At 36.6% G+C, this 144,179-nt stretch overlaps 1 long non-coding RNA gene and 1 pseudogene across 1 annotated transcript; one reads left to right on the top strand and one right to left on the bottom strand.

Moving 5' to 3' along the window:
* The first annotated feature begins 26,348 nt into the window (after window positions 1-26,348).
* On the top strand, window positions 26,349-26,478 carry LOC147820999 (U2 spliceosomal RNA; annotated as a pseudogene).
* A 40,831-nt stretch (window positions 26,479-67,309) lies between these two features.
* On the bottom strand, window positions 67,310-135,441 carry LOC147820998 (uncharacterized). Its single transcript, XR_015447864.1, has 3 exons — window positions 134,941-135,441; window positions 76,005-105,764; window positions 67,310-75,180 (listed from the first exon to the last, which is right to left on the bottom strand). It is a non-coding gene; the product is annotated as an uncharacterized LOC147820998 (long non-coding RNA).
* Between the last annotated feature and the right edge of the window lie 8,738 nt (window positions 135,442-144,179).

Genomic DNA, 144,179 nt, shown 5'->3' with positions numbered 1-144,179 from the left:
TCTCTTATATGAGAAAACTCAAGTTCAAAAATTTGAAGAGCAAAATAAAAGGCAGATAATAGGAAACAGAGAGATAGATATTTTCCAAATAGGAATAGGATCTAGAGACAGGATTGGAGGGAAGGGAGGAAGAAGGGAAAGCACAAAGAATTATGAAGTGTTATGTATATGTAGCACCTCTTCAAGATGAGTGTAATCATTATGTATAGTAAACAAATGGTAATAGAACTTAAAAGAATTTAATGCACAATAATGGTATATGTTTATAGCTTAGACTAACCTTAAGTAAAGCATATAATAAAATAATGATTTTTTCAATAAACATATTTTGTTCTGAATAATGTCATATTTCTTCTTAAATATTTTAGGATTTTATTATTGCCAAATATCTTTCACATACCTTGCCATGTTTTGTTACCAGATAGTAATAATAATATTTTTCCTTGCACTGATTCCTATCTTCATATAAGCTAGATCTTTAGCTGTTTTATGGAATTAGAATAGTTATATTATATATATTATACATATAGTTCTTCTCTTTAGTGTCCAATTTAGAGGTTTATAGTAGATTCGGAGCTGTGTAATCACCCCACAAAGTAAGTTTGTTAAAAAATAGGAGACTTAAATCTGACCATATCAATAATGATATTAAATGTGAATGTATCAGGCAACTAAATGAACTTCAATGATATATCCACATTTCATATTATTATTGATATGGACAGATTTATGTCTGGCATTTTCATAGTTACCTCTATCACTACTTTTATCAGCTCTGTGTTTATTCTTGAATGATTGATTCCTTCGTGTTGATATCTTCTGATGCTAAAGAACTTCCTTTAGGATTTGTAACGTTTTCTGATTTTTCTGTTAGTTCAAATGTACTGTGAAGCCTATCTAGTAAGTTTTTCATTTCAGTTATTTTACTTTTGAACATAGAATTTTCATTTTGTGTTTTAAGATAATCATTAATACTAATTTCATTTCTTTAAATGCATTTATAACCACAAATGCAGTTCTTGTCCACTTAGTCAAAAATATGGGTCCCTGCAAGGGACATTCAATTGCCAGTGTTTGATTTGCTTTGTTTCCTGATTTACACATCAGACTATCTTGCTTCCTTGCATTCTCATTATACTTTATTTAATAGTGGTTATTTCAGGTAATATTGTAGTAACTCTGCGTATTGATCCTTCCTTTCTCTTTGCCCCAAAGCTATTAATTGTTTATTTGCCCATTTTTTCAGTGATTTCTCTGCAGTAGTTCAGTGGAGTTCATTTCCCCTGCACCTAACAGCCTCTGAGATTGTCCCTCATGGAGTACGGGCCTGGGCAGGTTCTCCCTCCTTCACTACAGTGTCATAGAGGCCTGTTGTATTGTACCCGTGTCAAGGAATTCAGTGGCTGATTACACTTCATATGCAAATGTGCTGCTATTACTTTATTACCTTTCCTCTCTGTCTTTATTTCATCATATAACTACTTCTCAATTTGGCTTGAATTTGGGACTACCAGTTGCTTCTGGTGAGAGTAGAGTAGATGTTACAAAGGAATTAGAGAACAAAAGTGACACTATTTTTGGGTTTGTAGCAAGTGTGAGATAAGATTATTTTTGTGATTCTTCGCACTAGTGATATAAGTAAGTTTTTCACCACTCTGTAATATCAAATGTATCACAAATAGTATTTTAAGCCTGATTTTGGACCCTTAATCTGAACCACTAAGCCATTTGCCTCTGTCTGTAACATACACTGTTAATTTAGTGTAAATCCTCATATTCCTCAGTCCCCAAAGGGCCACCATTTTAAGGTCTTATGGAGCTCTCAATTGGCTCCTCTGAATAACCTGTTCCACATAATTTCTGTATTGTGTCCCTTTTCAGGTAGAGAATATATTCAGGTCCTGTGTGTGGTCATCTTTGGGATGGAGGTATAATTCCATTTATTGGAGAAAGGCTTTGGTTCCTGGCTTTTTTTCCTCAGCCTTTGATAACTGAGGAACAGGTGAGTAGATTGAAGTTTATATGTCTTGGATGTGGAACATATACCTAAGTAAATGATTTGAGAAAACAAACATATTTCCACTTTACAATGAATATTAATATTTTTATGTCATCTGATTGACTTAAACATCTTTTTAAACTTATTAAGATGCTACAAATTTTAAGTTGACAAAGATTAAGAAAGATAAGCAGTGTAGTGATTAAATGTATAGAATCCACACAATTATTTTGGAGTCCAGAAAAGTGTCATTGAGAATTTAAAGTTACAGAGTTATAGAATTTTTTAAAAATTAAAGGTTAGGACTCTAAATGGAGATTTTAGAATGAGGGATCAAAAAACCTTATGGGGTAAGGATTTGAAAGAAACTGCCATTTAATTATACATACATTATAAACCAGTGAAAATTTAATATCATACATTCATAAATTACTCATTTTTCACAAGTTCTCAGAATCAGATTTCATTTTTATGAAACCTCTGAATCAGTGACTTTCACAAATCCCATTTTCTAGGTGAAGATAGCCTTTTAGGGTTCAAGCAAGTAACATGAAATCAATTCATGTCAAGTTATACAGCTTATGTTAAATTTAAATCTGTGCAGTTCTGGAGTAGGTAAGGTAGCTGCTTAATTATGGTTACTCCTGTTAGAGGATGGGCTAAGAGAAAATCTTCACAGAAGAGTATATGCACACACACACACATGCACCCATGCACAAGATGTTAATAGAAAAGCTATGACAGGAAAACGTAGTGACTCAAATATATATTTATTAATTTTATGTAAATAATGTTAAGTAGAACCAGAAAATAAATTATGATCCAAGTAATATTCTTGAATCACCACACTTAAACATAATGGCATTATGGTCAATACCCTTAAAAAACCCAAATGACAAAAACTGAATCTTTCCCTCTCTCTCTCTCCTTCACCCTATCTTTAAAGTAAAATTTTTTAAAGCCCCTGCTTGAAAAAGCAGTCCTTTTAATCAAATTCATATCAATTCCAACACAAGATTAAGGTGATTATTTTGGCAAATAAATAAAATGATTGTGAAAAACCTAGAAGTAGCTTAATTCATCATAAATCTGTGCTGTACCTTCTGAAGCTATGGCTATGATACTACATGAGGCGACTACACTTTCTTACAGTATTTGAAACTATAAAGAAGTTAGTTCCTTATAAGGCTTCAGAACAAAGCTTCCGATTGCCTGGTGATTGTTAGATTTAAGGTCTGCTTTACAGTAATGTCTCAAAAACAAATGGAGTTATGTTGAGAGAAAAAAGGGCACTTCAGTGTGGTCAATCAATTTTTGCTAAAACTGTCACAATAAGGCCAGTGAATGTGACTTTTTATGTGGGGTTGTTGTGAATTTGACACTTGGATGTAAAATTATTTTTGCTGACATTTTCTATGGGGTACAAACAGATACCATATAGCCATACTTTGAATTGCTGCTTGTTTAGTATATGTTTTGCTGCATGATTAATTTTTAGAGTACTTAGTTACTAATAAGTTAAAATGAAAAAACACAAAGATCATCTTTAACTTTTCTTTTTGTTGGTTTTTAATTTCCAAAATGAGGAAGTCTTGTCTAGCCAGAAACGTGGTAAAATATATTATGTTAACTTTTTTCCTTTTTTTGAGCTTTTTTTTCCCTGTGTACTTCTATTCTTCTTGCAGAGGGCTCAAGATAGAAAATATTCAGAGAAATGTGCTTTTAAAAACAATGGCTAAAACTGAGAGCCAACCACAATTTTGGAATACAGATCTTAAAGATTATTCTTTATTTGCTTTTACGTTTACTTATCTGCTGATATTATGTAATACTAATGCCAAATAAACTCAAAGAATTTGATACAAATCAATGCACTTTATTTTTATTTTCTGGAATTCAAAAAGCATTTAAAGGAGGAAAAAAACCTAAAACATTATAAAAGAACTTACAAACCCTGAAAATGTGTCATGAATGATGACTTGCATTTGGAGTTATTTACAATACTTTTATTATTTGTCACAATGCATAAGCGATGTTATACACCGAGACAGAGATCAATAATGTATGGTCTTCGTCCCGGAGGAATATTGAATGTGCTTTTGTGTCTCTGAATTCTAGCTGCTACCCGCGCAGTTTCCCGTCCTCCCTGTACCCCGCACTCAGCATGAGTTCCCAGCCAGGCGGTCTGCATCCGCACAGTCCCTCTGCTCGCGAGTTTAGACCGGGATGCGTACTGGAGGGGTCTACTAAGAAATGAAGAACTCACAATTTTTTTCACATTATTCTGTTTGATCTTAAATGATTTTTTTTAAAGAAAAATTAAAGGTAGTGTAACTCATATTGGGGGTGCATGTCTGTAATCCCAGAACTATGGGAGACTGAGACAGGATTTCAAGTTGAAGCTCAGCTTGGGAAACTTAGCTACTCTGCAAGATCTTCTCTCGAGACAGAAAATACGAAAGGCTGAGATGTAGATCTGTGTGCTCAGTGGGAAGGCCTTGGGTTCAATGCCCCAGTACCTGAAAAAAAATATAGATATAGTGGAAGAAAATGCTTCTTGGCAACAGAAGGGATGAGAGCTTTATAGATCTTTATCTTACACTAATTAGCCTGTATATTTTAACACACTTGTAGAACTATTATAATAATATTCAAATCATATCTTATAAGCACTTTGCATTACACTTATTACATCATTAAATTATTATAACCGCCAATGGTCCAATTTTTTCCTGTCAAGCTCACCATTTTATAGATGACAAAACTAAGGCATCATGCCAGCTAGAAAATAATAAACATAATTAATTTCAATGTAGGATTAATAGATTGACAAGTTGATTCTGTCTCTTGTTTATGTGGTCACACACACACACACATACTTCCATCCAATGTCATGATTAAAATCAAATGAAAATAAAAATGATCATTAGACCTTAAAGACTAATCAAGCAGATTTCTGAAAGCAAGAAATACTATTTTCCAAGATGGTATTATGTCTCGGTAACTTTGTCTCATTATTTAATCCCTGCCTCTTGTCTGAAACGTAGGTAATATGCTTTATGTTAAAGCTGGGGAAATGGGAGGCAGAATGTTAAATAACTTGTTGAATGGCATATTAATATGTTATTAAAGTTAGACTATGAACTTTGTTTTCTTTTCAGATCTAAATCAGGGTCTTGCCTATGGAACTCTTTGGCTCACACTTTAATCCCTTACACAGCGGCTAGTTGCTAAGAATTTCTACATGGATATGGACCTGTTAAAAGGTAGCAGGACATTTCAGTCCTGTCCTAACCATATGTCCTGCTATTCTGCATCAGACAAGATTATGCTGAAATTTCTTTCAGTGGTTTCAGAAATAGAAGACAAGTTCTTCTCACACCGTGTCTCCTTTAGGTATAAGAATAGTCCATGTTTCTTGGAAACAGAAGCTGAGCTCCACTTCACATAAGCCAATGGGAGGACCCAACATGCGGAGCTGCAGTGTCAGAATGTAGGCTCCTCAGCTGCCCGGGTAGGAGGAAAGACAGCATGGGGAATGACCAGTGATGTTTCCACTGTCCAACCTGGTAGTTGTCATCGTGTTCCTCAGATTTCATTTGTCAGATTAGCCTTCTGAGATATCTTCAGATGCAAGAGCAATGAAAAGTATTGTTCTCTTGGCAACAGCAAAGTAACAAGAACTTGATGTTGGGAAAAACCAGTATTGTCTACCAGATCATCCATTGTCTCCAAAGATTCGGGGGACTGGGACTATAGCTTAGTTGTATAGTGCTTGCCAAGCATGATCCAAGTCCCAGGTTCAGTCCCTAGATCTGAAAAAAAACAAAGCAACCACCACCACAACAAAAAGGTTAATGGTCTCCATGTGACATCTACAACAGACCACATGAGCAAGGTCTGCAAAGGAAGACTTCATGTAGAACGTACAAGGTGCTCAGGGATTTGGACTAACGTGATGAGGGCCAACATAACAAGCAGTCTGAGCTGCACACAGTCTAATCACCTCCCCAAGGCTGGAGACCTTCTAGCCTCCCTTCGCTGCAGACTGAAGTGAGAAAACCAGAGGAGTACGAGGAAGGAAAAGCCAAAACAGCAGCACAAGTCTGCAGTGCGGCCCTCGGTCAGAGCAGAGACTGAGTAGAGGGAAACGGAAAGAAAGCGCACACTTGCCCAAAGGATGCTGCAACTGGAGATGTAGCAAGGAACCTGGAAAAGAGCAGGCATTTTCCTTCCATTTGTGTCTTAAATTCTATTACAGATTGTGAGGGAGAAAATACAAATTTTGTCTTTAAAAATGTCAACAATACTGGAGAAATTAAGAAAAATATTCTTAAATTGCTTGTAAGTACAAAAACATTTCTAATTTCTATGTAACTTGAAAAAAAAAACCCCTGTATCCTTTTTGAGTCCTAAAAAAGAATTGAACACTTTGAATTCATCATTTGTTTTGTAAATTTTACTATTTTTCAAGTTGCATTATCTGCATAATCTGCATTAACAGCTGTGTTCCAAAGGGCTCAATTTCCTAGAATGAAATGATGAAAAGATTCTCTCTCCTTTCTCCCTCTCTCTCTCACTCTCTCTCTCTATATATATATTCTATTATATTCTGTGTATAGACTCATTTATTCAAATGATTCCTTTATACTTTATATCCTCTCTTCATGTCCAGAATCGATCCAAATTCGAGACACGATAGAGATTGTTTAATTTCCACTTTGTAATGCACCATTGCCTGTATATTGTGCAAATATCAGAAGGGGAAGTCTTTTGTGCTAAGGGTCCAAATGGAGGTCTCAAAGAACAAGAAAAAAGAAGCGACCAGGGAAGCGCTATTGTGAGCAGATTCCGGCAGCAGCATTTCAGTTCTCATTAGTGTCCCATCAGGTGAATACTTCGGCCTTCTGCTCAGTTCAGTGAAGGTTTTGAGTTGCAGCCTTCGCTGGCAGTTCATCCTTGGTCACCCTTCCTCCTGCACAGGAAACTGATGACATGCCTCCACATTCCTAAGAGTACTCTTGTAGTTTGAAGAATATTTGCAACATCTTCAGAAAATATCTATGAGAGGACTTTACTGAATTCTTTGATTTATAAAGAATAACCTCCAATTATAGGAACAAATGTTACTTTGTTTTCCAGCTTGTAATATCATTGGGGATATTTCAGCATGTCTCTTTTTTAAAAATAGGGAATGCTTTGTAATTTAACTCATTGATATGAATCAAATTTTATAATGTTGTTGGTTTTTATAATAAATTCATAAACACAACATTTCTTTATTTAAGTTGCAAATAGTTTTGAAGATCTGTGGACACATTCATAAGGTATGGTGTTGTTTTGGTAAGTCATTTAGTCTTTGCTGTCCCTTATCAATGAAGTAGGTAGTGTCTTTATCAAAATCCTCTACATGGACGGGAAGACCGAAGAGCAGGGCAGGTCAGTGAGCTGTTTATGGATGAGCAACACAGTACTTCAGATCCCTGACTTAACCCTGAGTGGCCAGGCTCCAGAGTCTGTGACTTTAACCAGCCTAAGAAGGCAGCAGGTTTTCTTCACAACTTCTTAATTTTACTCAGGTTGTTTTCCATTTTGCTTCTTTCATCTATAGGACATTCAGACTAGGAGAGTTTATGTTTTGATGTTTATGCTCTACAAAAAAAGCCCAAAACACTAGAAGACCATGATTTTTATTTTGACTGGGTTATAGAATGTGGTAGAAAGTAAAATATTAATATAACTGGTGTCCTCAAAGGAAACTGTCTTCTGTGATTGGAATTTTTATGTCACAGTGGACATAGCTTTCCTTGACACCGCTGGGTGGAATTCATCCACTGCAGGCAGGTGGCGTCTGCTGCCCCCACTGTCCTCTGCAGGCTTGTCTGTCTTCCTTTGGCTTCTTAGCATGTAACGCAGTCTCTCTCACTTCATCTGGGCTTCCTAAACTTCCTGGGCTCATTTGTTGGCCAATCTCACTAACCACGCTCTGTAATAATACGCTTTCTAAAACTGAGAAGCTGCAGGCTATTTCAGGGAGTTAAAACCTCCATTTCCTTTGACTTCATTAGAAAACAGGATGACAGAGTGGGGAAAATGCTACCCTCAAATGTCTGCATGTAACTGTGAACTGTTGTCTGTCTGGACGTTATGTTGATAGGAGCTTCTTCAAAGCCTTTCCGAGACTGCATGTGCTTAGCCACACACAATTGTACACAAACAATTGCATACACACAACTGTTACCCTTGTTTGAAAAATTTGGTCAAAATATAATGAAAACAAGAAACATATTTTCTTTGAAAAATATTCAAAATAGAGCAATCTATATTCCCCTCATGAATATTGTTGCTGTTATTATGTTCCTTATGATCTCAGTTATCTTGTTAATATAACAAAGACTATCTGATTTATTTCAGCAACAATGATGGAAGATAACACAGAAGGAAAATAACATGATTAGGGGAAATCATCTCTTCAGTAACTTTATAAAGATTATTTCATAAATGATGACTCTTGTAAACCAATATAAAGCATGACATTCTTCTCCCTTGACATGAAGTCTTCACTCCTTATTTAAAACTGCAATCCTAGCCCCACAAGTGAAATGCGATTGTCCTACTTTAATACATCTCAAGAGTAGAGGAACTCAAGCTCAAAGTGTTGTCTAGGGTATTTTCTGATATGAAATGAATAAGAAAGGCTATACTTTTCTTCTATTTTATTGCTTCTTTTGTTCTCCTTCCATTTCCTTGTGTGATAGAAGTGTAAACTCATGCAAAATTGCAATAACCTAATTAGCAGACTCATCTGAATCCTTCACGTACAGCAGTATATGTGAGGACTGTAAATTTTCCTCTTTGGAAAAGTTCATGCAGTTTTGATTGGAATCACAATTAAGAAGAAGCTAGTTGAAGAAATGCATATGTGATTAACTTGTTTTGAAAACGTTTCATTTAGATGGACAAGGTTATTTTTTATTGCATGATTAAAAATCACAAGTCCAAACCAAGAATAGACTTTTAAAAGTAAATGAACACATATGTACAGAGAGGGAAAAAATATAACAAGTTGAAATTCTATTCTTTTAATGAATTGCTATTCTTCAAGTACAAAGTTTTATTTCTGATGATCTAAAATAGCTCCATATTCTTTTATACACTAGAATTCCCTTTTCTGCTCCTTTTTCCAAGTATGCTTTTCATCTTTATTCCTAAAGCCATTAGTATGTCCAATTTCACATGTCACTGAACACTGAAATGCTTTATTAATTGGCTGCTTAGCTGCAGTTTTGCCTTCCATTCCCAACTTGGCTCAATTTACCAATTTATCAGACTATTTTCTCTAACACACTGATGAAGGTGTATGTTATCTGACCCAGTAAAAATACCATCCATCTTCCTTTCTCATGTTCTTAACTAACCTGAAAATAGGAACAAAGCATAAACAACTTGCAGAACAAAATATCAACATACAAATAAAGAAACAGTGGACAATCTAGTTCATATTAGAGCCAAATGTAGTTGATAACCGAACCCAAGAATTTGACAACTCATTGATTTATATAAAACAAGGGCCAGGCTGCAAGATCTGATGGGATTGGCTCCTTCAGGAGGCCTGCAGGGAGGATAAGCAAGACCAACTGTGGAGGGAACGAATGGTAGAGGTGAACATAGGTGAACAGTTCATTGCCAGTGTTCTTGTTGGCAAAACTCTAGCACTTCTGGAACAAAAAAAGCTTAAAAAATGTAGAGGACAAGTAGAGGCTCCCCCCACATTGAAGAGAACATCAGCAGAGGAGAATATTCCAACTAGCAGCTCCTTTTGTGAAAGTTGCTACACTTACTTATTTGCAGTGTGCTACTTCCCTTACTACACCAAGCTCTAAATGCTCTGCACCATGGGATGCTGTTGTGGGTTAGTCTGAAGTGTCCCATGAGGCTCATGTGCTGAGAGCTTAATTCCCAAGGCTACAGTCTTCAGAGTTGGGGTGTAGAGAGGTGAGTGGACCACAAGGATAGTACACTAGTTAGAGCAAGATGTGCCTTTGGAAGAGGGATCCTGTCCTAGAGCTCTCTCTATATTTCTCCTGTCCACCATGGGGCAAGTGGCTTTTTCTGCAACATGCTCACTACCATGATCCTTTGCATCACATAGTTGCCAAAAGCAAGAGAATGGAGAGAGAAGGTGAGCCAGTCCCAGCACCTGGAAGGAGGCTCCCCCACCGCCATTCCATGCTCCTAGGGCAGAGAAGGTGAGCCACGCGGGTGCCAGAAGCACCACCCCCACCCCCGTGGAAATGAGAAGACACATAAACAAGCCTCAAAAACAGACTTCCAGATCACCTACAGCAACCCAAAAGGGAAACGAGATGGAACAATCTGATACTCAACCACCTGGACTCTCTGAGCTGGCAACAAAAGAGGATCTGGGAAAAATGAAATCAGAAATAATTTCTCAGATAACAGTAAAGATTGTGCTCAGAGAGCAAGACATGATTACTAAATCTAGAGTGGACACAGATAAAAAAATAGAGGATCTGAGGAACATGATGGAATCCCAACATAGGAAAGAAATGGAATCCATAAAACAGATGTAAACAGATGTCTAGGAGATTAAAAACTTCATCAAAAGTCTGAGCAGCAGAATGAAACAATGTGAGGATAGAATTTCAGATATAGAAGATAAGATTGCAATTAGTGATCAGGAAAAGCAAAATTGCTTTAAAATTGTAAGGGAACACGAGAGATCAATCAAGCAGCTGCTAGACAATGCAAAGAAGAATAACATAAGACTGATTGGAGTCAATGAAGAAACAGGAGAGAGTGCAGATGACATAAAAAAACTCTTCACAGAAGTGATGGCAGAAAACTTCCCAAGCAGGGGAAAAGAACTTCACATACAGATAAGTGAGGCACATAGGACTCCAAATAGCCTTGATCAAAAAAAATCTACACATAGGCATATAAGAGTTAGGATTCCAGAAATCCAACAGAAGAACAAAATTCTGCAAGCAGCGAGAGAAAAGAAACAAATCATATACAAAGGAAAGACCATCAGAATCACAGCAGACTTCTCAATGCAAACCCTCAAGGCAAGAAGAGCTTGCAGTGATGTATTTCAAGCCCTAAAGGAAAACAGCCTCCAACCCAGATTGATGTGCCCTGCAAAACTATCTTTCAAAATTGATGGAGAAATAAGATACTTTTATGAAAAAGAGCACCTCAGGAACTTCATGAATACCAAACCGGCACTCCAAAAAATTTTAGACAATATCCTAGGAAAAGACAATGAGGATCACAACCCCAGGAAGCCCAGAAGAATGAATCCACTGAGCATGACAAATTAAACACAAAGGAGGAGAATCCAACAAAAAGAAAAAGTCATGACAAGGCTTTTAAAACTTTTAACTTCATCTGCCTAATGAATGTAAAATTCAATCTTATTATTGTACTGATTAGTATTTTTCTGATTCTAGAGTTACACACCTTTCCTTGTACTGTACTGGCTATTTATCATCTTCTTATGTCTACTTTTTAATTGGGTTATCTATTAATGAGCTGTAAGAGTTCTTTATATATTTTGGTCATAGGTTATATGCATTGTAAATATGGTCTGTTTAAGGACTACTTTTCATTTTAATGATGTCATTTAAAGTTCTAAATTTTGATGGGATCTCATTTATCAATTTTTTTCTTTTATACATCATGTTTTTTGTATCCTAGGTAGTTCTTGCCTACCCTAAATTCATAAACATTTTCCCTTATAATTTCTTCTTAAAATTTTATACTTTTAGGCTTTCATATTTAGGTTCATAGATCCTTTCAAGTTATTTTTATGTATGGAAATAAAGGGTTGAGATTAATTTTTTATATACAGATACCAGGTGTTCTAGTGCTGTTTGCTGAAAACACTATCTCTTCCTCGGCTCTTGAATTGAGTTTATATTCTGTAAAATGCTAATGTTAAATAATCTTTCAAAACTCAGTGGACCATATATGTGTGGTTCTATTTCTAGATTCTCTGTTTTATTCCAATGATCTATATGATGTCTTTCCTTACACCAACATTGCCTTGATTACTGTAGCTTTAGAAGAAGTCTTAAAATTCGGTACTAAATGTCCTCCAACACTGTTTTTTTGTTTCCTTTTTACTTTTCTAGGTCCTTTGTAGTCCTACATAACTTTTAAATTTCAATATCCAATTCTTCATTTATAGCAAGTATATATAGACCTGAATTTTTATATGTACCTTGTGTTTTCCAGTCCTGCTAAATTCAAGTACTAGTTCTAGGGGCTCCTAGAGATTTCTTAGTATTTTCTCTGTAGATGATCATTTCATCTACATATAAAGATTTTGCTTCTACCTTGCCAATCCTATCCTAATTGTGTCAGTTTATTGCCAGACTATTTTGATTTGAGCCTAGGTTTCAAAGTTTAATGGACAGATGAAGAGTAAACATATCTGCCCTTGTTCCCCACCTTAAGGAGAAAGCATTGTATCTTCTCCATTCATATAAGGCATTCTTGCTGGAAGTATGGAGTACATGTCTTTAATCTGTTGAGAAGATTCTGTTCTACTTCTAGTCTCCTGATAGCTTTTACCATGAACAGCTGTGGAATTTAGTCCAATACTTTTTCTCCAACTAGTGACAGGATCATATGGCTTTTTCCTTTCCTCTGTTAAAATGATGACTTTTGGGGGTGGATCTTCCTTACAATGATGAACCAACACTGCCATACCTATAATAAAACCACTTTCTACATACTGCCAGATCTGACTTCTAACAATTTGTTTTGTTAAACAAATTTCTATCTATGTTCATACATTTTTCTTCTATTATCTTTATCCAGTTTTAGGATTAGCACAATGTTGATTTCCTAAAATGAGAGGAGAAATGTTCCTTTTTTTATCTGCTTTAAATGTTTGACATAATTTATCAGTTAAAATGTATATGAGCCTACTGTTGTCATGTAGGTAGGTTTTCAAGCTAGGAATATACTTTCTTTAATAGGGGCTATTCAAATTTTATATTTCCTCCAGAGTTAGTTTCACTAATTTGTCTTCCAAGGTACTTCTTAGAAGTTGTCAAATTTATTTCAAAACTGATTTTTGAAATATGCTTTCTATATCCTTTTAAATTCTGAAAAATCTGTGGTAATGTCTCCTAGGTCTTGATATTGTAATTTTAAAAATGTATAATTGGTATTGTGTAATAGAAACTAAAGTTCTAAAGGAGCAGGGGAAGTGGGAGGGGTAGGGGAAAGGAAAGAAGGGAAAAGAAAAAATATGAGAAAAGGAAAAAAATGGAAACAAAGTCTTTGCAAATAGGGAAGGGTGGAGGGGTTGGGGAATGGGGGGAAAGAAAAGAACCAAGATACTCATGTAATGGTACAAGATCCCAATGATGAATGTAACTGTATTTTATACCTAAAATGTACCAATAAACTTAATGGGAAAAAATAATAATAATAACAAAAAAAAGAGAGAATGAGTCAGCAAGGATTGAGATTTCTGACACTGCAAGCCAAAGTAAATCTTTAAGTCAATGTTCTCAGGTATGTTTTTCACAGTGATGGAAACTAGGCTAACACAACACTTCATAAGTGTCTCCTTCTCTTGATAAAACTATTCACAGATTATCTATAGTTTCCCATCTTTACTTTTTTATTTTCCTCCTTTTGGACATTAGGAGTCCCCATTGTCTCAAGTTCCTTCCTCATTCTGCTCTTATAAATCATAATTCGTGCTCTCCCTAAAGCCCTAATTCCTCAAATAGATATCTTCATGCAATCAGCTTTCCATTGAGTATTTTTCTAACACTGAAGTTGTCTTATTACTTAAAATCTGAATAATGAAATTTCATGTTCTTCACTGCACTATGAGGCTCTTAAGTAAAAAGCAATCATAAAACACAGCACCTGAAACATTGTTGATAGAACTGTTAAGTGGGATTGGGAAATTACAAAATGAGACACAAGTCAGCCATTTAGTGTTGAACATTTTGGCGATTTCATTGCTGGGTTTTACGAAAATTAAGGCATAACACTTAATTGTGTCAGATTGGGAAATACAATCAACTGTGTGAGCTGTACTTAGTCTTCTATTTTCAGGACATTTTCACCATCAGATCAAGTATGGATTGTATGTGAGGTAGAAAGCCTGTACTATTAAGGGCTAAAAATCACCATAACTTAAATGGTTAAATCAGGCAGGTTTTGGCAAATTGACAACTGGTGGTATGTTTGCTCTGAAAGTTCCTGAAGATGAAAGAGTTGAAGTTTTTCTTTTCTCCCATGAATGATTTTTAGCTGAGTGATGGAGAATGTGCATGTGAGAGCAAGCCGGCAGCACATGCTCATGAATTGAAGCACCTGCACCCGCCAAGCCCTGAGTCACAGACCCCTGAAACATGCTTGCTGCTGTTGTTCCTGGAGGAAAAAGTACACAGACATGGTAGGGAGGGGAGCTGCAGGGAGCTAGGAAAGATAAGCAGCCACTTGGATAGGATTCACACAAGGGTCTGCTGAAACGCTTTCAGTGTAAAGAATCCCACCATGGCTGATTTCAAGCCACCAATGCAGTCTCCAGAGCAGGAAATGGTCAGAGGCACAGGAAGGAAAGAGATCCCATGCAGCTGCCCTGAGCCACTGGGCTCCAGCCCAGCTGCAGGAGAATGACTGTGGTCATTTCTGGTTTCCCTTGAAGATGGCTTTCATGTGGACCTGATGTTTAGTCTTCCTGTTGCTTCCTGTTGTTTAAACCTTTCTAAAATCTATGTGTCCCGTATGTCAATTTTTTGTTCTTTCATTTCCCCAAATCATAGGAATGCAAACACAAATGGAAGTCTTTGAATGTAGAAATGACACTAATATACAGGAGAGGCAAAAATGTTTGAATAAAGATTGAGATAATTCTCTGACATTTGAAATAATTATTTCTGAATTTAGTGAATATAGAACTGAAGGGTATATTATTTTAGTCTGAATGAAGTAGGATATTTAAGAGCTATGTTGTGCTGTGGAATGGAAATGGGACACACAGAATAATTAAGATCTATCGTGGAAGAGTATTATTGTACATTATTTCATCTGGTGCTCTGTGATCTTGCATACCACACCAGACATATGAAAATAAACTTACAACACAATTTGTTTCAAGCAGCCTCAATTCTCTTTCCCCATATGCACATCCTTTTTCTCAGTTTTCCTCTGTCAAATTCTAATCTAGTAAAAATCTTTTCCCATTTCTCTATTATCGATGCTTTCATTTTTCAAATCATTCCCCATTATTAGTGTAATTTGTGTCTCATTTTTGCAATTGTTTCCTGCATAGTTTTTGCATTTCCCTTCTGGTCCTATAGAGATTATCTATGCTACACTGTATTAATTCCCATAAGATAATTTTGGGGCAAGTGTCGCCTTTGCGATGCTGGATTCACACTTGGCTATAACCTTCATCACACACCCATTACTTGTCACTTTTTAAGGTGGCCCCCAGTAGGCAGGTGGTGTTGTTTACTGTTCCCCTGATTACAACACACACTTTCACATGTTCCTCTCTGTACTAGACTGTTCCCCTACTGCGAAATCCTCTTGTCCACTTTAGAGCACATCTCCGGAAGCATTTAACTCTAAAGGAGATTGACTCAGTGAGCTAAATTATGTCTTGGTGAATGCACATTTTGTGCTGCTACTGAAGAAAGTCACTTCTATTGGAAATGCTCTTTGATAGGAATCTCCTAGTTGGATAAAAAGCCCTTTACAGCGGTGGCAAGGGAGGATGGATTCCATATATATCTGCATGCATCTATTACAGCACTGGAAAGGAGTAGCCATGAGACCTGCATCAATCAAACATCTCTGAGAGTACAGATGCTAAAATCAACTTGCTATGATTTCCATGATGTTTCTCATAGCAACTGTAAAGTAGGCCAGGCAGAGGCTGATTGTGTAAGAGATTCTGCTAAGAAATTCTAACTGAGGCAACTGAAAGGAATTGTAGAGCTCAAAATTTAGGATGGCCACCTCCCACAAATTGTCACTGTGAGCTCATTAAAAGGCAATGATTTATATGTTATCCTGCCAACATGTGTTGTGATAACACACTTAACACTGTAAAGAACATATCATCTAGTGGTGTGTTACATACCTACTCTATTTAGCACTTTTTGGAATTTGAATAAGGCATGTTCTTGTAAAAATTTATTTCAATTTATTCAACATATATGAAAACTGTGCATGAGCATAAAATCCTAGATGTAGTGTTCATAAAATTTTAGTAATTAAAATGTAGCTAATATCCATAAAAGAAAGTAATTGCATGGGTTCAAGGGAAGTCATAGATTATTTTATTTTATAAAATGTTATTGTTTTTCTTTAAATAAGAAAAATGAGGCAGAGTGCTGAAGTAGCTTGTCTGTTCTGGTATATAGTAGCTCTAGAGACTGTAGTAAAAAGCTATACTTTTCTACATCAACTGTGTACCAGTACATGTGTGTGCTATTTCAGAAAGTAGAAGTCTTAGCATCATAAACATGACAAAATATGATTTTCCTAGCTGTTCCTAGAAGACTATAAAATGGCCTATGCACTCAGAGATAATTACATTTGCACTATGCTTGCGTACACGGAATCCCCCCGACAGATGCCCAGCCAGAATTCCCTAAATCTAGGAGGAACCCGGGGAGCTGGTTGCTGTATGCGCTGCTGAAGTTGGCTGGCCCACCAAAATCTATACTCAATCCGGAGCTACTTGACTAGGGATTAGCAACCTCAACAATTTAACTAGACCCTTAAAATGTGTTTCTAGCACCAGAGTCTGAAAAATAAACAAGGGGGAAGCATGTTACTTCTCAGATTAAGGTCAGTATGTCTCCAGGAATCTGGTGCTCTCTATTTCCCATCCAGCGCAGAGAGGACTGATGGGGATTTTGGGGTGGTGCTGAGCTTCCTGGAAGAGGAAACACGCGGAGCCTAGCAATGTGCGCGGTCAGCATTAGTTTGTTTTTTGTGTGTTTTTTTGTTTTGTTTTGTTTTGGTTTGGTTTTTTTGTTACCTGGGATCGAACTCGGGTCCTTGCGCTTGCGCAGCAAGCAGCAGAACCACTGAGCTAGTTTTGACTTTGAGTTCTCCAGGCAGGCACACGGGGAGAGCAGGCGCAGGATGAGTCCTGAAGACAGCGAATGATTTCTCGTATTGGTGGGGGGAGCAGGGGCTCCCTGGAGTCTGTGTCTGAGTGAGGTTTGCGCTGGGTCTTTCTAAAGAGTGAGCCGCGCAGCTCCATGCTGCACCCCAACGATGACCGTCTCGGCTTCCATGGGGGACAATTTGTGGGCAGTGGTTTCTTCTAAGGTTCCCTAAAGAGCATCCTGGAAGGGAGTGTCTTCTGCCTGAAGGAGGAACACACTGAGAAGGGTCTGACGGTCTTGGAGGGAATTACGAATTAGGCCTCTCCAGAGGAGCCAGGGGAGTTTTGTCGTGAGCAAGAGCCACAGCAGAGTCTGGCGCGCACCTTGGAGCATAGACAGCGGTGATTTCAGGGCATTGTGCTTAGTGCTGCGTGGAGGAGGTTAAGTGCTAGGAAAGAGAGACACTGAGGTTCCAGTCCTGCAGGGACAGCCAACCAATTTCCATGTGTGGCGCCAGGGCTTCTCAAGAACAGCATCCTGAGAATGTGGTGTTCTGCTAAACTGTAGAGCACTTTCATATTCAGAGTGTTATGCTTTTTCACCTGTTTAGGAGAAAAGAAGAAAGAAGCATTTAAAAAGGATTTTATTTGCCCAAGAAGTGTGACAAAAGTTCACCTAATTTCATTCCTTTGAAAACACCTTTCGTTCACTCTTCAGTGCTCGCTGGCTGTTGTTTACAGAAGTGGAGAAATGCACTATGAGGTAAGCTACACATAATTTGGAATTTTTATATTCAAATATTATTTTGGGATTTAAGCCTAAACACCAAGTGAACATTATGCATACTATGAGCTCTAAGCTTTAAATTTTGGAGAGCTGATTATGTTTTTTCCTAATCAGTACACATTGAAAAACACATTGCTTTTAAGTTTCTTGATTAAATACATAATTCAGGTAGTTAAGTTCTTACAAATATGCATACTAAATACTCAATATGTGGCTTCCAGATTGGAGTCACAAATTTACTTTCAAGTAATAGAATTTTAGAAAATCCTGGATGTTGTGAAATTAGATATTTATAATTAATTGCCTTTGAAAACAATTTTGTTCAAAGTATTCATTGTTATTTATTATTCTGAAAGATAAATCATAAGTTTTTGATTTGCCTTTTTTCTATTACTCAAAATTTTCTTTTTAAACAAAAGTACACACATAGAGCTATTCATTTTCATGAATCCATTTTATTCCTTGTTAAAATTTTTTAGCCTCTAAGATGTTTTTGAAAAATACTAACATTTCATGATTCATATCTACATTATTCTGCTAAGTTCAATACATATACATATATATGTAATTCATTAATGCATAAATTTAGTTTGAAAAGTGTGTGCATTTGTGTGGTGTATGTACATGTGTTTTCTATCTCAACCATTGTGAAGAAAAGAAAAGAGAAGTGCTCTGTATGGATTTTTGTATGCATACACACTCACATACATGCAAACACACATATATTCCCATACGCACATATGATATAGTCCCACAAAATGTAAGTTAAACATGTAAACATGTAAATGCAAGTCTTTGTTGGAACATTGTCATGGAAGGTTTCAGGTAAAGTCATTGGAGAACATGGGCCAGGTTTGAAAATCCAGATGCTCTTCTTTCTAGAAATGTGGTTGTGGGGAATTCAATTAAATGTTTGGAGTCCTGATTTCTCTATCTAAAACAGAGATAATAAACATAGGTTTGTAGTGGGGCCTAACTCAGATAATATGCATAGGAAGTGTGTAATAAATAAACTGCAATTTTTAAAAATACAATTACTAGTATTAATGAGAATGTTATGGTGATTAGTGATGTTAAAGTTTTGATCGTAATAATTTAATAATTTATCTAATCAGTTGAGTGTTTCAAATGTTCCAGCCCTATGATATTTGAAAGGTAAAAACAGTAGTTTTATAATTTCCATATAATATGCAAATACTACCTTAATGGCTTCATCTTTGAATAATAGACAATTTTCAGAATTTCTAAATCATAAAGTTTTTAAAATTTTTTGAATAATAAAGCATCTAATTTTGTTCTTTGTCCTCTTTGAACGTTTTCAGTGTATTAAATTTTCAACACAGGATTTCTTCTCTTTTGAGCGTATGCTCTTCTGTGAGCCATGGTTGTTACCATGTATGTGAGACGTCAGGAAAATTAGGATGACTTGTTTTTAAATGAATCCATTAGGTACTTACTTTCCTACTAGAATTCAAGTTAAAATGGTCCTAGAGATAAGTCTTGCCAAGGAAAAATAAGAACTCATTTTGAATATCTAATCAACAGGCATTGAGGCACCCTGTGGCACTGTTTACCTCTTCCCCTCACTGCCCACCTGGACATGGACCCACCACACTCTTGAAATGTTGCCAGTATAATAAGTGCATTTAAAATTGTATTTAACATTAATTTGGCTTTATTTAAATAGGCACATATGGCTAGTGACATCGGAGCATGTAGATAAAGTGAAAAGTTACAAATAGTGAGGTCCGCATGACAAGTCACACATGTGGTTACAAATAAAGGAACACTGTAACTAAAATGAAAGCATTTTTTATTTGTATAATTTTTATAATATTAGAAAATGTGTCCTCCTTGGAAGCTCCAGTGTTCTCTCTCCCTCTCTCCCCGTCCCCCTCCCTCTCCCCCTCTGTTTTTCATATGTGGATCTGCTTTTCTGTTCATTTCTGTGGTGCTTACACAATACTGATTCAATGAAAGAAGCACTCAAGGCAATCAGTTTCATACCTGTGGCAGACTTAGTGAGTACTAACCTATGTCATATCATGCATCCCCTTGTGCCACGTACTCCTAAGGATAGGTGGGCAATTATTTTCCCAATGAATGATAAATATCAACTTAATTGATCTAATTATGCTTTGCAATATTCAGTTCCTATGACATGAAATTTTGAAAGCAGAAATATTTCTTTAGTTATCTCTCTCAGATCGACTGAGATTTAATCAAAGCTTTGACAAGACTATGCCAATGAAGACATTTGTGAGTTGTTTAAGTCTTATTTATTTATTTATGCTAGTGGAAGAAAAAGAATAAGAGCAAAATTTCACCAAAGTGTTTCTTCTTTTGGGTCCTACACAGCACTGACATGGCTTTGTCCTAGGGTCACAGAGCCCGAGAAGTATTCATGTTTAGTATTTAGATATGTTTGCATTATATAAATCATAGAGCCGACATCAAAGAGTCTTGATTAATGCAATTTTTCTTAACTATGATTCATTACTTGCAATGTTATAACTCAGCGTATATCGTTCTGGCGGGGTTTGGAAGAGGTACGTCAATGAAGAGGATGCACTTTATGGATGGTCGCGCTCGGCGGAATGACGAGGACTTGGTAAGAGGCTCTAAGCAAGCCTGAGTTTTAATCACAGACAGTTGCTAATCTTTCATAGCCGGGATTCTGTTAGGCTGCTTGCCTCCACGCAATCTCTGGCTTTGCGCCTCACATCTAAGGCCTGAGCCCCAAGAGCAGCCTCGGGCGTCCTTTGCAGAGAGAAGCAGGACGAGCTTTCTCCATCACTGGTGAGGCCAGGCCACCTCCATCTGCAGAACACTGAACTCTGGTGTCACACCTGTGCCCAGAGGTGAAAAGTGACCTGTAAAGTGCCACACCTCGTGCCTGGGGTCTCGGGATGGTACACTAATTTTGTGCAACTCAAGGTTTTTTCACCACACCTAAATTATTATGTCATGTCTCTTTCTTAACTTGCTAATATTAGAAGATTTTAGTTCTTTTCACATAGATGCAATAGTCCATCATTTACACTACCACAGAAAGTACTGCAAGCATTCCTTTCAACAGACCAAGTGAATGTGTGTGTGTGTGTGAGTGTGTGTGTGGTAACGAGTGTAACTCCAGGGAGCAGAATTCTGCCTAAAATGACTGTGCCACAGAGTGCTAGGAGGAAAGAAAATGACATTGTGAATGAGGAGCACACAGGCCAATGAAGTATAATGTGGCAAAATCCAAGACGTTTAAGGTCATGGCACAGTAGTGAAATTTGCTGAGCAGTGAAAGCTGTGAATCTCATAAGAGAATGGAATTTGTGCTAATGGCAGGGGAAGTATTAGTTGGCATCTTTATATGGGAAAGGGGGAGGGGATCTACTTGGGAAAATAACTGTGATAGCGCGATGTTAGATAATGTAGATGAAGGAGGCTGAATACAGGGTAAAAGGTAGAAAATGTTGGCAATTGTCTAGATCTGGGCTAATTGAATCTTTAGCTAGAAAAATATAGGGAAGAAGCTTGGCTTATTTCATTGCAAACACACAGAAAATTATGAGTATATTGACTATTAAAAATATTTTTAAAAATTTTACCTTATAGCTAGAACTATCAGAAAATATATTGTTATATAATTATATAATATATAGTTATATATTATATAATATATAGTTATATATTATATTATTGGAAACATATTATATTTTAGATTATCAGTTCAACCCTTGACAAATCTAGAAAATACATTTCTTGAGTCAGGAAGAAAGGACAAGAACTCGTATGTGGATTTTAGAATTAGTCATATGGAAATTATAATTAAAGTTTTTATGGAGGGAGATATTCTGCTTGAAAGAAAGCATAACATGCCAGGGTGGATTTAAAAGCTTGGAGGGTGAATTAGTTATGGTGATCAGGTTCAATTTCTGTCCATAAGCAGAAGTGTAGAACCTGAGAAGGGCTATGAAGCTCTTGGTTCGGGAAGTGCTATAATCACATAGGTTTTGAATTCTGTTCTATCGATGTTTAGTAAAATCTACAAAGCCTTTTTTGTAATATTTACATTGTTAACCTATATATTTTTAAAAATATATAAATTTGCCCTTAATAAAATGCTTGTGGTGAAGTATAGTATTTGTATTCACTTAAATTTAGAAACTGTATTTGGAAAGAAAATTGAGTTTGAAAATGTTTATCAGTCAGGATATACAACTCAATAAATTTGACCTAAAACTTCTTGCTAAAATTAAAACACTAGTTAAAATCTTTCTGTATATTCTTGAAGTTTTAAGGGAAATATTTTGTATCCTCCATAAGTTGCATAGATAAAATTAAATAATAGTCATGTTAGAAACAATCAACTGAAACAATGCAGAAAATCAATTTTTCTTTCATAAGCCTCTGAAAATTAAATAATGTCAAAGTTACTCTTAAAGATTATTAATAACACCCATGTATAACTTCTTTCATATTCTATTTTTTTAGTTATTAAAAATACATACTAGTCCAGGAGAGGGCTACCAAAGGATTGTTTTCAGGTTGATTTATGAGAATTACTGATAACATTACATAATATAGCAAATATTAAATCAGTCACCTTTTCAAAATGTTTTAGTCTTCAGTGTTTCTCAACAATCCACCTTTGCCTTGTTATCCTAGTACAAAATGCTACCTTTGTTCTCCTGCTTTGTTTATTTAGTCTATTAACTCGTTTCCTTGATATTACTTAATCTTCCCTTTCATTTTACTTTCTATGCAGGAAGGCAAATAGTCCTTTAATAATGTTGCTCAAAATTCTCCAGGGCCTTCACTTAGGATAAAATCAAAATTGTTTCTCATGGCCCGAAGACTTCTCTGATTCATTCCGTGGAGTGCCCCACCCCGCCCCACCAGCTTTTCTACTTTAATTTCAAGCTGCCAGCGATGTTCTTGATACAAAACTTCTTTTTTAGCCCATTCATCAGTCTAGGGTAATATGACTGGATATTTACATGTCTGTTTCCCTGATTTCGTTATTTTTTCAACTTTTTAAAATTTTTCTTTTTTCATATCACCTTCTTTCTTAGTGCGTGCTGACAGGACATAATGAGCCCATCTCTCTGTGGAGCCTAGGCTCATGCAGGGTCATTTGGCTCCTTTCTTCACCCTTTCCCTGTCTTCCCTCCACATCTCTTGGGCCCCTTCCTCTTCTGCACCTGTGCAGTCCCTGTCCACTTAGTCACCACTTCCTCAAAATGACACTCACTTTTCCATTTTATCATGTGCTTCCACTAATTTTATTTTTTCATAAAACCATTGGCATATTATAAAATTTAATAATATATTATTTTTCATTTATTGTCAACCTTTCCCATGAAAATATTGGTACATGTTAATTATCAGTGCCTAAAACAGTGCTTGACATAAAATAATTACCACTCTTTACTGAATAAGTATAATTCAATACCCATCATAAAAATGATCACATATTTAAAGATTAATGTCGGGGCTGTACATTATAACACACACTCTTATCAGTCACATTTTGGTAACACTCACTTTTTAATTCTTTAATTTTTTTTTTCAGTACTGGGGATTGAACCCAGGGCCTTCACACTGAGCTACATCCCCTAGAAATTGTATATATGTATATGTATTGATATTGTTTATTTGTTTATTTGTTTGTTTTTGAGAAAGAGTCTCAGTTACTCACTGAGTTTTCCAGGCTGGGCTTGAACTTATGATGTTACAACTTCAGCCTCCTAATTCTTTTTAAGTTTTTTAGAAAAGCGTTTACAAGTTTTTCTGCTTCTAGCACCCATGAACTTCTGTTTTTATATTATTATTAGAAGAAAAGGCAAGTGTATGAGCCTGGATGAGTGATATTACCAGTAAATGATAAGCTACTTTCTAATATATGTATATTATTTCACCAATAATTGATTTATATATGCCCCCCAAAATAAAAATCCTCCCTTTAATAGTTTTGAAACATGAGATAGCATTTATTTTATTTATATAGTCCTTAAATTAGCCTTGCTATTTAGTTATACCTGAAGATATGGGGATAAAAATTGCACAGAACTTGGTGTGAGATTCCCAGCATTAAAATTTATGCTGTGTAACTTCAGAAACCATTATCTCTTGTGTTTGGGAAAGCATGGAAGTTCTGCTTTGTGAACACTCTTAAGTTTTGCAGTCTAATTTGAGGCATTTGTGCAGTTGCATTGCTGATTAAGTAATGAGAAATTCAGACAATAAAAGGGAGCTAGAGCTATCATTTTCATTCTGAGAAGCTGGGGCCTTACACTTTATGTCAAGGGGAGATGGGTAGATATTGAAGAGTCTCCGTGCCTGATTCAGAATGGAGATTCATGAGCCCACCATGAGATGCTATGAATCCGAATTCCAACAGAGTGATCTACAGCATCTTTTATAGATGACTTCTGCCTTTACCACTCAAAATAGGATGCATAGGCAGTAGCAACAGCCTCACTTGAAAATTTTTCAACAAATCTGAACCCACTTTCCAGACACCCAGAGTCAGAATCTGCACATTCAGGGCCACAGGTGCTTTCTGTACCCAGTGCATTTTCAGAAGTAGTGCTTTGGGTGATCCCGATACCTTGCAGGATGTCAGAACCAGTGGATTCCAGCAGCTTCTGTAGGGAGCATTAAGGCTGTTGATGAATTGGCTAGAAGCGAGCTCTCTTAGAAGTGATTCTGAAATCCAGCCACTAGTTTCTGTGCCTATTCAGCCAGAAGAGCTTTCTGCATTGTACCATTCTTACTGCTTATCAGAGCAAAGCAGTGTGTGAAGCCACTGAAGTGGATTCTTATCTGACGTAAACATCCATAAACTGTGAGCTCTTAACAGATATGAACTGTCCTTAGTTGGAATCTTAAAACCCTTTGAGTATTTAGTTCATTCAGTCTTACTGGGAAGCCTTGAAATGTTACTGGAAACCTGTGCAGTAGGCTCCAGTCTCATGCCCAGTGTGCAACCCAGGCCTGAGGAAAAAAACCAAAAACTAAAAGACAGAACTAAGAGACACAGAAAAAGGGGGTGCCAGGACAACCAACGCTGGTGCAGCCGACAAAGGAGGCACTGGCCAGTACAAGCCACTGATTTTTATTGGTAATCAATTGAAGTAAAAGTGAGGTACATGCAAGGGCAGAACTGCATGCAAGGATACGCAGTCGTGTGGTTTCTATGGAAATCAATGTAAACAAGGTTTGTAAAGGACAAGACAAAGCATTCTCAGATTAGAAACAGAATAGACAAAATATATGGTTGTAATAGAACATTGTCCTTCTAGTAAGAAGGTTATAGTTGTGAGAACAGAATTTGGGTGTGAGTTACTCTGACCTCAGCACATTGGCTTCAGCCAGACTTGCTTCTCAAAACAAGCCAATTGTGGGGTTAGCTCTTCACAGCCTGCTTTAAGCATAATCAATATTATGGTTCCCCTGCACAATCTAGTGATAGTATGTTCCCATTTTCCATAAATTTGAATATTTCTTAAAAGTGAAATTAAGTTTAAAAACTTAAAGTAATAAAATTATTTAATGTCCAGCTTTGATGTCCTATATAACAATAAATAAGCTATTTGACATTCCTCTATCCTCTCCTGACACTCCTAAAAACACATTTGCCTGTGACACAAAACCTACTTATCAGGAATACCCATTTGTAAGAACTGGGAACTCAATAAATAATACCAATACAAAATGCATTCTCATATCTGTTGATGTGTTCACTTTTTATGAAAAAATTAATTTGTTTAACTCTATATGGTGCAAAGGAAAGTTGGAAATCACCGAACAAAATACAGTGGTTATATAATTAATGAAAATATAACTTAAAACACTTGAAGTAATTGATATAAAAAATCCATGTAAATTTTTCTAAGTTAGAATTTTTTGGTTCATAATATAAGTCTTGAAACCTAAAGGTCTCTTACCTGTGGCAAAGTAACTTTTGAAAATATTATGAAGGCACATGTCTTCAATGGGCACATTAGAAAGTGCACATGTCTTCAATAACAGAAATTTGGGGGAAAATGTTATGGGGTGATCAAAAGCAAAATTCATATTTTATTATTTCTTAGAAGTTAGTTAAAATTATATATATACTTCATCTTGGATCTCAAAGAGCTGTAAAATTAAATTACTCAATTCATCTTGAATGCTTTTGCATTATATTAAACTTTTATTCCACTGTTAAAGTCTGATAGAGTCTGATGATTCTGTGATATTTTGATGAAAATAGAATCTATATAAATTATAACTAAATTAAATTATAGCTAATGAGATCACTTTGCACCCACTCATACATATTCAGACACTTTGTGGACACAACGACCAAAAAATCTAACCATTTGAAAACCAAAAAGATCCATTTGTATTCCTTCTTTTTCTAGAGTTAGAATTCATTTCATATAAAAATTACTACATTGATCGCTTCTCGGCCTTTTGGCTAAGATCAAGTGTAAAAATTACTACATTGTAGTGAATTATTTTACTAAATGACCCTTTTGATAACTGGGGCTATCACCTTAGAATAATGTGTAAATTTCCCCATTCTTATTTCCAAGAGAAATTATTTACTCTTTTTGCCAATGCTACTTCCCTTTTTAAAACCTGCATATCTAATTACTTTGTTACACGTAAGAAAATAAATGTTATTTCAATAGTTATTAGAAAGAGAGAAAAGAAACAAATATGAGAAACAGAATCAATAAATACTGAAGAAAATACATATATCAAAAAGAGATGAGACTGGTCTCAGGCTAGCCTGCAGGGGCTTCCTGAGAGGAGGTTATTGGAGGTCCTGCTCACAGCGCTATAGGCAGAATTTAAGGGAAAAGACAAGTGGCGGGAAACTCTCTGGGCTTTAGTAGCTGAGTGAAGTTGTAGGATTTGGGGGATCTGTTCCTGAAGTTCTCGTGTGTTCCGAGGTGGGGTTTGGGGTGGTGTTTGGATCACGGGGTGCTGTGCTTACCAGTTGAGGTGCTGTTAGGAGATCCTGCTGGTTGGCAGGGGTGATCCCCTGGCATGTGCTACAAGAGGGTGCCTGGGTCTCTCTTTCTCCTCTCTGTCCCCTGGCTCCATGGGTTGAGCAGCTTTTTGGTCCTGGGCCCTTCCACCGTGTTCTTCCTGCCTTGGAGCTGACTGGATTCCTGGAAGCCATGAGCCAAAATAAACCCCTGCTCTTCAGGCTGCAAATGGCAGACACCCTTCCAGCAATGGCAAAGTGACCCACACAGACAGAGGCTGATGCCGCTCCCTGACTCGGATGCACAGAAGGGAGGGACAGTGTTAAAAGAGGCCCTTTGGGGAGGGCCTCCCCACAGCAGCTGTGACCGCAGCACCAGGTGCTTCCCTGCCTGAGGCCAAATGGAAGGGCTGGGGCCAGAGCTCCCTCCTAGGGCGGGCGCGGCTCCTGGGCCTGGTGCAGGGGCTCCTGGGCCTGGTGCAGGGGCTCCTAAGCACGGACCAACGGAGCATCTGCTCATCCCTCCGCGCTAAGCCTTTATGGGGTGCACGTTTTACCTCCATAAACACACGTTGAAATGCACGCTAGGGTAAATTTCTTCAGGACCGAAAGTAGAAGAAATGAAAGAAATCAAGGAGAAAAGCTTTAGATCAGTGAGAAACAACAGGGGCATTTATGTCTTGTTTCCCACTGAAAGGGCAGGTTTTCGTTTTTCTGTTAGTTGACAATTATTAATTATATATGTTTATGGAGTACAGTGTGATATTTTGATATAGACACACATTGTAGAGTGATTAAATAGATTAATTTACATACGTGGCTGCTCACATATTTGGGGGGAGCACATAAAATGTACTCTTTCAACAATTCTGAAGTCCACAATATGCTGACACACCTCTTTCTATACACATAGGGACGATGCTGATTGTTTTATGTGGTTGATACATACTTTCTTTTCCCAGCAGTTACTTTTCAGAGTCACAAGTTAAATTTTGAGTTTGTAAAAGATTTTGTGTTTCTTTAATATTTAAATTAAATTTTAAAACAATGTAATAAAAATTATTTAATGACCACTCTCATCCTTTCATTCACTCATTCATTTAATAGTAATTTATTTAAATGTCACCTGGTATGCAATGTTTACATTTTCTTTCCTCTTTTGTTTTCCACGTATATGAGAGGGATTTGATTAAAGCCCACCCTTGCTTAAAATGTTAGATCTGATCACCGAAATTTAAGAGGAGTACTTAAGAATGAGTGTAAAACAGTGGGGATGGTGGACAGGATTATAACTGAGGAAAGTGGATATCCCACAGCCTAACTTAAACAACATTTAAAGAATTATTATTAAAATTTTAATTACTGTTAACATAAAAATTATTAATATATATTAGTGTATGCCAGTACTTGAGGAGTTTTTAAATAGATTAATAAAAGAAGATTTGCAGAAGCCATCCACACCCAATTTTCTTCTTTATAAGACACTGAAATAAGACTTACTACTCCTCAGAGAGGAGCTTAATCTTAAATGATTCACAGGGTCTCAGACTCCTTAAACTTTTCTAATAAACCTCACTTCTGCAGCAGTAGAACAAATGAGTGTTGTAGGAAGAGAAAATAAAACTTAACCTTTTTAAGACAAGGAAAAATAATTTTATTAATTTTTTCAAATGCAATTTTAAAAATTAACTGTTAATAATTTTTCTGAAAAGCAATTATACATTTGGTTTCTTATTCTATACAGTAACTTCATTTTTTATTGTTTTATCTTTCTAAGAACATTAATTCTTCCAAGTTTTATTATAAATAGATTATCTCTTATTATAATTGGCTTATCCCAATCCCTCCAGTTATGCAAAAAAACCCCCCAAAAACAAAAAAAAAATGGAGCCATGTGTCAAATGAATCCTGAGTTCTGGAGCTTTGTGCCCAGTGTCTGCTTGTAACCCAGTTACTTTGTTATATGCTGTTTAGCATATGTTCAAAGTTTGGAAAACAGTCAAATATAAAATAAAATATAATCTCATTCTACTTGTAATAAAACTATATTAAAATGAAGGTAACTATAATAATATTTATAACATTTATAATATTAAAAATAGAATGATTTTTCCTGAGGTATAGCTCAGGGTTAGAGTATTTGCCTGGGATTCATGAAGTTTGATCCTCACCACCACAAAAAAAGACAAATAAACAAAAAATTAATTTTTGCAACTTAATTTTTCTTGTAAACTTTTCCAAAATTAGAAGTAAAATTTGAGCTATAAGTGAAATGAAGTGACTGATACATCACAGAAATAAATCATTGTATTGAAAAATCTACATACCACAATAATTACTTCTTTTTGTTTTTATGACAGTTATTTTAAATTTCTTAACAGCTCCTGCTATTTTTCTAGTTATTCCAACTCTAAAAATGTCAAATGATTTAAAATTAGATATCTGAAACTAGCATGATCAAAGTATCCCATTTGACCTTAAATTTATAATCTACTGTCTTTGTTAATATCAAACAAACACCACTCCAAAAACTTATACAAACAGTAGATGATCATATATGTAGAGGTTAGAGTCCTGAAATGCTGTATTGAATTTTGGAAATGTAACAAACAAGGCAAAATAAAGGTGGATAATTCCATTGTTAACCTGTCACACAATGCCCTGGCTATACTCAATTCTAGTGTCAGATTTGTGTATGACAGTTTCTTATAGTAAAATACATTTTTTCAAAACCTTTGTATATTTCATCAGATTCAATAATATGGAGTTCATTTGACAAATGAGGCACATACAGTTTTTGAGGGGGAATATTACAATATGTATATAATTTTCTAAAAAATAAAATGTTCATATGGCCCTGATTTCAGCGGTTGTTATTGTATTATTCATTGGAACTCATAGTAAATTCAGTGAGCCACCTCTGGAACTGCCTCAAAATTGAAGAACAATTCATGTAGCAAATTTGTGAGGAAGCAGGTCATTAGTAACTAAACAGATCACTTTCTGATGAGTCCACTTACCAAACATTGTTAATATAATGATGTCTGAAAGCCTGTGTTAATTTTCATTACTATTGTTATTCATCACTTATAGTGGTGTTTTTAGTTTTCTTAATAGAAAGTTGAAATAATGATAATGATTTATGCATGTGACATTGGTTAGAGATAAAATTCATGAAAAGAATCCCATAAATGTTAAGGATCATTAATTTTTGTCTGCATCTGTTACCAGATATTAGCATATTCCTATTTAAAAATTCTTTTAAAATCCTGAAGATAATTGGTGAAATAACTTCTTCCCATCTAGGTAGGACCTGTCCGGCTTTAAGTAACAAAAGGAATCCTCAACACTTTTCCCTTAACCTCTACAGAGATGCAGCCCATTTCTATTGCTCCTCATTTATTCGGTATCTCTGAATGTTTACTACCTTCATAAGAAATAGGATTCCCCATTGTGTTAATAAACAACCACATGAGTCTGGATTGAGACAAGTGGTATTTTAAGCATAGAAGATACAGAAAAAAATGTTTTATGTTCTTACATTCTCATTTCATGTATGAACTGATGAGAACTTCATCCTCTACTTTTCCTAAATACTATAACCTAGAAAAGAAAGAGTAAAACATTGTCAGGGAATAGTTTTGTATCTTCACATTGAACACACACACACACACACACACACAAATCTTAAAGATGCAGTAGCATCCTACAAAATGGCTGTGGTGCAGCTGACTTTGGCAAAATGTGTGACAAACTTAGCAGCATGAACTCAATGACAAATAATGAAACAATCCAGGCTCCTGTGTATACAGCATTATTCTGCTGAGACAACAGTCATTCATTTATTTACTAAATGTGTTTATTACTTTTATGATCAATGTTGTTTATACAATGTAACAAACTTTAAGTATGGGAAAAAAATAAAAATTAGGATATAGTCTCTTGATTATAAGGAACATCCATAAAGTACTAACATATGAAATGTTAATCAACATTTTTTGCCTTCCGTGATAGAATCAATTATTTTCTACAGTATTTCTTAACATTTATTACTTGGTTCATACACTGTGATTTATTTTTGTATTTAGATGTTTATCATTGACAATATATTTCTAATTCATTCATATCTGAAACTATGTATTATCAATCTACATAATTACAAAATATTTCATACATAAAGCTGCTGCTATAGCATATATTTTCAAAGACCTTCCTTTTTATTGTTTTTCCCAACTATAAGGCTACATTGCTAAATTTGCTGGAAACTATTCAGACCACACAGGAAGCATTATAGGGTGTGGATGAAGTGTCATGTCAAAGGGGAGGGGAGGGCACTCAGCCTTCTTCTCAAATTCTGCAAAACTAGAGAAGAACCCTCTCCCATTACATTGGATAATATGAATGACCCTTGACTCCAAAGCCTCCTCCTGGAGCAATGTCCCCAGAGAGATGCCCTTAGTGGACATAATATTAGTCATCTAGTGGCATGTGCATTCCAGGTGAGTTGATCACAGGCCATCTTGACTTTAGACCTCAAAGAGTAAACAATGAACTTACACACCCACAGTCTTGGTGTACCCTCTGCAAGTGGCCATCCAAGAATCCCTGGGGACAGTCTTCTCAAAGAGTGATGGCAACTAACTCTTCCCCTGACCATTGGGAGTGTTGGCTACCAAGCCCTCTGCCAAGGGATGTGACAGTCCCATTGACCTTGTACTGCCACTCAGTGACGCATTGTCAGGAAGGTTCATAACCATGTTGAACACTGGAGCCTGGGTCCCCATTACCTCAGGAAATCTAAGTTTATATTTTAAAGATGCCCCATACAATCTACAGGACCTAGCCTGAAAGATTGTTCAAAGAAAACATTGTCTTGATTTGTTGTAACCATGGGAAAGGATTTCTATCTTTGGTATTGGCTTTGCTGGCTCCCTTTTTCCTCTACAGGATGGAGGATTTGGCCAGCCACCAAAACCAAACTAAAGCCATGGCATTGCTGGTGGCAAAAGCAGAATGGGACCCCTTATAGTCACTGACCCTAATCAAGGAGGTAAATATCACAATATAGAATAAAACAACAGAGGAGGCTCATGGTCAGAAATTAATAATCCTTTACAAGAACAGTATCCACTGTTTCACCCTTCAACTATATGGCCTATATTTAACCATTCTACATGACAGAGATTAAAAATAGAGTCCACAATTGAGTTGCCATGTGTCACTGGTTCCTAACTAACACTGTTAAATTAATCAAAAATATCCAAGAGGCACCTGGTTCTCATTTTGCAGAACTAGACCTGGCCAATATTTTATCTGACTCTGCCTTTGATAGGTTTCCAAAGCCAATTTTTCTTCTTCTTTGAGGGAGCCCAGTGTATATTCACTCACCTCCCCACAGGATACCTGGGCAGCATAGTCACTGTGTGTCACTTAGTCAATGAGCTCTTCAGCAAATTCAAAGATTGCCTGGTCTCACGTTATATACATGATGCACTATTAAAGAGGACCTCTACAGAGACAGCACAAGATTTAAGTACTCTAACTTAACAGTTACCAGACTATTGTTGCACACAACGTTCGATCACTTTGCCCAAGTGCATGGGCTTCATATGGTAGGCTAAGGGTTGCAAAACTCACCCTATTGGCAAAGGGCATTTCCTCCCAATCTGATCACCACAGGTACTCAAGCATAACACCTGCCTGCTGGGGCTTTAATTCCTTTGTCAGCATCACATTCCACATGTCATGTAACTATTCAAACTGATTGCACTGTGACACCTGTGTGTCACAGGTCATTCCATTGGTAAAAGCCCCAAGACATGACATTAAAATTGTGCCAATGAGTAGGACAAGGGGCATTGCCTTTACTGCCCTGGGGGTCTGACTTCATCAGAGTTCATTAGGCTATGCCTCCTTGGACACAGCCAGTAACTGTTTGTTGCCCATGAGATTCTGAACCAGGTGATTGCCACAAACCACAAAACACACTACTCTAGGAGCCAGGGCTGGGCAGCCTGTTGGGCTTTATTAGAGACAGTGTCCCGCTCACAGAAGTTGGGGACTCTAGGAGTCCAAGTTCCGCAATGCCTTTGGTGAAAGATCTTTCTTAGAAAGGCTCAGCAAGGCTAGGGATGCTTCTCTTTAAAAATGCAAAGAGTGCTTGTAGTCCCAGCACTTGGGAGGCTGAGGCAGGAGGATCACTGTGAGTTCCAGCTCAGTCTAGGCTATGTAGTGAGGCCCCATCTCAAAAAAAGAACACAAAAACAAAATGAAACATAAAAAGGGAATGGTACCTTCAGGAAAGGGATAAACCTGATCAATGGGCCTTTCCATACTACAAAGCGATGTGGCTCCCTCTTGCTCGGCTTCCTGCCGCCCTCTCTGGAGGAGCACACGGTGGTCCCTTGTTTTCAGCCCCTGTTCCATGGGAAGCCCACAAGGGATCAGCTGTCTGGCATGGAAAGCCAGTCAGTGCCCACGCTGACCACAGCGGGATTCCACTCAGTGCTTTCCGCTGGACAGCCTGGGCCGGTCCTGGCTCACACACTGCACTGGTGGAAGAGTGCAGAGGAGGAGCACCCTCACTCTCACGGTGCCCTAACATGGTGCCTCAGGAAGTAAGCGTGTCCACTGATCGCTGGGCAGCCACTCATGGGTAGCTGTGTGCGTTGGAGAGTGGAAACAGATACCTTTCAAATACCAAAATAAACCATGATATGGATGCCCATCTGGCAGGCACAGGACACAGCCACGCTTCCTGTTTCCATGTCTCATGTCTGGGCCTCCTCCACACGTGACACTCCCGAGACCCGCTTTGACAGGAGTCCAGATGTATTTGCCAATCAGGGGGGTACACTATGGAACAGAGAAACAGAACAAAACCAAACCTTGATATGCCATACAATTTTAGTTTTTAAAGTTCTGCTGTTTATTTGATTGACAGATGAAAGTTGAACACATCTATGGGGAATCATATGGTGTTTCAAAACATGCACTGTACACACTGTACAAGGAACAACTTCCTTTCATGAGCCCACATTTGCAGCGCCTGATGATTTCCTTCACCATGGGAATTTGGTGCACACTCATAACAATCTTAACCCTGTTTACATCCCTTTCCCCTCCTCTTCCTCACCTCTCCCTCCATCTCCTGGCCCCCTTCCTGATTGCAATCCATCTATCTCCCCATTTGCTATCATCCACCCAGCCCCCCACTGAAAGGGAATTTTCCTGATTTCTTCCTGCAGTAATATGGTTTCCAATAACTCTAGACTTTGTTCCAGAACAAACATGGACATTCCTTGGCTGGAAGAGGGTCTTGAGGAGATTGTCTGCTCTCCTAGGTCTCCTTCCATGGCCACTGGAGCTACCAAGTACAGCCAGGTGTGACTGACTTCACAGGACTCACACTGGCTTTGATTTCCGCAGAGGCCTTGCAACAGCTGTGCCCATCATTGCTGGTCTGATGACATCTCCATGTGTTCTTTTTGAGTTCCCCAAATTACTGATTCTGAAGAGAAGACCTTTGCATAGCCCAGGCAGTCCAGAATTGGGCTTCCTACCAAAGCCCACAGTGGAACTTCCACACACCCTGTGTCCTTCAGCTGACAAACGACCTATTAAAAACACCAATTATTTAAATTATCAGGGAGAACCTGTTCACCTGGTGAAGGAGCACATCCATAATTAAAGGTTCCTAAGGGGGCCAGTGTCAAACTCCAGGCTTTCAGACCACTGAATTCTCCACCTTCCCGATTCCAAACAAGGGACAACAATTGTGCCAAATCTTTGGATGCCTCTAATGATGGTCTCGCAGACACGGTTTCATTTAAAGTAGAGGATAATACATATTAATATTCATAAAAAGTCCTCATGTTTATAAATTCTCAATTGTAATCTTATCTACCTCTCACCACTACTCAGTGGCTGCAAGACGAGGATAATGAACGGTGATCTCCTTAAAATTGTTGACAGATCCAAAATCCCACCAGCTCACTACCTGCATAAGATGGCCCTGACAGGAAGCCCTGACTGTGTTTACTGGTGAGTCTGAACTCTTACAGGAGCCATAAAGCACTGCAGAAGGGCCCAGCCATGGGACATATGGGCTGCTGTTAAAGGTGAAAATAAACTGCACCTGCTGGACGCTGGTGGCATTTGAAAGTGAGCAACATGCTTTGTGGGTATAAGGCACAATACCCTGAATGGAAGTCTCCAGGTATAAACTGTAACAAGAGAAGGCACAGTGTATCCAGGGCATGGCACTCAGCTGGCCAGGCCTCCGGTGATTACACCAGCACTGGATCCAAAGGGCAAGTCACGCAAATTACTGAAATGCGAGTGCTCACTGTGGCTATGCTTATTAGTATTTGTATTTGCTATTCAGAGAGTGAGGCTGCTTAATTATCCATGAGGGCTACAATTATGGGCTGGAGAGCATTCCAGCAATAGCTTGCAATTACACACAGGATGTCAGGAAAAAGGAAGGTGGGCATTTGTCCTAAATTATCTGAGACTGGCTTGCACCAGGCCTGGGTAGAGGAAAAATGTATCGAATCTTTACATTAACTGTCAGATGGTTTAGAACATGGGTGATTCCAAACCAATACACAACTGAAGTGAAGTGCTTCTGCATCAATGACCCAAGCAATGTAATCAAAGCCTCCTCTGGGATAAGCATCTTCCGATCAAATATCCCAGCCATTCTATCACAGACTCAAACTTGTCACCACAGTCAAAAACGCCACACTAGAGCCCTGCAGTCAGCATACTACTCATCGAATTTGGTCCAATTTTGGCCAAAACACTCATCAAATTTGGTTGATGACCACAGGTTTATCCAAGTTAGGAGCAGAAAAGAGCTTTCTATGTTGTACTTCTAGGAATCCACTAAGGAAGACAGAGAAACATACTACTGGCAGCCACTGTGATACCTGTGTTCCCTGCATACTACCCACAACCAGTGGTTGTGGTCTTCCTGCCCACACTCACTCTGTATGGCAGACAACATATCTTGGGCACTGATACCCATGCTCCAAATACATCTGCACTCCCTGGGATTGCTCCCACCATAATATCTGCATATCCATACAGAAAGCACAGCATGTTTTTAGACCAGTGTCATGGCTAAAGGACCCTCGGCATGTTCAGCCTTCATATATATCCTACCTAGGCACTGAGGCACTCTTCCGTAAACACGGAACTTGTCCTCATCTACCCTTGCTGTTATGCATATCACACTTGCAATATAGGTTACATGTGCAAATACGCCTATATGATCCCTACTTATATAAGTAACACATTATTCTGCCTAAACACAGCGTGGCTGAGTAGTAACTTTGGAGACCTTTATATTAGGTCTGATCCAAACACATATTATAAAATCAATGATAAGACCATAAGATTTTACTATATGGCAAGGGGGATTCTTATGTACATTTTGTGCCTCCTAGAAATATTGTTATTTCCACAGATCATATGATAAATATTCTATGTCCATGTCCTTTGCATTTCCCGGTACCTAAACCTACCTGGCACCTCACCAATCCAAACCACAGGCCCAAATGAGCCATTGTTCCCATCCTAGCCACCGCTGGATTTGCAGGCCTGAGCCTAGAAATTACTAGGTTGGTCCAAAAAGGCAAAAACCAAGAAACCAAACAACAACTTTCAGATACTCTCTGCCAACCAGTATACAACATTTATGAAACATTAAGATACATGCAATGTTTAGACTCTGTACTAGTCAGCTTATTCATTGCTGGGACAAAGTCCACAACACCCAGGATTACAAAGAGGAAGGGTACACTTGGCTTATGGTTGCAGGTGTTCAGTCCATGGTCAGCTGGCTCCAAGGCAGAGACATCATGGTGGAAGGGCCTGACAGAGCAAAACTGCTTGTTACATGGTGGTTAGAAAGTGGAGGAGGTGATCAGCACCAGAGAAAAGGGACCAGGGATAGTACCCAAGGTGAGACTTCCATGACCTCTCCAGACTCACAAGAAATGCCCTTCACTGACTCCCTGGACAGCTGACAATCAAGTTGACAATAAGCTTAGCTATCACAGACTTCCTAGACCAAATGAGAACAGTATTCAGTCAGCTTAGGGTTATTTACTGGTGAAAGAGAGCAGCGTCTACACTATACAGAGCAGGTCTTGTTAACAACTCAGGTTAAATACAAGTTCATTTCATCTACATAAAAAGGCTCAAGATATAAAGGCCTTTAATAATGTCAACAAAATTTTTCAACAGATACCAAACACAATAGAGATTCCAGGTATTTTTGTGAGACTTTTATCCCGTGCCTGGGAAGACTGAAAACTAATAATTTCCAAATAATAATTTTGTTTCATGTCTATCTTCAGAATAAATGCCTTACTAAAGTGCTTTGTTGGTCAAGTGCTGTTTCCCTTTCAGTCAGTGTCTCCATCACTCAAATTACCACTGTGTTACTTTTGAAAGATGATGTTAAAACACCAAAAGATAGTCATGGATTTGTTTCATGAAGTTTCTGGCTCAGCATCCATTTGCAAGCCTGACAGAAGTTATTTTTCTTAATATGAAAAGGTATTTGATTATTATTTTATTATAGAGCAGATTGGTTGACATAGCAGATTGCATTTTCTGAAATGTCAAGGCAGGCACAGGATAACATTTCTCTTCTGTTCCTCAGAGAAACCCAATGTCATTATTATGAGCAGGATGTAGTCAAGGGGTAGGTTTTGTGTGTGCATGTGGAGCATCCACAGAAGGATGGTAGGATTCTATGGTACAGGCATCAGATGCTGAAGCAAGCTTTACTTGGCAGTTGCCATCACCTAGAAGAGAAGTATATGTAGACTTCTAATGAACACAGTATCTAGCTCTGTTTTGGATTGGAAATAATGTGCTTTCTATTGCTATTACGTCCTTTAATTCCACTATAGGCATGGTATGAGATGCTTAATAGGTGGTTCAAAAAGAAACGTTTCAAAGATAACTTACTTTTTAGGATATGTCCTAGGCAAACAAGTTTTCATCCCACCAGCACACCACCTTTTTCCAGCCCTGACTGAGTTCTTGAAGTCCATTAGTTACTTTTGGCCTAGTCAAAGCCAGCCCCTCAGTGTGACTGTGATATATCCCCCTTTTCCTAGTTCTGCTGACCTACAGCTGCTACAAGACCTAACTATCCATTTCAAAGAAGATAAATAAGTTCTCCACTTATGCACAAGTGTTATTTAACCTGGTTAAGCCACTTCTGACATTGCTTAGGGACTTTAATGGCAACTTAGTCACACAATTTTCTCTCTCTCTCTCTCTCTCTCTCTCTCTCTCTCTCTCCTGCTGGTTGGGGTCCCTGTACCCTTTTTCTCAGACTTTATATCAGCTCTTCTGGCCTTAAACATTCTGTGACCTGTGAGTAATAAACTTTCTCTTGGTTTACCCATTTTTGTTTCATTTTCACATATGTTTCCATCTGATACACACACTCACACTTGAAATTAACATTCTTCAAGCTAAAGCTCTCACTTAGAAATTGAACGTAGATCAGTAAAGAGCCACTACAGCATTCCATCAGAAAAACTTATATCTAAAACAAAGTGAGAGATCATCTCATACTGTTAAAATGGCAATATTTAAAAAAAGAATTAATTGTTAAAAAGGATGTGAAGAAATGAAAATGAAATCCTTATACAACTTTGATGGAGTTCCAGACTGGCACAGTAGCTATGAAAAACAGTATAAGGGATTCTCTAAAAGTTAAAAGTAGAACTACTATGTGATTCCCTAATTCTGCTTCTGGAAATTTATACAAAAGGGTAGAAATTAGGATCTGCAAGGGATATTAGCATTCCTAGGTTCACTCCAGCACTATTCACAATTAACATTACTTACAGATGAATGGATAGATAACATGCTATATCTGTATCATGTATTATTCCACATATAATGTAATACTACACAACCTTAAAAAGGTTATGTGATTACGTGGATGAATGCTGAGTAACTTCTACAAAGTGACAGTCACAGAAAGACAAGTGTTGCCTGATTCCACATCTAGGGTGTTCCTAAAATACCAAAGTTAATAATCAAACAGCAAACTGATGGCTGCCCACAGGTATTGAGAGGGGGAAATTGGGACTTTTAATTAATAGGTTTAAAGTTCCAGTCAAGCAAGAAGAATAAGCTCTAGAGTCCTGTTTAGTTTTGCACCAGTAGGCAACAATGCTATATTGTATACTCAAATGTTGCTTAGGCAGCTTAATCCACTGCTCAGTGTTTTATTCACAATAAAATAAAATTTGTGATAGTAATTAAAGGAGACAACTTAAACAATATTCTGGGGGGAGAGCAAATAAACGTGAAGTTAGGTCTCTCTTATCATTGTGAGGGAGCCATACCTGCTTTGTACTGGCTTCCTCTGAATTTCTTTTATATCAGAAATGCTTAATATTTAGCTTCCTAAGGCTCAAGATATTCTTTTTTGCTTGTAGCTAATAATGCACACAGTTATGCTGCACTCCAGTAGGAGGTTGGTGCTATTAAAACCTATTTCATGCAGGAAATGCTGCATAATGCAAGACAGTCCTTGGGTAATTTTAGCATTACTATTATGCATGTAGTTAATGGTACGATATTCTCACCTTTATGTAGAAAACAGGCAACTAAAAAATGTGGCTGTGCTCGGAACAATTTAGAAGTATTTGAAAATCATTCTTATGTTGAAGATAATGGATAATGAAACCATGCACTGATAGCTCTGGTTTCTACCTTATGGTTATTTTATTTTTTTTAAATGCTCACATCTGTTAATGGTTTGTTACCACTGGATTTCACTCTTTAATTTCTACATCAACTTTACTGACGGTTTCTTTCCTGAAATATTTTACATTTAAAATTATTTCCATTAAAGCCTTCTTCATTGGCACCTGCAGCATTTGAGGTTTTTCTAAACTTCAGATGCTGAATTAAGTAGAATTCACTTCATTGTTTGCAGGCAAACATTAACTCTCTGTGAATCCAGAGTGAAAACGACCTGGCTTTCCTGGAATATGGTATAAATCCACTGAAAGTCTTCCACTAAACAGCTGCCAGAGTGAGACTTCACTCACACGCTGTCACACAGTTTTGATTTGTTACCAGCTCATTAAGTTTCAGATCGCATAGACGTGAAGCACAGTTTCTAAGTACCGAGCAGAGCAAAGCCTAGCTGAATATTTTGGAAGACAGTGCAAACTCATCCAAGATGATTGAGCTGGAGAAACTGCCTACATGTTGGTTTTCCACAGATGTACTAAGAATCATTAGTGCCAGGTTATGATGAGCTGAAAAACATTTCAACTTTTCAAAACATAAACATAGCCGGTAATGGTATGCAAATTACAGTAATGGTGGTACAAAGTTTTAGCTCCATCATAATATTCCATTTTAAAGTGAAAACATCTGTGAAATACAGTAATTCATGATCATCAACCGACTTTGCAGGGTTTTCTTTTTTCATAGGAACATCTATTTTGAATGAGCAAGAGCCTAAAAAGCAAATAAATTAATGATGCCACATCCTGTGCTCCATATTGCAGAATTGTAACTCTGTCATTTCATTTCTTCAATTTCCCCTTGTCTGTACCATGGGAAAATTCATACTGCTTTTATGTTTTGGCCTTGAGAGAAAAGGAATTAGAGTCTTCACTGTTCAGTTTTGTCCTTGGCAACCTAGGGTTTGTTTTAGCAAACACAGCACCTGTAGGGTCACTGCTTGGTTCACCTCACCAGGGCCATGGTTTTAGTGCAGAGCTGATAGAGATGCACTTCATAGGAACAGAGTGATGACATTGCGGGGCATCCTCTTTCTTGGGTGTCCTTCCAAACCTGCGTCCATGGAGTGGCTGATACTCTGAATCTTAAACATCTGAGATGTGGTACTAGTGATCAAAATTCTTGGTTAAAAGTTAAATTACTATCCTTTATTGTTCTTGTAATATTAATCAGGCTTTGATATAGAAATATTTCTATAAATTTCTGAAAATTCAACATTTTGTCCTATATCTGACAAATCCAAAAAGGAATATTCTGAGTCTTTGGCTTTAGCTTCGCCTGCTGAAGCACCACTAGGGGAAGTGTGTTTGTCTGTTATTCCATTCACTGTAGAGACATCCAAAATGCATTGTAAGAAGATTTGACTGAGATATCTTTTGTATATGATTTTTTTCTTCATAAACTCTAGCTTTAATGTACATATGTTTTTCCCCCAAAATTATGGGAATCACTTTTAAACTAATTGAGAAATTTATTATTCTACATCATGTGGCCTTGTGGATGAATTTCTGTAGCCTGCTACCAGGACAAAATGTGATATGATACAGTTCATTTATTCCAGGATCCCAACAAAGAAAATTATCTGGAAAGTACCACTGTCGTATAATACACTGCATCTTCACTGTAAAGAGTCAGAGTTGAGGGAGTTAACACACAGGGAAACGATATTTGGGAAATGTGGTGGAATATCACTCCTGCATAAGAAGCAGAGCAAGGAACCTTCCTGCATCACACCATGTGGGCAGGAAGTAGAGCCCTCAACTCTGCTTTCAGTCCACACTCTGGGCAGGCTCCCACTGGACCCTTCCTCTTTACCCTTGCTCTCAGGGGTTAGGAAAATGAAAGAATAATTTCAAATCCCCAAGCTTACTTTGCTCTCTTACTCTGGTGTAACTGTATTGCTCTGCAGGATGAATTTTAAGAAAATCATTTCTTACGATATAGTTTTCCAAAACTATTTAGAGAAATGTTGAACAGCACCATGGTGGACAGTATGACACTCCTGAATTTCCTCTTGTAAACTGCCTTGGATATCTGCTAGGTCGTGATAAAGCACATTACATGTTGCAACATACTTCATAACATTGTCTATTTTTAATTTCTTAAAAAATGTAAAAGTTATTAATGAACTGAAAATGAAAATTTACTTTTTGGTTTTTTTAAAAAGTGGTTAGTTTTTAGTTATTTTCTTAGCAGTTAACTAATTCTCTAGTTGTGGAAAAAGACGACTCCTTATTATCACCTTAGACATAGTGTCACATATGTCTAGACAAAAATCACATATATATAAGCAATCCACAGATAAAAATTTTAATATTCATTGATGCTACTAATTTTAAAAAAGTTTCATCTCTAAAATATTTTGTTGCATGCCATCTAGACCTTAATAAAAATAGTAAAAGACCGAGGAACTTTCTAGAAATACATACATTTACAATTTCCCTTATGTTTCTGTATGCAAAAATAACCAAGGGAACATAAGTAAACTAACTGAAGCACTAATAAAGCTGTCTAAATGGGCTGCTATTCATTTATTATGGTTAGTGTGCTTTAAGCAAATCATTGTGAAAAGGTGTTGATTAAAAATATTTACTTAATAGAAATAAAAGTGATGAAACACTCTTTGGTACAATATGACACAATATTTAACTTTATTCAAATATTTTACAGAGTTTAATTTTGTGTTGTCTTTCTGATTTGGCTTGCAAGATGAATTTATAATGAAATTTTTATTCTTTATTTCTAAATAATGCACTTACTAGAAGATGACTGGATATAACTTTGGCTTCCTTGCATGAATGGCTAATTGCTAGAATGAGCTCCTCTATGTAACTCACTGATGAGTTGGAGAAAGTATATGACACAGTGACTTTCCAACTGTAGACAAAAGAGTGTGACACCTGGGAGAGGGAGTGAGGAAACCAGACGTGACCACTGCCCAGCTTGTGTCTGGGGGTGGATTCCAGGCCAAAACACAGGTTGGGACAGCTGAGCACAGCCCAGCAGGCTCATGTGAGCTATGGTGGGAGAGGTAAGGGTCCAGGTAGGCAGAATTTTCAGGCAAAGATAGCAAAAGAACAGCACACGACAGAGTTTCTGGAGTCCTCCCCAGGGGCTGCTGAGGGTGTTGGCAGCTCCTACTGTGTGCAGGTGAGTGGGGCCCTCATCACTGATCAGAGATCCCCAGGAAGCAGCAGGCATGGGGCACGGGTCCCAGGGTCAGCAGGCTGGGAATGACCTGCAGGACGCAGACCTGTCCTGTGCTACCTCCTTCAGCCCCAGGCTGGACACGAAACACAGGCCTCTCTGTGGCCACCATGAAGAATGAAAGGCAAACATACAAAACAGTACTCAAACACAGGCCCTGGTGAGATGAAATCCATCTGCAAAGAAGGAAAATGGGTACACAGAATAAGACCCAGCACCCATCAGAGACCGACAACAAAACCCTGCAGCTGACAGTGTAAATCTGTTGGTTTATTTTTCAAGAGAAAAAATAATAGCAACCATTAGAAATAAGCCAGAAATGGTGAAAATGCTGGAATGTTTCAACAGGACCTTAAAATAGCTATTAAAATTCTTATAACATATTCAAAGATAAAAGAAAATTATATACAGTATGCAGAGAAAGGTAGAAGATACTGAAATGCAAGTAGGTGGAAAAAGACTAAAATTAAAAATATTTTATATGATATTATGAGAAAATTAAATACTTCAGAAAAATACCAGTGAACTCTGAGACATAGCTATAGAATTTAGATAAAATAAAGCATGATGATAACAAGATCAAATGAACTCAAGTCAAATGAACACAACCTGCGTCATTGATAGGATGTCAAGAAGTAAAGCATACGTGTAAGGGGAATATGAGAAGGAAAAAAAGAGATGTGGAAAGAGTAAAATTAAAAACTAATGGCCATACTTTTCCAAATATGTTTGTATCTCTAGCATAGATATATAAGCAAATCAAATTAAATTCAAACAGGAAATGTAAAGAAAACCACATGAAGCAGTGTCATAAACCAATTGCTGAAAAGCAAATAAAAACTGATTTTTTAAAAAGTAAAAGTAGCCAGAGGGAGAAAAAGTGAAGAGTACAAAACTGGTAAAAATGCAGGTAAATAAAATAAGTATATTTTATTTTAAATCTCTTTTAAAGATAATTGAGGAAGTAATGAAATGTAGAGTTTATAACATATATGTGAAATGAAAAAGAACAAAAACTTTCATAAAGTGCCTAAACTGCACTGTGCTGAGTGGTGCTGGTGGCCAACTTGTTTGGATGAAGAGATTCCTGGAGCTGCTCACTGTGAGGTTACTGACTGGCAGTTGAGCTATTTGGAGTCAGGCCCCAGGGACAAAGGTGGTCATGGCAACAGTTCTCGGGGACTGTACCAGGCTCCTGGCCCTTCCATGTGGGCTTCTCCCCCATCTCTCCTTCTTGGATGCCATGAGTTGAGCAGCTTTCCTCTGCTACACTTTGCAACATGATGTTTTTGCCCTGCAAGCAGCCAACCATGGACTGAAACACCTGGAACCGTGAGCCAAAAAAAACCCCTTTTCTCCTTTAAACTGTGTATATCAGGCATTTTGTCCTAGTAATAGAAAACTAATACAGGGACAATGTTAAGTTTCTTGCTATATTTCTAACATTATGTATGAAGTTGTATTTATACATTTGAAAGTTATGTGTGGGTATTACAATACCTAATGCAAAAACAAATAAATAAATGAAACAAAACAGTTAAAATATATGAAGCAAAATTTGACAGAGGTTAAAAAATAATCTCAATCTACAAGTATATTTCAATCTCTCTTTTATATTAATTTAATATTAATAATAACATTTTAAATTTAATTTATTATTTCTAATTTAACATTTACTAACAGAGTAGTAATACTTCCATACAGTGACTGACAGAATAAGCACACAAAACTTTATGCTGTAAAATATTTGAGAGTAAAACCTTACTTGACTTACTTGACATTTAAGATACTCATGCCATGTCCTATTTGACATTCTCTGCATGGAGCTGTGACTAAGATAAGCTATATTCAGGGCCACAAAATAACCTCGGTACATTTCAGAGCTTGAAAACATATGGATTATTCTTTTTGATCACAATGTGATTAAAGTATAAATTAATAATGAAGAGTTATCTGGAAAATTCCCCCAATATTGAAATTTGAAAGTTGCATTATTAAATGAAAAAAGAATTCAGAAGAGAATTTGCAGATACAATTAGGTCAATTATGATAAAGTTGGCCAGGGATTTAGCTCAGTGGCACTGCACCTGCCTTCCAAGTACAAGGTCCTAAGTTTGATCCCCAGTACCAGAGAAAAAAAAAAGAAAAAGCTTCCCATTTTACTAAGCTGACACTATTGCTGAGCTACATCCCCAGCCCTCCCCTGTGATATTTTATGATATTGTCTCACTGTATAAGGACTGTGTGATTTGATTTATATTATTTTCAGGAATAGTGATAGTAACTAACACTTTTCGGTTATTTACTGCATATAAGACTTTCTAAACTAATATATTAATTTTCACAAAAAAGAAAAATATGATACAGTTATATCATATTTTATGAAATACAACTAGAGCATTGCTTAAGTAGATCAAAAAGATAACTATAATATTAGCACATAAACAAGAAAAAGAACAGAATGACAATCTTGATTGTCATAAAGTATACATAAAGTATAAAAGAAAATGAGTCCATTTTGATATAACTCATTAATTAAACAAATAAAGGAAAGAAACAAGCTTTATTTAGATCATTAGAAACAAAACAGAAACACAGATACTCTCCCCTTCCATAAATAGGATGAATCACAGCCTCTTCCCATTGCTATCCTCACCCTCACTTTGAGTGTAGACTGAGTGAGGTGATACAGTTCCTAAGAAGGGAGAACTCAGTGGGGAAAACAGGAGTGTTAGCATCCAAGCACCAGTAGATGCAGCGCTTCCTTCTCTACCCACGATGGTCATCTCAGTGGAGATGTAAGCCCAGGTTTCTCCATCCCAGGCTCGCTCTGACAGGGCAGCTCCCCTCTGCAATTTTCTTGCAAAAAACATTGTCTAAAAAAAAATCATCAGAGAAACTCAGATTGAAAGAAAGTTTACAAGATAATGGTTTACACTGTCTTCAAAACAGCAAAGACCATGAGAAACAAGACAGGCTATCCCACACTACATGAGGCTAAGATGGTAGATGATGAACTCCAGTGTACGTCCTGGGCTGGACCCTGAAATACAGAAATGTCAGGACCTATGGGACTGGTGATCCTGGAGAGGTTTGGAGTTCAATTAACAGTAACAAACCAAAGTTGATCTCTTAGTTGTGAAAAATGTACCATGGCAGTGTAATTCTCAGCATTAGGGAAAACTGAAGTTATAGAATGCTGTGTATTATTGTCTTCACAACTTTTCTACAAAACTAAAGTTTACAAAGTTGCAAAGAGATAAAGAAAAGATTTTGAAAGTTTCTACCATAAATAAATAGTAAATGTCTGAGGAGATACATATTTCTAACTTGATTTATACATTGTATAATGTATAAATATATTGAGCTACTCCGTTAATATGTACAATGTCATGTTTTATGTAGCAGTTAAAAATAAATAAAAGTTTAAACTACAGTTAACTGGGGGATAGTACTAAGAGATAGAGACCATTAGGTCAAAGAATACTACCAGAAAAAAGCAGCTCGTTTCTTATTTATAAAGGAGATATTTAGGTAGAAGGAATTAACTATCCTCAGTATGTTTTTGTATTTAAATAAGTGAATTTCAAAATAGAGTAAAACCTGTTATAACTTTAAGGCTAAAAAGCCAAAATCCCAATTATATTCCAAAATTTCAAAAGTTTTAGCCTAATAATTGATAAAACAAGTCGGCACAAAATCAATAAGGATACAGAAGCCTTGAATGACACTATTAAACAGCTTTACCAAGAAATAAATAATTTTTTCAGATTTTACCACTTTAATGGGGGAAAAACAGCCAAAGCTGAAGATGTCAAAAAATTAGCTTTTTTGTTTTTAAATAGAAAAGTTGTTAGTGTACTGGTGCATACGATTTATGAGAATCAAAACCTTGATATAGTTTCTGTGAAATTTAAACCACATGGTCTCTGAAATCCAGCTCATTCTTCTGTCATACTCATGAGAGTGTGCATTTGATTGTGCATCCAGTTGAAGGGTACAGGGCTGGACTGAGACTGTTTCTATACTCTGCCTACTAGGAGAGAGATCTGCAGATAAGGACCAGGTAGGGTTGAAGTGATGGAGATACATACGGTGTGAATTTAAAATTTAGTAAAAGACATTGCAAGGAATCTCCCACAAATGAGGGGAAGGCGTGGACAGGGTTAAGGGCGATGCATCTTTTACTGTAGTCACTGTTTCCTCAATTTAAATATTGACCACAGCTTTTATCAGACCCATAAAAACCCTCACCCTATTGGGAGAGGCAACATCAACAAATAGAAGCTGGAAGTTTTAGGAATAGAGCTTGTGATAAAGCAGTCTGAATTAGGCAGCCAGATGACAAAACCAGCCCCTGACAGTTTGCAGAGGGGCTCTTTCTAGTGGAAAATGTCCAGCGTATGAAGGAAACATTCGAAGGTAGACAGTGTAAGCTTGATATTTATTTTCTGTAATCACATAATTATCCCTTTGTTATTACTCTTGTTTCTAGGAATTCTGAACAATTACATAAACTTGTGAAAAGATTCAAATGCCACCGCCACCCACAATACCAGCACTGAATTCTGTGCTTCATATGATTACAAGAAAGGCTTTGATAGATTTTGAAAAAGTTGTCTTTGCTCTCCTGCAGAATAAAAATGTTCTAAGAAAAAGATTAAGCCTCAAAATCAAGGTAGAGACTTTGTCACCACTCAAGACAGTAGGGGCCTGGGCAAGACCACAGGAAAGGCAAGAGCAGTTCCTGGCACTTGATGAACCTGTGGCCATGGAGCGCACACTTGGCACAGGTCACGGGGAGCCGGGTTGTATCAGAAAACACTATATCAAATTAAATTAGAAACATTGTGTTTCAAATACCAAGCCTTTCCTGATTCTTTATGAAAAATTTCTTTTAGAGTTAAGGGATCACAAGAAGGTATTTGCACATTGCTGGTTGAAGAAAAAGTTAAGCGAACAAGGAGTATACGAACTCAGTTTCAAGCCCCGCCTTCGGCACGTAGAACTAAAATCTTCCACAAATTAACCAAACTATAAAATGAAAATTACAAAATAAATTATTTGTCCCTGTCTTTCTTATAATTTCATGGTTAATGCATATTCATAAATGTACACTGCTTTTCCAAATTCAACTATTTAATAATTTTGCCCTTATATGTTTAAGAAGAAAAAAATATCAAACATTCAAGATTTTTTTTTATATTATGATAAAAAATTAACTATTGACTCCTCTGAACAAATTTGCCAAGTTACTAATTTTGACTGCATGTTAATTTCTGAAAGCTTTAATTATTTAAATCATGCATTTGGTCTTCTCAGAAGTGATTCGTCTTAGACTTGATCCAAGCCCTGTATCTTACATCTCTGATATGGTCTCTGTAATTCCTGCCCTGAGAGTTTTACTTCCTCTGAGAAATTCACTGACGCTGTGGAGGGAAACTGCAGGCTGCTGCTGGCTCCCTTTGCAGAGCGAATTCTCTTCCTCAGTCACTACACTCCAGCCATACTGTGTTTTTTAGCTCCTCAGTCTCTTCAAGCTTGCCCCTACTCAGGCTCCTGCATTTTCTCTGGCTATTTCTATACTAAATCCTTTTGAAGGAATTGTTTATTCCTTCAAATCATTCAGGGGTCAGTTCATTTACTCTCCAGGGAGACTTGCAAATGATCTAACAGCAAAATAGCACAAGGCCTATTATGTATATGAAAAATATTGCAGCTCTAAGGTAAACACTTGGATTTCAGAGGACTGTCTCTTATTCTATTTCTCACTTTCTCTTTCTTGCTCTCTCTCTGTATATATATACATATACATATATATGTATATATATATATCTCCAGGATACAATTATAGAAAATTACAATTTTATATTCCCTAAAAGATATAAGAAGATGCTACATCCATAAAAATAGAGCAGTTACAGAGAAAAATCAATTCAAGATAAGGAGTAATTACATGTAAATGAAAAGCATGATTGGTAAATGCAAGTTCTTGATTGAAACAGTAAACAGTAGACTGATTAATACCAAAAGCGGAACAACTAAAGTAGAACCCATTTGCTTAGGACTGAGAAACAACATAGGAAGAAAAAAAAAACCAGGAAGTTAAACTTGTGTTAGTAAAGAACTATCCAAGAGATACCGTTTCTTTGAAGGGGAAGTGGACATGTGAGGACTGGAGCAGAGGGGATTGTTCAAATGTTAATAGCAGTAGAAGGAAGGTATCTTGATTTAATGCAGGAGTTGAGTTCTCAAGTGACTCTGATCTCCACCCATCCTCAGGTTTCCAGATGAAGTGATTTGTGCATTCTGTTGAGGAAACCAAGCAGGGCTGAGGATGGGTGGTAATAGCATTGCATCTCATCACCACTCTTACTGGGACAAGAAGCACGAGTGCGTAAGTCTGAGGTCATGTCTGATTTCTCACTGTTCAAAGAGGGCTAAAAAAGTTCAGACCATTGATTACTGTATCAGGATGTAGCTGCTGCAGATATTTTCATAACTGGCATTAATGTTTATTTCTACTCTAATTTCATGTAAGACTGGACATTTATAAAAACTGCGATATCTGCCATAGTCAGTGGGTTGTGGATGAAGTTCCAAATATTTCAAAAATTTATACTACTTCCATATCCTCATAAAATGCTTTCATTCTTCAGTTCAACTGTGTAACAAGATTAACTGCTTCATCTACTAGTCAAGTGATCATAAACGAAAAAGGAAGAAGAACCAACAACAAACAACAAATACAAAAGAGAATCCTTTACCTGCCATCTCACAGTTTATGGAAAATGATGTCTTTCCCAGAACAAGCCCAGAGTTAGATGATTATTATTATTTTTTTTTTCTTTTCTGTGCTGGAGCTCTAACTCTGAGCCTGGCACATGGTCCTGATGCGCTCTATCAGTGAGTGACACCCCAGCAGCCCACACCCATGGATTCCTGGCTGTACTATCTTGTCATGACTCTAAAATCTCTCTGTCCTGACTTTGCTGGGTGACCTGAGGCCAGCACCTCCTACATACCTGCCACAGCTGCTGGAGTCGTTTGCTGACACTGGTATTCTCCGTAGGGAAAGAGATATCCCTTCTTAGCAGTGTGAAAGCTTTCCCAGCAGCAGCCGGCAGCCTTCCTCTTTCATCCACCTGATTGGAGTGGTGTCACCTAGCCGTGGCTAAATAATCATCAGTGAGGAGGCGGAGACTGCTGGAGTAGCCTACAACTGATGACAGTTCACCACCAGCTGGAAATCCAGTCCCACAAGGCCAGTTACTGCTACAATTGTGTAGTTTAAATTAAGAAAGAAAGGGATGGCGGGTGTTGAATAGTCTCCTAACAGCACAGCTGGGCTACTCAAACCTTGAAACTAGTTTAAAAAATAAATGACATGTGTAGCTCAAAGCTGCACAGACAAATGGAGTGCCCCGGAAATCGATTGTGCTGCTGCCCAGGAACTGCTGGCTCAATCACAGCTCTGCCAGTTGAGTGTTGACAAACAATAGCCAGGCTGTGCTTGCTTGGGCCTTCTCTGATGTGACAACATATGGCAGCACCACAAGTGATGGTGGACGGGAAATTGCTATTTATAACCTCAAGTAGAGAGACAGGCTACAGTGCCAGGAGTCGGTGTGTCTCGGCAGCGCAGGTGGCCTCTGCTCTCTGGACAGAAGGCACCATTCAGGGCAGAAGCAACCTACTGGTTCCACAAGCTGAGTTTTTTCCTCTCTTAGGGTCTGTTTTGAAGTGGAAATGGATGAGGAGGTGGCTGGAGAACAGGATTTATGTTTCAGAGAGGACCATTCTCTCAGCCAAACAATCATCAGATTGTTGAGAATTTGGAGTGAAGATTTCTTTTATACTAGTAATGTAAAATATTGGCCAAAATAGCACATGTACTTACATACGTATGTGTGAGTTTATGTGTACTTGTGCAAATAAATCTGTATATTTATAGAATTCAAAGAGCACTTTGAGGTCATGAAATCATTCAGTCCGTTGTCTACAAAGCTCACTACAGCCCTGTGGCTTAGGGTGTGTTAATAATGTGCTCCAGTGTGTGAAAATTGGCCTTTAACTTCTTTCATATGTATATTTGCCTTGAGTTATCACATACATAATTTGATACAACCTGTAGGGTCCTGAACTTTTTATTGCCTCTTGATTGATTCATTACTGAAGTAGGCTATGGACTTATCTTATTTGTACTCATGTGTATGGCATAATTCAAGTTGACATGTACAAAGTACATGTGTAATATTAATGTGGCCTATTCTGGGAAGAACTTTTCTGCCCAAAATAACTTTCATTTAAATTCCAATCTGTGGTTTTATTGTTTCTGTTTTCACCTACCAATGTATGAGCCTTAGGCACCATAGTATTGCCAGTTAGAGTAAATAAAGAATGTGAGGTCAGACAGGTCGAATTCAAATCTGACTTTGTGACTGTATCGGTCAGCTCTCTGTCACTATAATGAAACACTGGAAGCAATCAAGAAAGGAGATAAAGAAAAAGGGGTTGTTTTTGCTCAGTTTTAGAAGTCTGAGCTCAAGATCAAATGACCCCATTCCTCGGGCCTTTCATAATGGGTATGTGTGGGAATGCGGTCTGCTCAATTCAAGACCCAGCATGCAGAGGAAAAGTGAGCAAGCTCCCCTAGTCCTCCTTGGGGGTCAGTCTCCAGGGTCCTAAGAACTGGGACAGCCACCCACATTTCAAGGGCCCCTCCTCTCTTAAAAATGCCACCCTGGAGACCGTCTCTAATGATGGGCCCTTAGCATCCACTCATCCAAGCCCACAGCCGTCTCTTCCGAGAGATGCAGCTGGAACTTTGACTTCAGTTTTCATTTCTGGAAAGTAGACATATTACTAAAACCTCAAATAATAGTTCTGTGATTGCAGCCATATCATGCAAGTAATGTAAAAATGTTAGATATAGCATTCTCTTTTAGTTTTATAATTATCTAAGAACATAAGCTAATGTTGTTGCTTTTCTTCATACCGAGGACTTTGCTAAAGAGACTTAAAGGATCAATGTTTTATGCCAGTCCTAGTTCTGCAATTACCATGTCCAACCACAGGATGATTAAATGTCAGCAGTAATTAAGGGTTGACCGAAAAACACTCTGTACACATTGTTTGAATAATTCAACCACTGTTCACTTTTCTAAGATACACAATCAAGTCAGTGTATCCATTCTCAGAGCCTGAGGTTGGATAACATTCCACAAAAGGGTGAAATTCTCCACCTTGGAGGCAAAACATTAGCTGTAGTGTGCCTGATGGTCACTCGTCGTTTTATTAGTGAGGGTCATATTAACTTTTGATCAGCACAACTCTTCTCCCAGAGGCTCGGTGGGTCAGCATTATAGGAACTTTGACTGCGAAGCCTGGAGAAGTCTATGTGTCATGCTGTTCATGGTATGGAAGCAGGCTTTCAAAAAAGGAAACTTTATTAACATAAAATATGTAAAAGGACGTGGGGTTTTTATTCTCATTCAGTCTGAGGAAGGGACAAAGATAGGAAGAGTAAAGCCAAAGGGTTCTGGAGCCAGTAGTAAGAAAGGGGAGGTTGAGGCTCAGCCCACTGTTCTGCGCATGCTCCATTAGGCTGCCAGAGCAGCGGGGCATCCCTGAAGGTGGTTACAGATTGACATCAGGACGTGGAGTGAGATTCGTCTTCAGGCACCAAGATGGGATGCAAAATTTCCTTGATTATGTTCTGCAAGTCTGCTATGTTCACAGTAGGAAGGTGACACAAACAGAGAAAAACCCACATCGTAGATAAAAAAGAAAGTAAGTTCCTAATTGTTGCCTGTCACGTAAAGCCAACAGAATAAAAATGAAAAAATTATATTTTTGTTACACCACTTGATAATATATTTGCCATATATTTATTGAGATTTCCAAGCTTAAGATGTAAAACAAAACAAAAAATCCATTGCCTCTGTGAAAAATAATATTATGTAGTAATTAAAATAGGTTAACCACTATGAAAATATTGACTATGTCTGTTAAACTTTTTAAAACATTCTACATACAGAAGAAGAGCAGCAAAATGAAACCTCCCATCTTTACAATAGGTATAAACAATTATAAAACAAATTTTACTTGGTTTGGGTAAGGATTTGTTTTTTTTCTTTATTTCTTTCTTAAGATTTATGCTTTCCTATTTTCTTTTTATTGAAATGGCTTGAATTAGCTACTTCAAGTTTTCATAGAAACTTACAGAAAATAGTATTAAAAATACCTAACTGATCAGGAAATTGCTTTGCTTCACATTTAGTAAAGGACAAAGTAAGTATTAAAAGTCACACTGATAAAACTCGATTTTGATTCTGTTTAATACACATAAAGTTTCCTGATTCTTCATAGAATATATATTTGACATATTTTCTAGAAGAAAAAGAAAAAAGTATCTGACTTAAAATAGCACTTGGACGAAACTGTCTATATGATCCCAAAGTATTTTGACAGTTTTTAGTTTAGCTACTATTTCTGAGTGACATTATTTACTTAGAAATCAGTACAAGTGGGGTGAAAAAATTATTTACTCTCTAAGAATGTCCTGTCCTTGAGAATGAAAAGTAGCTATTATAAGGGAATATTTGACAGGAGCAGTTGAAATCAGTGAAGTATAGTTCATGGATATACAGTAGATGTTTTGTGAAGTCAATGGTCATAACTTTTTTATGCATTGTTATGTAAATTAGACCAAAAATTAACAGCATGGAGAAGTATATATAATATATAATATATACATATATTCTTATAAAAGAGTCTAAATCAGAGGGAAATCATTGTATTTCAATTTTTTCCTTTATACTTAACAGTAAATTCTTGTTCTTAAACTGGAGTCATTTAAATATCACCATCAAAATAGTTCCTAATGGCATTAAGATAGAAATGAATTATTTAAGTTCATTTCATGCTGAGAAATAGACCAGAAACTTTTGAATAAAATTAACATGCCACAAAGTCTCACAGATGGTTCCAAGTTATTTGTATAAATGCTAAACTTTGTGTCTAATTTCATATACTTGTGTTGCAACTGTGCTTCAGGCGAGCACAAATAATAGTATTTTATTGGCCAACTCAGTTCAATCGGCTTATCATTTTAAAATACTAATACATAATTTATTTACCCCTTTTTCCAAAGTTAACCTTTTTTGCCTTCGATATATTTTCATAATAAAATTCGCTTTATCATCTATGTGAGTTAAAGCATTTCAATTTAGCCCATGTATTTTCTTAAAACTGACAGATAGCTATAAATCTCTCATCTTCAAAATCTAATCTATTCACTTAAAGCTTTAGTTTTTACTTTTACTTTTACTTTTACCAAGAAATCTTGGAGTCATTAAGAATTGCCATGATATACACATTTTAAGATATGATTCTTATTGTTATTTCTCCAAATTCTTGAATCTAATTTCTCATACAACTTTACACATGAAGTCAAGTTATTTGCTTACACCGTGTAGAAGATGCCACTGTGCATCATGAAACATTGCTCTGGGTGTCACTGTCGGCCTGGAATTGTTCACCAGACTTGAGATCTGTGGTATACTCAACCCAGAAGAAGAACAAAGAAAAGTTACACCACAGTGTTCTAAGTGGTTGTTCAAATGTTCTTTCAGGGAGGAAGATCATTTTAGTTCTCTAGGACAGTGACATAACATGATAATGATACCTGTGGGACATGTGTTCGAGAGGTCATCCCACAGTAGGGAGGATTCCTGAGAATTCTATGTGCAGGAGAGAAAAGAATTTCACTTTAACATTGCCTAAAGTGCAAAGAGTGGCCCTCATTTCAGTAACTGCAACACCTGCGTGTCTCTGCAGCTTACCATGGACCCAAGAGGTTGGGTGTGGCCAGCAGAACAGAGCAGAGCAGAAGTGAGGTTGTTTTCAGGTAGCCTTCATTTCTAAAACCAGTAACAAATAGGCTAATTTAGAGTCTGATAGATAAATACTGCAGTGTGCCTAACTCACAAATGATTCGAAGTTTTGCTTTGCCTCATGTGGTTTCCATAAAGAGAGACCAAAGGCAAATGGTCATAGGATTCCCCCTCCCCATGGTCCCAAGGATCAAAATATCCCACACTTTTTTATTTTTGTTTTTGATGCAAGATATTCCTAAATTGTGCAGGGAAAACTCAAAATGTTCCATCCTCCTGCCTCAGCCTCCCTGAATGCTGTGATTACAGGCACATGCCACTGTGCCTGACTTCCAGTTAAACTTTTAACACCATGTAAATAGGCTGTTCATCAAGAATGTTCTAAAATTGCAAGCTGACATAAAGCCTGAGTTATTTCTGTTGAAACTCATTTTATATAGGCCTCATGTAGCACTAAATAAAACTAGCACTCAATTTTCCAACTGCTTCTGCTAATGTATTGCTTAGGTTAGAATCCTCTCGATGATTGCTGCTCATCTTAGCTTATTTTATGAACATTCAAATAACATGCTTCCTTTAGAGGAGAGACTTTTCTCTGTCAGTCTGTGGCCTACATTTGCACTTCATTTTCTATATTTTACATCTCTGATCTGATTTTTATAAGCGGGTATGCACCCTGAGGGACATCCATATTATAAAAAAAGTGTTTGATATATCCACAAATTCTTCACTTCTCATTATTATTTAATTAACATATTTGTACAGGAATATTGATATCTTCTACAAATTACATTTTATAAAGTGAGATACAAGTTGGGCTGGATATATTGATTCTTTTTCTCTACACTAGTGATCCCTGTGTTTTAAAGTCTATAAATGTAAATTCACTAAAGAAACTCAGATGAGCATTCCAAGGCTTGCTTTCCAATATGCTGATTTGTTGGAGACAGGTAAACAACCAGGATTTTTAAATTTTATCAATCACACAAAGTAATTCTGTTTATCATAGTCATTCTCTAGCCATACTTTAAGAAAGACTACTTTATAACTTATAGGCAGTGGTATTTGGAAAGATGAAAGATGTAATAATTTAAATGTTTGTTTTAAGAAAACATTGTACAAGATTGCCTAATTGTTAAATAATATAAATAAAGAAAATAATTCCTGTACAACAAAAGATTTTGCATTCAGTAATTTATAAATTTACAAGTTAATTTAATGGTTGTTTAGTGATAACTAGCTCTTTCACACGGCTTTGGGTAACTACATATTGATGAATGAATAATGATTATATAAATGTGTTTGTACTGAGGGGAAAATTGAAAACAATTAGCTTCAATTAGAAGCTAAATTAGAAACCAATTTAGGTAGGAAAATGACAGTTTGGGCTATGTATAGTTCTATCATTGCCATTGCTGTTTTTGAACTTCGAAAAATTCCAGATGGAGAACAAATAACTACATATTGTCGTGCTTATTACTAGCCTTGCTATGTTCATTACACGGGATTCGTCATAAGCTTAGCCATGGTCCAGAGACGTGCGGTCACTGTACTTTACTCTCCTCTAAGGGTAACTCCTCATTTGTTAAAATGGCACACAGTGAGTATTTATCACATAAGTGTAGGGGAACTGTAAGACACAAGGCTCCACTTCAAGACAGGAATTGAGTCTTCTCACAGTCTAAGAACCTTTGACTCTGTCCTCTTGCCTGACCACAACATTAACTAGTTTTCTTTGGGGTTTGCATCCCTCAGGATTTAATCAGGAAAACAGACTCAGCTTTCCAGCGTTTGTTAAAGAGACAGACATGTGCAGGAAATTGGTGACACAGTCACGGCAAACTACTGCACTCCAGGGATGCTCTCACCCAGCCTCCCCAGCAGGTGAGATTCAGAGATTGCAGGCCTGCCGCTACCTCTGCTGCACCAAGTGTCTTGAAATTAAGTGCACAGGATCCAAACAAGAGACCAGCTACTCTGAGTACATAGGAAAGAATAGGGTGAAGTCTGAGGACAAAAGATCCAGGACTACACTAAACTCCTTCTCACTAGGTAGATGGCTCTCCTTCTGCTGACTCCTTTGTAAAACACCAGACTTAGGCTGACATAAAAGTACAGTTGCTCTCTCCTTAGGGATGTATTTTTTAAAAAATTTAGAAAAATAATTTATGAACTAAATCATCAGTGTTCTTTCCTCTTAATGACATAATGATGAGTAGAAATATTAACTCACATCATCTAATGGTGATCTCACGGTACTCAAGGTATTTCTGTTCTCTTGCATAAGGGTATTAAAGAAAAGGGAATGATGACTTCTCATGAAGCCATTCAGGAACATCAGAGAATATACCTGAAGTGTTTTTATATCTTGGCAAAGATGACTAAGGACAGACAAGGTATGTGTGTGTGTGTGTGTGTGTGTGTGTATATATATATATATATATATATATATATATATATATATATATCAGCAATAGGGAATATTGAAATAGGCATAGACTGATAGACTGAACTGGTCTGCATTTAAACAGAGACTGAAGCTTCCTAGAAGCCGAAGTGCGTAAGGGAAGGCAATGAAGTGCACAAAAGGCAGAATGGAACATGTGAATGTCCATCTGCACTTGTTAAACTGGTGCTGATGGCAGGAGAAAGTCACCAGTTCAAGGAAGGGCAAGGTGCCCATAGACCTTAGGTCATTGCCTCCCCCAGGGATCAGAACCAACGTATGTGTTTCAAAGTGATGATGCTTGAGTCCTCCAGTGAACTGTTTTGGATGGCAGATTCATATCTCCAATGGTGGGGAAAGAATCACTAATTTCAAAGTTCCTACAGGAACTTCATTCTAAAGGAAATTCAGGGACAATCTAACTACTATCAGGAACAAAGAGTAAATCCTCCTGTAAGACATGTTAGGGACCTGGGGTCAATGTAGACACGTGGCTCCAGGGAGCTAGAAAGCACACTGTAGATTGGCCACATTTCCTCTGGGAATTCTACGGTTCTTACCAGCTCCTAAATTCCATGCTTTTTGCTGTTGTAGTGCTGTAATAAACCTGGGAGAATGGATAGCTGCTGCACATTCTTACTTCATTTCATTCTTACCTCTGGGTTTATAGATAGAAATGGAAGAATTAAAAACTTATATCCTAAAACTGTTATACTGCTAGAGGAAAACATTGGTAAAATGCTCTCAAAATTGGCTTGGCGAAGAGTTTTTGGATATGATTTCAGTATTACTGCAACAAAAGTGATTTGCAGATAAACGAGACAGCATCCAACCATAAAGCTTCCACAGAGCAAAGGAAGCAATCAGAAGGACAGAGACAACAGGGAGAGAGCATTTCAAGCTATATAACTGACAATGGACTAGTATTCAAAATATATAAAGAACTGCAAAAAACTTAATGGTGAAAACACAAAACCATAAAAAAAAAACCCAAACACCAAAATCTGACCCAATTAAAAAGTGAGCAATAGACTTAAATAGACATTTGTCAAATACAAATGGCTAATAGCTATATTATGAAAGTAGTAATTCAACATTACTAGTTATTATGAAAATGTAAATTAAAACCACAGTAAGCTATGTCCTCACACTCTGTGACCTTCAGGTAGGTTGTGGAGGCTCCAGACTGAGCAGCAGAGTCAATCAGGGACCAGGCTGTTTGTGAAGCAACAGGAGCAGAGTGTAGTGGAAGAACAGTTCTGGAAATATCACCGAGTTTCCATCAGTGCTCAGATTTAATCACGCTGCCAGGCTTGCTTTCCCACTGATGGAGGATGAGCTGCCTTTTTTCATTAAGGTTACCAGGATTGATTGGAACAAAAAATATTTCAGAAAAGTCCTGCAAGTTTGCTATAGGATGGAGCCAATTTAAAGAGTCACTTTCCTAGTGACATACATGACCTTCCCAATTCCCTTTAGCCAAAAACTAAACTAAACTAAAATTCAGAGCATATAAAGCTTGAGCTGACAAAGTCATTGTTCTATTTTCTAGTTTCAAAGCTGCTTTATGAAACATATAAGGGATAAATGTTGCTGTAAGAAATCCACATTTCTGTGTGTTTCTTCTAGAAATATTTGTGTAGACATTTTCATAAAAATCCAGGTATATTTAAAAACTGTAGTGATACAATAATTTATAAGTGTATTTAAGAACAAAGACAATTACTACAAATAAGATGAAAATGAGGATCGTTCTTGCCTAAGAAAGTGTGTATCTGAGCATTTTACTGGAACTGAAGCTACTGATTTAAATGCATTTTAAGAAAATACTTAAAGTATATCAAAAAGAAAAAACTTCAAAATACATGAATTTAATATTCCTGTTTTAACAAAGACAAAAATTAAGACATTTAATGGATTTATGTGTGTAGAGCAAGACTTGATATATCTATTCTCTATCAAGTGTACAAAATTTCTTGCTTCGACAAATATAATATATTAATTTAAATAGATTTCTGTCTCAATATTCTACAGGAAAATGTATTCTTAATAATGTGTCATTTTTATTTCATTCCTTGTTGCTGAAAGCATTTGTGTTTGTAGGTTCAATCACACATATACATCTCAGCATGCTAGATAATAATTACCTAGTCTCTCATCTAATTATTTTTAGAAATACTTGTAATGTTCTAAGAAAAATAATGCCCAAATTGAGAGTATCAATAAAGAAAAGGACTATTGCTTTTTCAAAGCCTAGAAAATGCACAAATATTTTTTAGCAGTAAAATGCAATTAAGAAGAAATTTTTCGTTACATCAGAACATTGCAAAATGTTATGAATAAGGATTGTCAAAGCACACTTTGGAATACATTCAAAGAATTAATGCCAGAGTGATCAATTTGACTGATTGCATAATTAGCAATGGAAAATCAAAATGGCAAAATGCATATACTTTTTGATATTGAGAGGATGTTTTTGTTCCTTCAAACTGCTAGCAAGTAAACCAATTGAAAGTAATGGTAATTTACCTGATTTGTCACAAAATTTATATCTTATCTAAATTTTAGTCTGAATGTAAGATATGAATGTTTGCTGCAAATATAGAAGTCTATGCAACTATGAAAAAAAATTAGCTTTACAATTTTTATATATACTTACACAATAGTAAGTAAAAGTGGCTTTCTCTATCAGTTACCCAAGCACCCTGCTCTGAGAGTTCCAGAGGAGTGTTAACCAGTTGCTAACCCACAGTATCCTAAGGAGATAACTAGGTTTGCTTTATTCTTCTTTCAATGCTTTGTACCCTGTCTGTTTGATACTAGTAATCTGAAACAGTTCCTTTTATTTTCCTCTAACACGGAAGCTTGCAGTACCTAAAATGAATGCAAAATTTAGTTCATTAGAAAATTTAAATCTAGTAAGATATTTAGGAAATCATATGGTTGAATTTTACAATGTTTTAAAACTTCACTACGTTTTGTATGTAATATTTTAGCTAGGATTGTGATACAAAGTTGTGAGCTAAGTGTTTCAGACCTGGCTGGGGACACAGTAAGATCCTGTCTCAAAAATATATATATATAATATTTATATTTATTATTTACATTTATATATAAACATACATTTATTTATATTATATTATATACTTACATATTTTTATATACTTAAACTTGGTTGGTATATTAAACAGCTAATGTGCTAATGTTCCTGTTAGTCATTAGCCTAGGAAGTTTCCTCCTCTAAATCGCCCCATAATATAGCAGCAACAACATCAGAAACTGAAATCCTTCACATTCCGGGTTGCCTCTCACTAGCATTTCTTCACCTTGTTCTCTTGGCTCTCTGCTCCCTGCTTCCATGTCCTGGGATCCTGGTGTATGATGATGCCTTCAGATCATATGTCTGTTTTCCCAATGTTTTGGTTTTGCCATACTCAAACATCCAAGAATTTGCACTTCTTCACACCTCCTGATTTTTATGGTAATCACAACCATGATGAGAAGAAAGGTTCCTGAAACATCAAAATCTCAGTCTGCATAACTAAATTACATGTTCTTCAAGGAATAAGAATGTGTTCAGGTATTTAGAGATTACTTGCTGTGTGCCATTGTGAACTCCATATTCAGTTCTACTCTTGTTACTAGAGATGCAGTATAAAGTGGAAGACAGTCACCAGTGAAGTCACATTCTATCCGATGCCTCATATAATATGCATACACATGCTGTGTGAATCTCAGTGAACACTGTCAAAGGTGTATAAGCAATCACCAAAGAGTGTGGGCATCAGGTATGACCAAAGAATGAATGTTAAATACTTGCCTCCCTTCAAACACTTCCCATTATTGTTGCCGCTTTCTGAAGCAGCTCTGGAAGCCCTCCTAAATTAGTGACTTTAGTTGAGCTGTTGTGGCTGCCTCAGTATCCTGAATCAATTCAAAATGTTTGACTTTCACATCATTTTGACTTTGGGGATGAGCCAGAAGCCTCAAGGTGCTGTCTCTGTGAGAAAGGCAAATGAACACAATGTAATGTTTTTACAAGCCTGCCTTTTGTTTGGATGGCCTGCAACAGCAACATTCACTGTATTTATTTTTCATCCCTCATAAAGTCATTCATGAAAGACTTCCAGAACGGCTTCAAAAAGGGGCAAGAATGATGGGATGAGTGTAATGATGGGTGGGGAGAGGGATTTTCGACATTGTGTGTTTTATTTTAATGATTTTTTTTTCTAATTTAAACATTCACTGTGCATCTTGATCACCCCTTGTATATAGCATGGATTAAACAGTCATGAAGAATTTGAAAATGTCATTGAGCACACAATGGGAATATCAGGAGTAGATTTCTCAAAGAAAACTATTGAAAATTTGTCACCTTGGTTTTGCAATGCAATCATATTACGGTATGCACCCTCAACTATGCAGTTATGTTCTTGTTAGAAAAAGCCTTTCAGTTGCACTAAATCTTCTAATAGCAACAAAATCACCAATAGCCTGTTTCTTAATTTTCTTTTTTTATGACAATTGAAGATCAATATGTACATTAAATAAAACATTTCTAGACACTTAACAGCCACATGAAGCTATGGTTATAATCCTACCACAATAAATCAGATTACAAATGTTTTACCATGTTAAAATAAACAGAAACAAGAAATACAAATCTAGTAAGGAAAAAATCACTTTTCATCATTATTTTAAGAAGACTGCCTAAAGACAACTATTTAACACACACAGTAGCAGATATGCTGTTGCATCAAGAAATTAATCATGGATTCCATTTAGATCAAATCATGGTTCTAAATTAATAAACTCACCTTCTAATCCAAGTTTTGTTTTGTGAGTGAACTGTTTGTCATGAGACGTAATCCACTAATTTCCTGCATCATTGGCCAAAGGTTAAAAGATGAAGTTTTCAAGCAGTATCATTGGATGATTCAAACAAAAAATCAGAGAATTTTAATAGTCTTTCTCTTTTGCATGTAATTTAAAGAAGGCAAATCTTATAGAAATTCATCCTGTGAAAATTGAAACAGCTGACATAATGAGTTGTTGGTATAAATTCGGTAAAATGTTAAAGAGAGAAGATAAAATATATATTTTATTAAAACATAACTATGGAGTTTGATAGAGTAGACTATCATGTTGAGAACATTTTTCCTTTTAAATTAAGGACTCTTTGGAGCAGAAATATGCCAAGAATTATTTGTGGTTCAGACATAATTCATAACTACATTTATATAGTGGTAAAAATCTATGGATGTAAATTTAAACTATAATTATGTACAAATATTTATATACATACACAGAGTAATTAGATTTTTACTGTAATTTTGGTGAAAAATTTGATGCTGAATGCTCATACATTTCCTTCAGCTGGGTAGAAGAGCTTTTTTTTTTTGATAAAAACAAGCTATCAATTGGATTTTTAAATATTTAAAGCTTTGAGAAATTTTTTATAAATTGGTTTGTGTTTTAAGAAGACACCGAATTTTCTAAATAATATCTACTAAGTTGCTTCTATTATATTCAATCGGACAGAGATTTTTAATAAAAATACCTAAGAATGGCAGCACCCAGAATTTCAGGTTGACACTTTTAAGAAGTTGCAATAGTTGGAAATGAAGCTTCCCATGGGCCGGGGATTTAGCTCAGTGGTTCCGCAGCCTGCCTCTCAAGCACCGAATTCAATCCCCGGTACCAAAAGAAATAAAAAAAAAAAAAAAAAAAAAAGAAGTGAAGCTTCCAAACATAATCACACTCACAAGGATCGGAGATCTTATCAAGTATCAAGGTTTACTGAATAATTACAAAAGTATGTAGATCAAAGATTTATGAAAAGGAGAAAGAATCTTGGCGTATTAAGGATGACTTTGAAAATGTTAAGAACTGTAATAGAAAGTAAGTTGAGAATAGGACGTCAAGCGAGGGTAAGAGCAGAGAAACTTAATGGGCTCCCTAACTCTGTGGCCAGAGATGTGGAGACCCTGAGGAGAGCAAAAGAGACACACTACTCCTTCATGACTCGAGCGTGAATTTTCCGTAACTTCAGTGAGTCCCCCTAACAACAGTGACAAGCATGTTGCTCTTTAGGATGTATCAGAATCATAATTGCTTAAGGTCCCCAAACAAAAATCAGTTATTTTCAGAGATTTTGAAATATATACATACATATAATCATAACAGAAGGAAAAATATTTATTCATATAGCTAAAATATATGTATACCATATACCTATGCATACACACATATACAAGGATACACAACAAAAACTCTCTTAAATATATATTTAAAAGAAAATTAAAAATTGCATAGCTATAAAGATAAAATACTTTTGTCAAAGGGAAGCATTAAGCTTTTCATTAGTTACTTCTTTGGAAGGTATAATCATAAAGATACACCGATATATTGAAAAATTTTAATGGACAAATTAAAATTTATATAAATTTTCACCATAAATTCAAGATATTTTAATATCTCATATACACATTTTTAAAATGCATTGACTTTAACTGTGGAAATATATGGCAATTTACAATTCAAATTAAAAGGTTTTAATCACTAAAATAGGCTTAGTGTATTTATTTTCTTGTATACTCTTAACGTTACCTTTTATGTGCAATAACTACAAAAGCTTAATTGTTCTTAGAACAAACTAAAAAACTTAATCACGCATGAGAACTTTTATTGGAGAATGATGTTGTTTTCTCAATGATTTAATTAGTAATCAGATGAGACTATGGCTCATTGACACTAACTTCACATTTGTTTTTATTTAATAAATAATACAAAGTAAAATCTGAGTGTTTTACCATATTTCATAATATCATTAATATTTATGTAGAACATTCTCAAAGTAATTGACTTTGAAAATTTTTCTCTCCTACATTTCCTGATCATATGGCCCCCAAAATATGACTTCTATATGAAATGGGCTTAAAATATACTGGAATGGGTACCTAAATTAGATAGAATTTCAATCTAATTCTTATTATGAAACTGTACTGCACAGTTTGATTAAAGAAATAAAAACTATTCTAGTGATTTAAAACAACAATGCTACTTTGGTTGGTTTACCATTGCAATAAAACAGTAGCCTGAAATTTAATTTATGTCTCCCTAAAAGTGTGGAAGACCAAGTCTTATAGTCAAGGGGACTAAAAAATATAATCTTCTACTGTTGCCCTAGTTAGTACAGGATTTTAAATGATGAATCCATATGTTTCCTCATTGGCAAAGGCTTAGGATTATAAAGCCTGTTTCCTTCATCCTTACTTTCCAATATCATTTGTAAACCATCATACCAAGTAAAGTTTATAGTAAATAATCATTAAAGTTTATAAGCACATTTGAAAAGAAGTGCTCTGGAGTGTGATAGAGTTCATGTAAATGTAGTATCAATGGCCTAAAACTGTGACGTAGAATGTCAGCTTTCACAATCATTCCTCTTACGAAGATCATGCCTTCTCTTTTATCTTTAAAATATAGTGTTTTCATTAACACAGTCTATTTCCAGGTACACAATTCCCAACATGATTTTGAACAAAACTAAAATGTTCTGCATATATTTGCGTGTATGCATATAGCAAAAAGCAGAGTTAGGAATATTGGATTCATTGATTGAAGATATTTTAAATTTGATTTTGAATATCCTCAAGAAAAAATAGAGATGTAATGTTTCTTCCTAAATTAAAGCACCTTCATTACTTCATATATTTCAGATATAATGGTTTTATTAATCAATATTAATGAAATATATTTTTATGATATAGTTTGTAAAGGAAATGATTATGAAAAGATAATTATATGCATACTTGTCTTATATATGTGTCTCCAAAAAGTAAGATAAACTACCTGTATACCTTTCTTTGCTAGTCATTGTATGCATAATTTACTACTCTCTTCTAGAAAGAATACTGGCCTAGAAAAATATGCATATAAAAGTAAACACATACATACTCTTTATCTTATCATTTAAGATTTTTATGCTATAATTTCTCCCTTCTATTTTCAATGACTTGAACATTGATTTAGGACTTTTCCCTTGGAAAGTTAATACCATATTCAGAGGATTAAGATGGTACATGTTGGGCTGGGGATTTAGCTCAGTGGTTCTGCCGCCTGCCTCACAAGTGCAAGGACCCAAGTTCGATCTCTGGTAGCAAAAAAAAAAAAAGATTGTACATGTTTAGTAAAATGTTGAATTATTTTATAAGGGTTTTATACCTAACAAGGCCTAATAGAATTTATGCACTGTATCCTAGACAGGAATTTGAAGTTTTTTATCCTGTGTTCCAAATGGAAATTAAGTCTACCCCCACATTCTTATAATCTTCATCTGTTTATAATTTAAAATGTATCTAAGTAATTGTTTTAAGAGACAAATAATTACAAAAGAGGACTAAAAGCTTTCCTGAGAAAGTGGAGCTTGGGAAATAATCTATAAATATTTTTTATTTGTCATGTCCAAGTAAGTTTCTGTTGAACTTAGAACTCTGATTTTATATTAAATAATGTTTTTATTTGATAAGGCTTTGTTTTATCTACTTCTCTTCCTTCTATCTGCCTGTAATATAAAAAATGGACTATTTGTTCCTGTGAAAAATTTGTTTAAAACAAATATTGGTGACTCTTACTAGGTTTTCTGTAAGCAGCACTCAGGCCTAACAAATCAATTCAGGCTTTAATCAGAAAAGAGCTCAGCCTTAAAAAAAAATATGAGCCACATAAAAACTTTTAGTCTGTGTTAACTCAAGATGACTCTTTCCTGTGGAAATTCTCAGAGCTGTCCTATATGTCTATCAACATATCAAATTGGCTTTACCAGTAACTTCAATTTACGGATAGCCTGGCAGATTTGGTAAATGTATAAATAACAGTGATTTAAGCAATCCGACCCTATTTACTTTAAAGGCAGTTATGAATGTTAATCACAGGCCAGGAGAGTGCATTGTGGTTGTTTAATGTGTTTTGAAAAGTGATACCCAAAGTACAGCCCCTAGCAGCTTCCTGCAATGTGATTCAACCTAATCCTCTGGGATTGCCCCCAAGTAGGAGCCCAGGGAATTCTGCTTCTCCCCATACCAAGCCCATCCCAAGATTCTGCCTTCCTTGGTAGAGTTATTAAAGTTGTGACCTAGTTATAGTTGAGGGGGCTGATGTTGCCTCAGCAATAATGCTTTCACATGCAAGCATTATTTATAAATACTCAAGAACTTTTGTATAAATTATATTAGGTCAAAATGATAAGTGAAAGAAAAAGAGATAGAGAATTGAGAGAGAGAGGGAGAGAGAGAGAGCGAGAGCACCAGAGAGATTCAAATAAAGAATGCATTGGGTAGATGTACAGAGAGATTCTGAACCAGCTGGAGTTCTGAGCTGAGAGCCAGGGTGATCTATCTCAGACAGACTGACAATTTGAATTAAGAGACTCATCTGAAGGTTTACGCAGGAGCATGACCTTTAAGTTCCCTTGCTATTCCAGGGATTTCCAATGTTCTATATGAGATGCGTGTGGACAGAGGTTGAGAAGGAGCTATAGCCCACCATCCCGCCAAGACTTCTCCACAGAATGGGAGACACCACGTGGGAAGGGGATGCGCTGCCTGCAGAGCTTATGAGGTGGGCTGGCAACCACAATAGGAGGCTGGTGTAAGGTTTCCCAGAGAGCAGGCACCAGCTGGAAGGCAACCCAGGCTCTTGGTGTGCTCCGTAGTACTTCATTGGCTCAAACAATTTAGGATACTGGCAGAGAAGGAGTGGAGGATGCTGGCTGGATGAAGCTCTACGATCCACTTCGGAAAAGCATTCCTACAGAAGAGGGTAGACAAGACTCAGAGAATACAATTGAATCTCCATTAAATCAATCCAACATTTATGTTATAGAATACACTTTGTTTGAAAATTTATCTACTTTTTTCCATATTCCTTTTAGATCTTCCTTTGAAAAAATATTCTCAGCAGAGTTTAAAAAGGAAATTAAAGTCTTTTTGTTATAAATTTTAAAGCTATTTTATTTTAGATAATATTTTACATTTAAAGATTTTTTAAAATTATAAAAATGTTTCCAGTGCTTTCTAAAATGTAGCATATCTGTTCAATCTGCACCAATCTGACATGGATTACTTTGTGTTTGATTTGTTGTTTTCTTCTGTATTTCAGGGGTTTTCTTAGTCTCTAATTCTCTTATATTTCTGTATTTGCTACCAAATGGCAGGGTTTTGTGTGCTGTTTTCTTGCTTATTTATGTCTTCTCGATTCTGCACCCCATCAGTCTGATACTTCATACCTGTGATTCCAGGTGACAACTAATCATGGTTAGTCCCAGACTCTTCCTTGCCATTCAGTTTATCTCTCTCCACTTGGAATCCAAATTACATAGGTATTGAACCTACTTTTATTCTCCATGGAGCTCACTTTTTTTATATTTTCCATTTCTTTATCAGCTTTTGGTAGATTTTCAAATAGGACAATGATTGATCTTTTAACCTTCTAATCTTTTTTGTTTTTCCCTTCTATTTCTCAATTCAAACATTGAATTTCTGTTTCAATATTTATAGTTTCATACCAATAATTTTAATTGTTTTTTATAGTAGTTTTTCTTTGCTTCCGCATCTAATATGGCTCTCTCATTCCTTCCATATGGCTGTTTTTGGTGCACATTTTGAGTTTTTCTGAATCCTCTGCTTCAAGATGTTTATTTTATTGTGAAATTTTAATAAAGCTTGCATTCCCCAGAGAGCTTACGAGATTTCCTGTTAGGATATAAGCTGTGAAAATTATTAATCACCATGCTGAGATGTAGGACTTTGATGCACCTGGCAAATTAAGTACAGTGAAGTCCTTAGGGTCAGATGAAGTTTGACACTGTAATGTGTGTTCTCTTTGACCTCAGGAAACCTCTCAGTACTTCATACCAGCATTAGCCTTGGCCAGGGTTACTTCTTCCTATTAATTACCCTACCCTATTGGAGTAAAAGTTGAAAATACCAGGGTCTAGCAAGCTGGACAGCTTCCGTTGAAATATTCCCAACCCAGCCATTCAGTTCACTCCTCTGTGTTTCAAAGCCCTCAGAGTCAGGAGCTCAGTGCTGATCTTTGATTGGTGCAGCGGGAACCACCCACGTGATAAGGTTGCAGGGCACTGTGGGTGACAGGACAAGCTAGAAAGTTGCTTTCTCACTGTCCTCTATCCCTGGTGCCCAGGCTTCCTCCCTCTACCTCTCACATGCTGGGATCTTGCACCCTCTATCTTCCTGAGGGTTTTCCAAGGTTTGTCACTGTGGTTGGTTGTGTGTGTTCTGTAACTGTCCCTCTACCCTGGACCCTGTCACCGCTTCTCATGTCCACACCATCTTAAGGCCAAGGTCTGATCCGAGAAGAACCTGCAGAATTTTCCTTTGATATCCTTTCTGGAGGTAACTGCTGAATAGTAGTTCTTACCCTTCTACCCCTTAAACATAAGGGTACATTCTAATAGCAATTCTTTTCCATAATCTTAGCACTGCAGTCCCTATAAATGTTTGTAGTCTGTGATGAAAATGATATTTACTAGCTTTCCCAGAGCTTTCTGAGGAGGAGCTCCACAGCATGGTCCAATTTCATAAATTTTCATGGAAATATTGTTAAGGATTTACATCCTCAGGCCTGGCATGGGCGAAGGAGTGTGCAATTTTAAAATCCATTCCAGGTGATTCTCATTTTCTTGTTCCATAGCCCATATTCTAAAATAATTGCTGAAGGCAACCTCAACTCAGTGAATAAAACACTGCAGAAGCCAGAGGATACCTGTTACGGCACTTCCTATCCTTCTTCAAGGAAATAACCTCCCTTCATAAGAAGTTGTGTGTCCCCTAGGCAAGGAGGAATTACATTTTCCAGCATGCTTCTTTACAAAGGAACTGCTTAGACACCTCTATTACAGTCATCTCATGTATTACTGACTTTAATGTCAAATATATTGTGGAGATGACTGCACCCCTTAAAATCTATGATGTGAATCTCATATTTCTTTTGCAAATTCTATCTAAATTTTATATCATATTCTAAGGAATACTAGAATTCACCTCAGGTAAATTTTTGTTCTATGGTTTCAAACAGTTTTCTTCTTTCTCATAATATGGGTACTCTGACTTAGCTCTAGGGTTAATAGTTTACCAAATTGTAGCATGATACTTAAAGTAACAGATACATTTTGAAATGCTATTCAGATGTCTAATAATCTACCTACTTTACCTAAGTTTTTCTCTTTAATCTTACCAATTCCTCTGGCTCAGAATCTTCCTGTAAATCACAGGAAGGCAAGCCCTCACTTTATAAATACTACTAGGATCACTGATGTTACACAAAAGATTCTCTAGGGGTTAAGAAAGGGATTTTCTAATTATTGTCCAAATTACAAAGATTTATAAACTCCATACAGTGTTTTACTTCCTTTAAGGAATGCCAGGATAAAAGACACAGCTAAAACTTGAAACTTATGATAACTAATTGCAAAATAAGAAATAGGTTTTGCATTTTCCTAAAAATAATTTCAAAATGAGGCTTATGAAATTTAATTGAGATTATACCAATCTACTATTCATATGGACTGTTTTGGCTTCATCTAATCACTTAGTACTAAAAGACTTCTTTCTTAACGACTTCTTTCTGGCTGGGGATTCAGCTCAGTGGTTTTGCCGCCTGCTGCACAAGCTCAAGGACCCGAGTTCAATCCCCAGTACCAAAAAAAAGAGACTTCTTTCTTAAATTATTGCTAGTACTAATGCAGCAGTGTGGAAGGTCTGTTTCACAGAACACACACAGACACACACTACACTGCACACACATGCACACACACAAGTAAGATCAACACCTACGGTTCCATGTCAGTGATGTTTTCTTGGACAATGCCTATTGGTATTACCAGCACATTCCAGGCCAGTTTGCCTTCACCATTGTCTCCTGACAAGTGAATCAACTGCTCCCCTCACATCTGCATGACAACCTGTGGGATCTCATGTCCGCACTCTGCCAGACCTAGTTTCTCCCCCAAGCCCATTACCCCAGCAGTTCCAGCAGTTGTTCCTGTCACGTCCTCAGTCTTTCTACCCACAAACACACCTCTTTGATTGCTTGTCACTATTTCCTTTTTAAAGTATAGAGTTATAATTATATATTTTAGCCTTTCTAATCTTCCTAATTTCTTTGCTTAATCTCTACACAGCTCACTGAACACATTTTTAAGCTTTATTCTGTCACCTAATGCTAACCCTATTCAGATATCTTTGTAGACAAAGGTGACTCATTAACAAATAGCAGAATTCCATGTAGTAAGAACTGCACTTGAGGGCTAACTTGCAGTTCCATTTATTCCTTTAGTAATTGTTACAACAAAATGAAATTTTCCACATTTTCTCAGATGCTTTCTGGATATCATGCATGGATAAATAAATACATTTAGATAACAAACTGAATCTGTGCTCTTGGATCTTCTAATGCCATAGTCACCAAGTCTAATGGCTTAGTTCTGCCATGGTTTCATTATGTAACAAAATGCTATAAAATATATACATTTTTTGGATGATTATTCTGATAAAATCTGTTCCTAGAACATTAATTAGAACATTAATTTCAGCAAATTATATTGGCTATGTTCTTCTGAAACATGGTATGTGTGAGATTAAAAGATTAAGTCTGAGACAATATAGCAGTGTTAATAATAATAGTTACCATTTATTGTATAAACAATGCATTTAAATAAGTGAAGAGTACAATGGTGTGCATATAATATAAATGTAATGCAGATCTATCATTTCCATCTCCCTTTGTCCACTCTGTGCTTCCTAGTGACATATATTTTATTTATTTCACTGAATAATTCTATTTTGAATAAGAATTGATAATGTGCTTGCTTTCATTATAAAATTATAGGAACTTCATGATTTTCTTTCTAATATTCCAAATGATGATGATAATAATCCAGTATTAATGTGTTTCAGTTTCCTCTGTAAGTTGGTTGTCATCCTAAAATACTATTATATCCATCCTATAGATTTTATTTTACCTCTATCATACATAATACTTATATCATTTACTATGCATGTATTTTTTCCAAACAATATCATGTTTCTCTCCCTGAGATGTTATTTTATGTCTTTCTATACTTTTCACAAAACAAAAGATGGAAGAGGAAAATATTAATAAAATGTCCATCCTAGTAGAAATTATAGCCGATGGGAGACACTTCCCTCTGCCTTATCAGGCCGACATGCAGGTCCTCAGATAGCTCTTCTCAGCAGCAGGGAAAGGAATGTTGGCCCTGACATCCTGTCAAAGAAAAAGCAGCTCCTAGCATGTTCCTCAGCACTAGGGTCAACTTGTGACCAGTAAAAAGACAGCTGAAATCCTACAGCTGTGGCCCTTTCTTTGTAAATGTTGTATTCATGACAGGAATCAAGAGAGAGCTACTAAATAATTGTATACCAGCGATTTTTTTACCCATTACCTGTTGTAAGCAACAGATTGGCAGGAAGATGTGAAGAACTCCTCCATCTCATCCATTCCAGCATCTCAGTCACCACACTATTTTGAAATAGCTGAATTTTGTTTATGAATACTAAAATTAAATATTTCTTCCAGAACTAAAAATAAAATAAAATTGATCTTGCATAATATCACATGTAAGAAATTTGAAGTATTTTGTTTAACATCGCCCTATATGATCCTTTATTCGTGTATCTATTTTCACAACCTGTGCACACCATTGTATCAACACTTGCAAACCTCTCAATGCTGTACCAAACACAGCATCCTGCCCACCTGTAGTGAACAGAGCTTTACTTACCATGGGCACAGGGTGTAGTCTTTATGACTATTCTCTCCTTCTCACTCCCTGTCCCCATCTTTCCCTGCCTTTTGGTGAGGATTGGTTAGAATGCCCCTCTGAAACCCAGGTTGAAGTTGACTTGCATAACTGTCATTGTCTTGGAAGTGGTTTAGTTATAAAAGCAGGCAGGTTCTCTGGCTTTGCACCCCTCTCCGGCAGGCTGTATTGCCCCGCGATGATGGCAGCACAGCGTGTCACAGGAGGAAGCTCCCAGGATGCATCTGAGCTGGGCTCTTGAACATGAAGCAAGCGTCATGGCTGCTCCTCACAGGAGGAGGTGAGGGAGCCATGCTTTCTCATCCCTCATTTCCTGGGTGAATTTCCTCTCTCCCAGAAGCCTAGGCAAGCTTAACCCTAACAAACTCCTGGGTAGGAGTGCTGAGCCACTTGACTCTTTCTTTCTTTCTTTCTTTCTTTCTTTCTTTCTTTCTTTCTTTCTTTCTTTCTTTCTTTTTTTGTTTCAGGGATCGAACTCAGGTCCTTGAGCTTGCAAGGCAGGCGACAGAACCACTGAGCTAAATCTCTGGCCCCTCACTTGACTCTTTCTTGCTTCTTCTCTATTGTACATTTGGTACTAGATTTACTTGGTTTCCTGCCCAGACAGCTCTACACATCCATGGAAGTAATCTTGATTGAAATTGTTCTCTTCTTTCTGGGAAAAAATATTTGATTTACCTATATTTTTGCATCAATTGCTCAATTATTAATTACATTGAGTCACATATGTAGGTTAATCCCATTGGCTTGTGGCTTGCTATGGGCAGTAGATGAATTTTGCATGTTCTCAGCAGGTAGAAGAATGCAGCAGGTGTCAAAAGAAGTGAAAAATTTAAAAAGAAAATACTATTGACTCAGGCTGTTATATTTCAGATCTAAAAGGTCCACTCAAAGCCCGCTGTGTTTGAAGGTCTTCAGATGACGGGGACCTGTGGTCTTCAGTGAATCCATCCACTAATGAGTTCCATAGCTAACTGTGATCTATGGAGGTGGGGCCTGGGTGGAGGTGGTCACTGGGGTCATGACCTGGAAGAGCTTGTTCTTGTACTGGCTCCTCCTTTCTCTCTGCTTCCTGGCTATTGACCTTATGAGCAGTCCTCTGACATGCTGTTCCACCAGCACAACATAGACTGAAGCCAAAATAAACCTCTCCACCTTCAGGCTGTGGCTGTCGGGTATTTTGTCCTAGCAAAAAGAAAGTGACTAGGACAAGGATCATTTCCCAATGAGAAATCACAATTTTTATAACTGTATGATTTTTTGATGAGTAGAAAGTTGTGGTACGTATTTCCACTGTGAATTAGAGAAATAGGTTTTTCTCCCTTAATAGTTAGAGGTGGCAAAAAAGCATAAATGAAAACTAAGGGAGTCGTTCACAACTGCCCTGGCACTGTCTCCACTTAAACTACTCAGGAAGGTTCAGACTAAAAGAATTTTTAAATCCAGCCTTCCAAAAACTGTAGGTCAAAATCATAAAAGATATTCTAAAGAGTTTGTTAAAAACACAATTTCTATTTATCTTTAAAAATGAACTTTTATCCTTAAAATACCGTGCCCACTTCTGGAAATACTCTATGTAGGTTTTGTAACCAAAGTAGTGTCAACAATAAAGCATACTTTTTGGACTCAAACTTTGTAAATAAAGATGCTGTACTTTACAGCTGGATTTATTATTGAGCCAAATATCATAGTATTATATAAATGAACCCTACCATCATTAGTCCTGGAGAAAGAAATGATGCCACAACTGAAAAGAACCCTTGTGAAATGGCCATATGAGGAACTCACTAATGTGATTTAACTTAATGTGATTTTTGTGAGAGATACAAACAACAGAATTTATTAATCAATGTCATTCCCCATGGAAGGGAGGGCACATCCTTCTTCATGTGAATGAAGAGTCAAATAATCCTTCAGCATATATATATTTTTAAAATTTAAGATTACTTACAAGAAATCTTAGTTTTCTTGTGTCTTCTGCACTTCTGAATTTGTTTTTATTGTTGTATAAGGGATTACTGCAACCTCAGAATCCTCCAACATGCATATGTTAACAGTTTGCATAGAAACAATTTTAAACAGGATTCAGGTAAGTCGTGTGTGTGTGTGAAGAACAGATTCTTCACACAAATTCTTGACAGATTTTCATGTGAGCAGTATACAGTTTTGTCACCTGCAAGTAGATATCTAGACCTAGTCATCTTGTACAACTGAACTTGTGCGATCATTGATTAGCAAACCCCTATTTTCACTACCCTTCTTCCTCTGGTGATCACAATTCCTTTTTTTGCTTCCATCAATTTGACAATTGTAGGTAAATCTACTCTGGATCTCAAAACCAGAATTAAGGCATCAGTCAGACTATTTTCTCCTTTGCTTTCAAGTTTGTCCCATTAACAGACTCTGTCTCCTTGTATTTGCGGGACAGGCAGCCTGCCTTCTGATTGGCTACTGGATGAAGGCCATCGGAGTCTCCTCTAGCTACTTCCCTGCCATGCTCTCCTTAGGCAGCTTACAATATTGTAATTAGCTTTTCCAAGGCCAGACAACAGCATCTGTAATATAGTCTGAATATGGATAGATGAAACTAATACCAGTACCTTTGCCATATAATGTAACCAAATAGAGGCATGGTAATTCCACAACCTTTGGCATAAATCTAACAGCTAGAACCAACTGCAGTGAAAAAAGAGCTGAAAAAAAATACTCAGAAAATTATACAGGCTGTCCCATTCCTGGTGGTTATATCATGTGTTTGTGTGTGACCTGCATAGTATTACATTAGCCTGTTTCCCCTAACATGGTCAGATACTGCACGGAGTGTGGTGGAATAAAACAGATTTTTCCATGATAAAGCCATTAGCTTTCAACCTCCTCAATACTCTCCATTTAACAAAGGCCCACAATGCTTTTTTGTCAAAAAGTTTTTTGGTCTAGGGTATTGAGCACAGAACCTCACATATACTAAGCGTGTGCTGGACTACTGAACAACTCTTTCTATTTTTGTTCAATTTTAAATACATTTTACTATATTCTTTGAAAGAGAACAAGCTGGAAGCATTCCCCGGTATTTTATTTCCTGGAAAAAGGGAACAAAAGCAAAGTTTTAGTAACCAATGAAATAACTGGGAAATACAGATGCTTAACATTTTAAATATTTTTAGTTAAAAGAAACCTTTTTAAAAAAATTTGTTCACAAAACCAGGTCATCAATAAAATACAAAGCATTGCACTTGGAAATGAAAAATATCAAAATTGGCTTATGCAGATTATAGTAAATTCTCTGAATGACATTATTTTCTTCATATTATTGGTTTCTAACTGGCTTCACTTTATTTTACCAGGAAACTCTCAGTAAAATTAATCAGGTGCCATATTTCTTTGCTCTGGTGTTCTTCATTCATAATTTTCTTTCTTTCCTGCCTTTTTGTTCCACTGCATTGTTTTCTTTCGGCACTTTCATTGCTAGAATCCCAATGGGCTCATGTCCTGCATTAGTAATTCTCTCAACTAAGGTATCATGCACTCCGGGTCTCAGCATTTATATTAATTGCTCATTTTAGCTGGTGTTTATTTCAGTCTCAATACTCTTGTGAGGTACAGAGGTGAGGAAAAGAACAGGGAAAGTGATAGCTCTTTGCCTCAACGAGCAACACATAGAGATTCAAGATAATTGAAACAGGCAGACACAATAAAGCAATTAAATTTTTATTTCTTTTTTAAATTTAGCTTCTGGCACTCAACTAATACAAATTCACCAAATAGACGAGGTAGTGTAGAGCCTGGGATAAAGAAGATTGAGGAAGCTTGACAGTAACAAAAAAATCAAATTTTATTTTTATTTGACTTTCAACCAAGAGACCAAGTGTTGAAATCAAAACAAACCCTCAGGCTTGTACATACCAGTATCCAGTGTACTCAACAAAGCAGCAACTTGCAGTATTATATTGGGTAAACAGCTTTTTGCCTGGTGGAGAAAATGGAGCAGAAAATCAAAATGAATTCTCTCCATATTTGGATTACAAATTTGGATAGTATATAAAGAAAAACAACAAATAGCTAAAACTAATCTAACACATAGATAACTAAAAAAATAAGATATTTTGTTTGTGAGGGTAAATCTCAAGTATATTAAGATGTATATATGAATTCTGGAATACTAATACATTGTGTGAACTGAGACCATGCCTTTTATAATTAAATTTGCTGTGAAGTTACATGAAACTACTTTAGATAATATTTGTCAATAACTGTTAACATTCTACTTTTAAAAATGTTGTTAGCAGGCAGGCATTATTCCACACATTCTGTGCACTGAAGTATCATTCCGCAAGTTTTATTTGCACTAATCTGCAATAGTTATTGCTTTGAACACCCCATAGAATTTCTATGTTTGTTGTTTCTACCCTTATTTGTGAGGACTGCATTTAGATTCATGTCTCTTTGGTCTATGAAATTAAGTGAAAGTTAATGCAGTGAAAAAGAATGCATATTGAGTCGCTGGGTATATATGATTTTCTTTCCAAAGTTTAAGATATTGAAATGAATGAAATGAAAATACAAAAAAAAAAAAACAATGAAGCCCATCAACTGTTAAATGCAAAGAAATTTTCTGTTTCAGAAAAAAGTAAGGCAATTAACATCTCCAATTTAATGTATTCAAAACTGAAGTTATGGGCTGGGGATTTAGCTCAGTAGTTCTGCCGCCTGCTTTGCAACCCCAAGGTCCTGAGTTCAATCCCTGGCACCAAAAAAACCAAAAAAACCAAAACCAAAACTGAAGTTATGATCTCATCTTCTAGCTGCGACCCTCCTTTAATGTTCCCGATCACAGTAAATGCATATCCATTTCTTATGTGGTTCACCGTAAATACATAAGTGTCATCATTCTGCTATTCTCTTTCATACTTTATATTTTAGCAGTCCTGGGAATTGAACCCAGGACCTTGTGCACGGAAATGAATACCATAGCTCTAAGCTACATGTCTGTACCCCAGCTGCCTGTATCTGTAGTCCTCTGCTCACTACCCTGCTAGATATGTCATTTCCCAGCTCCCCTACTTTACTAGTTTAGCCGATAACACTTCCCCCAACATATGCTCTTACCTTGTTCAGAACTTCTTTATTATAGTAAAAATAGTGATTTTTAAAAAGCTAAATTGATCATATTATTCATGGATTTAAAAGCCGCCTAGGGCTGTGTTTATGGCCCAGCGTTAGAGCGTTTGCCTAGCATGGGCAAGGTCCTGGATTTGGTCCTCAATACTACAAGAGAAATGCTTTCTAATGGCTTTGAAATAAAGCAAGGACCCTATGCAGAAACTTGACCATGCCTAACAGCTTTCCACATAGTTTTTCCAGAATTATGTATGTCCCTGTTATTTCAAACCTGGATTTATTGCCCTACTTCAGTCATATTACAAAGTTTGAAATTTATTTTCTCTCTAATGGTGTAAATTGACTTTTAAAACATGCTACAAATACCTTTTAGCAAAAGAAAATGAATCCTGTCTTCAGAAAACATTTACAGCGCAATGGCGTGCCCTGGGCTCCATTCAGTGAGTGACCACTGTGCTGCCTTGAGGAGGACAGAAAGCCAGAAGCTCCCCGCTGGTGTTTTGTTCCAGGAGTCACTCAGCTGACAATGGCATCCCAAGGAAGTGGCCTTTCTCCTCTGCACTCCTCAATTTCCACATGTGGCCACAGAACTTAGCACAGTATATGTTTGAATCTAATTTGCTTCTTTTCTTATTCGTACATAAACTGTATGGTTTCTAAATTGGTTTAATGGAAGCGATTATCGGAACAATATTCACTGGAAGTGCTGTGTGTGAGGAAAATCCATCAAAACAGAACATTCATTTTCTAGATAGAGTGGTATAATCATTTTAGCTTAAGAAGTAAGCAGATCAGCACTGTAATGGAAGAACATCCTTATTAATTCATCTTGAATTAAATGCATTCTACCAGGATCTAAATTCCTTTGAGGACTGTTGGGGCTTTGTTTTGTTCATTTCTAAATCCCCATCACCACAAACAAGGAAACATTTGCCTATCATTTTCTATACATGAACTGGCTTATGTTCACCCTTTTAACCTAATTTTTTCTTTTAAATCACTGACATCTAGCTTTGAAGAGTTAAATATCAGTAATTTTTGTACTTTGTACCTTGTCTCACATCCTTACACAAAATGCTGATAAATATTTAACCTATATTACAGTGTCTCTTCTTTTCCATAAATCAAATAACAATTTGTAAACACAGGATTAGGATTTATTATTGGCCTAGCAATTCTAAAGTCATGAAGAACCAACAATCTGCAGCAGTGGCTGTTCACTTCTGAATGCCCTGTTCTCAGGCCCTCCCTGTTTCTTGGAAACTGTGGAGTGTTTATTAGAACACAAGGGAAAGCTTTCTTCTGAATTTCAGTTCTATCCACTGTAGGTTTTTCACCCCCAAATATGAAACATTTTTCCCTTCCTTTCTTTTCATATCACCTGTCTCTTTTTAAAATTGTGTTTCTTAACCGATACTTAGCATAGTAAAGTAATTATGCTAAATGTTTATTCCAGCATGGTAAGAAGAGAGATGCTTATAGCACTTGCAGAGAAAAAGTATGAAACGTAAGTAGAGTGTCACTAAGATATAAAAACCCCTGTGTAAATCTGCAACATTGTTTCAAATATGAAGTGGAGGAATGGAGGATAGGAAGGTTAAGAGACTGTACACTAATGGAAAATAGGCAGAAAGATATGTACACATACTCCTTCTTGCTGATTTCTCTTTTGTTCAGTTACAAGAATGTAATTCCAAGCAATACTCTTTAGTATCAGTACATTTTATACCAGGTCTCATACAATCCAAAAATTCAAGTTTCTACTACACACAACATTAAATTGCATAAATATAAAAAGAAAAGGAAAATAAATATTTTTTCTAAAGCATTATCTATGCAGAACTTGGAGACTTCAGAAGCTCAAGAGAAATAAATATTTCAGCTTAAATTAGTAGAAATGTAAGAACTTGAAGCTAGTTTTGAAAAGTCCTGTAAATTTCAGAAGAACCAGTTAAAATAATCAAGAGTAAAAAGATAAAGATTAAAAAATGTAATCCAAAATAGCCCTTAGATGTCTCCATTGACTGAAAAACCTATAGTAAAGGCTGAAAATATTTTAACTCATATCAGAATTGGAGATTTTTAAATATGGAGCTTTGAGAACAGAAAGTAGGACTCTCCATGTGTCTTTGTAAATGGTCTAACAATGTGTTTCAGTACTGTATTCCTTTCAAGTGGTTACCTTGGAAACATGGCTCATTGGTTGGCTTGGGCAGATTTTTAAAGCTGTAGGAAGTAGTAAACTTACAAATAACCACTGTGTAATTAGCTCCCAAATATAAATTAAATAGAAGATAATGAAAGGAAACTAATTTTTAAAACTGAACATAAAGCCATCATTCTTTCCTTGTATTCCCAGACAATCTATTGAACAATATTTGGAGATATAATCTTAACTTTTAATCTACTTTTCTGTTACTACCATGCATCTACCTAGATGGATGATTTATAGAAAGAGATAATTATGCCTTTTATTTTATGAAAAAATAAAACAAAGTGTTAAACTCATCATTTTAAGGTGATACATATACTCATGTTTATAGCAGCACAATTAATAATAGCTAAATCTTGGAAACAGTGTGTATGTCCATCAACAGATGAACGGATAAGGAAAATGTGGTATTTATAAAAAAAAGGAGTAGTATGCTGCCATAAAGAAAGACAAAATTGAGGCATCTGTAGGTAAATGAAGGCACCTTGAGACCTCAATGTTAAGTCAAATAAGTCAGACACACGAGCTCAAATTGTTTTTGAATCTGTTTCTTATTTTCTGAATAAGAAATAACTAATCATATCCATTTATGTAGAATATGTGTGGTTTGCATATCATCTGTTATATTATTTTGTTAGTAATAGATTGTAATTGTATGATGTCGTTTGATATCTTGGTCATAATACCTAACACCCGCAGATTACAGGAGAGCAAGTATATTTTCACTCACACTTTTGTCCTCACTCCACTGCTGCAAGACAGGAAGGCTTGGCAAAAGGTCTGGTAGAGCAAAGCTACTGACCTCATGGTGGCCAGAAGTTGAGAGCCCAGGGTGGAGGTCGCAGGGAGACACCCCCACTAGGCCAGCGTATAGCAATGGGGCTCCTGGGTGACAGTGAGATACAAACCTATGATCTGTACTACTAGGTGTTAACTCCCTAAAAGCAACATTTCCTTCTTCCTTTTCACAATGAAAAGGGTATCTCCCTCCTCTTTATTTATTTATTTTTATTCATTAAGTTTATTGGTACATTTTAAGTATACATTATGATCACATTCATCATAGGGAATTTGTACCTGTACGTGATATATCTTGTTTTTTATTTGTAATATCTTTTTGTGTTTCCTGGTTAAATATTCTAACTGCATAGACAGATCATCACATGCATTTGATTAAATTCTAAAAATACAGAGCAAAATGGCCAGATGCTGTGATTAAAATCTCTTATTGAATAATTATCATCAGAACAACTTCTAACCAATCTTATTACATAATTGTCAACTTCAATCACTTTTTATTTTCCCTTAGGACTCATGTCAAAAGATGACATTCTGATATTTACGGCTGATCATTGGAAAAGTCATTAAAATTAACAGATTATTTCTCCTGAAATAGTGTTTTTACTATTGGCAGCATTTTTTCATGTAGTTAAATCAAATCATGATCATTAATATTTACTCAAAAGTACTTCCCTAGAGTAAGTTATTTTGTACAATTTTTCTTTTATCACTTATGACTTTAAAGTGATTGGCACTGTGAAGTGAGTGTTGTGCTTAGTAATGTATTTTAATTATATATCAAAGCATTATGCTCTTTTAGACAATGTGTCATGGCGACACAAGTCCTTTTTTATTGATTAAAGTTGCTGCACACATCTTTTCAGAGATATATTAAATGTAACTACAGTTACTCTATGATTAAAATAATTTTGATAATCTTCCATAAAGGGGAAATTTTGTCTTTTTCCAATGTATGGAATAGTTTTTAAATAAGATAATTTCAATAGGGATAAAGAAAAATGTCCTTGGTCGATATTTTATAGAGGTTTCATGGCATATTTAAAATTTAATTTGTGTTGTTTACATTGGTAATATTTTTTTAGTATATGTGTTAAATCATGCTGTACTTTAAATGATCATATTTCCCACAAACTCTATTTTATGGTTTATTGCTCACAGGTCTCTAGAGGAACAAAATCAGCAGAAAACAGGCAAGGGTCTTCAGCTAGGCTTCTGGGAGGAGAGCGGACCCTCCACGATGGCGTCCCCCAGCCAGCTGACTTCCTCCTCCTTCCCCCAGTCCATCAGCTTCAAGCTTATTGGATGACGCCCCCCACAGGCAGGGTTGTCTCCCCATCAGCATCAGCATGCCCGCCCGGTGCCAACTGTCTCAGGGGTACACCCGGAAGTGCGCTACCCCAAGCTGCAAGGCATTTCTTAATCTGGCCAAGGCGACAATCACAATTCCAGTTCACAGATTGTTTTGTTTACAATAAAATATTTCAAATGTTATTAATTTATACTTTAAACTTGAGTGAACAGGGCTTCAAACCTACAAATAACATTTTAGAGTTATAACTAAAATTTTAAAAATAAAATAGCTAAACAGTTTAAAGGACAAAATTTTCTTAAAAATTACTTATTTTGATAAATAAAATACAGTGAGCTCCTGAAATTCGCAGGAGTTCCTAGACCCCCTGAGAATTGTGAAAAGCTGCAAATTACAGCTATGATCAGAAAAGTGTCTATTTTTATAGCTTAAACCCTAAATATGCTGTCTCCCATAGTTATGTAAATTAATTTAATAAAATATTGTATTAATAAGGTCTTTGAAGGTGCAGGGCATTTTGGCGGCATCTTAGGGCTCTTAGGGCTTTAAGAAGAACAAAACCGAGATGGCTAGAGACAGCTACATGTGGTAGAGCAGCCTGTTATGATGCGGGAATGCTGGGGCACCTGTGGAGATGCGCTACAGGGCAGCAGCCAATCAGCAGCAAGCAGAACTGAATAACGCTCCTGGATTGGCTACTTGCAAACCACCCACCAAAAAACAACTGCCTAGGATATTTGCAGTTTCTGAGAAATTGTGGAGGTTTTCGAGAACATTTTTTGGTTAGATTCTAAGGGAAAATCCGCTAATGACTGAGGCCGGGAACTCTGAAGCGCATCTTCTCAGGGGTATACTGTAGTGTACAAGTTAAAATAGGAAAACAGAATTTAAGAATTTATAAACGTGAAAAACTGGTGATTTATATTAATACAGTTTTCATAATTCATACATTATAATCCATTTTTATTGACATTTGAGCACACACACAGAATCACATAAGATGGGTAAAATGAAAATGTGAACATGTATTTCAATAAATTACATTTGAGGGCAGAATTTTAAAATTTGTTTGCAAAGGGGTAAGGTATGTATAAGGAACTACTATCTCACTAACCAGATTCTCTTTCCGAGTTAAATATGAACAATTATTTTCCCTTTTTCATACACAAGATATTTTCACATTTTTACCATTTGACATCATAAACTTATTTTGTACATATACTTCGAGTAAGTGCATATCCGTTGATTTCTCCCATACTAGCTTTTTTTTAAATTATGAAAACAAGTTCAATTTTATTGCATGCTTTTTATGCTATATGAAGGCAATGATTTTTTATTAAATTATATTGATGGTGACAATTAAATTGATGGAAAGAATGTACTAAATTTTGCATTTTAAAAAATAATCATTTATGCTTAAAACTTAGGGGTTTTTTGGGGTTTCTTTTGGTTTTTGTTTATTGGTTGCTTTGGTACCAGGCATCAAACTCAGGACCTCTTGCTTGCCAGGCAGGCGCTGTGCCTCTGAGCTACAACCCTGGCCCAAAGCTTGGTATTTTTTTAATTGGTAAATTTATTTTTTATTTTGCCTTTGAGTTGTAGTTTTAAATTCCACAAATTTTTATGCTAAAGATATTTTCAGCATTCGGGTCATAATGTTTAATAATTCTACTGCATTTTTAAATAACCAATGTGTTATTTAGAAATGTATTTCAAATTTCAATACAGGGACTTTTCACGTTATTTGCTTTTTTACTTTTTATTTTTAACATATTCAACAGGATCTCACATTTGGAAATGTGATGAAACATGCTTATGGTAGAATATATAAACTTTCTTTGAAATCATTTGATGTACTTAAAAAGAATCAGTATTGTATATTTTGTGAGAGTTCTCAATATTGACATTAAATCAAATTTGTTAATCTTGTTTTCCAAATTTTACATGCTCATATAAGTTTTTTCTTTTAAGCTGCTGAGAAATTTGGGGTAAAATGTCATTGCATAATTTTTTCCATAATTTTTATTACTTTTATTTTCTATTAATTTTGAAAATGTTGTGTTCTTATTTTTGAAGATCTTGTTAGTAAATTATACTGCAAAATAGTTTGAATTATTTTCTGCTGGGTGAATTGTATTATGAAGATATGTCCATCTTTGTCTAAAATGATGCTTTATTGCCTTGGTATTTACTTTGTTATTAGTGATATCATCATTCGTTTGTTAATATTTCCAAGTTATGTATTTTTTCCAATTTTTCTTTTTTATCTATTGAACAATTATTTAGATGAATAGTGTCAGTAAGAGTTCTTTTAAAGTTATAAACTTGTCTAATAACATTACTGTTTCATGCAAGGACTTAATGTAGATATATGGTAACTGACACCAGATTTTAAATCTAAATATTAGTGCTTGTATTGGGTCACCCATGCTTTTCCTCCCATATCAATCGTCTTTTGCATTGGCTAGACATTTCTTATTGTGCCATGTTTTTTCTCTGTTAGTTTGAATTTATGTATGGTTTCATGATTGTTTTAATGTTACTATAGACTGGATGAGAGCCTGAAGCATTGACTTGTGACTATCTAATAGGAACAGCACGTTTACATATCCCGGCTTATAAAGGGACTTTGGAACTCTTGTACTCTATTTATCCACTTCTCTCAATATGCATGTTACTTTATGACATGTGAGTTCTTTGCAGTGTATTTCAAAGTCTACAACATGTTATAATTACACTTGGATGACATGTGTGTTCTCAGTTTACCCTTTTAAGTGTTCCTCCTTTCATTTTGAATTGTTACCCATTACTGTATTTAGAGTTAAGGTGTAGGGATGGGGAGAGGATTTGTCTTCAGTTGAAAACATCTAAAAATCTAAAAACTGAACAAAATATATGAAATAATGGTTCTCAAGTCTGGTTATCCAAGAAGGGCACTGGTACCTGAAGGGTGGGAAAACCATGAGAGAAAAAGTGCAATTGCTGGAGTTTTAATCATAAAGAGTTTCTAGAACTTGAGACAGAAGAGGTCACAAGTGCCAGCCTCTGCTCTGAGCACAGAGCAGGAGAGCAGCACACAGGGGTCTGCAGGGCCCTGAGAATAGGCAGCAGAGAGCAAGGCGGAGGAGCGGCATGCCAGAAATGACTAGGGCGGGAAAGAGGCTCCCTGAGACTCAGACACTATAGAACATGCGGTTCACCTAGGGGCAGGAATGAACCTGCTCCCATTCGTCCAACTGGAAGACTCATAATTCATAGGAGTTTAGGCAGAATTCTCAGAAAGATTTTTGGCCAGTAGTTAAAATTAGTAAACGCTAGAGCAATGGTACTTTAATTCAGCATGTAAAAGCTAAAGTAACCCATGTGCAATGATACATAAATATCTACCAAAGTAAAAATTACAATATGTGACATCTAGTCAGATTACAAAGCAGAACAGCAGGAAAGAAGGAAGGAGGGAAGGAAGAAAGGCAGGAAGAAAGGAGGAAGGAAGGAAAGAAAGAAAGAACAGGAGATTTAGAAGAAAAAGGAAGTAATCCAAAGCAACACAGGTCTGAGGGAGAGAACATAAATAGAAAAGGACGTTAAAAGAGGTCGCATAGTTTTTCTTTTCCCTCCTTTCCTTTCCCTAAAAACTATGAGAAAAGGAAAAGATGGAAACAAAGTCTTTGTAAATAGGGAAGGGTGGAGGGGGTGAAGGGAGGGCAGGGGAATGGGGAAAAAACAAGAACCAAGATACATCATGTACAGGTACAAGATCCAATGATGACTGTAACTGTATTGTATACCTAAAATGTACCAATAAACTTAATTTAAAAAAAGAGATAGCAAAAGACTTTTCCATAAGTTCATGAAACTAGGCAAGGGGTTAGATATGTTTTAGAGAAATTCCAAAGTCAAAGAAAACCATAGATCAAATTTGTGAAGCTGAAAACTAAATGGCTGTGCTGAAAATTTCACAGGGCTGATGACAGATTAGGTGTTGAAGAGCTAGACTAGGGAACTTGAAGACAAAGCAGTAACATAAAAGCAAACAGCGAAAGTTTAGAACAACTTCAGTAGCTCTTATGTCGGCAGAATTGGAGTCAAATAAAGAAATAGGAAAGGGAACAGAAAAACATTTGAAAAGTTATAGCCTGTAATATCCAATGGAAAGTCACTCTAATAAATTAAAACTATTTTACACTTGATATTTTAGTAAACATTCATAAAACCAATGTGAAAAATGTTAAAACTTATTTCAATGATCTTGTGTTTCTCATAACTAACATTTGTGCTTTGAATTATATATTTGAGGGGAATATAATCATTTGAATGCTCTGTGTCCAACTGGCTCTTATTTCCAATCTTCAAATTTCTTGCTTTTCTGGGGACCTGGGGTTTTCATTATATTGTTATACAAACAAACTGGATTCTTTTAGTTGAATCTACTGTCGGAATTTGTTCTTTTCTCTCAAATTCACAGATTCACACCAGTAATTCTCTGCGAGGGACAATTTGATTCCTTTTTTTCTTCTTCTTCTAGATTTGGGGAATGGGATCAGCAACAAATATAGATTTATCCTTTTTAAAAAATGTAGAATGCTACCTGATGCACCGTAGTTATTTATGTACTTCTTTAAATCCACAGTTTCCAAATATACCTGGCCAGCAAATAAATTTCAGCTTTCTGCTAACTTGAAGGCTTACATTTATTTCATACAAATCAGGTAGAAGTTGGAGGCCTGGGGAGCAGGAATGTTTAATTCAATAGAAATCTAACTAATATACTGTGATCTCCTAGTTTTGACACTAGATTCTAAGCTATCATTATTCATTTTGAAAAAAATCAACCTATCGTAATTCAAAATGGAATATTAGAAGAAAATGTGTAGCTATAGCTCCTTGACTACTGAAGGAATAAAGGAATGGATTGGATAATTTTTCATATAAGGCATTAGAAATAATATTTTAATTCTGTCATATAACAAGTACTAAAACTCAGTAAAATTTATAAATTAGTTTGATATATATCATGTCAAGTGGGATGTATTATTTAAATTGGAAATACCAGAACTCCACGCTATAAATTACATTGATAGATATTATTTTAAATGCTAAAAAAGAGAAATAATCCATGAAATAAGGCTAAATATTATGAATTTTTACCTATCAATAATTTTTAAAAAAGAGTACATTGTGTTATTTGTCAGCATTAATAGAATATACTCAATGCAGCTTGCTGCATCACTTCTGTGGAAAATGTTAATGCTGTTGTAGCTTAATCAACTATTTAAAGAAACAAAAAAGATATTCACTCAAGTGTATTAAGACCATACTCATTTTTATAAATGTATTTCTAACATATTTTGACTTGAAGGTGCCTTACTCTTAACAAATGTACTCAAGATTTTTGAAACTGATTCTATACATTCTAATGTCTTTAACACCCCTGTTTCAAAAACTCCTACTGTTAGTATTTGCACAATCATAAGTAATATTTAAGGCATGCACATGTTTTTAGAGGTGAAAAACAATATCAAGATTAATTCCAGAATTTTGGCCCCTAATTAGATAAGTTTAATTAAACAATAATAATTTGGTTTATGTGGTAACGTCATAATCAAAGCTTCAATATCCCAAGTACTGAAAAGCAAAAAATATGTGTGAAGATATACATTTTCTCATTGCTAATTATTTAGAAGGAAATAAATAGTTGTGTTGGCATTCTTTCTTGGGGATGAATAGTGCTGTGATTTTATGGCAGAAATTACTCTCAGATACCCTGGTCTCAAACTAAATTTCTCTCTCTCTCTCTCTCTCACTCTCACTCTCTTTTTCTCTCTCATCTGCCTATCAATTTATCTCTCTTAGTCACTTTCTCCTGACTGACACCCACAAATTAAAGGAAGAGAGTAAGAAAGGTTTATTTGGACTCATAGTTCTTACAAGTCTCAGTTCATAGCTCACTGGGTCCACAACGGGAGGAGCAGGGAGGAAGGTCCTGGACAGAGGGAATGCTCATATCATGGTCTCCAGGAAATAGAGAGGTGGGGAAGAGGCAGGGTGGGGCGTCTGCCCTCCCAGGGCAGCCCCAGCAAGGGTTGCTAACCAGGCCTCAGCTCCTAGCAGCAAGTCATCTGAAGCCCCAGCATCCAGTCACCTCCCGTGAACCCTACATCTGAGCACACAAGGCTTGAGGAGTTGGTCTACATCACAAGACCATTGACTCCATCTTCTATCTGTACATTAAGTCACCACATATTCATTGGGTATTCTTTTAATTGTTCTAGGTAGTATGGCAATTTGATACATGAGTAGCTATAACTTGGTTTAAACTTACTGAAAGAAAATGTATTAAAAGTTTTGAAGATCTTAGATGCAGGAAATGGGATCTAAAATATAACTCTTAAGAATTAAATAAGAGATATGGACAAAGATTTACCCAGAAGGATGTCCGCTGGGGCATTACTGAGAATAAACAAGAAAGTGGAACATATTAAGTAATAGAGACTCCTGTGAGGGGACTCAGTGACAAGCAAAACTGTATCCTTTTCAAACTGAGAAATCTAATTTTCTCTTTTCCCCCTGAAAGTCTGATGATTTTTGTCTATGAAATAAACTGACATTAGATTAGTGGGGAAAAATGTTAAATTAGCAAAGGAAAAAACTACAAATTTGTTAGCACATAGAAATGTGGGAGTCACACACACAATATCAGACTCCAAGGGGAGCTGAATAGCTGAAGCTTATATATTGTGTAGCAAGAAATTTGAGGTCCTGGAGGGAGGTGACAGCAGGTTAATCAAAGCAGAGGGGAGAATAGTGAAGTAAACCAAGGTATCCTATTATGCAGATAAAGTTTTACAGAGAAGCCATCAGAAAGCCACTGTGGTGATTTCTATCTGGGCCAAGTGTCCCACTCCTAATCCCTTCTCTCTGTGAGAACTTTCCAGGTAAATGGGCGGGGCGGGGGGGGCAGATGGAAAATCCACTGCTGCATAGTGGCTTACTGGATAGCAACGCCTTTGAGAAAAGCAGTTTTCAGACATCCATTTGTCTACAGCACCTCTGAATACCTATCAGGAAATATGCTGAAGTGCTTTGATGTCCCTCAATCTTAAGAAAGATTTTTCTTTTACTTTCAAAGTATGTTAGTAGACATGACCCATACATCTAAGGACAAGAACCGTGGCTTTTGTTTCAGCTCTGAGGTATATTACTGGTCTCTTCTGAGGTTCTCTTGTTGTCACATTCTTCCTTTGTCCTGTTAGTTCCTTTACTCCTTCCTGCCCTGACGTCCTTACTGGACAGATCTTGTAACTCAGTGATTCTTATTTGTTTGCACTTTAGGTTTTGAGAGTTTACAAAGCAATCAAATGTATTCTGTGTTATCAGAGGGCAATCAGTCCTCTGACTGCCTAGAAAGGAGGATGGTGAGGACTGAAGGAAAGAAAGACAACAGAGGCTTGTGTAATTTCAGAGTGTGTGGGGGGCTGGGAGGTCAGTGCCTCACAGTGGGCAAAGACAAGGACATTCCGAGCTTGCCACTATTTATGGGTTCATACAATAACTGTAAGGACTATGGGATGACTCAGAGGGTGGCAGAGATCCTATGAGGATGAGGATCTTATATTGATGAGGATCTTAGGTGGAGTTTATGTTGATTAAAATGGTGAGAGGAGCCAAAGGTTCTTACAACAGTAGGTGGGGCAAGTTAAACTGACAAGGAATTTGCCCCTCCCCGGGTGAATCTTTTCTCCTTTTTTTTTTTTGTTTACTACTTGGTTCTCAAGGAAGCAGGATGTCCTCAGTTGATGTGATCTTGCCCTGGAGCCTCACAGCACCACTGAAGCACTGAAGCCTCAGCTGTGAGCAGAGGCAAACGGAAGTTATTGAGTTGTTTCTCACAGCCATCCCCAGGCAAGAAGACTGGGGCTCTGACAGCCCTAATTACAATTTAGTTATGAGATGATTTTCCTGAAAATTATGTAGAATGGCTCCTCACCCTATATATTGTGCATGGATGTCCCACATAATCTTAGGTTTAGAGTCAGAATCATCCAAAATTGAGCCTCCATCAATACCACCATGTTCTGAGGATTCCTCCACTTAGCGTTTTAAACATTAGAAAATATATTTTTCTAAATTTTAAAGCTAGGTGAGGACATTATGATATATTTGATAAAATAACTAAATATCCTAGATATGGAAAAATAAAGAGCTTACCACAGGGACCTGGATGTTAGTAATAAAGAAAATGAATTATCTAACAGACCGTGATAAGGATTAACAATTTGGTATCCATAGGTTGTTTTCTGAGGAGTTTTCTGGGTTTTATTTTCATTGTCTGATTGCCATTTCAGCGTTTTCTTTTATAGTTAACTATTTCCTAGAATGCAAAGACCCTAGAATCAATAAACCTCGCATGTGTGAGAGAATGCCAAATTTTTCATAAAGGCTGGGTAAATCCTGGAAACAGAATTAGAAAATAACCACATATAATGAATGCATAGACAGCACATTTATGACTTTGAGTCATGTATTTCACATACAGGGTTTTTAAAAGAATATGAAACCAATACTTGTAATGCTAATAAATTGTAGGTTACTATTTAACCCTTGTTTGAGCCCTGCCCTCAGTGTGATTTATGATAGGACCTCTTTCCGGTGGTGAGAAGCCTGAATGCCATTTTTGCTACTCTAACAAGTCAATTATATGCTTTGGAAATCACAAAAAATGGTAGAATAAAGGGTGCATAATATTAAACTATTAAGAAAATGAAGATATTAGAACTGTGGAAGCAGTAATAACAAGATTAAGGAAAAACCTATTATAGTCCAGATACTGTAATTTTTATGGAAAGATTTTCTTAATGCCAAGTAACAACCGCATTGCCTTTCCAGTAGCTGGCTGTAACGATTATGCATGACTGATATGTCCCGCTATGTTACAACATCGCCAACCTGTGGACTCCAAGGATGGCCCCTTCGTTGCAGCTGCAGACAGAGAACTGCTTCAACCTTAAAGGTCTTTAGGTGAAGGCAGGACCTAAAAGGGCCAAGTGCCTGTCTTCCCAACTAAGGGTGGGCAGAAGGTTCCAGCCAGCTTCGTCCACAACCTCCGGATGCTTCTGCTGGCACACTCTGGGCATCCAAAGCATTCGAAAGGACCACCGTGCTTCCCTGTGGCAGACTGGAGAACGAAAGGAAAATTTCAAAAAGCCGGGACCTCAAAGTCAAGCCGCTAAGAACGATGTCTATTGGATTAGTTTACATAGGAAGACTACGTCATTTCATGTTGTCCTGCACAATACCCAGCTCCCCAAGGATTTAATACAACTCCGCATACATTTCCTTACTACTTGAGCTTGTCTTACATATTCATTCTTCAATTGTGCCAATGTTTTGCTTCTTCCTCCCAACCACGCTACAATTTTGTTTGATTTCTTAAAAAATATATATATCTCAGATTTTTAAAACACATTATACAATGTAAAACAATTTGACACATAATTATCTTTTTTTTTCTACAAATGAAAATTAAGATAATAGCAATACTTTGCCCATTGAAATGTTCAATTTCCTCACATATGTTTTTCTCAGATATTTAACTTTATGTAGTGTTTGTTAGCCAAAAAGCTATTACTATGGGGAACTAACCTGGTAAGTAAGCAATGGTGTATGCAGTTGTGAGCACAATTGTTATGTCGGAGATCGCCATTACCAAATGGCTTAAATGACAAGACAGTATTTATTGGAAACTTCTTATGGGTGGTTTACTAGCAGCACTGTTTATAAAGAATGCCATCATATAAGAGTACCTCTATTTTTAGCATATCATTTTTTCTATTCAAAATTCTTATCTTTAAATATATCTGAACAGAGTTTGAGGTGGTGGCTCATATCTGCTTGCATCTCTAATGTGGTCTTATAGATTTTTAAATGAATACTCAGCATGTACAATCATTTCAGGAATAAATTGTTTGCATTATTTTTAGCAGGTAGGAAAGTACATTTGAAAGTTAATGGCTGTGTGGGTGAAGTGCTAATGAATCAGCCTCAGGGAGGGGCATGCCTCAGTTGCCTGTTTTACATGAGGACTTTGTAAATGTGTGTTATGTGCCGTTTGCTTATGGACATCATTACAAATGCCCACATTTGAATTCCTTGGCTAAATCAATTGGTAGCAATTTAAAAACACTTTTAAAGATTCTTAAATATGAACTGTTTTCATATGTATTAGTTTCATCAGTTCTTTGAGTCATTAGTTCATTAGTTGTTTGACTATAATATTACTATTCTTAAGTTAGCAGACTGTTTCTTTAGGTGAAAACAAAGAGTGGTAATCTTATGTAAAATCATTTTATGATCTCAAGCTCATGTGGAGTTCAAACTCAAGTTTATTACCATTTACTTACTTTACTGTACAAACATTGCTTTGAGGACACAAATGTCAAACATTTATTTAAACTTCAGAGCAACATGTCATAAATGCACATATTTATAATATTCACTCTCCTTTTTCTTGGGATAATTTGAGAAGGAATCATTTGAAACTCTCACATCAGCCTTTCACCACATTCTTGAGATATAGTGAATATTTACCCTTCTTAATGTATTCATAAAAGTAATTGGCTTCTGAACAAAGCGCTGAGATGTTTTCTGACCTACTACAACTTTAGAGAATTAGAATGATACGAGGAGGAAAGAAATTTCAAACATCATTAATCAATGGATTACTTTCTTTTAAAAAGTCAAAGTCAAAGTCATGCATTTAAATTTAGCAATGTTTTTAAAGGGTATTAACATTTTAAACATCCATAGTTCTTTCCTTAATTACATTTGTCTCCTGTAGAGAAAGGTAAGCAAGTATAAAATATTTCAAGTATAAAAGACTTCTAAATCATATAAGCATTTAAAATAGCAGTTCAATGATATAAATAGTTTCATTCATATCAGAGAGGTGAACAGGAGATAACCTGGTTTATAAATGTAATCAAATTGCAATATTCATTCAGATCATCTGATATGGTTGTGAATACTGACAAGTTACTTCATGCTTTCATGGAAGCATTCAAAACTAAAAGATAAAAGTATAGAAGACTTATCATTTTACTTATAAATTATGATGATCTTATCAAAGATGGATAATTCAGACATATTTATCTTCTTCATTAATTTATAACTTTCTAGTGCTATTACTGCCCTTATTACAACCTGATTTGGAGTGTTTGGCTTGTCATGTTGAATATTTATTGCTGTTGTAGACAGAAATTCAGTTTTAAAAAAGAGATGTTTCCAGGGGCCCAGGCTCATGAATTGCAGTACAGTAGTGAAAGCAAAGGAGACCTCAGATTTGTCCATAACTTGTTCTGAACACTGGTGGGCATCCCGTGTCTCTTTTCTGTTGGGTTTGCCATTCACCTTTGATCTCAACTTCAATATTCTCCTAAAGAAATTTGGGGAAAATTTATCTAGCAAGTAGGACCGGGGACACAATTTATATAGCATTTAGGCTATAGTACATTTCTAATCAACTTTTAGAGTCGTTATATACGTACTGTAGAGTAAGTTCCCATGGACCTACGCCTAGGTACTGCTATTGTTGATATCCTACAGCAATATGTTATGTTGATTAAAATTAATTTTTAACTGAAGTCCGTGCCTTACTAAGATTTCCTTTGTTTTTACCTAACATCTATTTTCTTTTCCAGGATCCCAACGAGAACACCATTTAAGCTTCGTTTCTCGAAGTCCTTCCTTACACTGCGGCAGTCTCTCGGGGTCCACCTCTTATTCTGACCTCAGGATTTCTGAGGTGCTGCTCTGAATCTCTGTGGAATGATGCTCTGGGGCTCACAGTCTTCTCGTGAGCAGACTGGCACTGCCAAGAAGATCACAGACGTGCGTGGTCTTCTCTCTCTCTCGCAGATCCCTCGTGTGCGCCATCGTAAGGGTTTCTCACTGTCCACGCTGCTCTGCTACTGGGTGGTGGGTGTGTGTAAAACTTCTTAACCCTACATTGGCTCTTTTTCCCCCTGCAGTGTAAGTTCTTGTGCCCCTCTCACCCTGAAGAGTTAGTTGGAGAGTCGCACTCTGCCCTTGGTACAGGTCTGGGCTTACGCATTAACTCTACACTGACCCCATGGTGCTGCATTAGAGTTCAAACTAGCATGAGTTTTGACTCTTCTTTTCATTTACATCTTTACTCCATCATTTATTTATGGCAGTATGGACTCATGGATATTTATTTTATAATTTTTACAATTATTACATTTTTTATTTTATTGCCCAGATTGTTCTCTTTCATCTGGGAAATCATTTGTCACCTTGTCTCTTGGGAGGGTTACCATACTTTTCTTTGCATTTTTATTTTGCTTGGAGAATTTCCTTGCTCTCTGGCATCGCAAAATGCTCCAGGCTCATTCTGTGTATTCCTTGTCCAAGCCTTAGAATCAGTTATTTACATTTCTCTGAGGACTCCTGTCTTTTTCAAATGGAGAAAAAGATTAGAAATCATGATTTCTATAATGAAGTATTCATTGCTATACAGGATTCTTATACTAGGATCTCTCAATCAAGTCACGAGATGAGTTTGAGTATATGCACATCTCTCTCCATATTTGCATGTGTGTCCAGCTGTAAGTATAGTAAGCTGACAATGGTTTCATGTTTATCTCCACCTCTGCTGTAGCACTATGTGGATCACTGTAGACTTCTCCTTTCTCTTTTTTATAATCAACTATTCTGTAACTAATAAATGACCTTGAGAAACTTGTCTCCAAGTATTTATACCCTCATACTTAATTAAGTGGATATTCAGGTAAACTGCATTCCGGATGTTACCTACACCCCTAAGATTGAGAACTTTACCAACTCAAATACAGCACTTATAGTTTTTTCTCCTGTTAGTTTTGCTGTCTCCTCTAATTTCAAAAGTAAGTTAGGTCAGCAGTTTTTCCTTTAACTACATTCAGTGAGGTTATCACATTTGTAGTACAGTCAGATTAGTTTGCCATAGTCTACCTTCTACTCTGATATCACCTGGTAACTTAAATGATTTTTAAAGTTTCCTAAATTATAGTTCAGTCTTTGTACTGTGAAGTCCTATGGATTTTGACAAATGCAGAGTATTATGTACACCCAGTTAGAGGAGCACATAGTTACAATTCACTGCTCTTAAAAGTCTTTCCTTTATCTATTCCATCTTCTTTCATTCCAGATCCCTGGGAGCCGCTGACCCACTTCCCATTCCTACAGCTGTGTCTTTTCCACATTGTCATATAAATGCAATCATAAAATATATAGCCTCTCAGTCTAGCTTCTTTCACTTGGAAATGTTGTAGACTTCATTTATATATAGTTTTGACTTAATTGTTGAAGAATTCCTGTTCAGTTTTATCTTTTGTCCATTTGTTTCAGATTTTCTTTCATCAGTTTTCCTTTTTTCTATATTTAGCTCTGCAACTCATCACCCTGAAGCATTAATTTAGCCCCCTCTTTTCTCTATTTAAAAGAAATTTGGTACAACAATTAATTGCTTTATTTTGGTACAGAGATTATATTACATGTTGAAAAAGTTATTTGCATATTTTTATTTTATGATGTTCTTTGTTAATTGTTAATTCTTCCATTTTTATGTTTCCTTTTATGTCAAACTATTATTTTGTTTAATGGTGAATGTTTTTCAGCTCTATTTTTGTATTATACCTCATGTATTCCTTTAGAATTATAGTTTGTATTTACTATTTAGCTTCTAGATTTTCTACTTAGGAGTTCTCCATCTCTGAATTACTTGATGTCTTGTTTACAATAATCTATTCAGTGTTGTTATTATGAGAAGAATTTAATGGAGAAATGTTTCCAGTTGTGGGCAAAGAAGAGGAAGTAACTACTATAAGCCAAGGAAGAGGACTGTGTGAAAAAGAGGCTGAGTAATAATAACTGCGGTGTTACATAGATAGAATCTACTTTCCACTTGGGGATTTGGAGACTGTGGGAGAATTTTTAACATAGTCTTCTTTCTGACTTTCTGCTTGGAACTTCTTTGAGGCAGAAAGAATTAGAGAGGAGACAAATCCAGTCATGTTTTACATACTTGTTAGTCTTTTGGAACAAATATTACACTCAAAAGACATAGAAAGTGGGCCCATGCACACAGCATTTACAGATTCCCTTCGCATTATTTCATGAAAAGGAATGAACATTTGTACTTGCACACACAAACCTATCTTCCATCTCCTCTTTATGGGCCCCTAGTCATCTTTGTTACTTTAAACTCACAAGTTCTCCCGGACACATTTTTCTTCCTCTAGAGCCCTGAGTGCATCCCCCAAACTCCATGCTGGTAATTTCCTTCTAATTCAATCTGTACCTTAGCAGATCACCAGAGGAAGAGGAGCCTGATGAGGACCTGTTGCTCATTTCAATCTTATCATTTAAATGCTTTCTTCTTCTCCACAATATCTTTATCAATTTTTTTCTATTGCACTTTTCTCTCCCATTCACACACAGTCAAATAATGGGATACCTAGATGTCTGGATCTTGGGAGAAGATTGCATTATCTCTCCAGTATTTGCTTCTCTCTTCTTTCATATGACAGCAGGGTTTGGGGAAATAGACCAGATGGAGTGGCATGTCATGCATGGTCTGATCTGCTGCATACTGATCTAGATATAAAGAGGAGGAAAACGTTGTCTCCTCTTTCTTTTCTTTTTGTCTCTATAAATTATTTATCTTTAGAATAATGATCATTTCCATGTTAGTATAGGAATTTAGAAAGCTTGGATTTGAATGGTAAAATTGAGAAAAGAATGAAACAGTGTTATCTTTAAGGCATAGTTTCAGGGAAAGGTAGTTGAAAAAAATACAGATATGCAGAAATTTTTGCAAATTCTGGCCTAAAATTACCATGAATCACCTTTGTATTTCATTATTTCCAGTAACAAGCTACATGGTCAAATGATAGTTCTTGTTGTACTCAATGTTCTTGAGCAATAAAATATTGTGTTACTTTGATAATCTGTCCATCTTTTTTAAGAATAATGAAAACTAATTGACTCCATTTTATAATTAAGATATTAAATTACATAGGCAACATCATTTCAAGGGTCAAGCTCTGTGAGCTTTGAAAAAGTATTTAATCATATTCATTCATGTGAAAAACAATAAGAAATAATCCTCTCCAAATCCTCTGGCTTGTTTCTGGTCTAATCTCCCTCCATCTCTGGTCCCTGACACCCACTGATTTCTTTTCTGAGCCTGTAATTCTCCTTTGTATGAAAGAGGTATAAATGGAATTATTCTTAATACATGGTCTTTTGTATTTGCCTTCTTTCACACTACATTTCACATTCACAAGTTATAGGTATCAGTACTTTCTTATTCTTTATTGTTGAGTACTTTCCAGTGTGTACTGTAACAGAGTCACTTTATTCATTTTCAACTTATTTGGGTAGCCTCTATGTTTTTGAGGTTAAAAACATGGCCAATATCAATATCCACATGCAAGATTTGGTATGAACATAGGTCTTAGTTTTCCAAAATAAAGTAGGAAATAGAAACACGAAATTGAAGGGCATTATATAAAAAAGTGCGACCGGTGCTCTGCATCTGTGTCAGCACTTATGCTGCCCTTTGAGAATGTTTATGTTGCTCTAAGTTTTTAGTATATCTCACTGTGGTTTTAATTAGCTGTTTAATAATGTGTAGTGATGTCAAAGCTATTTTTGAGTGTTTGTTTTCTATCTGTGTAAAGCATTTGGAAAAGTTTCTGTATAAAGTTTGTACCAATTTTCTTTGGGCTGTGAATCCCCTCATGTTTGAATTTTAAGAATTATTTACATATTATTGAGAATAGTCCTTTGGTAAATATGTGATTTGCAGATATCCCCTCCATTTTAAAATGTGCCTTCTTATTCTATTAATAGTGTATTTAGCACCATTTCTTAAAGAGGGCATCTTTTTCAGTGAGGGTGTTTGGCTCCTTTGTCAAAGGTGAGGAGGCTGAGTGTGTCTAGAGTTGTTTCTGTATCTTCTAATCTGTTCCAGTGGTCCTCAGGTCTGTTTCTTTGCCAGCACCTTGCTGTTTTTATCACAGTAGCTTTGTAGTTTTAAGTTGGGGATTGTGATACCCTCTACCTTGTTTTTATTGCCTAGAATTGCTTTTGCTATTCTAGGTCTCTTCTTGTCCCAAATGAATTTTTGGATTGTTTTCTAAAGTTCTGTGAAGTATGCTATTGGAATTTCAGTCGGCATTGCATTGAATCTATATAGCAGTTTTGGAAGTATGGCCATTTTCACTATATTGTTCTTCCTACCCAACGGCAAGGGATGTCTTTCCATTTTCTTATATCCTCTTTGATCTTTATTTTCAGAGTGCCCTAGTGTTCATCATAGAGGTCTTTTACTTCCTTCATTAAATTGATTCCAAGTATTTCATTTTTTGGATGCTATTGTGAAAGGAACTGTTTCCTCCATTTCTCTCTGAGTCTGTAATTCATACATAGGAAGGCTATTAATTTTTGAGTGTTGCCCTTGAATCCAGCTACTCTAAAGAATTTCATTATTAAGTCTAGAAGTCCTTTGGTGGAGTTTTTGGGGTCTTCTATGTACAGTACTATGTCATCCACAAATAATGACAGTTTAATGTCTTCATTTCCTAACTTTATTCATTGTATTTCTTTTTCTTGTCTAACTGCTCTGGCTAATGTTTCCAGAATTATATTGAACAAGAGTGGTGATAGTGGACAACCTTGTCTTATTGCTGATTTTAGCATCAAATATTTTAGTTTTTGACCATTTAGTATGATATTGACTGTTGTTTTTCATAGATGACTTTCATCAGATTGAGATAAAGACCATCTATTACAAATTTCTGTAGGATTTTTTTCACGAATGTTTGATGAATTTTGTCAAACACTTTCTTTGTATCTGTTGAGGTGATCATATGGTTTTTGTCCTTGGCTCTGTTAATATAGTATCTTATATTTATTGATTTGCGTATGTTGAACCATCCCTGCATTCCTGGGATGAATCCCACTTGGTCAGGGTGCATGATCTTCTTGATGATCTTCTGTATTCTGTTTGCCAGTATCTTACTGAGGATTTTTGCATCTATGTTCATTAGGGAGATTGGTCTGTAATTCTCTTTCTTGATTGGGTCTGTTTTTGGAATCATGGTAATCTGTGCTTCCAGGAATGAATTTGGGAGTTTCAACTTGCCAAAGATTAAAACTAAACCCCTATCTTTCACCATGCACTAAACTGAAATTGAAATGGATCAGAGATCTATAGATTAAAACAGAAACACTAAACTTGCTGGAAGATAAGTTAGGTAGAAGTCTTGAAGACATTGGCATAGGAAAAGACTTTATGAACAAAACCTCAGTCACATGGGAAGTAGCACAAAGAATCAACAACTGGGATCTCATCTTATTAAAAAGCTTCTGCACAACAAGAGAAACCACTAACAGAGTGAAGAGACAACCCACAATGTGGGAAAAAAATTTTACCAGCTGTCCCTCAGACAAAGGACTACTAGCTAGAATCTATAAAGAACTTAAAAATAATCAGACCGAATCCAAAAATGGGTATCTGAAATGAACAGACATTTCTCGGATGAGGAAGTAGAAGCAGCAAATAAAAATATGACAAAATGTTCACCATCACTGGTCATTCAAGAGTTGCAAATGAAAACAATGCTGCGATTTCATCTCACCCCAGAAAGAATGGCTGCTATCAAGAAGTCAACAAATAACAAATCCTGACAGGGTTGTGAGGAAAAAAGAAACCCTTCTCCACTGTTGATGGGAGTGTGGATTGGTGCAACCACTATGGAAATCAGTGTGGAGATTCCTTAAAAACCTAGGATTAGAAGTTCCATTTGACCCAGCTATTCCCCTTCTGAGTACGTTCCAGAAAGAATTAAAAGCATCATACCACAGTGACATATGTGCACCAGTGGTTACAGCAGCACAATTTGTAATAGCTAGGTCTTGGAAACAGCCCAAATACCCATCAGCTGATGAGTGGATAAAGAAGATTTGTTTTTGTTTTTTATAAAATGGAGTATTAGCCATAAAGAAAGATAAATTAGAGACATTTCTAGCTAAATGGATGCACCTTAAAGCCATACTCTCAAGTGAAATAAATAGGACACACTTGTGAAGACTGAATTCTTTCTCTGGTGTGAGAAACTGAAAGTGTAAATGAGGACCAAAATGTATAACAGATATTATGAAATAAGAAAATATTCAAAGGAGAAGGGGAACTAGAGGGCAAGGGTGGGAGAAAGGAAAGGGGGAAAGAAAAAATGAAAAAATAAGGAAAACACAGAAACAAAGTTTATGTAAGGGAGGGGTGGAGGGGTTGAAGGGAGGGAAGGGGATTGGGATAAAATAAGAACCAAGATACATCATGTACAGGTAGAAATTCTCAATGATGAGTGTGATCATAACGTATACCTAAAATGTACCAATAAACTTAATGAAAAAATTAGTATCTTTAACAGTAACTCCTGCATCGTATATATGTGGATAGATGATAGACAGATAGATAGATATGTAGTTTTGTCAGTGTATAGTTGGTGTCTTGTGAAGAATTTGGTCTTGCCTTTTTAGCACATCTAAAGTAAATTTGGTCAGTTAATGTCTATACTTTTCAAATTCACGAAAATTTTGCTATGAATGGAATAAAATCTATATTATTAACGTTTTCTATTTGTTACCATCATTCTTTCCTTTTTCCCTCAGTTCTCCTTTCTAGATTCTTTTAACGAACCTATTTCATCCTCACTATTGGTTTATTGTTTATAATTTTTAGTGCTGTCACCAATGTCCCTAAGGTTTATAATATACAGCTTTTCTTATTGTCCAGCTTCACATGCAGCATGAGGCTCTGCTCCACCTGTCGTATAAGAGCAGCTGGGATGGAAAGCGAGGCCCTCAGAAGCATTTCTGCGCCCCTGTCGAGTGGGTACGGGTCCACACCTGGAGAAGGTTCTTCTGGCCCGAGAGCAGAATGCGTAAATATCGCTAAAGATAATAACCACCGTGGGTTAAAATAAACTCAAATATTTTAAACCTTTGATTTAAAAAAAGATAATTTAAAATTTAAAAATCATTGGCCACTGCATCGGTTCATTTGCTGTAATAAAATGCGGTATTGAGCCTGGGTAAAGTTTGTAAATAACGGGGTTTCCTGGCTGCCAGTCCTGGCTTGGGCGAACCTAGGTGAAGCCTCTGTGAGCGGAGGCGCCCGGCGAGACAGGCGGGAAACCTCAGAGGGCCACGCTGCTGCTTCAGCGCCACACCCCCACCCCACCCCTGGACGTATGAAATGTACCTCTGGGAAACCAAACCGTGATTGAAAGAAAATGTATTCTTGTAGAATTTTGAATTAGGGTCACACACTTTAAAAAATGGTAACATTGAGGGCCGGGATGTAGCTCAGTGGCGTTGTGCCTGCCTGGCAAGTACAAGGTCCTGAGTTTGATTCCGGTTATTAAAAAAAAGTAATATTGAAATGTCTAACTTTGGCAACTGCGAATAAGTGCTGGTTCTAGGAAATGAGCTAATCTCATCAATGCGGTAAGAACCGGACACTGTGTGCCTCCTGATGCAAGTACCCAATGACAACTCCAAAGTGCTCTTGCTCACTAACATTGCTCCAGAATCTCGCAGTGCCTCTGCAGGTGTCAGTACTCACTTATAGGAAGAGGAAGACGTAAAGAAGTGAGAGCAGCTTGCTATATGCCAAGATTCAGAGTGGAATATGCTGTGAGATAAACCAAAGTGCTCATTAAAAAATACATTGGAATCAAATAGAATAAAGAGTAGAAAGGAGAAGCAATATATTGAAAGAGTATTGTTGCCAGTCAAACAATTGCACCGATTATCTGTTGTCTTTATTGGATCCTGACTCAAACTAGTGGTTCTCAGCCAGGGGTGGCTCTTCCCCCAGGGAACTAAAATAAATAGGTGACACAGCTTTTGGTTGTTACAACCAAGGAGAGCTGCAAAGGACAGCTAGGGGTGTAAGCCAGAGGCTCGGCTACGTATTTTACAGTCCCATCCTAAACAGATGAGTGAGTACCTGACCTAAAATGTTAAAATGTTGGTAGTGCTGAGATTGATAAACACAATTGCAAACAAGGAAGTTGCATTGTATTGCATTGTATTTTGTTTTAATTTGTAGAACTGGGAATTGAACCAGGGCCTTCGCACTGAGTTACATTCCCAGCCCTTCTTTAAAAATGACTTTGATTCCTTTTTCTTTTTTTTGGTACCGGGGATTGAACTCAGGACCTTGCACTTGCAAGGCAGGCAGTAGCACCATTGAGCTAAATCCCCGGCCCAAGTTGCATTCTGTTTTGAGACAAGGTCTTACTGTGCTGCCCAGGCAGGACTTGAGCTTGTGACTTTCCTGCCTCGGCCTCCCAAGTGCCTCACATTTAGCTTTATAGCTTTGTATCCATTCTAATTCTGTAGTGTAAGGCATAGATGTCTACAGACACAGGACAAAGTGAATCTGGATTCTTCACTTAATGTTAATGCAGAAATGGAAAGGGTGGGAGATTGCAATTGCAAGGAAAGAGAGGACCTGATGTGTCCATTGGAATCGATCATTCTCTTTCTGTTTGGGTACAAGCACAGTTCCTTATGCATGCTAGGCAAATGCTCTGGCAGTGAGCTGCAGTCTCAGCACTTGGAACCACTTTTGGAGTCCAAAAGGCATGTAACAACGAAAGACATGTGGCACAAGACTATAGTGCTGCAAGGTAAAATGTCTCTTTCTGGATTTTGCTAAATCAATCTTCCTGTCATGTTCCCTGAAGTTATTTACTTAATAATGGTATGCAGGCGAATTATATGATTTTGATACTTTTCTTTAATGAAAACATTATTGAGCAAAAGGGATGATTTGAATTAACAGTTTTCTCATTTTCATAATACAATTTTCTGCATTGAAAATAGGAAAAAAGAATATCCTTATAGGAAAATAGGAGTAGGTAAAAATAATAACAATTATTTATTGAGCATTTATTACATTCTAGGCATTCACTAAGCATGCACTTTTGACTTCTTATTTCATTTTTGGGTACATATTGCCCAACATTAACTCCCATTTTACATGTGAGACAGAGGTTAATAAGATAAAATGACATTTATAGTATTAGTATTTTCCTTTAAGGAGGTGATAAAGCCAAATTTAAATTCAATTTATCATGATTAAAACTAATTTTCTTAAACACAGACAAACACCAAAAAGAAAGTTAATATGAAAATCTCTACTCTTCCAATTCATTCTGAGTCTTTGAACTGATGTATGAAGTTGATGATACGCATCCATGTGGTTTTATTGCTGTGATTTTGAAACCCTGACTATGTGATGCTTAGCATTTATATAGTTATGATAGAAACATGTGGAGGCCCAGGAAGCATCCATTATTATTAATGCTTATAGTACTTACATAATATTTCATCTTTAAATTTTTTAATGTGATCCAAAAATATGAATATGGCTTGAGATCATAGTGAATTATATCTCTGTAAAAGATTTTCTCACTGCCTTTCATTCTCATGGTAAAGGAAGTTCCTGAGAAGTTGCATTACAATATATCATTGATCTCAAAAGCTATTATGAATGAATCAATTGCACAGAACTACTAAGTGATAGTTTCATTTCCATAGAAATGTTCTCATTATGACTAAATACTGAAAATTCATGAAGGCTGTATTGTTTAGAGTAAGTTCTGGAGCTCTTTCCTTTCCACTAACTCATGTAAATATCTTCTTTCATGTTTAGACTTAAATGATTTGAATTTATCATGCACATGAGAAGACATCACTCTTAACTACCACTCATTATTTCTGTAAGTTTGTGTGGTCTGATAAAGCAATGAACTGCACTGAATAAAATATCTTCGCATATTTTGTGTATTATAGGCTTTATTTCAAAATACAAGCAGTGTTTGTCTTTTCTTCTTATTTTTGATTTTAAAAAACAAAAACGCAAGATTGAATTTCATCCAAATAGGTTTTCATGAAAATAAACAGCTACTCTATTTTCTCTCCTTTGACCAATTCCTTAAGCCTAATAGAGTCTCTCAGCTCAAAAATTCTCATTTCCAGGAACATATATACATACCGCATGAGGGCATCTGCAGTTGTACATTTCCTTATTTACTTACTGTAATGAGTGATATCTCTTGTTATTTCACTCTGCATGTTGTTTTTTAAAAATAAAATAGAACATTTTTTAAAAATAGTGACTAATGTACCAATAAAAGAATTTAAGCAAAAAAAAATATTGACTAATGGTACAAGAGAGTGATGAACTTAAAATACCTATAATTAAACAAAACAATATTTTTAAATTCAAAATGTGTTTTTTCCATGAATGACTTCAGGGTCAAATATAAATAGTTTGCAAGTTGTCATTAATAAATAGAAAATACATCTACATGAAGAAGACAAAGAGTTGCAAAGAAAATAGTCTAAAGATACGGTGAACATGAGGGCTGAGTAGGATAAATAAAGCATAAATTCAAAACACCCCCCTTCACCTGAGACCTATCAAGTTCTACATCCTGCTCTCAGGACTTCTGCTCAAGTCATCCCCAGAGTAGACTCTCAGAGAGCACTCAGTAAATGTGCAGTCACACGAGAGGCCCATGTAGAAGCTACGATTTAACAATGAGGTTGCTTCAAGCTTCAACTTTTGATGTAAATAATTAGCAGGTGATCTATGGCAACTTAATTTACTGTAATAGAAATTACAAATGGAATGAATACAAAGCATCTATGCAAAGGTATAAAATTATTAACCATGTGCCACTCCAATGTAAGGTATTTGATTGGTTTACAATGCCATAAAACAGTTTCATAGACAGAAAATGCAGTGATTTAGCAAAAGACATGTTTCAAAATAAAATAAAATATGAAGGAGGGGACTGAGGCTGTAGCTCAGTGCAAAGGCCTTGTTGTGGGAGGGAGGCTGTATGATTAGGCTGTTCATTTATTATAATACAATTATAGCATCAGTTCTTGTCTTGCTGAATGTTGGTTCATTTGTCTGCATTAAATGCCTGAACATGAAGGAAACTGGATTCTCTACATAGCAGAATTAGGCTAAGGCATTCTAACACAGCATGGGCAAAATAGACAGAAAAGTTTTGCAGAGTCTAATTCATATCCTTCTGTACTCTTACACAGTTCTAGCAAACATGTTTAGCTTATATGAAATTTAAAAAAAAGTAAGATGAGAGAAAAGTTGTTTGTATGCAAACTGATCACAGCAGGTCACTATAACCGGCAGCACATGTAATCAGATACGTCTGTAGCATGCATAGAAGTATTTTTCCTAAACTCATTTTTAAAAGAATGTTAAGCATTTTGCTATCCAAGAGGGGACAATAATGTTGAAATTATAGATTATGACAGAGGAAATCGTTTACTCTCTTTTGGCAGGGAAATTTTTTTTCAATTACTTTAAGCAGCTGCTATACAGAGAAAGAGTAACTTATAAGACCTTAAAGCTAAAGCTTTACATACATTTAGTTAAAAGAAAAATAATCCTCATGTTTGAAATGTTTACTCCATCTGCTTTTCTGGGCCCTAATTTATCTCTTGTCTAGCTTTACTTGTGTGGAAACATTTTACAGCAGCTATGTCCAAAGTGAAATAAACAAAGGATATGTCTGCTTTCCATCAGAATTATGCGGCCCATTGAGAAGCTCTATGGGTTCCATGTTGATAAGTATCTTAGCACACTCCATAGCTCATATTAGGAGCTCAACAAGTGTGATAATTATATTATCATTACGATTTTTAACATCACTGCCCAAGTTACCATTAAGGGTAATTCATGAGAGATTGCCAAAACAGATACAGGATGTGATCCAATTGTATCTTGTATTTACACAGACCACTGGGCATTAAATCAGAACACTCAAATTATAAAAGAAATGCCAGCAATCTAATATTTAAAATAAACTATTCTGTCAGTACAATCTTCAGACAAGTCATATTTAGACTAACTGCCACTTAAATTTATAATCTCACAAATAATTAACTTTGCCACTGGCTTAGTGGAAGAAAAAGATCGAGTGCATATACATACCATGTAATACTCAGCAGAAAGATTCATGTGTCACCATGAACCACAGAATACTCACTGTATGGGGGCAACCCACTTTCTGGTCCCCCTTCTGTCTCTCAATAAACTCCTCTTCTTAACCTCCAAAAAAAAAAAAAAAAAGAATACTCACTCAATGAATCAAAACAGCATGTTGTTGGATTTTGCTTCTTGACCCATTCTCCCAGTCTATTTATTTTGATTGGTGAATTGAGACCACTAACATTGATGGTTATAACTGATACATATTGGCTTATCATTGTCATGACTTTTTCTTTTTGTTGGATTATCCCCCTTTACATTTAATTTCTTGTTGTGCCTGATAGGTTCATTCTGCTGTACTTCCTGGGGTTGTGATCCTCATTGTCTCTTCCTAGGTAATTGTCTAAAATTTTTTGGAGTGCTGGTTTGGTATTCATGAAGTTCCTAAGGTGCTCTCTGTTATGAAAGTACCTTATTTTTCCATCAATTTTGAAAGACAGTTTTGCAGGGTACATCAATCTGGGTTGGAGGCTGTTTTCCTTTGGGGCTTGGAATATGTCACTCCAAGCTCTTCTTGCCTTGAGGGTTTGCATTGAGAAGTCTGCTGTGATTCTGATGGGCTTTCCTTTGTGTGTGATTTGTTTCTTTTCTCTCACTGCTTGTAGAACTTCATGAAATCAACCAATAACAAATGCTGGTGGGGCGTGGGGAAAGAGGAACCCTGCTCCACTGCTGGTGGGAGTGTAGACTGGTGCAACCACTGTGGAAATCAGTATGGAGATACCTCAAAGAACTAGGACTGGAAGTCCCATTTGACCCTGCTATTCCACTGCTGGGGATCTTCCCCAAAGAATTGAAAGAATCATACCACAGTGATATATATGCACCCATGTTCATAGCAGCACAATTTGCAATAGCTAAGATTTGGACGCAGCCCAAATGACCATCAACTGGAGACTGGATAAAGAAAATATGGTTTTTTTTAATAAAATGGAGTACTTCTCAGCCATAAAAAATGAGAAATTAGAGACAATTATAGCTACCTGAATGCACATTGAGGTGATACTCTTAAGTGAAATAAATAGGACACACATGGGTAAATACCGAATAGTTTCTCTAGTGTGAGAAACTGAAAGGGTAAATAAGGACTAAAAGGTATAATAGATAATGTGAAATAGGAAGAAAAGGGGCAAAGGGGAAGGGGAAGTAGGAGGGGTAGGGGAAAGGAAAGAAGGGAATGGAATTAATATGAGAAAATGAAAAAATGGAAACAAAGACTTTGTAAATAGGGAGGGGTGGAGGGGTTGAAGGGAGGGCTGGGAAGCATGAAAAATAAGAACCAAGAGAGACTGTGTAAAGGTCCAAATTTCCAATGATGAATGTCATTATATTGTATACCTAAAATGTACCAATGATTAAAATGAATAATTGATAATGTGAAATAGGAAGAAAAGGTCCAAAAGGGTAAGGGAAGTGGGAGGGGTAGGGGTAAGGATAGAAGGGAAAGGAAAAATTATGAGACATGGAAAAAATGGAAACAAAGTCTTTGTAAATAGGGAAGAGAGGAGGGGTGAAGGGAGGGCAGGGAATGGGGAAAAAATAAGAACCAAGATGCATCATGTAAAGGTACAATTCCCAATGAGAAATGTAAATGTATTGTATACCTAAAATGTACCAGTAAAAGAATTTAAGGAAAATAAAAAACAACATAACCAAGGTGCTTTTCTCTTATGACCCAAACAGCTGGACAAGAATCCCTGAGATCTCTGAGAAGAAGAAAGGGGATCATCTCCTGTCTTCTGATAAGTCTTTCCTGACAGCAGGAGCAATGATGGCACTGAGGGCCTGATTACAGGGAAGCTTGGGTTCCCAGGGCTGCAGACCCTGCTGCCAGCTCTGCTTCCTGGCCCTACCAGCTCTTCTAAAATTGCTTCCTCCTAAAGTTTCCCAGAATCACCCAGCTGTGAGGATAATCCTTCATCCTTTAAAGTAATACCTTGTGATGACATCAAATAACAATCAAGATAAAATTTACACTTCGTTGCAGAAATTGTACTAGCAATCTATAAATTAATTTTAAGCTTTTAGGTGCCAATATAGTTAACATGTAGCTGTGTTTGAAAATAATGTACTCCTTTAAAGACTGTAAGGCTAACTTGTGAAAGGAAGAACCCTTCACATTTCATGCACACTTACAACTTTGGAAGTTGGAAGGAAGAAAAGGAATTTGTTAGTTTTGAATTCACAATCAGGTTCTTAAAGTATAAACTCTAGAGCAAAACATCTTTGATTCAAAATTCTGGATTTTTCATTTAACAGGTTTCACTTAAGTTCTCTCCTCTTTTCTATGCCTCTTCTATATATGCAGGCACTGATCCCAGTCTCATCATCAAAGGGTTGTCACTGAGATTAAGCCAGCAAAATCCCAGGCAACACCCGAGACCACTGTGTGCCAGTGATCATTGATCGTGGTCAGCAATTTATGCATTTTCCCAGTAGAAGCAAGGTCATCAGGAGACTCAGAATTAGTTAATGAGTGCAATTTGACGCTGAATAATTAAAAGAATGTATAATCGGTCAATGAAGAGTCCGAAGTATGCACTAATTTTTCCAGATCCTTGAGAGTTAGTGACCATAAGACTGGAGGCAGCAGTATTCCTGAGACCTCAGAAGTTGCCCATCAAGCTCGATGGCCACCAGGAAACAAAGGGCAACCAAAACCCAGCACAGGAAGGCAGCCGGAAGGGCAATCCCACCACGTGAGGGGCATCAGAACAGAAAAGATCCAACCATGAGAGAAGAGGCCAAGTGCAGGGCCCAGCAGCCACTGCCCAGGGCCCACCTGAGCCAGCTCCCGGCCCACTGAACGTGGGGCAGGGAGCGAGCATTCTTCAGGGGCTCCTCAGACCAGGCACAAAGGGAGGTCCAACCCAGAGAAGCGCTCAGAGGACTGGAGGTGTTGTGAAGACAGGGAGGGACAAAGGGCACAGTCCTGCTCAGGGGCCGGGATCTTTAGGACAAGGAGAGACTCACGGCTGTGCAGTAGCTATGGTCATTGTGACTCAGGGGGGAGGGGGGAGAAGACAGCAGAGCCTTGTCACCGCAGGCATGCCCACCTCCCACCTTGATGCCCCAAGCCTGTCCCTGTGGAGCCCATCAGTCACTCACCTTCCAAAGGCTGCCGAGCCCTGAGCTGCATGGGATCACTCCCCTCCTCCACGCAGAAGGGGCCTCCTCCTGAGCCCTGAGCAGCACTCAGTTCGTGGCCTGGGTAGAAGCTCTTTGAGAGGCACAGGCAGGGAGCTTGGTGCAAGCAGAGCAGTAGGGACGCATGGAAGGGCTGGAAGGTGCATGGCATGCTCACTTGGAGAGGTGTGCGGAGAGCAAAGGTCAGCAGCTGGGGGTGATCACAGAGGAAAGGCAGCCCCTCCAGAGACCAGCGGAGTACTGAGAGCTTGAGTGTCCACTGAGCCTCCCCTCCCCTCCCTCTCCAAAAAGATCTTAGGTATCTGGTTGTAAGACAGGGGCAAGCATTGTGCCTAGCCACTGCCTGGAGTGCAACTGGAACCTAGCAGAGCTCTGGATGCCCAAGAGGAGGGGACAAGAAGCAGGCATGGTAGTCTACCCGGAAGCCAAGCCCCTTCACTCACTGGTGGGCACCAAGTGGTGAAGAAGAATCAACACTTGTTGACAAATTCAACTACCTGTCTCAGTCCCTGAGAACTGAAACTCCATGCCTTCCTGGTCTACAAGGCAAAATCTCTGCTTTTTTTAACTAAGGAGAAAGCACACACTGATCGCATTCTGATTGCAGTATGATCAGGACTCAGAGGACATTTGGTGTTTTCGTATGTGTGTGATTTATTTTTCTCTCTTTGCATCTGGTATTGCTTTTGGAAAGAGCTGGAAGGGGAGGTGTTGTGTGACAGAAAGAACACAGGAATCTGAGCTACTGCTCTTACAAGGTGCCACTGGGTTTTCCATGCCAAGGGATGTTTCATAAGGCTAACTAAAGCAGTTATTCAGTTCTATCATAAACTGGTCTCAATCTTCCTGTACCCTCTACAATGTTCAGTTCAAACTCTCATCCTTTTGTTTCTTCTTACTTTCCTTCTCAGGCCCTTTCATAACTCTTCCTTCCTCCTAGTTCTTACATTACATGAATGCTACTTATCAACCAAACATTTTTTGTTCTTTTTTCTTTCTACCTTTGATCTAGTATTGTTTTGGATAAGGGTTAGGGGGCTGGCAGGTTGGTTGGTAGGCAGGGTGTAGGACGAAGAGTTAGTGCCTCTATCTTTACAGTTCTTCACCCAGTCACATCAGCTTCTCCTACATCACAAGCTGTTTCATAGCACTCACTTAGCTTTGTGGATTTGTCACAAATCAGACACAATCTCCCCTCACTCTCCTTCACACAACCCTAAAACTCATTCTTCCCCTTACTTACGTTCTGAATCACATTCTCTCAAATCCTTCCTCCTGTTTCTGCTGGTTCTGAATGATGCAAATGCTATCAGCACAATATCTTTTTAAATATTTTTTTTCTATTTTTATCTTATTTTACTTTTTTATTTCATTGTCTCCTCTCTCAGAATATATATGTGAGATATTTGTATACTTGAAATGAAGGACAGAGGTTAATTATTCCTTTAGTTCATATAGTGTGTTTCTTGACCATGTCAGGTTAACCCTCTCCAAAAACTGTGTATGAAAAACACAAGCTTTCTACCAGAATGGGAATTGGTTTCAGCCTTCTTACATCTTCTATCAATCTCTAGTTATACATCCGTCTCTCACTTCCTCTCTCTCATCCCTGCAAATAATCTCTCAAACCTTTCCTCCTCCTCCCTCCATTCCACACATGAAGATAATGTTATCAAAGCCTATTTCTCTTTTTTCCTTCATTTCCTGATGTCTCTTTTGCTTCCTTCCTTCTTTCGGAACTCTTTTTTTATCCATTTTCCTTCGCTTTTACTGTACATCTCAACCTATTTGTCAACAGTAATATTTTACTATCTTCCTGGATTTATTATTGTCCTAGGTTTGAAAAAATTGTGAAAATTTTAAACCAAGTTTTAACTTATATGGTTAATATATGGTTATTTCTGTAGATGCTGATACAACCAGCAGTTGTCCTCTCCTTGTAACCCAGTGATCAGGACTGAGTAGGATTAATAGATCTGTGGACATTAAAAATTACCAAAGCCCAGAGCACATGATCAGGGGACATACATTAAACAAAGAGATCTCCACAGTAGCAACAGAATTTTCTAATCTTAATGACCTCCAACCCTCAACACATACACACACAAACACAGTAAAAGGACAAAATAAGGAAATAAGCTACTGCCAAATACTCTTCAGCCTCTAAAAGGTGATCTCTCTTATACCGAATTGAGAGAAGTTCCAAGTAAAAAACTCAAAATGAAATGGTTATATGTTTGAAGAGATCAAGGAAGAATCCAGCAAATGAAGAAGACATTCAATGAGCTAAAGACAGATAAAAATAAATGAGAAAGGATTCAATTCATAAAAATGTGTTTGACAAACTTAAAGAAGACATAGAACATTTATTGAATTAAGGCAATGCAGTACATGAAAAAGCACTTTAGTAAAGAATTAGAGAGTGCAAACAGGCATCAAGAAGAATCCTGGATATGAAAACAAATTGAAAATGTGGGCAATGGGTTCAATGAAGAGGAGGAGACATTGTTAGGCCCTGAAGACAAGGTTGATGTGGGAGGTCGTACACTCAGTGATACCCCAAGGACAACCACACACCTCCAAACCAGAATGTCACACTTGCTGGATAACTAAAAACAAAACAAAAGGCAAATGATAAGAGTTAAAAGGGAAGATAAGAAGACATTACTAAGGGATACAAAACTTATTATCTGAAATTATAGAAAATTTACCAAATCTAGGGAATAAAGTGAGTATCCAGATATATGAGGCATTTAGAACCCTAACTAGTCATGACCAGCAAAGAAACTCCATGACACATCATTTCAAATCCTCAAAAATCCAACATACATAGAAAATACTAAAAGCCATCTTAAAAAAAAGATCAAGTAACTTACACCAGAGTAAAAGGTTTCTCAACACAAACCTTAAAATCCAGGAGAGCTGGGAGCAATGTTTTTTTTTTTTAAGCCTGATAATAAAACAATTGCCCATCCAGATTATAATATCTTGCAAAATTATCCTTCAAACTTGATGGAGAAATGAAGACTTTCCAAAACAAGAGAATCTAAAGAAATTCATAACCACCAAAACAGCAGCACAGAAATTACTCCGGAGAACCCTAGCAGAAGCAATGCAGTCAGTATCACCAAAGAGTACAAATGAAAGAATGCACTTAACCAGGAGAACAGTTAAACGAAAGGAAAATATGTTAAAAGAATCAGTACCAAAGAAGATATAATACAATGCCATTATCCAGTGAATACCTATCAGTTTAGATAGACTCAGCTTCCCTATCAAAAGATACACACTGGAAGATTGGATTAAAAAATAAAACCAACTGTATGTTGCCTGCAAGAGACAAACCTCATCCATAGAACAGCACACAGATTTTGTGATACTCCATGCCTCCAGAGCCTGGAAGTAAGTACGAACTCCTATCTATATTTGAGAGAAGGGGGACTTCAAGTCAAAACTGATCAAGAGAAAAGGCAAATCACTACATGCTGGTAAAGGGAACAATTCAACAGGAAAAAATTGGGAAAGGTAGCAACTGTAAATATATATTCCCCAAACATTGCCATTTCATAAAGCAAAAACTACTTAATATAAAAGGACAAACAAATACCCAAACAATCATAGTGGGTGACTTCAGTACCCAACAATCAAAAGTAGACAGGTCACTCAGACAAAAAAAATCAACAAAGAAATATGAGGTGCAACATGCCATTGAACAAATGGATTTGTTCTATCTATTTGTTCTATCTATTTGTTCTATCTATCTACAGACTTTTTCATCCGACAATAACAAAATACAGGTTTTTCACAGTAGCACATAAAGCTTTCTCCAAACTAGATCATATGTTTGGCCATAAAGGATGGTTAAACAAATACAAATAAATTGAAATAATCTCCTACATCTTATCATATCACAGTGGAACAAAACTAGAAAATAACAGCAAAAGTAACCAGAAACAATGCAAGCATATAGATACTAAATTATATACTCTTTAATAATCAATGGGTCATAGAAGAAATCAGAAAAGAAACTGCAAAAGTTCATAAAGGAAATGACAATAGCAGCAGAGTATACCAAAATCTATGGGACACATGGAAAATAATTCTCACAGGTGCATAGCTCTAAATGGCTACATTAAACAGAGAGTCATCCTTAATAAATTACCTAATGATGGCCCTCAAACTCCTAGAAAAAATAAGAGCAATCCAAGTTCAAAACATGTAGAAGGAAATTATAAAGAGTGAAAATCAATTAAATTAAGACAATAAAGAAAGGATTCATGAATCAAAGTTGGTTCTAAAAAGAGATAAACAAGGGGCCAATGAAACATTAGACAAACTTTCCAAAAGAAGGAAAGAAATGACTCATATCAATGCATTAGACATGAAAAAGACAAAATCAAAGTAGCCACCTTAAAAATCCAGAGGATTATAAGAAACTATTTCGAAAACTTATATTCCAATAAATTAGAGAATCTAGAAGAAATGGATAAATTTCTCAATACATATGATTTGCTAAAATTGAACAAAGAGGATATAAAAACTTTGAATAAACCAATAACAGGCAATAAAGTTGAGGCAATAGTAAAAATTCTACCCACTAAGAAAAGAACAGAACTCCATGGATTCGCTGCTAAATTTTCCCATAACATCAGAGAAGTATTATGTTAGCATTCCTCAAATACTTTCATGAAATGAAAGGGGAAGAAACACTGTCAAACTCATTCCTTGAAGCCAGAATTACTGATGTCTAAACTGAACAAGGACTCAACAAAAAATAGAAATGTATAGGGCAATGTCTTTAATGAACATAGATACAAAAATCAGCAACAATTTGTGAATAGAACACAATGAATCATTAAAACAATTATATTTAATGGCCAATTGGGCTGCATCCCAGGGATGAAAGTACTGTGTAGCATACATAAGCCAATAAATGTAGCACATAGAGAAATAAGGATGAAAATTGCACAGTCATCTCAGTGGAAGCCAGAAAAGGCCTTTGACAAAATCCAAGATCCATTTATGGTAAAGCTTAAACAATAAAGTTATAGAAAGACCTTACTTCAATGATAAAAAGGGCATTTATGACATATTCACTGTCAACATCATTCTAAGTGAGGAACATTTCAATTCTTCACTGTAAAATCAGGAACAAGACATGGGGGTGCATTCTCCACACTCCTGTTCAACATGGTGCATGGAATGTGAGCCACAGCAGTTAGAAAAGAGAAAGAGATAAACCCTTTTTGGGTTTGGATAGGAAAGAAAGATGTCAAACTATCCTTATCTGCACAGTAAATGATCCAAAAAATTAAACGCCCAAAATATTCCACCAGGAAACTCCTAATGGTAATAAACAAATTCAACAAAGTGGCAGGATACAAAATCAACACACAAAGATCAATAACATTCCTCTACCCCAATGGTGGTGAACGTATGGCTCACCTGCTGCTGCAGGCTGTTTGTATCATTGAAAGATCTAAAAGGTTCACCATCACTGTTCTATATCAACAGTGAACCCACTGAGAAAGAAAAAAATGAGGGGAATAATTGCATTCATTGTGAGTTAAAAAAAATTTAGACACCTGAGAATTAACCTAACCAGGGAAGTGAAAGACCTCTAAAATAAAAACTACAGTACTCTGAAAAATGAGGCTTAAGAGGCCATTAGAAAATGGAAAAGCATCTTCTGCTCTTGTATAAGCAGCATCAATATTGTCCAAATTGTCATATTATTAAAAATGATATATAGTTTTAATGCAATCTCAATCAATATGCCAACAGATTTCTTCATATAACTATAAAAGTAATCCTGAAATTTATATGGAAGCAGAAATGACCAAAAACAGTGAAAGCAGACTTAAATAAAAAGAGCAAAGGAGGAGGAATTGTAATCTTGGACTTTAAATTATACTACAAAAATACAGAAATAAAGACAGCATGTTTCTGCCATAGAAGTAGATATGTTACCAAAGGAACAGAAGAGCTAGAAACAACTCTATGTGGCTTCAGCCACTTGAATTTTGACAAAAGAGTCAAAAGCACACACTAAAAAATAGTACCAGTAAAAATTGTTTGCATGCTCAGAAGAATGAAATTGTTCACGTCTCTCATCTTTTACTAAAATCAAATTAAATTTGATCAAATCCTTAGATATTAAAACAGACACGTTGAATAATTTGAAAGATAATCCCTTGAAAATTGGCAAGAACTTTCTTTTTTTGATACCGGGGTTCAAACTCGGAACCTTGTGCTTGGGAGGCAGACACAGTACCACTGAGCTAAATTCCCAACAAGAACTTTCTTAATGGAACCCTAAAGAAACAATACTATGAATCAGCAAAAGGAATTACATTAAGATAAAGAACTTCCATACTGCAAAGGACCCAACCAACAAAGTGAAGAAATAACCTACACAATGGGAAAAATGTTTTCAACTACTCTTCTCATAGAGGTCTAATGCCTAGGATATATAAAGAACTCAAGTAAATTAGATCCAAAAGGAAAAAGACTCAATCAAAGACGAACCATTAAAATTAATAGACACTTCTCACTGAAGTAGTAGAAATAACCAATAAGTACACGGAAAAAACTATTCCAGCATCTTTGGCCATTAGGAAAATGAAAATCAAAACATCTCTTGAGATTTCATCTTACTCCAGCAAGGATTGCTCTTAAAGATTTCAAGAAGCAACAATTACCGGTAAGGTTGTGGAGGGGAAAAAAAGGAACTTTTGTACATTGTTGCTGTGAATTTTACCAAGTACAACCACTATGAAAATCAGTATAGGGTCCCTCAAAAAACTAAAAATAGAAACTCTATTTAGCTCCTTATGCTTCTTTGGGTATCTTCCCAAAAGAGTTAAAGTCATCATATTACAGAGACAGACACATATCCATGGTTATAGGTGTAAAAATCACAATAGCTAAATTATAGATGTGGTCTAGATTCCCATCAAAAGATGAAGGGATAAAGAAAATAGGGTATACACACAAGGGAGTATGACTTTACTATAAAGAAGGATAAATTTGAGCCATTTGTAAAAAAAATGCATTTTGAGATTGTAATGTTAAATAAAATAAATCAGATATAGAAAGTTAAGTATCACATGATTTATCTTATGTGAAAAATTCAGAATATAAATATTTTTAAAGTAAAATAAAGAGAGTTGATAGGAAACAGGGATGTAGACTTTGTGGAGATGGGATGTGGATGCAGCTAATGGTGAGGTCCAAGAAGTGAAAGGGGAGACAAAATGATCAAGTGATCTGGGCATGTTCCAGTTCCGCCCTCCCAAAAAATGCAGTGATTATGTATTGCAAATTACAGTGGTACCTTGGTCCATAAATTTAATTCTTTCCACAATTCCAGTCACAAATTGAATTGGTTGCAAACTGAGTCAAATTCAATGGCTAGGCTTAATGTTGACCTTATGGGGAAATCTGACTCAGTTCAGATCCAATTCAGTTTGTGATCAGAATTGTGGAGAGAATTAAGTTCGTGAACCAAGGTACCACTCAATAAAAATGAATTAGTGAAATAATTGAGTAACTAATGATCAGAAGTTTGCTCTTTTCATTGTATTTTATGATGACCTAGATCAATACAACGTGATTTCTTTTGTTAGGAGAACTGTTGTATAATCTGTTATGATTGTGAATTATGAAGTCATTTGTTGTTCTTATTTCCCAGTCTCCTTAGGAAGATATGACTAAGTGACACCCAATAAGTGTGACTGAAGATGGGGCACACATTTCCAGTCTCAATCATGGACAAACTCTCAAATACAATTTTTGATTCTCTTTCCTTTTCCACTGGCTTATTCCCTCGAAACTAGTAGTAGCCTTCGTCCCAGAATGCCACCTCCAAGACCAAAGGGCTATCCATACATAAGAAAGACTGTTTGTTAAATAAATAATCTTTCTCACTATTTTCCTGCTGTAGACTAAGGGATTATTTTTACTGTTATACCTCTGCCCCGGCTTTTGAAGTAAGTGAGCAATTTGAGTGAAAACACACACTTTGCTCTGTGTATGGTAGAGAGTAAACTATCAAGGCGCAGAATTTTCATGTCATTGTCACATGAAATCACCACGGATGATGAGACTGTGCATCTCAGCCACAGAAGCCCTGATGCCCTCACTTTGTCTTCCACAGATGAAGAATCAAGGAGCAGATGAGATTAAATCTTCTAAGATTTTAATTTTTTTTTTCTCCTAGGTCTCATCTTGCCCATTTTTTGTGAGTCTCTTAGAAGAAACAAAACACATGTATGTCAAAGTCCTTAGGCTGAACTCAGCTTTTACACTAAAAATTCCTGCTCATTTATATTTAAATAAAACATTAGTTTACAATAATGAGCCAGCCAGTAGCCTAGTTTAATTAACTACTTGAGGGAAGTAATAAAATAGTAATTTGGTCTACTCACTTTCACAGGATAAATTTAAATTAATGCATGATTTTCTCTTACATTAAAAAACAAATTAAAGAAATTTAGTGGGTTTTAAAATTTTGAAATCATTACTCATAATGTTAACTATTTTTAAAAGTAATATATCTGTATACTTGAGTGTAAATATTTTTAATAAAAAGCTTCAGATACTCCCTGGTAGATCATTAGAGAGAATATTAAATTAAACGCCTGTTTAAGTGATGAAATTACAGTGCTGAGATAATAGCATTCACTTTACAAAACAGCAAGACGGCAATGTGAACGTCTCCTATCAACACGGATGTGACAGAAGTACTGCCTTAAAGATGTACTTAAAATATGCTTTGTATTTTTCTAAATCCATTATACAACCTGCCAACAGAACCAGGAAGTAGAATATAGAATTGTTCTGAGGGTTTTTTTTTTATTTCTAGTCATTTTATTTGAAAAGAAATACAAAGATTAAAACAGAAAGAAAAGTTTGTAAATAAGTACATTTTAATTTCTTATAATATTTAATGGTATCTCTTACATTAACCATATTGCATCAATATAATTTTTTAGAAAGTGATCAATGTAGAAATCAAGTATTGCTAATATCCAGGAAATATATATATTATATTATATCATATATATATATACATAAATAGTGGGCATTTATTTATTTCCCCTCTGATTCAAATTCACTCTTTAAGATTTCTCTGTGGAAATTAAAGTAACTTTGTTTCCTTAAACTTGAATTCAAATTTGCAAGTATAAAACTATGTAACTACTAATTGGCCTGCACAAAGAATTCTATTTGTCATTGGAAGTTATTTTTATTTGAGAATAAAATACACAAGTAAAGAAATGGTTACAAAAATATAAAAGTAAAAGCTGGTTATTGTTCATATTTATAGAAATTTCACTTATTGTTGACATATTTCTATATCTACCCTAACTTTCCAAATATATATATATATATATATATATATATATATATTCTATACTGATACAACAGAATACATTTGGCTTTATTTTAGGTTACCTCAAGATTTTTGAGTCATATTTTCCCTAATCATAATGATATTAATATACTGGATTAATCTTAGACTGTGTAATATTCAAGAGTCTGCATTCCATGAAAATTATACTAAATTGCTATTGATATAGATAGATTAATCAGTATCTAATGGTAAATGCATTTGTGGAGTGAAATTAGAATGCATCTGAAAAAAGCAGACATTATTGGTACCACCCACATCTTAAAAAATACTGTAATGTTTGTAAAGTGTGTTATAAACAAATATTTTGCCATGGTCCTGGCAATTTAAACTATTGATTGAGCATTTAAAATATTACAGAGTCTGAGGACAAGCAAGTTAATAAAATGTCAGCTAGCAACATATCAGATAGGCTGAAAATATTCATTCCCCTAGGGAAGTAATTTGCAGTTTGTTAGAAGTATTCTAGCACCTCAGATGTGTACCTGATAATCTCAGTATCACTGGTGATTTAAACAAAGATTGGGGAAAGTTTGGGGAAATATAATATAGAGAAAAACTTTAAAGCTCTCAATATGTTTGAATTGTTCTTTCCTTGCTTTTCTCTAGCTTGGTTTAAAAGATACAGGGAGCTCTTACCTTTTCAAAAATATCTGGTCTATCCTTATTGGTTTCTATTAAGCAAAATATTCTTTTTTCCTGCTATCATCTTTTCTCTTAGACAGTTATATTAGTATTTTCACATCAATGGTACCATTTTACCATAGGATTTCTGATAAATTATTATTTATCCAAATGTATTGTCTGCAGTGGTGACTTTCATGTTTGAAAATCTGTGAGCAACAAAACCTATTCATGATCCACATCTGTTAAGAAAAAGAAGTCTTCATGATTCAATATAGCAATTGCTCATTGAAGAATCTGCAAAATCTTTGCATACTGTATTGAGTTCCCACTGAAATTTTAATCATGCTTAATGATTTTAAAATCCTCAATTCCCTATTTCCAGAAATTTTAGATCCATCTCACTGGTTGGTTAAGGAGCATTTTGTATATAATACATGACTTTGTTCAAGTAACTTTTCTTTTATTCCATTGTGTGGAAAATATTAGTTATTTTTGCCCACTTTTAAAAAATATTAACTATACTCATAAAGAAAGTAATAGTAGAAATAACGTCATATATTTATTTTATACACACTTCCTAATTGTGCACTGTCTTGTAGAATCTGTTAAATGCTAATTACTATGAGAGAATAAGATATTACTCTTTTCTTGAAGGAATATATATATTCAGAAATTTTAAATTATATATTCTATGTCAAAGCTTATTGTACAATAGACTTTATAGGGACATAGATTTTTAGGATTTCTCAAAAATAAAAGCTAGGGATAGTCTTTAGATACCAGGTAGGTAAAAAAAAAACAGATTCTCTCTCTCTCTCTGTCTCTCTCTCTTCCTCCTTCCCTCCCTCACTCCCTCCCTTCCTTCTTTTTTCTCATAATGATGTGCTTTTATTGATGCTGAATTTGGCTCAAGAAAAAGAAAAATCTAATGTTAAACATTTCCTTATACTGATGTTTGCATGTCTTCATTACTTTTCTCATTGCTGAGACAAAATACCCAACACTCCAAGTTAAAGGAAGAAAGTTTTAATTGGTTCACAGTCTGTAGAGGTTTCAGTCCATAGTTAGCTGAGTCCCAGGCAGGGTGGCATGGCAGAGGACATCAAAGAGGAGAAACAGATCATGGCGGATAGAAGGCAGCAAAGCAGCAAGCAGCATGTGACCACAGCAGCCCTCTCTCTGTCCCTTATATATTTTCCAGGCTATATACCCTTAAAGCACTCACACCCAAGGAGATTTTTCCTATTATCCACTCCCAGAAATATACCAAACCAATCAACGGACTAATTTAGTAATCACACACCCTCAATCCCAGCATCACACACTCTAGATCCAGCTCCCTCTGAAATGCCCTCCCTCATGCCTGCATGAGGCTTGGTGTGGGGGGGAGGTCATCTACACACAAGACATAACACTGCATCTTTTGCTTGCATGGAGATGTAAGTCTGAGAATTAAAAGTAATAGTGTACAAAGTCTTTACTTTCTCCTCTTCACCAAGAACTTACTTTGGATAATGTTTTCAATAAACTCCATAGCAGATTCAGAGGACAGTAAAAATGCCTAAATGATACATTACCACTGGCCCTGCTAAATGAGGCTTTTAAATCATTAATTTCTCTATTTTTATTAAATAAATTGGTGATTCATGCATGTCTTTTTCTTCCCCTAAAACCATAACCCAAAGGAATCAGGTTGAAAGCATAAATGACAAATGAAAACAGGTAAATTGTACAAAATATTTTCTGTCATACCCACAAATAGCCTGTTTTGAAATTTAAATAACATGAAAAATTTCTCGTATATAACTTATTAGCAAGCTTTTCTAATCAAGAACCCTAAAACTTCAGCAGCTCTCAACACCAGACTTACATTGCTTACACACATTATTGGTGAGTGGCTGTGGGGTCAGCGAACATCCCTTTGATTTAGCAACAGAACAACACACCCAAATGGAAGCATTATTTTTACTGGACAGAAGGAGAGAGTAAAAGCTAACAATAGAATAGCTCTTAAAGTCCTCCCTCAGGCAGGGCCTCCTTCCGCTCTGCTTAGCGGATGTCTACACACAAAACAAATGAGGGTGCAGAGGTGCTATCACAGGAGCATCACTGCAGGTCACAGGTCACAGCTAAGAGCAGCCGTCCTTCTGAGAGAGCAAACCATTCATGGCAGTCACATAACCTAAGGTAGGTGCAGTCAGAAAGCTCGAATAAAGAGAATTATCCTGGAGCTGAGGTTTGATTTGACCAAGAAGCTGCAAGGGATTATAAGGGAAGAATGGAATGTCAGATATCTTTTTCTGGAAGAAGGAAAAACTACAAACAACTAGTGTTGGAAAATAGAGATTATACCCCAAGAAGGAGCAAGCAGGATTCATACTGCCCAAAGAGTTCAACTGTAATTAGTAATGAAATTAGTCCAATTTTATCTGAAGTCTGAGTCACTGTAGAACACTAATTAGAACACTCATTTTTCTGCTTACCTATGTATACACTTTTTGACTTACTCAATTTCGGTTTATTTTTACCAAAATATGAAATGTGGCTTTGCCAAATCCAGACTGCAGGACCTGGCAGGTGGCAGGGGGCCAGGCTCCATTGCTATGACTCAGCTTTCCATAAGGAGTCGCTCTGAAGTAGACCTTCCTGAGAAGTGTTTTCCTTCTCTATCTTCATGCAGGTTCTACACAGGATGAAGACTAATGGTTCTCACTGATTGATTTTGTAGGGAAAAAAGGTCACAAAGGCTCAGCCCTTCTGGGTTGACTTTTAAAACATTAAGTTTGCAAATAGAGAGGAGTCCGTTTGCTCTCTTCACTAGCATGAAATTAAAGCCCCATACCTGAGAGTGATTTTCTGTTTGCCTAACTTCTCCTAAAACTTAGTGGAAGCCTCTGTCTAAGTCAGAGAATGTTAGCAAATCCTTCCACTTCAAACCAGCAGCCCAATCTTCCAATCAGCTAATCATGGCTAAAGCGGATGTTCTTATCTTCAGCTGTCTGTCTTTTCTTAGATAACCTCTGGCAACCAGATTGCAGCCTGCAGGAAAAGCAGGGATTTGGAGTCTGAGTGGTGCATTTTTAATATTGTGCTTTGTAAGTATCATGTTCCAGAGTGCTCTAATCTGGAGAAACTTGATGTGCAATAATAAAATATAGTGAAAAAAAATCACTGATTTCATAAAATCATTTTTCATTGGGAGACGATTAATGTAAGTAAATTAAGAGTTGATTTAAATTAATGACCATTGCTAAGGGGGTGCAAGAACTAAAGATGAGAGAGACCTGGTGAGAAGGTGTTCTTCAGAATGCATGGTCAGGAAGTGGGTCCCGAGTGGACACATCAGCTCTGGAAATGTGTCACCTGCGTGAGTCCACAGGGGAAAGAGGGATCCACACTGTACTCACGAGCCTAGGACCCACCTGGTGCATGTTTCACCGAGGGGAGCACTAGGCTTCCTTCACTTCTCTTTTGAGCATCCAGGATTCCTGTGTGGGTCTCACAAACCAGCTGAGTGTTAGCCACAGGCTACCTGCCGATTAAAATAAGTAGAAACCTACAAAAACAAAACAACGCTCAGCATTTTTTCAAAAGGTTAAACTTGGGCTGTTTTCTATTGAGAATGAGTATATGGTCAAATCCCTGGGTCATGGTTTCCTAATCTTAAAACCAGAGCCTGGGTTATGTGGTCTACATAATACCCCCCAGAGTAAAGTGGCTTTATGTCTCTTTTTATGAAGTTTAATCTATACTTCTTTGCCCTGTGGCATCTATATTATTTTCTTTTTTTTGTTCTTTGTTTCTTATGGATCTGCTCATTATCCTATCAATACCATAAAATTCCTTTTCTTCCCTTGTATCCTTAGGACAAATAACGTAAATTCTTTCATGTAGAGGTCTGGGAGACTTCCAAGTTTATGTGCTGCCTGCCTTGGAGTAACTACCTGAACATGGTCAAGGTAAAACCATTTGTATCACAATTTCGTTGTTAGTATATAAAGACCGTAATATTAACATAATAATGTTGAATAATTCCTTGTCCTATGGCCTGTAGTTAAAACATCACAGTAGGAAGGCCAAGAAGAAGGAGCTTTTGAAAGTACCATGATGCTCTTCTTCCATCCACCAATTAAAGTTAAACCAGAAGCAGGATTGCAAAATGGCCAAGATTACAGATGTAAATGGTGACTTAGAGGAAGCTCTGGTCCTCATCCCGGTCTCTGCACTTCAGTCTTATGACCACAGGTATTTGTTTACCTTAACTCTCAGATTGGCTGGACTCAGATTCCTGCAAAGGTAACTGGATTGTGGGAGTGCTGTACTCATCCATGATTAGTCAGCTGACATTCACAGCTCAGTGGGCTTGTAGGAAGTGGGGCCCAGTTGAAGGGTTTGGTCACTGGGGGCATGCCCTTGGAGGGCATCTTGTCCCTTTCTTATGCTCTTACCCCTGAGCTCCGCTTCCTGGCCACAATGAAGTGAACAATTTTGCTCCCCCACTCCATTTTGCACTGACGTCTCTGCCTTGGAAATGGCCAAACTCGGATTGAAACTTCTGAAACTGTGAGCCACAGTAAACCTATCTTCCTTTAAGTCAGGTGTCAGGTATTTGCCCCAGCAGTGGGAAAGCTGACCAATACACCCCTCCAAGAAACTAAATGGGTGATATACAATGACAGTTGACTTCTGAAAATATAACCAGGCGGTAATTCCAATCACAGCTGCAGCGCCCATGCCCTGACTGTAGTAGAACAAATGGACACAACAGCCTCAGGAACTTGCTGTGCAACTGTGGATCTGGTGAATATTTGCTGTCAGCCCCTCTCAGGAAAGGCTATCAAAACAGCTTGAATCTACACAGGAAAGAGAGCAGTTCATATGGACTAGCTTACCGCAGGGCTATGCTAATTGTGCTCCCTATGACAATGTGGTCCAGAGGACCTTGATTGACTTGACATTTTGTAAAAATCTGCAGCCATTGCACTGACTCATGATAACTGCACTGATGGCATTCTGCTTATTGAAACCGGTGTGCAGAAACAAACCCGAGGCCACTCCAGGATGTCCTTGGAAGGTAAATGAACTGCAAAGTCTGGGAGACAAACCTGAGAAAGAATCGGGGATTTTCAAACTGTGAATGTTTTAACAAATCAATTGAGCTCTGTTGTGGCAGAATGTTTGTTCTGAAGTAAGGTAAGAGCAGAGTGGGTGACAGAACCTGAGCTGTGAGACACCATATACCTCACTTTGTAACACAGCACCTATCATTTTATAAATGCAGTTTTACCCACTTGTTTCATGGTATCGAAGGTTTGCAGTTTTGGGTGATGCCTGTTGCAGTTAGATCTAAAATATCCCCCCAAAAATCTCATACTTCCTTTGGGCTTGGGAAGGTGACTGGATTCTGAGGTCTCTATCTTCATCGCTGGATTAAATGTGAGTCCTAATTGAGGGCATAAGTAGAAAGTGGCAGGGCCTGGTGGAAAAAGGGAATCGCTGAAGCTTTCCCTGGGGAATCTCTGGTCCCTGGTATCTGCCTTGCTCTCTGCTTCCAGCTGCATGAAGAACCGGTTATTTCTGTCGAGCCTTCTGTCATGATATTTCCACCTTGGCTGCAGCTGCCTGTGCCCTAAAACCTATGAAACTGTGAGCTAAAATAAACCATTCATCCCTTATGTATCTCCCCTCAGGTATTTGGTCACAGTGACAAAAAGCAGATCAATGTGGTGCCCACAGGAGCGGGCTTGCTGTAGTTTGAACTGTGTGTTACCTCCTTCACTCAGGACAGGCCGCTGGAAGCATTCTGTATATACTTGCTTACTGGGTTGATGGTAAGTTCCTTGAACAGTGGGGAACTATTAAAAAAGTCTCTCCCAGCAGGCTTCCTGGTCCAAATAGAGAGTACCTAGTCGTGGGACACCAGCTGACCACATGTCGAGAATTAACCACCATGACCAGGACATTTTTAAATTCTTCAGGCCAAAATTTCAAGCTATGAAAATGGCTTTTTCAGCACTGGCCTATGCATCCTGAGAGAACTCAAGGAAATTACATGAGCAAGTCATTCTCATTTCATCTCACCTGCTATTTCTCTCACACTAACATTTTTACTCAGCCCAAGCATATGAAGCGATGGAGAATTTTCTTATGGCATGCTGGTAGAAAAGGAAAACAAATCACATCTAGTTCATGAGTGATTTAGCTCCACATGATGCTTTGAGTTAACAAGAGCCTGATGGTTCTCTAGGGCAATCGAAAGTAGCCGTCGTAGCCGGGCAGAGATTTGAGTAATATATGTAGTTATCTCCTTCATATGGAGGTCTTGCGGTCTGGAGTTAAATTTATACTCGGCTATTGCCCGACAGTTTGAATGTCTTTAGACTGCTGACGAAAATAATGTTAGGTGACCGGAAAGAAAGACGTCAGGGGAAAATGCATTAACTTCCTATTATAATTGTATCAAACTACACCAATTTAGTGTTAAGACAATAAAAGTGTATGATTTTATGCTTTTGGAGGCCAAAAGTCTAAAATGGATCTCACTAGTCTAAAATCAAGGTGCTGCCAAGGCTGCTTCAGGGCTTGTTTTAGTCACTTTACTCACTGCTGGGACACAATAATGGACACCTGCAACCAAAAGGAGGAGTGGTTTATTCGGGCTCACGGTTTCAGAGGTATCAGTCCATGGATGGCCAGCTAGGGCCAAGGCAGAAACGGCACAGAGGCAGAGCCTGGTGAAGGCAAGAAACTACCATCAGAGCAGTCTGGAAGTAAAAAGTGCGCAGAGAAGAGACTGGGAGGGAACACACTCTTCCAGGTCACTCTCTCAGTGACCCACCTCTTTGGACCAGGCCCTGTCTCCTAACAGTATGCTTAGCTATGGATTCTTCAGAGGATGAATCTATTCATAAGTAGGAGCCCCATGCGCTCCCACCTCTGAATACATCAGGCTTTTGGGAAACATTGTAGGTCTAAACCACAACAGAGGCCTCAGGGGACAATTTGATTCTTTAACTCTCCAGGTTCCAGAGGCTGCTGGTATTCCTTGTTTTGCAGCCTTCTTCTATTTTCTAAAACAAAAATGGGCAGAGAAGTCTTTGTCTTATCACATCACTCTGACACTCTCTCTTCTTTCACTTATACAAAAATGATTATGACTCTGTTGGGCCTGCCTGGATATTTCATAAAAATTTCTGCATCTTAAAGTCAGTTGACTATCCTTCTTATTTTGATCTGCAATATTACTTTTCCTTTTAGATGTATTCTGACACATTTATAGGAAGCAATGTTGAGAACATAAGCCTTCCCATAGGGGGTGGTAGTGGGGTGCTGGTGGTATTACCCTCCCTGCCAGGCACCTGGGCATCCCCGTTGAAATGGGCACAGTATAATAAGATATTTCAGTGTCCTGTCCACATCCACCAAAGAGCTTCTGCTACACAAAATGTGGTTCCTCACTGTGGACATTCCCTTGGGGGTCACCAGTCTGTGTGCTGAGCAGCCCAGGTTTACATGAGATACTCAGCAGGCTTAAACCCTGTTAGACAACAGCAGTGTTTTTGTTTTCATGTCTATCTCCCACTTTCCCACTTTCTTTACTCTTTCTGCATAATTTAAAAAAGTTTCTGTAATGAATTATTCTATCATTTTAATATAGTATAGTGACTAAGACGTTAGGCTTGGGAGCCAGAGATACTGGTTTGAATCTTGACTACTTAAAAATTGATGAACTATGATAATGTATTTAAATGCTCTGCTTATAAGTTATGTGTAAAACAAGGTAAATAAACCTAAGTAGAGTATTATTTAAGGTTAAAGATGTAAATGTACAGAAAAGTGATAATAATACCTGCTATAAAAATGTTATCCTTAAATGATAGCTATGTTTATTGGTCTTATTAGTGTGGACAATCTTTTACTATTGAGGATCTCTAAATGATAGGGTAATTACCTGAAAAAAAAACCAAAATATTCATAGTGATCATATTTTTCCTGATTTTTATACTTTTATATTTCTCATCTTTAAAATAAGTATAACAACCATAGTCAGAAAAAAAATGTTATGTTTTTTACTTGGTCAAATTTTCATCCAATATGTTTACTCTTAATTTTTCCTGATGGTTCTCCCAGTTTCTGGTGACTGAATTACAGTCTTCCATGAACAACAGGCCATGACGGTGCATAGCTGCTGTGTCAGTAATCACAGTGCCCCTGGGAGACTGGCAGAGAACACGGGGTTCGTTATGCTGACCCTCACCAGGACTAAGGTTATGATGACAAAGGTGTGGTGTATACAGTGCGACCATGGTGGAACCCTGGACAGGGAAAGTTTTTAACGAATGACTGGAGCCTAACTGTAGAGACAATGAACTGCCCTCATGTATTATGACATGAACTCAGGCCTAGACCTTTATTGTATTCATGATTTAATTAAAAAGTAAAATACTGAGACCTTTGACTATAAACATGAAAAGCTGTGTGAATGATTTGACAAAAGCTAATTCTGCGAGTGGCTTTTGTTTATTATTTTTTTCCAATTGTGGCCTTGTAGGGCAAACTGCCAAACTCATTGTGGCCAATTAAAGAATTGAGCCTCAGAGTTGGCCCAAATTCAACAACTGTCAATTTAAACATACTCAATATTATAATATTGATAGTCTGATAACTAATATTAGTGATTAATATTTTAAAAGATCATTACCTTTCTTGTTGCACCAAGATATTAACTAAGTTAATTTCCACAATTGATTGGCATGAGGAATAGCCATCTGTTAGGAAAGGAAACAAAACTTTATTCCTCATATTCTGTGTGGACACAGCAATGATCAATAATCATTATCAAGAATAATCTGTGTAGAATAAACACTATCTTTCATAAGAGTGAAATAAGAATCAAAATAAAATTTTAATTATATATTGTAGGTATTGGTATTTGATTTATAAAACAAAAATCCTACAAACCTGATACAATCTTTTCAGAGGTCTCATTTTCTATTTCTCTTGTTTTTCCTTTTTCTAAAATGCACTCTCGAAGTTTCTTGTGTGCTTGTTCAGAGTGTGCTGGATATGAAAATTATCTTAAATTGAGTCCACCCCACATAATTAAATGATGCCAGGAATAATTCAATTACACACATGTTATCATCCAATTTGGGGGGATTCATTCAATGCATGACAATTTCTATAGTATAGATAGATAGATAATCTTTATTGCTTTCAATTTATAATAAGAATATGCTTGGTCTTCCAAGTTCTGCCCCATACTTTAGATAATAATTGTAAAGTCCAAATACACTTGTAGCAAAAGTTTAATCTGGTCTTCTTTCTCATTCCTATGGAAAACATCTTTTTGTGTGTTTACTTTAAAAATCTAAACTTTTTTCTTTGCCATTATCTTTTATACAACAAAATAAAACCAGAATTATGCTAATATATTTAACTGATGTCAAGTAAACTCCTGTTTAGATGACATTCAAGGACTTACTGATTTCATCATTGACTGAAAATTCATTATTTGACTGAAATTTTTCTCTTCATAAAAAGTAGTTTAAAAGTAAAAATTTAAATGTCAATAATGTACTTTCTTTAAAATTAAAATGATTTAAATTGAATTTTTAATGCAATATTTTTGAAAAGAGAGTTTCTATACTGAAGGACAAATGAACTTTCCCAAACATATTATTCGTGTTTTTCTAAAACCCATTTTGCTTATCATTAAAACACAAATTGTTGAAAGTTGTCGAAGGGAACCAAGAATAAGAAATAGACTCCGCAGCGAAATGAGGAAGGCTGCCTCTGTGTGCTCTGAGACCCGCTCAGACTCCAGGCTGCAGCAGGCGTGGGGCCCCTGCTCCTTGCTCCCCGGCACGGAGACTTCTGTCAGCTGGGACCTGTGCCCAGGCTGCCGTCCGGAGAGCGAGGCCACTAGCTCCGCCTGCATGGGAGTGTGGCATAGATAGGCCTGGCTGCTGCTTCAGTTCTAATACAAGGGCCACCAAATAACTCAAAACATTAACAATAAAATACTTGTTTCTTATATTAAACATTCTTGTCCTCTCTACACTTTCACTGACTGACTCATTCATTTTCTCTCTCTTTCCTCTCTCTCCCCTTTTCCCTTCTTTTCTACTCTCATTCAAACACACCCTTGGTATAGACATTGGTCCATTTTAAAAGCTACAAGTATTGAAGCGAATAATCACATGTATCCTTACTCATGTATTCTGACGTTACTAAAAATAAGTACATGAATGAATTACACGGAAATAGTAATGTGTACCCTTCATTTTTTGAGACTCTCTGACGGGTACTGGGTGCCACTGGCTTCCCAGTTTAATCTACAAGTCTACCCTAAAACTCTCATGAAAACGGAAAGTCATATAATATCATTCACAAACATATTAATTTGGTGCCAAAATATTCTTAGAATAATTTGTTCATACAAAACTTACACATTTTTATGTTTTGTAAGTGGAGATAATTGGCAAGAAGACCTAAATTTGTTATCAAATGCAAAAATGGACTTCAGTTTAATAATTTGTCACAGGAATGGCTTCTGTTTAGTGATTAATTCCAGTCTCATTAATTCATTATTCTAAAAACTGAATGTGTACAAAACCTTTTCATGAAGACAAAGAAAAACCATGGCACTAGTTTCATACAAATATAATTGAATTCATAAAACACTTTAAATATCCATATGAGTTATTTAAAAATAAAATTTGTAAAAAAATAAAAATAAAAATAAAATTTGTAACATAAACCTAGATGGTCAAAGAATTTTCAATTTTTTAATAAATTAACAAATGCATTTAGAGTCCCAAACTCATTATAGGGTATTTTAGACTCTCTTAACTATACATTAGGCTATAAACTTATGGCCTTGTAACCTTATGTTTATAGAATATGTAGAATTAAGACATGAAAGTACATGATTTCTGAGTTACATATTAGAAGAAATAAATCCAAATGAAACTTTTCATATCCACTGTTTTCTGTAAGCAGATTTTTTACAGCATTATGCCAAAGGAAACCCACAGTAAAAAGAGCACCAGAAAGCTAAAATATTTATCTCTGCTTCTGCATTATGTGCCACTTTGCAGAAAGTGATTCTGGAAAATATTTTCAGTTCTAGCCTACTTCTTTTTAAATAAATATTTGCTGAACTAGGTTACCATAATTTCTCAAAATCTTTGTCATTTTCACAAGAACCAGCAAACTTGGTCATTTAGACTCATATATAAAAATGTTCAGTAATTCAAATATGCCCCAACAACTTCTTTATAACACTATCTAGTTATAGTTATTTATATTTAAGTTTCATATTAGTCCTTGTTATTTTATTCCAAGTTTTTCTTAATTAATTTTGTGCTTCTGCAGTTAGAGAGACAGATTTGAATTGTCAGTCACATACTTGAGAAAACATAGTAGCAGAGTTAACAAGTGACCTTAGAATTTTAAATTCTAAATCTGATCCCTAAATATTTTATACTTATATTCTATGTGGATGCTAGAGCTTTCGTGGTATGCATTAACCATTTTTCCTTAGTGAGGGATCATTTTTTAAAAGAAATACCTTCATTAAATTTGAAATAGTTTGTGACTGAAGAGAAATAATAAAAATATCTACATAGGATCAGACATCCTTTCACCTTGAGACCTATAAAATTTTAATGTCTTTTGAGCTATCCAGAGTTGGAACGCTTCATTTTCAGAAAGCATGGTGAAATCAGAAAGGCACACACAGGAAATAAGACATATGCACTGTATTTTTTCACTTTTTCTTTGATAAATTGATTCATTCAACAAACTTTCATCAATTTTTATTGGTGAAGTTCTAGAACAAAGAGATCAATGTAATAAATAATCGGAAGTAGAGGAGATATTTTATCACTGGTTGCCCTCTCATTTCATCTGTCTATGTACAGGATCTTGGAAAACAATTATGAGAAAATTGTGAAGAATAGAATTGTGGATAATGCACCAGTCAAAAGGATGAATTGTCCTTGCGTGGCAGGGATGAGATTTTGAGACGGATGGAAACTGCCAGAGAGCTTTTAATGTTTTAAATTTTTATTCATACATGCTTACAGTACAAAATGAGTCTACTCATTGTGGGGACTTGGTACATGTACACAGCACATCTTTATTCATTTTTTCATTTAAAAGTCAGGATAAAATGAAGGATGCACCTTGTGGAAAGCAAGGCCCTGACGGAGGTTTGAGCTTAACAGCACGTTCCAGAAGTCATTGCCCCTGCGAGTGACAACAGCTTCAAATATGTGAAGGAGCTGAGCGTGGCATGGTGGGTGGAGACTAATGAGCTACCGTGTTACTACATCACGAACTATGATGAATTTCTACCCAACATGTAGTGACAAATAGCAACACCATGAAGTTCATCCCCAAAATACTGGCTTTTGAGATGTATCTCAAAAGAATAATTTTTAAAAACTGGCCATAAGAACAATAATGTTTAACTCTTATGTAATAAAACTGGAGTTACCATGGGAATATTTATATACATTCAAGAAACAAATTTATTGTGTCAAAACAATGTATTTATTATGTTTCTTTTTTTTTTTTTTTAAATCCTCAAGATGCTAATGGGCTGAGAGGGTTCTTGTCAGGATTTTCAACTCCTTGCTTGGATACTTCCTGTATTGTTTTAGGAAGCACAGATATTCTCTCTCTATATATATATTCTCTCTCTCTCTCTCTCTCTCTCCTCCTCTCTCTCTCTCTCAGATTTGTAACTGTGGCCCATCTGGTTCCTCCATGAAAAGAGATTATTTTTGTGTGTGTTTCACTCAAGTAAATAGAACAGGACTCTAGATAGTGGGTTTCACTGAAAGAGAAGGCTTGGGTTTATTTCAAAGATGTCCAGGTAAATGTGTCTTTAGAGCTATCAATTAAAATAAAATACACCAGACATTTCCTTTACTGTGAATCAATCAGCTTTCTCCATGCGCCCTTCATCTGCAGTCTGGAAAGTGCAGAACTCTGGGTTGTCCCGTTGTCTCATCTCCTGAGTGTGGCCCCAGAGGCTCTGCACGCTCTTCACCCTGCCCTCTCTGCACAGTTGCAAGGTGGCCAGCCGCCTATGAATGAACACTGTCTGCAAGTGGGAAACACTCCAGTTACACACACAGCCTGCACAGCACACTTTCTCTGAACTCCAGATTTGTTCCATGTGCATCTCAAAACCAGCAGGGAGACACCCAACAAATTGCTTTGTCCTCTTCTGTTCTTATCTTTTTTAAAATAAATTTTTGATCACTCATTTGACCAAACTTAACCCCGGGAATAGTTTGAATACATTCTATTTTTCACTGAATAGAAACAATCTACTAAGTCCAATCATTTGCAATTATAAAATTATAGAAAACTCATCTGAACAATCCACATTTTAACACTGTTGCCCAGCTTTTTCTAAGTTGATATATAATTTTTATAGATTATTGCAAATAAGTGCATTTCTGTCTATTTCTTCTATTAGCACTACAGTCAATTCTCCATTAACTCCTGTAACTATATTTGTAAATGTTCTCTGATTTTAAGATGCAGAGATAGCTATACCCACTAATATGGATAGAGATAATATATAGTTCTATGAAATACATTCAATCTTTTCCACACCCAGAATCAAAGTTCTGGGCTTATATTTCTTGTTTAATATAAGGTATTACAAAAACATACCAGACTAAAATCACACAGTTTGATGTCGGATTTTGTTTCCAGTACCTACTCGTTAAGTATCCTTACATAAATTATTTAGTGTTTTATACCTAAAATGCTATGTGTATTGGTGGGACTATTATTAGCAATGTATTTATAGGATGGTTTTGAGGGGTTTTTTGTTTGTTTGTTTATTGGGTGTTTTGAGACAGAGTGTCACTATGCACCCCAAGCTGGCCTCCAACTTGCAATGATGTCCTGGGTCAGCTCCCAGAGTGCTGGGATGATGGGCATGGGCCACACGCCCAGCCAGCTGTGAGAACAGAAGAGTTGATAAACCACTGAGAACAGTAGCTGTGACATTGCATCAGTGGATTGCTGGTTATTTTTCAATCAGTGTACCTCCTAAACCTCTTGGCTCCCTCCGGACCTAGAAGCCCCAGGGCATGTCTCCACACCCACACAGGTCTTTGGCGACCCCCCCAGTTACAAGGCTGACTCCCGCTCACAAGCCTGCTTGTGTGGTCCTGTTCTCACCCCAGGAGGGAGGTCTTTCTGACCACCTTCTGCAGGAAAAGCCAGTGTGAAATCCCTTTCCTGTTTTGAGTGTATTCTATCATTGATCATTTTGTCTTCTTCATACTATTTGATAGTCAATCATTATTCTCATTTTTGATTGTTCCCAGCCATACCTCCTCTATTTAGCCAAGATCATGGGATCCATGATGTCAGAACCTGGACTAAACAAGAAAAAAAAAATGATTCTGGAAGTCCCACGTGCAACATTCAAACTCTAAGGTGTTTTCCAGATTGAGCATATCTCAGGTTCAAATGTCTTAACTTAGACTGATTGTCTTTCCTAATTCTGAGACACTGTTGGACATATAGTAGCTTTTCATTAGAAGTTGACTGAAATATTGCAACTTTACCATGTGGCCTCCACCCTCTACACGGCTCCAAGCCTGGCCCATCCCAGGTCACAGTGAGTCCTGAGCAGCCCCAATCACAGCTCCTTCTCACAGTCTGTCTTCCCAGTAGGTTTCCAGGAGGAGCTTTTCATATTCTTTGACCCTAGTGCACCAAAGCAAGCAATCTGTGATATTAATGTTACACTAGTTGTTTCTCTTTGATCGATTTTATTTTTTATTCGTACAGGTTTGCAGACTGTGATAAACACATTCACCGTGGGTTTGTACACACACAGCAGATCTCAGTCTGTTTTTAATCCCTTTGCCCTCCCTGCCTCTAGTCCTCCCCTCCCCACTTACAAAGCTCTTTGTCTCTTTTTCCTTCAATTCTTTTTTCCTTTAAACCTTCTTTGCCCCTCCTTCTCTCCTCCTTCCATCCCTTGTTCCACTTTCCATTTGAACCAGTTCTTCTAATTTCTTAATATCTATTCTCTATTTTGCTCAATATTTATACTTGGGTTTCTCACATAAGAAAAACAATGTGATATTTAAACTTGTATCTTTGGTTTATTTCTCTTAGGATTATGGTCTCAAGATGCAGCCATCTATCTAAGAATGTCTCAAGTTTATCTTTCTTTTGGCAGATTAGTACTCCATGTATACAAATACCACAATTTCTTTATCTATTCATCTCTTAATAGATCTTATCTGAGCAGAACAAAATGAACTGAAGTAGTTGATAGATTAGGAAAATAATCTTATCCATAACAAAATTTAGAATTATTAAAGGAAGCTGAAACTAAATGCCTCATGTTTCTGACAATATAAAATAAATGACAAATGACTGGAAATGAGTGGGAAAAGTGCAGGGGTGTGTACAAACACACGTCCTTGGCCATATTCTAACATCACATAGTTATTTTGTGTCCAGCTACAGTTATACACAATGGTATTTGCAGAAGTATGCTGCTAAATTCACTGAGGCTACTTAGGGTCCCAGTATAGCACATGAGCCTGGAGGATATTAACATTTGATTGGATCTCTACTATTTTTTACTCTAAATCTATTCTAAAGACACAGAGGCTTAGAATGATAAGATATTTGCTCAATCAAAAGCTATTTAATAAAATTTACTAAGACATAAATCCAAGCATCTAATCCCCAAGTTTGAAAAACACACTACTGAGGTATCCAGTCCCATAGAAAACTTTTGTGAGGTCTTTCTACACAGAAAGAGCTAATAATAGATTATTTGCACAATCTCAGCAAGCCCTGTTAGCATTTCCCACGTTTATCCTTCCTTAGATATCAAACAAAAGCTATGGCACAGACTCGTTAACCGAGTAACATACATAAATTTGATGTTCAATAAATATTAAGGCCCTTAAGGACCACTTGGAAGAAGAACAAAAAAGTAACCTTGAATCTCAGGAAAGAGGAAAAAATATCAAACATACTCACTTACACACACAGCTATTTTTCAAGGTGGATCAGCTTGATAAAAATGATGACCTTTTCCTGTACTGTGTTTTATTTTTCAGACTGAAAAATATTGCCAATGCCCGAGGCATCCGTCGGAGTGAACCTCCATTCTCACTCCAGAGACCCGGTGTTGCCCTCATTAGGTTCCAAGTACCGACTGCGTGACCTTGTTTGAGGAGAAGATGCAGATGGAGGCTGTCAGTAAATCTTGTTAATGTAACAAGCATTCCTACTGTTAGATGAGTGTCGCACCTGATCCTGGCATTTCCTCTCTTAGTAAACAATCCCTCTCCCCTCTCCAACACGGGTCTCTTCCCTCTTGCCACCAGGTTTTCCAGCATCAACTTGTTCTAAGGATTATCTAAAAGAATGTCTCTTGCTGTGAAAGAGGAATGCTCTCTTTGCTGATCCCAAACTCTTGCTGGCTTTGAAAGCTGGAAAGTTGACATTAAGTGTAGCAAACACAAACCTGACCGCAACAGAGCATCTCCATGCTAGAAAGTCCTGCAGTTGAAAAATAAGATCTACCAGCAGCTACCACTGTCATAATTTGTTGTTTTCCCCCATTGTGTTTTGTGAAATAAAAGACAGAGCCTGAAAGAAGATGTTCTTAATTTGAGAAAGATTAGAATGTGTGTCCTGGATCATGATTATAAGGGAATAGTACAGTGGCAGATTGTACCAGAAACTTTGGAAAAGACATTTAGCTGGTACCCATGTCAGTATTCTTTTACATAAAATAGGTTAATGATTACTAAAAAAAAAGAGCAGCCTTACAGGTCTAATGAGAGGATGACATGGTATGTTTGCAGTGACTTTCATTTACATTATAAAACTGTACAGTTGCATCTACCCATAATTTTAACTGTAGTCACAAATGCACACTCAGAAACTTATTTTTAATCATAGCAGATATTTAATATGTAAAAATTCTGATTATCTATGACATCTTGAAAAAAGTCTGAAATGTCTGAAAATTAGACCAAATTAAAATAATTTACAAATAATAGTAATAAGAACTCATCTGCAGAAGGTTTTAGTTATGTGTTATTGAGAGTTATTCGGCTTTCTGTTTGTAGTTGAGAGAACTTGATAGTTATTAACAAAGGAACTGTTCATGGCTCACCGTTTTCCCATGCATTTTTCCCTGTGCTACAGGTGAAGCACTGCATTCCAAAGACCTTGAAAGGTCAGCAGGGACTCTGCGTGCCCAAGGGTACCGTAAGAAGAAGGATCCTTAGCACCTGTGATGTTTCAGAAACTGCCATCAAAAGGAAGAGTCATAAAGTAGGAAGATTAAAAACTTCTTGACTAGATTCTAATACTGAGATAGAAAGTACCTGAAAACTGGTGGTCACTATGAGAAATGATAAAGCTGTTATCCAATATGCATTATATAAAATCTCCGAAGTGGGGCCAAGTGTTGCAGAAATCTCAGAAAGAAATATACGGAGACACAGAATTCAGATAAAATAATAAAATTTCTTCTCGTGAGCAGGTGGGAACTCCAGAAACCGGTCTGGTCAGTGTCTGCGCCCCTTTGTCCAGCATTTCCCTTTTTATATCCTTTTTAGCCATTATCTCATCCCTAGTGGTCTTTGATGTGTAAATACAATTCTAGTTCCTATTTACAAGTCACAGACACAAGATAGCCACATATACACTGTAAATTCACCCTGGCATTGTAACTTTGTTAGGTCAATGAAGTTACTGGTTTAAGAGTCAGATAACCATCACCTTAAACAAGGGGTTATGGGAAAAGCAAATCTTAAAAGAACACATTACTTATTTTGCCTCTACAATTACCTTAATATTCAATCTATTAAGTTATCTAAAATTTTTCCGTATCACAAGGACTCAGATGACAAAAGACTGGCAGCTTTGGAGGTGCTTCTAAGTTGAGACTGCTGTAGAAATTGAAGAGTTGAGTAGAATTAGACAGACATAGAAAAAGTCCTTGCTGGCCTATGGGATGGCATTTCACAGATTCTGAGCTTAAAAATATGCAGATTTGTTCACAAAAGCAAGCTCAAGGCTGAAAATGTCACTGGAGATATAGGTCTGGCCAGACATCACATTAATTAATTCTCACTAGAACTAGCTGAATAATCATTATGCGGTATGAAAAGGGAAAGGTGTAGGCTTCTGTAACACTTATGAAGACTACAATGAGGTCCCCATCATTTAGAAACTGTAAGGATGTCCATTTCTGACAATTTCATTAAAATGTTCCACTGAGAAAATCCTCCTTTTCTTTCTTTCTTGGGGCATGCAGTTACAACCGTTAACAATTGCTATGGTTCCCCTGAACCTACTCTTCCTTCTATCTTTTTGTGGTGACTTGTCATTTTTCTTTATGGAATCGTGTATCTACTACTGTGTTTTAAGCCAGATCCAAAAGCTATTGAGAGCATCTCCTCCCGAAAGCAGGTTTGTTACGGTTCCCATTGGACGACAGAGCAATCTGTTCACTTGTGGCTGTGCCAGAGCAGAGGCGGCGCTTACGGAGCCAAATCGCAGAAGAGGGTTGCAGGAGCTGTGAGGGCTCAGCACAGGCCGCTGAGACTGAGTCAGTCGCCGCCTCGCATTTGTCAACTTGAGCTTATCCTCTGGTGCCCCAGAGCTCCACGTCCTCCACCGCAGAACCTGGCTCCCTGAAAGGCTGAGCCTAGATTGCGCACGAATACCATGTAGCATTCAGGAAATGCCTTGTAGGAATTTTTAGACTTCGAGTGAGACAGATATTTTCGTTTGTCCTGATAAAGTCTCACACACGGGACTGGATGATCTCTACCTTTCTTTTGTGTTAATCATTGTATTAGTCTGAGTGAATTCCTAATATTGATAATGTTTTAAAAATTGTTGAATCAAACGAGAAATTTTGTTACACTGCTTAGTACTGATGAACACATATATTATAATAGTGCATTAAGTTTACAGAAGTGTATGATGAAAATAGCCTCAAACAATTCTCCATCTGTATTTAGAGGGGCTGATCGTAGTGCTCTATAGGAGGTATGGGTGTTGAATAAATAACTGCAGGGGAAAGCTAGACAAGGAGGAGTTTATTCAAAAACACTCTTGTAGGGGAGAGAGGAACACAGAGGATTTTAACACTGGGAATGAGCTGAGGAAAAGCAAGAGGAATTTCTGGTTGTTCCTCAGTGTGAGAGGTCACAGGGGCTTGGTAAGTGTTTCTCACCAGAGTTAGGCTTCCACCATCTTGGCAAGCACAAGGTGTAGAGTTGCTACTTTTTCTGATGATTGCATTTCAAAAGGATGGTTCCCAGGTCCTCAAGAAGGGTATTCCTAGTCTGTACAACTGGAAAGAGGCTGAGTGATTTGCATCTCAAAGAAGGAATTTACCACTGAAAGCTCTCTAAAGTAAATCCTCTAAGAAAAAGGAAATCAAAGACCTCTGGTCAGGACAGAACTGTTTGAAATTCTGTCAGCTCAAGGGAAACTTCAGATCCTCTTGGGCTTTGACAGACTTGATGAGGTTAAAAACTGTAATACAACCATTCCCAGAGAGCTGCAGATAGTAAAAATGAGAACTAGAACTTTGGAAACATCAGTTGGTTTCAGTGGGTGTCTGGGTGGGGAAGGACAGGAGTGACATCTCAGGGAGCTCTCATTTTTTCCTTTAAACCTGTTTTATTGTTTGTGTTTATATATTACTCCATATTTCCATTTTAGTGTTCAATCCGAATTATAACTTCTTTATGGTTTCATAATTGTGATGGATTTTTCTTTCCCTCATTTTGTTGATTTTCCTATTTACCTTAATTTTTCTTGTATAATTCAGATTTTCCAAGTTATTGGTTTTTGACAAATTTTAGTTTTACTCATTGCTACCACTAATGGGTGTCATCTCCATTTGTTTGTCACCACTCCCTTACACGCTGTCTCCTTTGCTTTGAGGAGCATGGTATACGGAGTTTCACATACATTTATCTATGTAAGCATAGGGGTGGGTCTGAGTTAACACTGATTTTCTCAGACTGAAAATACAGTTTTAAAAACAGGGCTCAGTTTCTTGTGGTAAACATCATCAGTCTGATGAGAAATAAATAATATACTCCAGTTAATCAAAATTTGCTTTGAAGTAAGTTGTTAATATTATTTATTTCAAAATTTCATTTTTATATGCAAATCCTTTATTCTCCAACACCTCACTATCAAGAATAAAAATGTGATAATGATAAGCAGTAAATTATTTTGAGTTAAATTTACTTCTATAATCCATAGAACTATGAATATTTGTCAAGGAGCTGTTATATTGATACTAGTAAAGGAAATGTTATATAAAATAATCATTCTAAAGAATTCAAGGAAACTTCCAATGAGAGATAATAAGAGCACATTTTAAAAATTATGTCTTTACAGACAGATGTACAAGTATTCAACATCCACCTCTTGGAGCAGCTCTACAGAATAATCCTCTCAGAGGGCAGACCTGGATTATGCCACCATCAACATCACAACAACAAATTATTGATTTCACTCTAGGGAGCAGGAAGGCTATTTTTATAATATATTAATAGAGCTGTGTTAATAGTCATACTATTGTAGATAGCTGTGTTGGGTATACAGCTCAAAAGAGACAGGGTCTAAGATAAGATCAGAACAGGAGTGTGGGGCGGGGGGGCTGGGTTGTTGATAGGAACAAGGCCCCAGGATGGACACTGGATGGTTAGACCTGCAGCCTACCCTCCCCAGAGACAAACAACAGTCCAAAGCTGTGCACTGGCTGGTCCAGGGAGCACAAGCAATGGAACAAACGCATAGATACAACATAGCAAGTGTGCAGATAGAGGACCAGACCACTCTCCTGCCCCTGCAGGGAATGCCTTTCTTCTTCTGCATGCTGTGCTCCCTTGCTGTGTATCTTGTGTCTTCTTGGATCAATATCAGCTCAGCCACTGTACTTGTGATCCCGTTGGCTGAGTACAGTTTGACCCAGTAACCTGTGATGCGATTCTGCTGCATAAAAGATCCTCGGACAAGCGCCTCAGTGGAAACCCACTGTCCCGACCCCTCCTGCCTCCCAGAACTTTCTCTTAAAGAAAACCTTTCCTGCTCCTCTCTTCCTCTGTCCCAACTCCATTCTTCAGAGTCCTGAGACAGCTCAGCATATCTACCTACTACTTTCCTGTAGCAATACTGCAGTTTTGAGTATTTATACTATTAGAAATGGTTTTGACTTAGAAAAAAATGAAGAACGGATGCAAAGGTTGCTTTTTTATCTAACCTAATTCTCATCCAAATCAAAAGGAAAGTGAATGTTACTAAGATTTAATTGTAAAATTGTTTTTAAAACTTGCAAAGATATGTATCTATCTATATTTATGTTAGGAACAGAACAATCTTCTCTGTGTGTGCCAGATTTATGTAATTACTAGAAAGTGTCTGAATACAGAAAAGTAACTGCTTAAGAAAACAAGCATGACTTGTGTCTGGGAAAATTATGTTAGGTGTTATTGGCCTTGGAGAAAGAATGAGAGCTCCTGAAAAAAGCCTTCATGGTGCATGCTATTGACCCATATTTAGCCACATATTAATTTTGCAACTCTCTTATCACATTAAGTAGGATTTGTTGCTTGACCAGGTCGTACTTTAATCTTTAACAAATATTATTTGAAATTATATTGAATGCTGGGCAGAACATAAAGTTTCTATGTTTTGACTATTTCTTGAATGAAAAGATAAGACATACAAGCACAACAAATAAACACTATCTAGAATAGATGACTACATGTCACACACAGTGGAGACAGTAAGTGTGTAAAAGCTGAATGAGAAAAAGGTCAGAATCAGGTCCTGTCTTAGGAAGTTTCCTAGATACCATAGCAGGACATGACAAATACCATTTCAAGTCTCATTCTAAAAGTGCTTATTTATATATGTGTAGAAATACACGTATACAGATATATCAGCACATATATGCACTTATATACTATTTATATATAGTGCATATATGATTTGTTGTTCCATCAACTACATAGATACATTCAAGATGGTCATTATCATTGTAACTATTAACACACAGTAATTGTACAAATTAATGTGTTTCGCTATGCCATTTGCATATATCAACTTCGGGTCCTGTCTCAGTCTCCCCTGTCCTTCGCTACCCCTTCCCATGACCCCCTTTATGACCCTAATAGTCCCTTCTCTGCTTTCAAGTCATTGTTCTTTTGTTTGTATTGTTGTTGTTCTACTTTCCAGATATGAGAGAAAACCTGCAATCCTTGACTTTTTATATCTGGCTTATCTTGCTCAACATGATTTCATCCCATTAGAAACCTATTCACGCAGTCAGGACTTCAGTTCTCTGTGGCTCACTAGTGTGTTCTGTACACAGACACCATAGCTACTTCATCCATTCCCATGCTCACCATGCTCCAGGCTGGTGTCCTCTCTTGATCACTGTGGATAGTGCTGCAGTAAACATGGATGCATGAGCAGAAAGGAATAAAGATTGAGAGGAATATAAAAACAAAAAACCAAAATACAATAAGCCTTGAGTGTCCTGGAAAATTGGACGAAGCCGTGGGACAGATTCAGTGCACACTTTACCTGCCATAAAGCTGCTGCTCAGAAGACTGTCATGGACAGCACGGGTCTTCTGTGAGGGACTTGCCTTCCCTCTTTCTCCTCACTTCTTTTCTGGTTAACAAAGAGATAAACAACTTCAGATTACACATTCCTTTATCATTTTCTTAAGCAGTCTCTGGGATGAAGATCCTTTGTCACTGGTAAGTTTCTCCTTCCCTCCTGACATGGTCTCCTCAGGGCCCCTTGCTGGTTACCCTGTCTTCTCTCCTCTAGACCTGCAGTCTCTGGACTCAGAAACAAAAACAAGAAATCACAGACAGCTCACAGAGCAGGGCTTCAGGGTCTTCTTTGTCTGATCATTCTGTATGGTGAAACTGCTGTCTCCATAGCCTTGGCTGGTCATGGTCATGAAGGAGGGGACGGCTTTTTGGGTTCTAAATGAAAAGGAGGCCCAGTGACAGCTCTCTTTGGCCTGAGAAGTTCTTTATTTATGGAATGCATCACTGTCCTTTCTGAAGAGTGGGAAATCAGGACTCACTGAAGAGAGCTCCTTGGCTGTCATTCTTTTCTCCAGTAACTTCAAGCTGGCAGAGCAGCTGATGATGCTTCTGTCACTCTGTTCTTTCCATTTAGCTAATGATCATTAGAGAGTCCTGCATCCTCCCATCGCCCTAGGAAATTTAATCCATGGAGTCCTCTGGAGTTCAGTTGTTGGTATGTATAGGTTAAAAAGCCGTTTGGAAAATCCTTTCTCTAGATAATAATAGCTGGGTATTCAAATGTGATTTATGTATAATCTACTTCATCAGACATAATATTTCTTAGGCATTTCTCCTTTCACTCCACCAGCAACACATTTTAATCATTCTCTCAGCAGATGGATCCCATGGTGGTCCAGGGCAAAGGTAGGTTCGTCTCCAACATGGGAAGAGATACAAATATGAAAATTTTAAGATCAATTACTCCTTTAGAAAAATGTATTAGAAAGGAAACCACAAAAATTATTTTTCTTGCTTAATTTACTATTGTACTTTGTATAGGTTTATTAATCTTTTTAAAGTATTAAATATTTTAAAAATAAGAGTAATACAGTTCAAAGTTTATAATGAAATGAATCATTTTCTCCTCTAACCTCCAACAACTTCAAAAAACACTTATCTATGAAGCATGTGGTTTTTCAGTTTTTAGTGATTAATGTATGTATATGGATTTGAAATTTGGATGGCTATGTTTTGACCAGAAAATACACCAACTAAACCCAATTTTCAGTGAAGATTTGGAAGATTTCCATCCATGTCAAAGAATTCTCCCCATCCCTTCCTATTCCATTTCCCACACGGCAGAGGGGTACATTTCTTTGATTTCTCTAACAACATATTACAATTGCCACTGTTCTTACAAGTTGTTTAAGGAGAACCCTAACTTATGTGTTGTGTCTGATTCTTTCATGTAGCATAACACTTTCGAGATTAATCTATATTGCTTCACATGACAGTATTTCAATATTTTAAATGCAGTATAATATATCATTGTAAGTATTTTTTTAGGCTGTGAACATGTTGTAAGTTTTTATTTAACACAATGAAGTGTGAAAATCATAAAAATAAGAAAAAATATCAACAAATATATCACATTTAAATGACAACAGAAATAAATAATGTATAAAAATATACTATACATGAGTACATAAAAAGAAGTAATACAGTAAAACTAAAAAATAATTTGAAGATAGAGAATTCACAAACATTAGCAACAGCTTCATTTTGATAAGCTCATTGACTTTGGACTTAATACTTCATTCAAATGTGTAATGATGCATAATAGTTCATATCCATATTTAATGAAAGACAGTCTGCTAAAATTATTGATAAAAATCTCATCTTCAGGCAGATTATGCACTGATTGAGAGATGTTGGTCAAACTTATAAGTAATAATCATAGTGACATAAAATACATTCCCAAACTGTCACGAATTTTAAACTCATTTTTGTCAAAACTGAGAATTTATCAGGTGACTTTTCAAACTGTATGGGTATGTTTTTAAAATATTTAAAGGTTATGAAGGCTCTTTAAAGCATGGAGCACTGGTTGTGGGGGCACAGGTCTGTGATCCCAGCACTCAGGAAGCTGAGACAGGAGGATCACTGGAGTTTGAAGTCATCCTGGCCTACACTGTGAGTTCAAGGCAGCCTGAGCTACATAGCGAGACTCTGTCTCAACGCCCCCACCCCCAAAAGCATGGAAGGATATTAATTTGATGTATATTTTAATCAAATAAAATGCACAAGAAAAATATCTACAATTACAAATAAAACAAAACCACTCATTATTATTTTGAAGTCCTGAAAGGCCATTTCAGTTATTACTCTTTTTAGTTTTGAAAGTAAAAGAGACTTTTCCAGAAGTGGTACATTTTAAAACAGAAATTTAAACAAAAGTTACATCTAACATGTTGTTTCATGAGCAATTGGAAAACTGTTGTAATGAAAAAAATACTGACTCATTTATCCCAAAGGCAGCAAAGAATTAATCAAAATAATGGAAAATGGACTTATAATAACCAATATATTAAATAATATACAGCTTAGACACAAAATATAGACTGTTTGACAGCTACTTTCTCTCCATTATGCTAATAAAAAACTCTAAAGAAAATTTTC

The sequence above is a fragment of the Heterocephalus glaber genome, unplaced genomic scaffold (genome assembly GCF_053883595.1).
Source record: "Heterocephalus glaber isolate CG9 unplaced genomic scaffold, H.glaber_assembly_v1.0 deba00001778, whole genome shotgun sequence".
Taxonomy (NCBI): Eukaryota; Metazoa; Chordata; class Mammalia; order Rodentia; family Bathyergidae; genus Heterocephalus; species Heterocephalus glaber.
The sequence above is the reverse complement of the archived record's forward strand: the minus strand, read 5'-3'. Positions and strand labels throughout refer to the sequence as shown.